Raw genomic sequence first — 144,179 nt, 5'->3', positions numbered from 1 at the left:
CCATGGGAGAATAGCAGCCTGCATTGCTGCGAAAGGTGGATATACACTGTACTAGTGCCGACATTGTGCATGCTCTGTTGCCTGTGTCTATGTGCCTGTGGTTCTGTCAGTGAGATCATGTGATGTATCTGACCCCAGGAATGTGTCAATAAAGTTTCCCCTTCCTGGGACAATGAATTCACGGTGTTCTTATTTCAATTTCCAGGAGTGTATGGTCATCATTCCCCTAGAACTTAGAACTACTTAAACCGAACTAACCTAAGGACTTCACACAACACCCAGTCATCACAAGGCAGAGAAAATCCCTGACCCCGCCGGGAATCGAACCCGGGAACCCAGGCGTGGGAAGCGAGAACGTTACCGCACGACCACGAACTGCGGACCGTGGGAGGCAAAGGAGAGTTGAAAGATGTGGTGGGTAGCTAGATAGGTGGTGTCACCAAACTGCAGGAAGTAGATGGGTGATGGTGATTTGGGAATGTCTGCAGTGTGTAGGGTGTAAAGGAGGAGGGATCGTACAGAGCCTTGAGGCACACCTTGAGATGGATGAAAGCTGTTGGAGTAGGTGTGGTTGATTGCAACGTATGTAGTGCGGTGGTGAAGAAAGGACACTATAAAGTGAACATAGTTAACTAGGGGTGCATAGGTTTGTAGCTTCAAGAGCGGTCCTAAATGCCATGCCTAATCAAATGCTTTTTGGGTGTCAAGGGACATGAATGTGGTGGATCTTCGTTTATTTAATTGATGGGAGATAAGATAAATAAGATGAAGAAGTTGGTCGTCGATGGAATAGTTGGGACGAAAGCAAAACATTTGATGTTGCAGGGTACTGATGGATTCGTTGAGTAAAAGTGGTTTCAATGATTTTGCTGAAAACTGACGAGAGGCTGACAGGTCGGTAGGACGAGGTCTGTGAGGGTGGTTTATCAGGTTTTAGAAAGAGTAGGACTTCGGATGGTTTTCACTGCACTGGATAATAACCTATGTATGCGATCGTATTTAAGAGGTGGCAAGGGTTTCTGACAGACTCTGAGACATTCCTTGAGATGGCGGTAGATAACTATACCGGGTTCACAGTTTCGCTACAGCGAGTGTTTGTTTAGTCATCTGTGTTTACTTCTGTTCTTGGAGTGGTGTGTAAGCACCCTGCTCCTTTACATTTATATACTTTTCTTGCCGCGTCACGTGCCCGCAATGCCACCAGAAGGTATTCCGGGGCCAACGGAACATGCGGTCCCTGCAATGAACTTCTGACGTCACACTAGTCTCTTGCCCCATGCAAGCCGTGAACGGAAGGCTATGTCCGGGGCCAGGCGGGAAACCAATAAGTTAGTGAAGTGATACCAAATAAAGTCGTAAATTTTGTCACATGTTATCGAGGGCGTGAATCTATTTAAACTCGCAACTTCGAAGTATTATACACACATCAAAAGAAGTTTTGCATCATCCCGGTTCCCAGAACTCCTGAAGATGGACATTGACTGCGGATATTGTATCACTGACACAGTACCTTTGACTGTTCAGAGCTGTCACTACACCTGCCCAAAGATGTAAACAACCATGCATGAGCAGCGCCTATTAGACGGACATCGCTCGACTAGAGTGGCCTGCATGTTCTCCAGACATGAACCCTATCGAACATGCCTGGGATAGATTGAAAAGGGCTGTTTATGGACGACGTGACCCACCAACCACTCTGAGGGATCTACGCCGAATCGCCGTTGAGGAGTGCAACAGTGCCTGGAGCAACAGTGCCTTGATGAACTTGTGGACAGTACGCCACGACGAATACAGGCATGCATCAATGCAAGAGGACGTGCTACTAGGTATTAGAGGTATGGGTGTGTACAGCAGTCTGGACCACAACCTCTGAAGGTCTCGCTGTGTGGTGGTACAACATGCAATGTGTGGTTTTCAAGAGCAATTAGAAGGGCGGAAATGATGTTTGTGTTGATCTCTACTCCAATTTTCTGTACAGGTCCCAGAACTCTCGGAATCGAGGTGATGCAAAACTTTTTTTGATGTGTGTAGTTGTCTCAAATAGTAACGCGCTGCGCAACAGCGACGGTTGTTGTTACGTCGTGGGTAATAACCACGTGCAGAGTTACGGGACACACACTTGTATGTACGATAGGTTCCAGATATACGAGAATACAGTGCAGCCTTGTCAGTGGTCATGTCACAGTATACGGGCTGCATTGCTGATACACTTTGTCAAGTAGTGTTTAATAAAGAATTCGAATCAGACAGTACAAGAATATATTTCCCTTCCCAATGACCATAGCTACTGCAATCCTATTCCACGCTCGCTTTCTAACAAGGGTAAATATTATCAGTATTTAATGTTTTGTCTAACAAATTTCTTACACAGATTTCCGAACATTCAGTAGAATCTCTTAAGTACATCTATTTCTAATAAAGAAAACCATTTCGTCATGTAATGTGTAAGACATTGTCATAGCTGTTTATACACATTTTTGTTTTTGAACAGAGCCTTCAGAACTCTATGTAATAATTTCCTTACACAATAATGTGCGGTTTCCTATTTCTTTAATTGTTCGAAACAGTAACATTTATAAAACGGCTGTATCAGACGATCAGTAACGCATTATAGTGTAGTCCACAGTTATTGTCGTTGATGTGTAATGGACGAGTAGTTATGTAGATTCCAGGGAGCGCTCGTTAACAATGCAATATTTCCCGAAGCGTCGTTGCCTAGTATTATTCCGATGCTCTTACTGCTTCTTGTGTCGATAAGGTCCGTGTAATCTGTAATAGAGAGGAAGAAGTTTCGCTATTGAATTGTCAATTTTGATTACCATAACGGACCTCCTGTCAGGTCCTTTGGAAGCTTTTTATGAAGCGAAATTCGCATGTAAGATAGAAACAACCTATTCACCGGAAAAGGTATGAACCAGTAGCTTTACCATCGCCTATCTACTTATGTCGCAACATGTGCCATGTAATCGTAGTTAGCACAAAGTGGATATTTGCGTCTGAGTGCACACGTTGATGGGAAGTATTGATAGTGTGAACCTTTGTGACGGACAGTGACGTGAGTTATGAACACGTACTAAGTAACATTTGTACCTGTAGAAGACGAAGTTCCATGTTACATTCAGTAAGTCAGGCACATAACTGCAATTTGCCAAGCAAAAAGTTAATTTCTTGAATTTGTAAACACTGGCCTTTTTATTGAGCATTGACGTTAAAAATTTCTTGGAGAATTGATTCTTAAATTATTTGATGAAATAATCGTGATTGTCAAATAACTGAAAGTGTGGTGGAACAAAGATCATGCCAGGCAAATTAAGAAAAGATAGACTAAGGAAAGCTCTTTGTCCGAGTCCTCGTGATAAGATACAGCCTAGCGCAGGAGTTCCCAGACGGTGATACATAACATCGCCGGTGGTACGCAAGGACAATTCATATACAAACCATATACTGATATAAGTAAAATTAGTCTCTTACGTTACTTCATTTTTAGAGTAAAGTGATGATACGAAAAGCGATTGATAAAAGTAGCATCTGTACAACGTTAAAGAAAATGGATTTATGCAGAATGTCTGTTCCGGACCGTATCCTCCCCACTCCTCCTTTCATTAGTCGTAGTTGTCTTGGCCGGGAATGATTCGTCTTGTTTTTGACGTTGGTGATATTCTGATCGTGTCTTGTCGGTGGTTATTCGAAAGTTTTCGTACCTCTTCCCAACTGCTACCATCTTATGCGGTGTGCTGCAGTAGTCATTACGCAGTGAACGTTTTATTATTGTTATTGCCACTTCTTGGACGTTACGTTAAATTGCATCGTGATACGAAAGAAAGCTTTATCGTGATACCAAAGAAAGCTTTATTTAGTCTAGAGTGTGCGTATTACGACGAGTTGATTCTTGTCTAATTTAAGTGTAGACTTAAACTTACTTGTGTGACATATATGTGTTTTACATTGGCTATGGATCGATTTTGAAGCCCAGAAGCTCCTTGTACCGCCAAGGATGCAGTTATAAAACCTGTACCAACACCTAACCGCAAGTATAATGAAAGCTACTTGCAGTTGGGCTTTACAGTAAAGACCGGTACAGAAACCAGTGATAACTCAATTCCCCAGTGTGTTGTATGTGTAGAAACGCTTTCAAATCAAAGCATGAAGTTTTCTTTATTAAAAAGTCATAGAAGTTTTAAAACCTTTTGACTTTTTTCAAAGGAAATCTGCGTTTTGTAAAAAAAGAATCCAAATGCATGATAAATTTTACTAACACTGATACTAATTTGATAAAAGCCTCACACCTGGTATGTTTAGACTTGCATAGGAAGGAAAACCTCACGCAGTTGGTGAGTCTCTCTTAGTCGCACAGCTAGAGACATGGTCCAAGCAGTTTCTGGCGAAAAGGCGGCCGAAGAAATAAAAATAATCCGTTATCCAACAATACGGTAAGAAGGAGAACTGAAGAAATGTTGTTACAAATGCAAGAGTGCACTATTTCGCTCTTCAAACAGATGAGAGTATATGTCACAAAAATGGCGCAGTGACTCGTTTTGGTACGTTTTTACGATCATGAAGACATAAGGAAGAATTTTTGTTTTTCAAACCGCTTGAGCCAGATACTGCAACAGAAAATAATTTCAATATAATTTACCTTTATTGGTTAAAATTAGGTATTCTGTGGCAAAAAAAGTGTTGCCTCTGCCTGGGACTTAAGTGTGATTTGCAGAATAGTCGAGTAGATATATCTGTACACACAGGGCCGAGGCAATGTAACAGGCGTGACAGCAAAAGTGAGGAATATTGCACCTGGTTGTCAAAAGACCCGCTGTACAGGGTTATTCTAAATGATGGACACATTTTCAAAAATCGTATGTATTTAAGTACAAATCCAAAATGAAGAAGCTTTATACCAACGAAAAGAGGAAGATTAAAGTTTTTGGCGAGCGGCGGCGGCAGGCTGGCGTGATGGTTGCAGAAGCGGCCGGTAGAATTCGCGTGGTAATGGAGTCGTCATTCCATTTCAGTGTCAGTTGCGAGTGAGATGGCGATTGTGGAGCACAACGTTTTCTGCGTTCTTGAGTTCGCAACAAGTGAGTCGTAAATTGTAGTGCAGCAGGCATTTCGTACCAAATTCGGTATTCAACTACCAACTCGCAAAAGCATTAGTCGTTGGTTTAAGCAATTTAAACAGACTGAGAGTGTGTGCAAAGGAAAAAGCACAAGTCGACCGTGTGTGTCAGAGGATGATAACTCATGCAGGGTCTCAGCCCCAATGACAAAGAGAAGCGTCTCGCATTTTTTGGTTATGTGCTAGCAAAGATGGTAGATGACGCATTTCTACAGCGTGCAATTTTTAGCGATGAAGCGGCTTTACACCTTAGTGGGAAATGTTCGCATATGGGGTTTGGAAAATCCACATTCACCATTGCAGCACGAAAGAGACTCACCGAAGATCAAAGTGTTCTGAGCCGTTCTAAGGTTTATGGACCATTTTTCTTTGCGGAATTAACTGTAACGGGAATCACGTATCTGGACATGTTGTAACAATGGCTGTTCTCTCAAGTTATGGAAGTTTCCCGGGACTTCATTTTTCAACAGGATGGAGCTCCGCCCCATTGGCACCGTGACATATGAGGTGTTTTGAATGACTCCCTTCCTCAGCGCTGGATCGGTAGCAGGAGACTTGAGGATCTGGTCTGCACTTCTGGCCACTAGGATTTCCTGACCTCACACACTGTAACTATTTCTTATGGGATTATGCGAAGGAAGCTGTTTACGTCCGCCTCTAGCAACCACTCTGAACGATCAGCTGAACCGGATCACTGCTGCCGTGCACTCAGTAACAGCAGATACGCTTTCGCGTGTGTGGGACAAGTGTGGGTACCGTGTCGATGTTTGCTGTGCAGCCAACGGTGGCCACATTGAACATGACAGTTATCACATTTCTAATTATTAAATAATTATTAAAAACTAATTAATTACAAATTACTAAATTGATATCAAACATTATGAAAGAAACTTAGAAACTTCTTCTTTTCATTGATGTCAGGCTTGTTGATTTGAATTTGTACTTGAATAAATACGAAGTTTTGAGAATGGGTCCATCAATTAGAATATCCGTGTATAATACAGTGAGAAGCATTGGATTCTAAGATTATGTGCGAAAATCTTCGTATTGTTTTGACAGATTCTATAAAGCTCATAAACGTCACAAGGTGAGGATGGACTCTAAATTCACAGCTATTTACAACACTGTTTGAGTGTATGGATGAATATTTTGGAGGTAAATTTAAAAGTTTGCTTCTTCATACTGAAGGAAGATGGCTGTCTAGCGGCAAGATTAAACAGTATATTTGAACGGAGGCCCGAGGTTTCTCAGTGATAAAAACAATGACATGAAGATCTTTTTTGCTGACGATCAGTGTCAATTTTTAAAGTTTGTTAATCAACTTAATTAACTTTGATCAGTTTTTTTTATTCCTGTAAATACTGAAAATGTTGACCGAGGTATCGATATTTCGTCGCAGTAACATCGACATATTTCACGAATTTCGATATAATATATATCGATGTTTTTAGGAATTTGCCCATCCCTATGCTGCAGCGCTGCCACCTTCCCAGAAACGCCCTGATCACATCACGTATATAACTGCACCCTCATTTAGAGTCATGAAAAATTAAACAGTATTTTTAATTGATTTTCAAACGGAGTGTGTGCCTTATCGTACCCCAGTATCGCAGTCCTAACCCTGCTGATGCTAACATGCATCAGATCATTGTGTCGTGCAACTGAGCTGCGGACTATAAGAATTCCGGCATGCCAATGGCTCGAAATTCTTCCATTTATACAGTTCAATTTTCTACCACAATATCTATATTAGTAATTTCCACCATCGTTTGGCGAATCACTGTCCGCCTCACTGCACTAAAGTTTGACAGCAGAATTAATGAAGCTACTATTATTAATACGACTTTGATTACTGTATATCAGACTATGTTTCGTTTCATAGCGTGTATGGTCAGTGTTTAAATAGAGTGAATGCGTCATTTTAATTTATTTTCAGCCTCTGTTTATTTGATGCTGCTTTATTCTCTGTTTGATAGTGACGAATACCTACTTCTTGTCAGTTTGTCACTGCCGATAGTTCTTTTCTTCGACCGGACTTACAAAAATTAGCAGGAAAATTTCGTATTTAGCTTTTTTTCTATCCTGTCACAATCGCTCGAATAGAGTAATAGCAAAGAGAAAGAACATACACAATTCAAGGAACCAAACGTCACGGTTTTACCTCGACTTTAAAATTAATTAAGGAGTTTATATTGTATATGCGGAGGGCAGTGCAGTACAGGAGAGGGTAAGGAAATAGAAAAAGGAAGATTGAAATATGCTTGTTCTGTAATCGGGCGGAACTTCTTGGAAGCTTTCAGCAACAGATAGAACAACTTTTTGGAATATGTACTAATGCTCCTACTGTGACCTAATGTGGTAATGAAACGAGCGATAGAGCGACAACTGCTGTGAAAGAAAGGGGGACTGGAATATGCAGAACAGATTATAGACAAAGCAGCGGACGCAGTACTCCAGTAAAAGTAGAAATTTGTTTTCCTTCATTTGGCTTTTCCCTGCTATTTCGTACATGTACATGCATCAATTTTTATTTATTTACGTCTTGGGTTTACTACAAATTTTACTATGAGGTGGAAATAATAAAGAAAATGGTCATCCAGATAAACATATTATGCACATACGTTGTTGATGCATGCAGACATTTAGTTCAATGTTTATTTCAAGAATTACGCTGTGCTTCTGGATACCAGTTGCGGTCGGTAAGTACTGCGGGTCAGAACAAATTGAAATCATAAGGAACAGGGACAAAATTGTACATAATGTGTATCTATGAAAAGAGCCCGTGGCAGATGACATCGAGGAATTCGATACTTTTTGTTAACAGCGAAGACTTTATGTATCGCATCAGGGAGATCAAGTGGCAACCCTGACGATTAACAGGGACGGTTGCTGGTCCAACGAGTTCGCAACAAGATATACTGAGCCCGCATCTCGTGGTCGTGCGGTAGCGTTCTCGCTTCCCACGCCCGGGTTCCCGGGTTCGATTCCCGGCGGGGTCAGGGATTTTTCTCTGCCTCGTGATGGCTGGGTGTTGTGTGCTGTCCTTAGGTTAGTTAGGTTTAAGTAGTTCTAAGTTCTAGGGGACTGATGACCATAGATGTTAAGTCCCATAGTGCTCAGAGCCATTTGAACCAGCCAAGATATACTGATAAGATAAACCATCGCGACCACTGCCCGCCGCGATATTGACTGATTCCAGCTGGCGTTGCGGGCGCAGACGAATGGGGAATCATTACGAGAGCGATAAGGGCCATAATTTAGGCATTCACTCACATAAGCGATTTTGGTGAAGGTCAGATTGCTATTTCCCGGTGCCTGGAAAGGAGCATCTCTGATACGGCAAATCTGGTTGGCTGGTCGCATGCTACATTCCTGGGCATCTATGGAAAGTAATTGAATGATGGTGAACAACAAGAAGGCGACTAGGAGTTGGATGTCCACGCCTCATCACAGAATGTGAAGGTCAGAGGCTCATTCACTGTGTAAAGCAAAACAGGTGGTGACCTGTGCTAGATCTAACGACAGAGTACAATGCTGGTGAAGGCACAAGTGTTTTGGAGCAAGCACATTGTCGAACACGGGACTTTGCAACAGACGACCCCTACATGTTCGCATGTTGACCCAGCGGCATCGTCAATTACGACTGCAGTAGGCACGGGGTTATGGAGATTAGATCGTGGATTAGTTGAAACGGTCTCCTGGTAGGATGAACCTCGTACCCTGTTACACCAGATCGATGGTCGTGTCCGTTGCTTGAACCATGCAGTGCGCCGTGCACGCACACTGTTGGGGGCTCTTTTATGTTATGAGGGGCATTTATCTGGGCTACCGTGGTGCCGTGGAGTAGACACCACCTCCATCCCTTCATGCTTGGTGTCTTGCCGAACGGCGTTGGCGTCTTCTAGTAAGTTAAATTTCCGTGACACAAAATCATAATTGTACTACAGTGCTTTGATGAGCGTTATAGCAGACTCACGTTGATGTCTTAGTCACGAAATTCGCCTGCTATGAATCCGATGGAACACATCTAGGATGCTATTGCACGACCAGCTCCGAGCCCACGATCCACCAGTCTTTAAGTTCTGGGAATTCTGTGACCTGTACCTAGACACCTGGTGTCTCATACCTCCAAAAACATACCTGTCGGTCCATTCCAAGCAGAATCACTGCTGTACTGCATACTAAATGAAGAACCAATACTCTATTAAACAGGCTGTCGTAATATCTTGGGTCATCCTCCTATGTCAAAATGAGTATCGTGTAAAATCAAACAATGGAAAATACAGGATGGAATAACGGCAATATTATGAAAAGGACAGATTGCTGCGACTCAGCATCTGCTCTATATGGTGAGAAGCAATTTGATGACAAATATTAGCTAAAAATTACTATTACATTTGTGCGAAGAGTGGAGGAGTAATACCTTTGGTAATTTCTTAGGCTTAACGTAGATTATGATGGCAGTGGTTGACATTATTGTTCGAGGCAGAAGTAGAACGATTGCTTTTAAATGTCTGTCAGTTTGTCTCTGGTAGTAGTACTTTCTTACCCTGTATGTAGGTTACATCAGAAATACGTCTATTAATTTTGAAAGGGGAATTCCACGCACGAAAACAGGGAAAAAGTCTGCATTAGCGTATATTCGAAAATTCTTGGTTCTTACTTACTACTGGAAGAAAATTTTGTGAAGCTTTGAAGTCATAACCACAGAAAAAATGTTCAGTACGTCTCCTTCTTGCTTTTACACACACATGGTTCTTAGAGGGCTTCTAGAGTTCTTGGTTTACATTGCTGGTCAATGAAGTGCTTGTGTTATCTACGGTAAGCGGGTAGATTTATTCTTCCAAAACCCTAATACCAATTTTTATAAAGAACTTAATTTTATTAGCATCCCATTTTAAGACACATTTGACCACACACAAACAAGTACATACTAAAGTGTGATCCTTCATATTAATTCAAAAACAAAAGATGCAATACAGTAACTGTTACTACCGTCAGTCCCAAGCACAAGATGTTGAATGTTTCCCAAAAGGTCAGTTTTTAGGAAGTTTTCCATATGTTCTGACTCTATCACTGCTCCTCACAACAAATTTAGCGAGCAGAAAATATTATTGAAATTGACCAAGAGGATTTACAGTAGACATAAAAACCAAGGCAAAGCCGTGCCATTCTGCCAGGTACTGGGACACGACGGGATATGGGGAACCATACAGTTGACAAAGTAGTCAAAGAAGTGTGCAGAGGAGGCACTGTGTTTCAGTGTGCCACGGTGTCATCTCATTGTCGGACAAAAGGATCAGGCGTCTCTGCGGATATGTGAGTCAAATCAAGCGTCCAGGCGTGGTGAACATCACGCCTATGATATAAAGTAATGATCACTAGGTTAAAAAGAGGACCCTGTACACTGGCATACAGTTTCCTTCTGCATCCGGATCATACAGTAGTACACGGAGCTTGTGGAATAACCATTTTTGTATTGGTTGGTTGGTTGGTTTGTTAATTTGGAGAAGGGACCAAACATATAGGTCATCGGTCCCAGTGGATTAGGGAAGGATGGGAGAGGAAGTAGGCTATCAGTCCCAGTGGATTAGGGAAGGATGGGAGAGGAAGTAGGCTGTCGGTCCCAGTGGATCAGGGAAGGATGGGAGAGGAAGTCGGGCGTGACCTTTCAAAGGGACCATTCCAACTTTTGCCTGAAGCGATTTAGGGAAATCACGGAAGACCTAAATTAGGATGGCCGGACGTGGCTTTGAACTGTCGTCCACTTTTGTATGGTTCAAATGGCTCTAAGCACTATGGGACTTAACATCTGAGGGCATCAGTACCCTAGACTTAGAACTACTTAAACCTAGCCAACCTAAGGACATCACACACACCCATGCCCGAGGCAGGATTCGAACCTGCGACTGTAACAACAGCGCGGTTCCGGACTGAAGTGCCTAGAACCGCTCGGTCACAAAGGCCGGCCACTTTTGTATGCTTACACGAGAGCAGCCCTCAGTTTGCTTGGATGTATGTCCACCACCTTAGCGATAAAGGCAACAGTGTATTACGCATTCATAAATCTTTTTTAAATATCGGGATTCCCACCTAAAGTGTCGCGGAGAGGAAGTTAATGCGTTCCGAGTCGGCTTGGCGCTTGTGATCAGCCGTCCACATATAACAGGCAGTTTTAGCAGTTTTATTCAGCTGATTCTTCCGTTAAGTAGCATCTCAAGTCAGAATTACTACAGCAGTCTTCAATTAAAAAAAGAACGCCATTGTGAGTGCAGATGCTAATTAACTGCCCACCGTGGAAACAGTGAGCTGAGTGTTTTAGGATTAATAGTTTAGTGTGTCATAGGGACTTTTTTACAAATGACTGGCAGATTTTAATGCATAAAAAGGAAATGAACCAGTTGACTTTCTGAAGACAACTGCTAATTCGTGTTCCTTGGCAACAATTTCGCCTGTAGGATCAGATATCGTTCAAACCGCGATAATTATATGTTGGTATCCAGTAAGAGCGATGATAACCGTGTAATTCAGCGTCCTAGGTTCAACATCGTCATCTTCATAATCATCTGCCGTCAGTACAATTTTGACCAAACATTGGGGACACCTTCTATATTTGAATGTTGGACCACTTGGCGCACTGTGAGTAACTGTGGACACGCTCACACTACATGAAAAATGATGAAATCATTTATCTTTGTACACATTGAAAGCGCTGTGTAAACATGCAGATAGCTCACCTTTTTTATTGGGGAGCCGGTTGCAACAGAAGGCGAAACAGCGGCCTGGTTGCAGAGCTGCCGTCGTGTGAGTCGCCACTGCCTCGCGCCCTCTTATATACGCCGACCCTTTCGCCTGCCTCGCCTTTTCACCGCCCCATCCCCCGCAATTACACAGGCATAATTTACAGATGAGCACTGCAAAGGCTTCTTCGATCGCGACGGCCGAAAAAATACAATGGAAGGTTATTTGTCGCGTTCTGACGAGAGAATAAAGAAATTGCTTTCTGCAGCCCACCTTCTTTTCACAAACATTCAGAAGAAATGATTTCATATAAATTGCCAGCGGAGATATTGTGAAAGCTATTCGATTATTAGTGAATTCTAATGCTTCTCCACAGCCTTCCATTTCTGAGAGGTGTTGTGCGACGTAAGCGTTTCTGCTGTGCCAACCTATTCCCGGCAACGTCTGGACTGCGTAGTGTATCATGCTCCAGTCGATGTCCAATATTAATACACTGGCGGAAAATGAGAAACGGTAGAACAGAAGTAATGGTCGTGCGTGAATGAAATATTGTTCGAATTTCATGCTAGGTGTGTTAGCAAAGTAATGAGACTGATCTTTTATCAGTAAAACAGCGACACTGCTCGCCAAAATGCCCGCTAGATGATCTGTCGGCTGATGGGAGAACGGCAATCTTTTGCCGCACAGTGTAGCTGTTTTACTAACGGCATGGTGGAGTCGCAGGACCTAATTCGTTTTCACTGCAGCTACAGTGGTGGTGCCAACGTGAGTCTCTCTCGCATTGGCAGCGTCTCTACACTGGACTATGTGACACTCGAGTACTCACACACACATCTGCGGGTCGCTACATCAGCCCCCTCGACGCCTACCATGTGTGCGTTACACTGGACTATGTGACACTCGAGTACTCACACACACATCTGTGGGTCGCTACATCAGCCCCCTCGGCGCCTACCGTGTGTGTGTTACACTGGACTATGAGACACTCGAGTACTCACACACACATCTGTGGGTCGCTACATCAGCCCCCTCGGCGCCTACCGTGTGTGTGTTACATTGGACTATGAGACACTCGAGTACTCACACACACATCTGCGAGTCACTACATCAGCCCCCTCGACGCCTACCGTGTGTGTGTTACACTGGACTATGTGACACTCGAGTACTCACACACACATCTGCAGGTCGCTACATCAGCCCCCTCGGCGCCTACCGTGTGTGTGGTACACTGGACTATGTGACACTCGAGTACTCACACACACATCTGCAGGTCGCTACATCAGCCCCCTCGGCGCCTACCGTGTGTGTGGTACACTGGATTATGTGACACTCGAGTACTCACACACACATCTGCAGGTCGCAATATCAGCCCCCTCGGCGCCTACCGTGTGTGTGTTACACTGGACTATGTGACACTCGAGTACTCACACACACATCTGCAGGTCGCTACATCAGCCCCCTCGACACCTACCATGTGTGTGTTACACTGGACTATGTGACACTCGAGTACTCACACACACATCTGCAGGTCGCTACATCAGCCCCCTCGGCGCCTACCGTGTGTGTGGTACACTGGATTATGTGACACTCGAGTACTCACACACACATCTGCAGGTCACAATATCAGCCCCCTCGGCGCCTACCGTGTGTGTGTTACACTGGACTATGTGACACTCGAGTACTCACACACACATCTGTGGGTCGCTACATCAGCCCCCTCGACGCCTACCATGTGTGTGTTACACTGGACTATGTGACACTCGAGTACTCACACACACATCTGCAGGTCGCTACATCAGCCCCCTCGGCGCCTACCGTGTGTGTGGTACACTGGACTATGTGACACTCGAGTACTCACACACACATCTGCAGGTCGCTACATCAGCCCCCTCGGCGCCTACCGTGTGTGTGGTACACTGGATTATGTGACACTCGAGTACTCACACACACATCTGCAGGTCGCAATATCAGCCCCCTCGGCGCCTACCGTGTGTGTGTTACACTGGACTATGTGACACTCGAGTACTCACACACACATCTGTGGGTCGCTACATCAGCCCCCTCGACGCCTACCATGTGTGTGTTACACTGGACTATGTGACACTCGAGTACTCACACACACATCTGCAGGTCGCTACATCAGCCCCCACGGCGCCTACCGTGTGTGTGGTACACTGGACTATGTGACACTCGAGTACTCACACACACATCTGCAGGTCGCTACATCAGCCCCCTCGGCGCCTACCGTGTGTGTGGTACACTGGACTATGTGACACTCGAGTACTCACACACACATCTGCAGGTCGCTACATCAGCCCCCTCGGCGCCTACCGTGTGTGTGGTACACTGGACTATGAGACAATCGAGTACTCACACACACATCTGCAGGTCGCTACATCAGCCCCCTCGGCGCCTACCGTGTGTGTGGTACACTGGACTATGTGACACTCGAGTACTCACACACACATCTGCAGGTCGCAATATCAGCCCCCTCGGCGCCTACCGTGTGTGTGTTACACTGGACTATGAGACACTCGAGTACTCACACACACATCTGTGGGTCGCTACATCAGCCCCCTCGGCGCCTACCGTGTGTGTGTTACACTGGACTATGAGACACTCGAGTACTCACACACACATCTGTGGGTCGCTACATCAGCCCCCTCGGCGCCTACCGTGTGTGTGTTACACTGGACTATGCGACACTCGAGTACTCACACACAAATCTGTGGGTCGCTACATCAGCCCCCTCGGCGTCTACCGTGTGTGTGTTACATTGGACTATGAGACACTCGAGTACTCACACACACATCTGCGAGTCACTACATCAGCCCCCTCGGCGCCTACCGTGTGTGTGTGTGTGTGTGTGTGTGTGTGTGTGTGTGTGTGTGTCACATAGTCCAGTGTAGAGACACTGCCAACGCAAGAGAGACTCTGACTCCAGATCAGAAGGTTGCGTGTTCAGATCACATCAGTGTCACCACCACTTTATCTGCGGTGTAAATGAATAAGATCCTGCGACTCTGCCATGCCTTTAGAAAAACAGCTACACTGTGCACCGGGTTGTGTTGCAGGAGCTGCTGTCATAGTCGGTGCGGGTGACCGGGTCTTTTCTGTTGCTCGGCTCAGCGATGGAACAGGCAGTGGGTGAGGCAGTAGTTGTCTGTCCGCTGGGGGCGGCTCGTGGAAAATGTAGGCCAGCATGACTTTGTCGATAGTGACAGTGGTACATTTCCCATTCGGGAGAAGTCCATTGTGTGGTCTCCTCTACTGACAACCTGGTGTGGACTGCTGTAGGGCGGTCGGAGAGCCGGTTTGATGCCATCACTACGTAGCATCACATGAGAGCACTAGCGGAGGTCCTTGTGCACAAACAGCAGGCCAGTGCCATGCCTGGATGGCAGTGGGGGCGTATCTTCTGGATGTGCTCTCTTAGACCCAACGAACTTCCTTTGGAACAGCTTCGGTTCGCAAGTTTTCAAAGCTTGTGGCAACCTGTTGAACAGTACCTGCCATTAATACGAGGGCATTTTGAAAAGTAAAGATACAATGTCTTGCAGTACTTAAATAGAACATTTATTTAGAAATCGTCAGTTACATCTTATTAGCTGGATTATTTGTTATTTTTCGACATAATCACCCCCATTATCCAAACATTTGTTAAGTCGGTGCACAAGCTTTTGTATCCCACAGTCATAGAAGGTTGCCACCTGTAGTCAGAACCACATTTCAACTTCATCTTTGATCTCTTCATCGTTGTGAAATGATTTTCCTCCAAGATGTGACTTCAGGTAATGGAAGACATGGAAGTCGGTGGGCGTGAGGTCCGAGCTGTATGGCGTAAGGTCCAATACGTCCCATTTGAATTGTTTGAGTAGCGCTTCGGTTATGAACGCTGTGTGAGGCTGAGCGTTGTCATGAAGCAAGCGGACTCCACTTGTCAGCATTCCCCTGCGTTCGTTTTGAATTGCCCTTTGAAGACGTTTCAAAGTCTGACAATATGCAGCAGCATTAATTGTCGTTCCAGGAGGCATAAATTCCAACGGAAGAATGCCTTGTCTGTCCCAAAAAACAAAAGCCATGATTTTCTTCGCTGAAATCGACGTTTTGCATTTCTTGGCTTTTGGTGAATTCAAATGGCGCCATTGCATTGATTTTTGCTTGGATTCAGGTGTATGGTGATAAACCCACGTCTCGTCACCTGTCACAATGTGATCAAGGAACTCATCACCTGCTTCAGCATTGTGAGGAAGTCGAGTGCAAAACCCATCCTTTTCTTTTTGTATTTTTCCGTTAACAGTTTTGGAACCCAGCGCGCACACAGTTTCCTGTACCCTAACTTGATAGTCACTACGTCATAAAGAGTTGTCATTGACACATCCGGTATGATCTGAAGCAATTCTTTCAATGTGGGACGTCTATTCGCATGAATTGCTTCCTCCGTTCTCCGAAGAAGGGCATCAGAGATCACAGATGGCCGACCTGTTCTTTGTTCCTCATGAACATCGGTCCTACCCTCAGAGAAATGACGACACCATTTCCTTACATTTTGTCGATTCATAATGTTCCCATAAACAGAAACAATTTCTTTGTGAATATCCGCTGGCCGCTGACATTTTGCATGAAGAAAACGTATGACGGAGCGCACTTCGCATTTGGCGGGATTCTGAATCGGCGGAGCCATTTTAAACACGACCTACTCCAACCAGAAGCAACGTTCAACTGCTGAACGACTGCAAGGAGAAAGCTAGCGGTTCAAGGTTAACACCAGTGTTGCCGACTTGCTCGCCAAAACTCTTCTGTTCCTCTAGCGTACGGTGTATCTTTACTTTCCGAAATACCCTCGTATAAGGACTATTATCAGATATTTTTAATTTTGTCCTCTGCCTGAAGTAGTTCCCCTAACATCTAGTATCGTAATTATGTGTTTAATTGCACTTATTTAGTTTGTTTTTACTATTCTGGAAAAAACACGTTGACACATAAACAAGGAATATACTGTTAGATATTTATATTGGAAAAAGGTTTCATGACACAACTCTCTGGACTTCAGTCTGAGCATTAACCTAATGGCTCTTTTCTGTAACTCTAATATTCTGTTCAGGTGCAGGTCTGCCACACAACCCTACAGTTCAATACCATAATTAAGAAATGGATAAACTATTCCATAGTAAACAATTTTTAGTGTTTGGATTGACACTACTTTTGCCAACTGACTCATAAGATACAAGCTACTGCTGATTTTCTCATGCAAAGAAGTAATGTGGTTTACCCAACAGAGATTTTTGTCCAGGTGGACACCAAGAAATTTAATGTTATCTGTTTCTGCTGATGTAATAGCACATATATTGCTTATTTCAGCCTTATGAGAACCAGGTGTTTTAAATGTTAGTAGCTGGCATTTACTGATTTTGGTGTTTAGACCTTGATGTAGAAAATATGTGGTTACTTCCGTCACACCCTTAGTTGCAACTGGATGTCTCCAAGTCTTTTTAATAAAATAAAAGGGGGGGGGGAGGGTGTCATCGGCATAGGTTACTAGATGTGAGTTAAAGGGTCGTGTCATGTCATTGACATAAACCAAGAAGAGAAAGGGACCCAGGATCGATCCCTGCGATACTCCCTGGATCTCTAGAAGATTGGAAATCTATTACCTTGTTATCTATTTTACGTGAAAGTTTAGTACATTGTTTGTGACTTGTCAAATACGTGGTCAGTAATTGCATAGATGAGTCCTTCAATTTCTTAATGAGCAACCCGTGGCTGACTGAGTTGAAGACTTTGGAAAGATCTAAGAATATGCCTGGTGTCTGCATACCTTGGTCTAGGAGAGTATACACTTTATGGAGAAATTCAGCAACTGCAGTAGTTGTGCACCGATCTTTCATAAAGCCACACTGTGTTTCTGTTAGCAATTTGTTCTTTTTAAAATAAACAGAGAGCTGAGAAAGGATAACGAAAGGTAGGGATCAATGATGATGGGCGGTAGTTTGAAACTTGAAACCTCTTTTGTAATCCCAGTTTAACAATGCTTATTTTTAAACTACTAGGATAAGTTCTTTCTCCAATACTACAGTTTATGAGGTGCATTAGTGGTTTAACTATTTCTTTGATGCATTTTTAACTACTACACTCAACATATCATCCCACACAGCTGAGTACTTGTTCTTTAATGTGAGGATTATCTTTCTTATATAATTTTCTTTAACCTCATTAAATTCAAAACTCACTGCTTGAGGTGTGTGCTTCAGTATCTCTCAGTACATTTCTCAAGTGTGTGTTGGATTTAAAAATGGTCTTCTGAGGTCATCAGTCCCCCAGAACTTAGAACTACTTAAACCTAACTAACCTAAGGACATCACACACATCCATGCCCGAGGCAGGATTCGAACCTGTGACCGTAGCGGTCGCGCAGTTCCAGATCGTAGCGCCTAGAACCTTCGGCCACCTCGGCCAGCTGTGTTGGATTTCCACATATGAAGTGTTTATGAAAAAGGCTACATAATGTTTTTTGTTCTTTTATAATATTACCATGCTGTATAATGCATAAGGGTTTACTGTCCCTATTTGTGGAGGTTTTTTTGATACTTATTGATCAGTTTCCATGATGTCTTGCTTACATGTGTAGATTGAGAGATTTCATAACTGTGGACTTGTTTTCTAACATTTGAAAGTTCTGCTTTAAAGGTTTTCTTAGCTGTGTTATAATTTTGTTTTAAAATGAACAGTCTTGTTGATTTGTACAGGAAATCCAGGCCATGAACATTTTGCCTGACTTTAACAGTGCTGGGTGGATGTCTGAGTTTGTTATTTCTTCCGCTCTGTGTATTGGCCCTGTCTGCATTTCATTAATGGGACAAAAGGAATCAAAGTGTCTCAGTAGGATGTTATAAAACTCATCCGATTTGTTATCTGATCCTTCCACATGGTAGATTTGATCCCACTTCTCCTCAGCTAGTTTATTTTACTATTGCTCATAACTCGTTCAAATGTTTTTGGCATTATTTTAGGATCTGTTTTTCTATATTCTATCTGTTGTGCAAGGTGGTCCGAGTAATGAAAGTCTATGTTACTAAACTTAGCAGTGTCTTCAGCATAATCTCTCCTGGTAGAACTAGATACTGAGAGACTGGTATCCATGGTAACTACATTTCTAATATTGTATAAAGTTAATAAATCTACAAGTTTCATGTTAGCAATGCTGTTGGAGTTTGCGTCAATGTTTAGGTCTCCAAGTACAGTAAGGTCACTGGGACCAGTTTGCCTAATTATGGTATTGAAGCTGTTGAGAAAATGGATTACATCTGCATAAGGTGGTCTGTATATTCCTATTACTTTATGTTTTACTGCATTGACTCCATGCTCTTTTAGTCGAATTGCAATACCACATACTTCTAATATCCCCTCTTCCCTGAATTGCTCAATAAATGTAAGTTTCTTACACACAATGTTTTATCTCACAAATATTACCCTGCCTCTGCCCTTATGCTGTTTCCTACAATAACTGTTTACCAGTACATAGCCATCTAGTCTATAACAGTTAATTTCATTACATTTTAGACCATGTTCAGTTAATACTAACACTTGTGGCGAATGCTCATTTACAAATACCTTTAGTACAGTGAGTTTCTTCCTAAGGTACTGCACATTCAGATGTATCATGCTAAGTGGTGCCTGGATTTCTTCTCTGTGTATGTTGTTGTGTTCTGTGAGAATGGAATCAAGATTACCTTCATTGTTGTACTTATCTTCTACATGTGTGATTACACTGAGTGCACAGGGTTCACAAACATCTAGTTTGCCTTGTTGATCACTGCAGTAATGGTTCTTTTCTCTAAAAAAGCTTCAGGGTTATAACCTAGTGCTATTGGTTCCTTCTTGTCGGTGACTGGGGCATTTTGAACTTTTACTTCATTCACTAACCTTAAATTTTCCTTTCAGTTCAAGTGTAGTCCATGCTGGGTGTGTTCATCTCGGTTCATTTTGCTAACATCTATTAACTTTACATCGCTGATTTTTTTCACAAAGTATTTGTAACACTGAATTGTGAGTTTCTATTTCTCTATTAACACAAGACCACTCTGGTACATTTGTTAAAGTGCCATTAATGTGGTGTAATTCCGGCAATAACTTTCTGCAACTTCTCAGTGCTGACTGGCTTTCATTTCCATAGATATCATTGGTGCCACCTATAATCACAATGCAGTCATCTTTGTTGAGTTTGTTTGTTTCTATTGTTACGTTTTCTACCACAGAATTGAATGAAGCTCCAGGTTTGAGCTTAGCAAACACCAAATAATTTGAATTCATATTTTCATGACGGCAAACAGAGACGCCTTTTCCGTGGTTATCAGCGTAAATTAGGAGTTGTTTTGTTCTTCTTGGTGCTTAAACATTACTGTTTAGAACTTTGTTGGACATCTTGTATGTTGTTTTGCCTGTGCTAATAGTTGCTTCATAATCTGAATCTTGGGCTGCGTTCTTAGGTAGTACTGGTGAAGACGTGGGACTTGCATGTTCTGCATTCTTGTACATTTTCTTCAATAAATTGCACTTCTTCTGCGATGAACGAACGCTGCTAGCTTCACTGTTATGGGTATTACTGCTGAAAATGTTCCGTACACTTCTGTTGCCCTTACTGCCAACTGAAAGTGGACCAGTCCTCTATGCAGCCGATCTGTGGCACTGATTTGCTGTTTCTTCTTTTCTGAAACATATCCGATCTGGCGACAGTTTCAACTTACACTCTCCACACAGCCAATCAACGGTCTGTTTTTCATCATCCTTCATTGCTGGATCAACAGTACCGGTTTTCATTGTTCTGTTTATTTCATATTTCTCTTGTGGTTTTTTTTTTTAATTTCGTTCTGTAAGACTCTGATAATTGAAATAAACGTTAGGTTTTCCTTTTTGATACTGCTGATCGTCCTAGCTGCCTCACAAGTACACATTTCTTGGCCATTAATGGTCGCTGCTTTTTGTTTACACTCTACACAGTTTCACACACTTGCATAGTTATCGTCACTTCTCATTGAGGGGTTGATCTTTCTGAAAATGAAATTTTTGATTGCACTGAAAGCAAATTAAGCCACTTTTAACAGTTTTTGCTGACTTTTTGCAAGATTGACAATTACTAACATTATTTTCTCGAACCTCTAAATTAAAAATATCCACAGCTAACGCCATCTTTAAACTTCTGTCTGCAATGTCTGGTCTCAGCCAATTCACCCTTTTCCTGAGCCTTTCACAGACATCTTTGTAAAACACTTGGTTGACAGTTTGTCCTGGAGATCTGATCTCATGAGAGCATGCACACATTCGATGTTATTGTCAGTTTTTTAAGTTGAAGGTCTCCCTGAGCGAGGTTCATTTTCAACGTGTTCTCAGCCTTCCAAAAATGGTTTATAGCAGCAAAAATCTTGTGAAAAATCACATGATGGCTGTACGTACTGAAACTTGGAGTGAGCATCTGGAAGGGATGGACACACTGGTCTGCATAAATAGAAAAACACAGCATTCGCTGATCGCTCGCAATGTTGTCAGTCTCATTACTTTTTTCACACACCTTGTACATCTACGTCGTCATATGCAGGCCATGTCATGTTGCGTGCCGAAGGGTACTCCTGGGTCCACTACCATGTATCACCTTCCGAGGTTCCATCCACGAATGCCACATGGGAAGAACGATTGTTGGTAAGCCTTTGTGTAACTCGAATCTAGTTTTATCTTCATGGTCTTTACACGAGACATATGTAGGAGAAAGCAGTGTATTGATTAACTCTTCTAGATACTTACGCTCTTGGAATTTTAACAGTAGAGCATACCGTGATGAACGTCACCTCTCTTGCGGCGTCTGCCACTGGATTTGGATGAGCATCTCTGTGACAATTTCTAAAAGAAACTTTTAACAAAAAGCACTGCTAGTCTTTGAATCTTCTCTATTTCCTATACAACTCATACCTTCTAAGGGTCTCATATTGAGGAACAAACTCAAGTATAGTCCGAACAAGTGTTTTGTACACTACCTCCTTCTTAAGTGGACTACACTTTCTGAGGATATTTCCAATTAATCACAGTATGGCATCTGCCTTTCTTACGATTAGTTTTGTGTGTTCATTCCACATTAAACGACTCTGTATTTTGTGTATGTTGAGAGTCAATTGCAAATCGCTGTATTAACCGTCAATCCTCTGCACTACAGCCTTCATTTTGTTTTCATTTCTCAGCATTGCGAGTCTTCTATATACAACAGCATTAGCAAAGAGCCTTATCAAGTTTCTCGCTTATCCACTACGTTATTTATATAGGGGGTGGACAAATACACCTAAACACCAAAACACAAGATGTTACAATGATTATAACAGGCCTAATATAAAGTACGATGTAGGAAAACCATTGGCATTCAAAACAGCTTTCAGTCGTCCTGGACTGGATAAGCACAAGTGCTATATGGTCCTTGAGGGAATCTTACACAGTTCTTCCAGATAAACAGTGGCAAATTCAGATATCGGTAATGGAGGTAAATAGCAATCGTGCACCCTTCTCTGCAAAGCAGACCACAAAGGCTCAATAACATTGAGAACTGGTGACAGTGGTGGCTGGGGAGATGTGAAAAATTCATTCTCAGTCCTGGATGATGCGAGTTGTGTGAACAAAGGCCCTATCATCTTGGAACACAGCACAACATTTGGGGAACAAACATGGTGTGATATCAATAGCTACAATGCCACGGTGTAGGTGCAAGTTCGTAGGTTGGCACTGTGACACCGACACCGACGACAGCGCTCTCTAGCCGGCGCTGTGCAGCTCCACAAGCACTGCTCCAGATTCAGCTCATGTGATTCCGAGCCAACGACCAAGCAAGTTAGTTTGTACTTCATAGTGGGTTAGTCATTACAGACTTTGTTACTTCAGTTACTTCAATGATAGTTTGTCCAACTACTACTAGCTGTTAGATTTGATTGATGTACAGCTTTGCACCTAGTGCTCATCTCAGCCAGAGTTAAGTATTATCAGTTGTAGATGTTTATACACCTGTAAAAGAGTTATAACCTAATTGTAGTACCAAGTGTTCTACCTCACCTGCTCCTCTAAGCTTCCTGCATTCGGCCTAGCCTTTAGTTTTTAGGAGAAGACCCATGCGCTGCCTTCCAGGAGGGATACAAAAAGTGGCGATGGGCAGGGGCTAAAATTTTTTTTCCCTCTCCTATCATTTCTTTTGCTCAGTACTGCTTTGTTCTCGTGCTAGCCTCTGTATGAGACCGCTTTCCCCATTCTCTGTAAGACTCATTTGTGTAAACCATGGCTTCGCCACAGGAACAGGCTTCGCTGTCTGATCTTGTACGTTTTCAGGCTCAGCAAATGACGCAGCTGCTTGCTGGCATAAATTGACTGGTCACACTACAAACAGCAGCTACTTCGGCTCCTCCGACACCACCACCTGTACCGACGCCGTTGCCGACGGTGCCGCCATTTCGTGCCTACAGTCCTGATGTTGAACACTGGCCAGAATATATCGCCCAGCTCGAGGCACACTTCGCAACATACAACATACTAGGTACAGCGCGGCTTGCCTTTTTCATTGCCAACGCGGGTGTTGTTTTGTGCCGTGTGCTCGTGAAATTGTTTCCCACCACCCGCCCAGAAACTAAAACTTACGACAAAGTGATTGACGCTTTGAGTTCCCACTTCCGTGATAGTGCCAATGTGGTAGCTGCACGCTACAAATTCTTTCATCTCCGGCGTGGCCCTAGTCAGTCCAATAAATCATGGTTAGCAGACCTTCAGGGACTAACTTCTGATTGTGACTAATTGCTCATGTGGACCCTCATATGTGGGTATAATGATTAGAGAGGCTATTGCGTAGAATGTGGCAGATCACCGCATCAGTGAGCAAATCCTCAAATTTAAAAACCCGTCTTTGCAGGAAGTAGTGGACTTGCTAGACAGACAAGATACATTAGACATGGCTACTTCCACGTTCGACGTGACCTTGGGTGCATGTACTGTTAGCCCCTGCTCGGAGTGGGTGGTATCGGGGCGGACGTTTCGCAGATGAAACGTCAACATGCATCAGGTCGCTCTGCGGCCGCTTCTTCTAAGAGGAAAGGTTCGGTCTCTGTTTCTGGTTCTGGTACTTCAGCCTTTTCCCCCTTGGCCACTCCCTGGGAGGAAGGACAGGCCCGCTGGCTTGGGGCGAAATACTTCCCCCGCTATTTAGTCTGTTCTTGGACCGATGGGGGGATGTTCGCCTCCTCCAAGCCCATGTTCTTTGTACAGCATATCGAGGATATCTTCGGAGAAATCGAGGCTCTCAGTAAAATACGTTCAGGGTCCATTCTCATAAAGACCACCTCCGCTACACAGTCTGCGGCGCTTCAGGCATGCGACCGAATACGGGACATCCCAGTGTCCATTGTCCCACATCTGGCGCTCAATAGGACGCCTGAGAAGCGATCCTCTTCTCAGGCATCCATCAGGACCTCCTGCTGCAATCTGATGAGGAGCTCAGGGCCAACCTGGAGCGCCGTGGCGTGCATTTCGTCCGGCGAATCCAGCGCGGCCCCAAAGACTGTCGCGTCGACACTGGGGCCTTATTCTCACCTTCAAGGGGGATGTTCTCCCGGAGAAGGTAAAGGTGATGTGCTACCGGTGCGACGCGCGACCTTACGTCCTACCTCCTATGCGATGCTTTCGATGTTTGCACTTCGGGCACATGTCATCACGGTGTGAAGCTGTGAAGCTGAGCCCCTTTGTGGCGATTGATCGCCTCCATCCCGTGATGTTGACAACGTCGTTTACTTCAGTCGTGTCCACTCCTCCTGCAGTATCCTCACCCCTATCCTGTCCCCCCACCACCTCCTCACCCCATCCGGGGTCTATGCCTCCGCCTCCCAAATCCCTCCCTTCCAAATCCTCCTCCCTCGTGGCCCCTGCCCCCTCTGCCCCAGGGGCCACCCTTCCTCCTCCTCCACCTCCTCCTCCTCCTCCTCCTCCGCCGCCGCCTGAGAAGCGATCCTCTTCTCAGGCATCCATCGGGGAAATGTTACAGACCCTGGCTTCCGAGGTCCGGCGTTCCAAAAAGGACCCTGAGCGTGAGGACTTTCTTCGGATCCAGCCCCCACAGCCCACCATCCCTGTGACTCATTGGTCTTCCAAGAAGGCCTCAAAGATCTCCCCCTCTCCACCCCGGTGCGTTTCGTCTGATGCCCCATTCGACAGTCGCTTCTCCCAGCCATCCTCAGTTTCGCCGGGACGCTCTGCTGCCAGGCGCTCAGTTGGCCTGTCATCGGCGGTGGACGATGCTGCCCCTCCTGCGCAACCCAGGAATGTGGCCGCAGCTGGCAACGATGGAACAGGATCCGCCTCCCGACGGTTGTAGCGATGTTCCCTCGAAACCTGGCCCTCCGCGGCCGTTGAGGTGACCAGCTCTTCACCCATTTCATTCCCCCTTTCTCTGATTCGCGATGGCTCTGTTACATTGGAACATAAGAGGTATTCGATCTAATGGGGAGGAATTACAACTGCTCCTCTGCCTACACTGTCCACTCGTCATTGGTCTCCAGGAAACGAAGTTACGCCCAACTGACCGTATTGCTTTTACCCACTATACCTCTGAGCGATCTGACCTAACCCCTGTGGACGGTATTCCAGCTCATGGTGGGGTCATGTTGCTCGTTCGGGATGATGTCTATTACCATCTCATCCCACTGACCACCCCATTCCAAGCAATAGCTGTTCATATTACTCTTTCTGCCTTTACTTTTTCTGTTTGTACTGTTTGCACTCCATCGTCATCTGCAGTTAGTCGGGCTGTGATGATGATGTTTGGTTTGTGGGGCGCTCAACTGCGTGGTTATCAGCGCCCGTACAATTTCCCAACCTTTGCTCAGTCCAATTTCGCCACTTTCCTGGATGATGATGAAATGATGAGGACAACACAAACACCCAGTCATCTCGAGGCAGGTGAAAATCCCTGACCCCGCCGGGAATCGAACCCGGGACCCCGTGCTCGGGAAGCGAGAACGCTACCACGAGACCACGAGCGGCGGACAGTTAGTCGGGCTGACATGATGCACCTGATTGCTCAGCTTCCTCCGCCGTTTTTATTGTTTGGCGACTTCAATGTCCACCATCCACTTTAGGGTTCTCCTGCATCCTGTCAGAGAGGCTCCCTCTTGGTGGATGTTTTCAACCATCTCAATCTTGTCTGCCTCAATACTGGCGCCCCTACTTTCCTCTCGGACTCTACTCATACCTACTCCCACTTGGAACTCTCGATCTGTTCTACCACTCTTGCCCGTTGGTTCGAGTGGTATGTCCTTTCTGACACCTATTTGAGCGACCATTTCTGCTGTGTCGTTCGTCTCCTGCACGACACCCCATCCCCAAATCCCTCGAGCTGGAACATACCAAAAGCTGACTGTGAACTTTACTCCTCCCTGGCAACCTTCCGGACCAAGATTTTCTAAGCTGTGACAGTCAAGTCGAATACCTCACGGCTGTTATCATCAATGCTGCCGAACGTTCCATTCCTCATACTATCTCTTCTTCACGTCACATTTCAGTCCCCTGGTGGAATGAGGCTCGCAGAGACGCTATCTGTGCTCGATGACGTGCTTTACGAACCTTTCGCCGCCATCCTACACTGGCGAATTGTATTGATTATAAACGACTCCGAGCGCAATGTCGTCGAGTCATCAAAGACAGCAAAAAACTTGTTGGGCCTCTTACACAAGGTCCTTTAACAGTTTTACTCCCTCTTCTGTCCTCTGGGGTGGCCTGCGCCAGCTGTCGGGCATTAAGGCCCACTTCTCGATACCTGGCCTGACTTCAGGTTCAAATGGTTCAAATGGCTCTGAGCACTATGCGATTTAACTTCTGAGGTCATCAGTCGCCTAGAACTTAGAACTACTTAACCTAACTAACCTAAGGACATCACACACATCCATGCCCGAGGCAGGATTCGAACCTGCGACCGTAGCAGTTGCTCGGCTCCAGACTGTAGCGCCTAGAACCGCACGGCCACTCTGGCCGGCTGACTTCAGGTAATGAGGTACTTGCGGACCCTGTGGATATCTCCAACGCCTTCGGCCACTTTTTCATGGAGGTTTCAAGCTCCGCCCATTACCACCCTGTCTTCCTTCCCAGAAAAGAGGTTGAAGAGGCTCGGCGAACTTCCTTCCACTCGCTGAATCTGGAAGATTATAATGCCCCATTTACCATGCAGGAACTCGAACGTGCACTTCCACTGTCCCGGTCCTCTGCTCCGGGCCAGATGCCATTCACGTTCAGACGCTGACACACCTTTCTCCGGCAGGCAAATGCTTTCTTCTTCGTACCTATAATCGCGTCTGGACTGAAGGTCAGGTCCCCATGCGTTGGCGTGAGGACGTCGTTCCCACACCCAAACCCGGGAAGGATAGACACCTTCCTTCTAGTTACTGCCCCATTTCTCTTACAAGCTGTGTCTGTAAGGTGATGGAGCGCATGGTTAACGCTCGGTTGGTTTGGATTCTTGAATCTCGATGGCTACTTACCAATGTTCAATGTGGTTTTCGTCGATGCTGCTCCGCTGTTGACCACCTTGTGACCTTGTCGATGTTCATCATGAACAATGTTTTGCGAAAGCGCCAAAACGGTAGCTGTGTTCTTCTATTTGGAGAAGGCTTACGATACCTGTTGGAGAGGAGGTATCCTCCGCACTATGCACAGGTGGGGCCTACGTGGTCGCCTGCCCCTTTTTATTGATTCATTTTTAACAGATCGAATGTTTAGGGTACGGGTGGTTTCCATATTGTCCGACGTCTTCCTCCAGGAGAACGGAGTGCCTCAGGGCTCCGTTTTGAGCATAGCCATTTTTGCCATAGCGATCAATCCAATTATGGATTGCATTGCACCTACCGTCTCAGGCTCTCTTTTTGTCGATGACTTTGCGATCTACTGCAGTGCCCAGAGAACATGCCTCCTGGAGTGCTGCCTTCAGCGTTGTCTTGACAGCCTATACTCATGGAATGTGGCTAATGGCTTCTGGTTCTCTGAAGAGAAGACAGTTTGCATCCACTTTTGGCGATATAAAGCATTCCTTCCACCATCCTTACATCTCGGTCCCGTTGTTCTCCCATTCTGGAGACAATAACGTTTTTAGGGCTCACAATGGACAGGAAACTTTGTTGGTCTCCGCATGTCTCTTATTTGGCTGCCCGTTGTACACATTCCCTTAATGTCCTCCGTGTTCTTAGTGGTTCATCTTGAGCGGATCGCACTGTCCTGCTTCACTTATATCGGTCCATAGTCTGATCAAAGCTGGATTATGGGAGCCTCGTCTACTCGTCTGCTCGGCCATCCCTCTTATGCCATCTCAACTCCTTCCATCATCGGGGGTTACGTCTTGCGACCGGAGCATTCTATACTAGTCCCGTCGAGAGTCTTTATGCTGAAGCTACCGAATTACCATTGACCTACCGGCGCGACGTACTTCTTTGTCGGTATACCTGCCGGCTGTTGTCAATGCCCGACCACCCCTCTTATCAGTCCTTCTTCGCCGATTCTCTCGACCGTCAGTATGGGTTGTATGTGTCTGCTCTGCTGCCCCCTGGAGTCCGCTTTTGTCGCCTGCTTCGACATTTGGATTTTGCCCTCCCTACCACATTCAGAGAGGGTGAGAGCCCGACACCACCTTACCTCCAGGCTCCGGTTCACATTCATCTTGACCTTAGCTTGCTCCCGAAGGAGGGTACTCCAGATGCTGTGTATTGCTCACGGTTTGTCGAACTTCGTGCGTGACTTGCCAGTAACACCTTTATTTACACTGATGGCTCCAAAACTGACGATGGTGTTGGCTGTGCCTTTGTCGTCGGGGACATCACCTTTAAATACCGGCTCCTCGACCAGTGTTCCAGCTTAACAGCCGAGCTTTTTGCTCTGAATCAGGCCATTCAGTATGTCCGCCGCCGCCGCCATTCTCCGTATGTACTCTGCTCTGATTCACTCAGTGCTCTTCAGAGCCTTGGAGCTCCATATCCTGTCCATCCCTTGGTGCAATGGATCCAGCAAAACCTCCATTCCTTTTCTGATGATGGCTCTCCTGTTAGCTTTATGTGGGTTCCAGGCCATGTAGGAGTGCCTGGGAATGAGGCTGCTGATGCCGCAGCCAAGGCTGCAGTCCTCCTGCCTCGACCAGCCTCCCTTTTTGTCTCATCGTCTGACATTAGTGGGGTTGTTTGTAAGAGGCTTTTGTCATTATGGTGGGATAATTGGTCGTCACTTCAAGAAAATAAGCTCGGGCCATAAAACCGTTCCCAACAGCTTGGACAACCTCCTCCCGACCATCTCGGCGTGAGGAGGTCCTTTTGGCCAGGTTGCGGATTGGGCATTGCCAGTTTAGCCGCCGCTACCTGCTGTCCGGTGCCCCGCCCTGCAGTGTCCTTGTGGTCATGCATTGACAGTGCACCATGTTTTATTGTCTTGTCCCCGTTTTAATCAATCTCGTGTTATCCTGTCTCTGCCATCTACTTTACAGGAAATTTTAGCTGATGACGCTCGAGCAGCTGCTCGTGTTCTTCGTTTTATTACTTTGACGGTCTTGTCCAAAGACATCTAACTCTTTTAATTATTTTATCTGTGTGTTTGTAAGAACCTTCTGGTGTTCCCACCCTTGAGTTTTACCAGATTACATGTGCACTTACATTTGTGACTGGGCGCTAATGACCTCAGTAGTTGAGCGCTCTAAAACCCGACCAAAAAGAAAAAAAAGCGCAACGGAAACCACCGTGTTCGTGATTCACATCAGTCTATGGATGTTAATGCCATATATTCAAAGCCCTTTGTTTCACGTGCTTCTACAGCACGTCGTGTGAATCAAGTTTTGCCAGCCACTTCCTCGCGCATTCAGCGCAATGCGAGGACATTTTTTTATGACTTTGAACATTTGTGGACGTTCTGTTCGCATGCAGCTGGACACTGGTGCGTCAGTTTCTTTACTGAACAAATCAACGTATGACTTGCTTGGTTCGCCCCTGCTTCGTTGTTTGCATTCCACGCTGACTGCATTTACTGGACACACAGCTTGAGGCTGTTGCCAATGGGCATCACTGTGGGGGTCCGGATGGGGGTTTGTCGGAGACGGCCAGCTCGTCCCACGCATCCCGCGATCGGACTACGACTGTGGTTGCCTGGGATACTGCCCGCATTGAGGATGATCCCTCACCTGTGGTAGAGTGGGAAGTCGTCTCAAGGTGTGGCAGGGGGCGAAAGACATTCCGGAGGGCTGAACGGAAGGCCTCTCCAGTTTGTCTGACGAACCAGTTTCAAGCTCTGTCTCAGGCTGATACTGATCTTCGGCCTGACATGGCTGCTTGTCGTGTTCCAGAGGTTGCCCCTCAGTCTGCTAGATCTGGGCGGTCGCAGAGGGTGGGCTTACTGGTAGTTGGGAGCTCCAACGTCAGGCACGTAATGGGGCCCCTTAGGGATATGGCAGCAAGAGAGGGGAAGAAAACCAATGTGCACTCCGTGTGCATACCGGGGGGAGTCATTCCAGTTGTGGAAAGGGTCCTTCCAGATGCCATGAAGGGTACAGGGTGCACCCATCTGCAGGTGGTCGCTCATGTCGGCACCAATGACGTGTGTCGCTATGGATCGGAGGAAATCCTCTCTGGCTTCTGGCGGCTATCTGATTTGGTCAAGACTGCCAGTCTCGCTAGCGGGATGAAAGCAGAGCTCACCATCTGCAGCATCGTCGACAGGACTGACTGCGGACCTTTGGTACAGAGCCGAGTGGAGGGTCTGAATCAGAGGCTGAGACGGTTCTGCGACCGTGTGGGCTGCAGATTCCTCGACTTGCGCCATAGGGTGGTGGGGTTTCGGGTTCCGCTGGATAGGTCAGGAGTCCACTACATGCAACAAGCGGCTACACGGGTAGCAGGGGTTGTGTGGCGTGGGCTGGGCGGTTTTTTAGGTTAGATGGCCTTGGGCAAGTACAGAAAGGGCAACAGCCTCAACGGGTGCGGGGCAAAGTCAGGACATGCGGGGACCAAGCAGCAATCGGTATTGTAATTGTAAACTGTCGAAGCTGCGTTGGTAAAGTACCGGAACTTCAAGCGCTGATAGAAAGCACCAAAGCTGAAATCATTATAGGTACAGAAAGCTGGCTGAAGACAGAGATAAATTCTGCCGAAATTTATACAAAGGTATAGACGGTGTTTAGAAAGGATAGATTGCATGCAACCGGTGGTGGAGTGTTCGTCGCTGTTAGTAGTAGTTTATCCTGTAGTGAAGTAGAAGTGGATAGTTCCTGTGAATCATTATGGGTGGAGGTTACACTCAACAACCGAGCTAGGTTAATAATTGGCTCCTTTTACCGACCTCCCGACTCAGCAGCATTAGTGGCAGAACAACTGAGAGAAAATTTGGAATACATTTCACATAAATTTTCTCAGCATGTTATAGTCTTAGGTGGAGATTTCAATTTACCAGATATAGACTGGGACACTCAGATGTTTAGGACGGGTGGTAGGGACAGAGCATCGAGTGACATTATACTGAGTGCACTATCCGAAAATTACCTCGAGCAATTAAACAGAGAACCGACTCGTGGAGATAACATCTTGGACCTACTGATAACAAACAGACCCGAACTTTTCGACTCTGTAAGCGCAGAACAGGGAATCAGTGATCATAAGGCCGTTGCAGCATCCCTGAATATGGAAGTAAATAGGAATATAAAAAAAGGGAGGAAGGTTTATCTGTTTAGCAAGAGTAATAGAAGGCAGTTTCAGACTACCTAACAGATCAAAACGAAAATTTCTGTTCCGACACTGACAATGTTGAGTGTTTATGGAAAAAGTTCAAGGCAATCGTAAAATGCGTTTTAGACAGGTACGTGCCGAGTAAAACTGTGAGGGACGGGAAAAACCCACCGTAGTTAGGTAACTACTGCGAAAGCAAAGAGAGCTTCACTCCAAGTTTAAACGCAGCCAAAACCTCTCAGACAAACAGAAGCTAAACGATGTCAAAGTTAGCGTAAGGAGGGCTATGCGTGAAGCGTTCAGTGAATTCGAAAGTAAAATTCTACGTACCGACTTGACAGAAAATCTTAGGAAGTTCTGGTCTTACGTTAAATCAGTAAGTGGATCGAAACAGCATATCCAGACACTCCGGGATGATGAAGGCATTGAAACAGAGGATGACACGCGTAAAGCTGAAATACTAAACACCTTTTTCCAAAGCTGTTTCACAGAGGAAGACCGCACTGCAGTTCCTTCTCTAAATCCTCGCACAAACGAAAAAATGGCAGACATCGAAATAAGTGTCCAAGGAATAGAAAAGCAACTGGAATCACTCAACAGAGGAAAGTCCACTGGACCTGACGGGATACCAATTCGATTCTACACAGAGTACGCGAAAGAACTTGTCCCCCTTCTAACAGCCGTGTACCGCAAGTCTCTAGAGGAATGGAAGGTTCCAAATGATTGGAAAAGAGCACAGGTAGTCCCAGTCTTCAAGAAGGGTCGTCGAGCAGATGCGCAAAACTATAGACCTATATCTCTGACGTCGATCTGTTGTAGAATTTTAGAACATGTTTTTTGCTCGAGTATCATGTCGTTTTTGGAAACCCAGAATCTACTATGTAGGAATCAACATGGATTCCGGAAACAGCGATCCTGTGAGACCCAACTCGCTTTATTTGTTCATGAGACCCAGAAAATATTAGATACAGGCTCCCATGTAGATGCTATTTTTCTTGATTTCCGGAAGGCGTTCGATACAGTTCCGCACTGTTGCCTGATAAACAAAGTAAGAGCCTACGGAATATCAGACCAGCTGTGTGGCTGGATTGAAGAGTTTTTAGCAAACAGAACACAGCATGTTGTTATCAATGGAGAGACGTCTACAGACGTTAAAGTAACCTCTGCCGTGGCACAGGGGAGTGTTACGGGACCATTGCTTTTCACAATATATATAAATGACTTAGTAGATAGTGTCGGAAGTTCCATGCGGCTTTTCGCGGATGATGCTGTAGTATACAGAGAAGTTGCAGCATTAGAAAATTGCAGCGAAATGCAGGAAGATCTGCATTGGATAGGCACTTGGTGCAGGGAGTGGCAACTGACCCTTAACATAGACAAATGTAATGTGTTGCGAATACATAGAAAGAAGGATCCTTTATTGTATGATTATATGATAGCGGAACAAACACTGGTAGCAGTTACTTCTGTAAAATATCTGGGAGTATGCGTGCGGAACGATTTGAAGTGGAATGATCATATAAAATTAATTGTTGGTAAGGCGGGTACCAGGTTGAGTTTCATTGGGAGAGTCCTTAGAAAATGTAGTCCATCAACAAAGGAGGTGGCTTACAAAACACTCGTTCGACCTATACTTGAGTATTGCGCATCAGTGTGGGATCCGTACCAGATCGGGTTGACGGAGGAGATAGAGAAGATCCAAAGAAGAGCGGCGCGTTTCGTCACAGGGTTATTTGGTAACCGTGATAGCGTTACGGAGATGTTTAACAAACTCAAGTAGCAGACTCTGCAAGAGAGGCGCTCTGCATCGCGGTGTAGCTTGCTTGCCAGGTTTCGAGAGGGTGCGTTTCTGGATGAGGTATCAAATATATTGCTTCCCCCTACTTATACCTCCCGAGGAGATCACGAATGTAAAATTAGAGAGATTAGAGTGTGCACGGAGGCTTTCAGACAGTCGTTCTTCCCACGAACCATACGCGACTGGAACAGGAGAGGGAGGTAATGACAGTGGCACGTAAAGTGCCCTCCGCCACACACCGTTGGGTGGCTTGCGGAGTATAAATGTAGATGTAGATGTAGACAAGAAATCTCAGTGCTCGACATGTGTAGTTTGCAAGCGACGTATGGTGCAACGACATGTACAGTGTCTTTCCACATGCTCCACTCTAGTGATGCTATGAACATTTTTGGCATGGATGCATTTGAACTTTTTGGCCTCACAATTCAGGACAATGTACTTTGCATCAGCGCTAGTGACCATGCAGAGAGTGTTGCCGCCCTATGCGATGATTTTGCTGACCTCTTTTCTGATGGCTTTGGTTGTACCGCAGACTTCACAGCACACATTGTAGTTAAAGGCAATGCCACGCCTATTTTCCGGCAAGCACGCCCGGTACCGCACGCACTGCGCGACGCTATAGCTGCTGAACTTCAGCATTTGCAAGACAGTGGTGTCATTCAACTCACCATGGGCTTCACCTATAGTGTGTGTGAAGAAACCAAATGGTCGTCTCCGTATTTGTGCTGACTTTAAGTCTACAGTAAATCCCCAGACAGTGGTAGCTACGTTTCCTTTACCACGTCCTGAAGACATTTTTGATAAGCTTGGTGCAGGAAAATTCTTTTCCACAGTTGACTTGTGGGACGCATACTTTCAGATTACGCTCGACGAACAGTCGCAGTGCTATTTTTGTCAAACACCCGCCTTGGATTGTTCAAGTTTCACTGCCTTCCGTTTGGTTGTGCTTTGGCTCCTGCTATTTTTCAGTCTTACTTGCAGCAGTTGTGTGCCACAGTCCCTGGTTGTTCCAATTATCTGGATGATATAGTTGTCTCAGGTCGCACCCATGACGAACATTTGCAGAATTTGCGTGCCTTATTTACTGTACTTTTGCAGGCCGACTCAAGTGTAACCAAGCCAAGTGCAAATTTTTTCAAACTGACATTCAGTATTTAGGACATACGATTAACGGACAGGGTATCCACTCCTCACCGTCACATCTCCATGGGATTAGAGACTTGCCTGCACCCAGGAACTTGAAAGAACTCCAGTCTGTGTTGGGCAAAATTACATATTATATTCGGTTTATACCAAATGCAGTGCAGATTGCAGCGCCTTTGCATTACCTTTGGCGTAAGAACGTTCCTTTTGTTTGGTCTTCGGAATGTGACGCTGCTTTCCACAAGCTCAAATCTGCTTTGTTGAGTGATCACTGTTTGATTCCTTTTGATCCCTCCAAACCAGTTGTTTTGGCTGTCGATGCATCTTCTCATGGCATCGGGGTGGTTCTCTCGCATTGCATTAATTCTGTCGAACGCCCGATCACTTTCGCGTCTAAGTTGCTCAATTCTGCCCAGCAAAACTATTCTCAGATCGAGAAAGAAGCTTTAGCTATTGTCTATGGAGTGACTAAGTTTCATGATTTTTTGTATGGTCGAAAGTTCTGTTTGGTCACCGACCATAAGCCTCTGACGTCGTTGTTCCACCTGTCAAAGCCAGTTCCGGCCCGTACTGCATGGAAGTTGCAACATTGGTTATTGTTTTTGTCTAACTACATTTACGAAATTTTGTTTCAACCTATGGCCCAGCATGGCAATGCTGATGCTTTCTCTCATCTGCCTATGGTCATGACGAAGTGTTTGATTCTTCCGAATTGTCATGCATGTTTATTGATTCGCAAGATACGGAATTAGCTGATGGTTTTCCAGTGGATTTTCGTCTCATTGCTTCCACGACAGCCATCGATGCTTCTTTGCAGATTCTTTTGCTGTATATTCGTACTCAATGGCGTCCATCTGCTACCCAGGTTAGTGATCCCCTTGTACGGCGTTACTTTGGGCAACGTCACAACTTGTCTGTGCACCACGGTGTTAGCTTGTTACAAACTGACAATGATCAGTCTCCTGTGGTTGTACCTCGTTTGTTGCAGTCTGAAATCCTTCAGTTGCTGCATGCTGGTCATTGGGGTATAGTGTGGATGAAGCAATTAGCGCATCATCACTGCACTTGGGTCGGCATTGATAAACAAATTGAGGATTTGCTTGCTAACTGTCGCTCTTGCGTGGAGCATCAATCCACTCCCCGCCAGTGCTTCTTTGCGTGGCCGACTCCTACTGCGCCTTAGCAGCGTGTTCATATTGATTTTGCGGGTCCTTTCTGGAACACCAGCTGGATGATGCGTACCGCAACTTTCCTTTTGTTGTACCTATGTCTTCTACTACATCTGCCAGTACTATTCGGGCTTTGACATCTATTTTCTGTATTGAGGACCTTCCTGAAGTTATTGTCTCCGACAATGGCCTCCAATTCGTGTCCTCCGAGTTTGAAGCGTACTGTGCTGCTAATGGCATTCGCTATCTGACCTCAGCCCGTTCCACCCCCAGTCGAACAGTGAGGCTGAACGTTTTGTGCATACCTGCCCAGGCCACACACCGCCATTGGATATGTTCGGATGAGGAGGTGGAGCCACGACCTCCATGGCTGATGGCGGCAGCAGCAGTGGTGGCATGACAGCAGCCTCAGCGTCCATCGATTCTGGTACCGCGGAGGAACATGACAGTGGCAGCGGCCAGAGGTGGAGCATGGCGCCGGCGAGAGGCGCCCATCCAGTACAGGTGACCAGACCAGCAGCAGCAACGACGGCAGGCGCGCTCATGGTGAAGCCTCCATCGGTAGAGTCGCAGATGAGCAAGTTGCGTGCCACGCACTCTCGTGAGCGCATGCTCTGAACTTTCCATGCTTCGTATCACTCCCAGCCATGTGGCACCAATTCCCCAGCGGAATTGCTACACGACTGTGCCGTCGGTCGCACCTGCAGCTATTGCACCCGCTGCCATGTGCTCCCACCGCTTCACCTCGTTCTGGCTTGGCGCCGCAGGATTTGGCATTCTATCATGTTTTCTCTGCAGGCAGGGCTGGGAGCAGGGGCGCATTCTTTGCCAGATTGGCCACGCCTTATTTGTCGTTTCTGGTCCTTCCGGCACTGTCAAGCAACACTGGAATCAGATCCGTTTGTGCCGCTCTTGGTTTTCTGCCGTTGGCTGTTTTCCAGCAGAATTGGAGGCTTCATGGCTTCCGCCGCCTCAGCCCACAACTCCACCGATGGAGGCTCTGCTGCGAGTGCGCCTGCCGTCGTCACCGCTGCCGGCCCGGCCACCTGCACTGGACGGGCCCCTCTCACCGGCACCACGCCCCACCTCCGGCTGCCGCCACCGCCATCATGTTCCTCCGCAGTGCTGGAACCGATGGATGCTGAGGCTGCCATCACGCCGCCGCTGTCGGCCATGGAAGTCAAGGCTCCGCCTCCTCATCCGAGCATGTCCAAGTGGCAGTACACAGCCTGGACAGGTTTTCCACGGGGCATTTTCCTTGCCCTCTCACGAGCAGTTCGGAGATGCGAGTCGACAGCGTGCCCCGGCAGTTCCACTGTCCGCCCCCTCAGTTGCGCCACCCCTGGGTCCCTCAACCCGTCGTTGGAAGCCCTACTCAATGACAGTGCATCGTTTCAGGGGGGAGGGATGTGGTATCAATAGCTAAAATGCCACAGCATAGGTGCAAGTTCATAGGTTGGCACTACGACACTGACACCGACGACAGCGCCCTCTAGTCAGTGCTGTGCAGCTCTGCGAGTGCAGCTCTGGATTCAGCCCATTTGATTCCAAGCCGACGACCAAGCAACTTAGTTTCTACTTCATAGGGGGCTAGTCATTGCAGACTTTGTTACTTCAATGATGGTTTGTCCAGCTACCAGTAGCTATTAGATTTGACTGATGTACAGCTTTGCACCTATGTGCTCATCTCAGCCAGAGTTAAGTATTATCAGTTGTAGATGTTCATACAAAAGTAAAAGAGTTATACCCTAATTGCAGTACCGGTGTTCTACCTCACCTGCTCCTCCTAGCTTCCTGCATTCAGCCTACGCTTTAGCTTTTGGGAGCAGACTCACACAGCGCCTTCCAGGTGGGATACAAAACATTGTACCATGGAATAAATGTTTTATAGTCAAAATTGTGTTAGTTAATATTTATTGTTAACTACCTGTTTTGACCTCTGAAACTGTTATCTTCTGATCTTCAACTGATACTTAGACTGAGAGGTATCCACGATGTATACAACATCATGTAAATGTAAACATTTGTACAAATTTGTATTTGTGCTACACATCATGCATTGTAATAACAAACAAGCCTCAGTGGAGTACTACACATGTAAACATGCCCACTGGCACAAGATCCATTTTATCTGTATATGGTTTTACTTATGACAAACCTACATATAATGTGCTGTATATCCTCCACCATAATGAAAATATGCCATGAGTGATAAACTGCCAGCTGAAGTGGCCGAGTGGTTCTAGGCGCTACAGTCTGGAACCGCGTGACCACTACGGTCGCAGGTTCGAATCCTGCCTCGGGCATGGCTGTTTGTGATGTACTTTGGTTAGTTAGGTTTAAGTAGTTCTAAGTCTAGGGAACTGATGACCTCAGCATTTGAGTACCATAGTGCTCAAAACCATTTGAACATGAGTGATAAACTCCTAATGGAACACGATTTATAACCAAAAATTTTTTTTGAAGATCAGAAGACGATAGTTCCAACTGTCAAAACTGGTCATCATTAACAAATATTAATTAATGTTCTCTTGGCTATAAAAAGTTTTTCCACATTATATATAGATCACTCTTTTCATTTTCTCCATGTGATTACCTTTCAGTTAAATTGTACCCTGGGATGGACGTGATCAGCCAAGGAATCAGATAATCCTTGGCGGTAATGAGACCTTGCAGAGTACCTATAGGCCCATGGAATACAACGATATGGGTGCCCAAATCATCATCAGACCAGGTCCAGTCAGGTTTTCTGATGTGACTGTTTGCAGGGAAATGAAATGAAATGGGATGACTAAATAAGTTCAATTGCAGGTACAACAGGCAGTAGGCTTCAGTTCATCGGTAAGATACTGAAAAATGCAATCACAAGTGTAGAAAGGATAGTGCTTACAAAGTCATTCATGCAACACATTACAGAACATTAGTCAAGAATGCCAGTGTGAATGCTCACAGGTTGTTTGATCCATGGGAAAGCAGCACGGGGATGCTAAAAAATCTGAAGTAACAGGCAGGTGACGATAGTATGCATCAGTCCATGAAAGCCTACTTACAAATTTTGAAGAACCAGTATCAAGGGAAAAGGTTTGGAATATACTAAAATTCCATGTAAGATTAATTAATTAAAGTGTGTACACTTAAGAAACAATTTTAAGAAAGGAAGCTTGAGATACAGGGTACACTACAATCTCCTGCAGGATTAAACTAATTACAGCGCACATAAAGGCATTTAAACAGTCACTCCTCACATGCTCTATATACAAATCAAATAAGAAAAAATTTCAATATGTGGTACAAGACACATATACTGTGCCACACAGTTCACTATGGTTTGTGGAGCACAGATGTTGATTGATAGAGTTGCAATTTATGGAGGGTTCGGAACTTATTTATTGAATAATTTAATATACTAGAACTTTATGTATATGTATAAATAGTAACACTCTGTTAAGACAGACAGTTAAGCACCACGTGCACTGATTAAACCTGTTTTTGGAGTAAAGTGTTAGTTCTTGTTAACAATCCCACACTTGTAAGTGGCACTTGGTTCCAGATTCTACGTGAAAATATAGTGCACACCCAGAGAATGGAATGCAGACAAATTATTTTCTGCTACAAGAAACTGCTTTTATTGGATCTTTATTCCATAACACACGATTCAACTTATTTTTATTTTAAAAAATTAAAAAACTATAACAATATAACATAAAAAGTTCTATACACTAATAAACATTTTATGTTTGTTCTGTACAATAATCATATATACACATAAAGTATCTTAAAATACTGATAGTCACAGGAAGGATTAAGTACAATCTTACTGAGACAGACGACAATTACATTGAGCACTTCCATCCAGTCCGCTGCACAATATTGTATTACAATACGTGCTTATTTTACTTAAAAATACTCGCTGCAAAGAAAGTGAATGACTAGGTCATGTCACTATCATTATCAACAAATATTAACATGATTTAATATGTTTATATTTACAGGAAGATTAATATTTATAGATCCTCCCTCTGTGGAGGGTGGTTTATCTCTAGTCTGTGTATTTTCTCTAGAAGTATCATCGTGTAATTCCTCAAATTTGACAGAAGACTTAGAAATAAATCCAGAATCATATTTGGATGGTAAAAATGTTTTCAATATTTTCTTTTTACATGAGCATTGTACAGGTACTTGACAACTACCCTCTATGTCAGACACCGAACACAAGCTATAAGTAGAATGATCTGATCTCAAGGCAATGTTACACAAAGAACCATGAGTATCAAACATGTGTTCATTGCTGCCTGTTTTCCTATTTAAAGCACACTTCCTACACGCAGCTTCAACCATTATGTCCCCTTGTTTGGGAGCTGCGGCTTCTTCACTCTGATTCAGATCCACCTCCATATGTTCAGTATTATTTGATAACCTACAAACAAACAAAAGTGACATATAGAAAAGAAGTAAATTTCATCACAAACTATACATACAAAATAAAATTAATTAGTTATTTTCATGCTTGTAATGTCTCACTTGAGTATGGGATAAGTCAATTAATTATAAAAAATAACACTTTTCTCAGTGAAAAAATCTATGGAGCAGAAAGGACTATCTAGCAAACATACTTTTACAATTCGAGAGAAGGAAAGTTGCTACTCACCATATAGCAGAGATGCTGAGCCACGATATACACAATAAAAAGATTCACACAATCATAGCTTTTGGCCATTAAGGCCTTTTTCAGCAGTAGACAAACATACACACATGCACACACACACACTCACGCAAGCGCAACTTGCACACACATCCGCAGTCTCAGAGAGCTGAAACTACACTGTGAGAGCACCAGTGCATGATGGGAGTGGCGACTGGGTGGGAATAAGGAGGAGGCTGGTGCAGGGAGGGGGAGGGTTAGTATGGTGGGAGCGGTGGACAGAGAAGTGTTGCAGTTTAGACGGAGGGTAGGAGAGAAGGTGCAGAGGGGAGAGGGGGTAAGTAGCGGAAAGGAGAGAAATAAAAATAAAAGAAATTAAAAGACTGGGTGTGGTGGTGAAATGACGACTGTATAGTGCTGGAATGGGAACAGGGAGGGGGCTGGATGGGTGAGGACAGTGACTAACGAAGGTTGAGGCCAGGAGGGTTACGGGAACGTAGGATGTACTGCAGGCAAAGTTCCCACCTGCGCAATTCAGAAAATCTGGTGTTGGTAGGAAGGATCCATATGGCACAGGCTGTGAAGCAGTCATTGAGATGAGGGGTATCATGTTTGGCAGCGTGTTCAGCTACAGGGTGGTCCACTTGTGTTTTGGCCACAGTTCGTCGGTGGCCGTTCATGTGGACAGACAGCTTGTTGGTTGTCATGCCTACATAGAATGCAGCACACAGGTTGCAGCTTAGCTTGTAGATCACATGACTGGCTTCACAGGTAGCCCTGCCTTTGATGTGACAGGTAATGTTAGTGACCGGACTGGAGTAGGTGGTGGTAGGAGGATGTATGGGACAGGTCTTGCATCTAGGTCTATTACAGGGGTATGAGCCATGAGGTATGGGATTGGGAGCACGGGTTGTGCAAGGATGGACGAGTATATTGTGTAGGTTCGGTGGACGGCAGAATACCACGGTAGGAGGAGTGGGAAGGATAGTGGGTAGGATATTTCCCATTTCAGGGCATGACAAGAGGTAATCAAAACCCTGGCGGAGAATGTAATTCAGTTATACCTTTAATTATTTTAACTTGTTTTACTCATCTATCAGCACCATTAATACACTAAGGAAGATATGAAATATTCTTATTTTTAATCAAAATATCCACGGGTATGCTGCCGGTCTATAGTGTCCAACGGGCACAATATTTCGGCGATCAAACATGTCGCCATCATCAGGTGAACTGACGGACTGAGCTCCTGTGAACGTACCGGCACGGAGATCCGTACGCTATGGCTGCTCAGAGGGAACTGGGTTCGGTCGCGGCGGCGGCCGATTTAAATACCCTCCGCCCGCGGCGCGCTCCCTCCGCCGTCCACGCCCAGCGCCACGGTCGCGCGGTGGAACAGATTGCGACGGCGTCTGAGATGTCGTCGGTGTGATGGCTCTGTCCGCCGTGGTCGTCACAACTATACGTCTGCTCGATTTACTCTTGATTAACCCGATCGCTGGTTCCCAAGCCTTGCTAAGATTATAGCCACAGTCCCGGTTTATGAGGTCGTCATTGGTGCGAATTTCGATGGCCTCTCTAACAACGCTGTCCCAGTATCTCGACGTCTGTACCAGAATCCTCGTGCGGTCATACTCCATGGCGTGATTTTCCGACAAACAATGTTCAGCGACCGCCGACTTGCTCGGATACATCAGTCGAGTGTGCCTCTGGTGTTCACGGCATCGATCCTCGACGGTACGCATCGTCTGACCAATATACGACTTGCCACATTGACACGGAATCTGGTACACGCCGGCCTTCCTCAAACCGAGGTCATCTTTGGCGCTCCCCACCAGTGCACGAGTTTTATTTGGAGGACAAAACACAGTTCCGACCCGGTGGATATTTTGATTATCAAATACGCCGGGAGAAACTCAAGAATCACATTCAATCACATGCCACTTTATACATCAGTCAGATTAAATCATGACTAGTGGAGACCATTGTTTTCCATGTTCTATATGTAATGATGACTGTTTAGAAAATCTGAACAGTTGCAACAACAAAGTTCAATTAGGACTAAATAAATTGTTAATTTGATGTTGTTTTGCCTAGTTGCTTAAATAAGAGGGTGGGCTGAAAAGTAATGCCTCTGCATTTATGTGAAAACTCTTAGAGCTTTTTAAATATAACAAACTTTATTAACACTCTACATCTTTATTCGTCATCTCTACTTATTGATTTCTCAACATAGTCACCCTGGCAACGAACACATTTCTCCCAACAAGAGACCAGTTTGCTGATACTGTCACTGTAGAATATTTGACTCTGTTGACAGAGCCGCAACCTCACCTCTGCTTGCACTGCTTCTTCACTATCAAAACGAAGTCGTCAAAAGTGTTCTTTAAGTTTTGAAAAGATGTAAAATCAGATGGGGCAAAGTTGAGATTGTATGAAGTATGATCGGTGACAGTAAACACAATCTGTTGGGTTGTCGCAGATGTCACAGTACTAATTTGTAAACTGGCATTGCCATACTGAAAGAGAGGGTGCTCCATGTGTGAATGAATCCTTCAAATTAGCACTTTCAATTTTCTGAGGGTCTCCTCACAATACCCTATGAAGTTTACAGTTGTGCATTAAGCATGAATTCCAAATGTACCATACCCTGAACATCTCAGGACACTGGGAGTATGACTTTGCCTACTAGTGGGATGGTCTGGAACTTTTTTGGCATTGGTGATCACTTTCTGGCAGAATTTCATTGATGCTCTTTTGTTTCTGAGTCAAAATGGTGAACCCAGTTTTCATCACCTGTCACAATGTTATCCAACAGTTTTTTTTTTTTTTCTGATGAGTTCATCTACCCAGTTAGAATGAGTCTCATTGGCTACAGTATGTGGTTGTCCAGTCTGAGCTTTGTCACACAAGTTGAGGTTGGTACCACAATTTCCTACATTACGAGCACTAACAACCCAATGTCACTCATTACTGATGTTGATACAATCACTGCCATACACAGCTTCCATTCTTCTATGAATTTCAATTGGAGACACATTTTCAGTGGTTAGAAACTCAATTACAGCATGCTGTTTCTCACATGCCAACGAAGTTACATTACACACTGCCATATTATGCACTACAATTCAGAGTTCTCTAGTGGCAGAAGGTCACAACTTGCTTCATTGAATGCATGACATGTAATACCTCAAATGATATTAAGAACAGAATCAGAAATTTGGAGGCATTGCTTTTCCATGTGCTCTTGTAATTGCCTACAGAAAGCTTGATGATGTAAGGCACATACACAATATGATCAAAAGTATCTGGACACCTGGCTGAAAATGACTTACAAGTTCGTGGTACCCTCCATCTGTAATGCTGGAATTCATTATGGTGTTGGCCCACCCTTAGCCATGATGACAGCTTCCATTCTCACAGGCATACTTTCAATCAGGTGCTGGAAGGTTTCTTGGGGAATGGCAGCCCATTCTTCACAGAGTGCTGCACTGAGGAGAGGTACTGGTGAGGCCTGGCATGAAGTCGGTATTCAAAACATCCCAAAAATGTTCTACAGGATTCAGGTAAGGACTCTGTGCAGGCCAGTCCATTACAGGGATGTTACAGTCGTGTAACCACTCTGCCACAGGCCATGCATTATGCACAGATCCTCAATCATGTTGAAAGATGCGATCACCATCCCCAAATTGCTGTTCAACAGTGGGAAGCAAGAAGGTGCTTCAAACATCAATGTAGGCCTGTTCTGTGATAGTGTCATGCAAAACAACAAGAGGTGCAAGCCCCTCCATGAAAAACACGACCGCACCATAACACCACCGCCTCCGAACTTTACTGTTGGCACTACACACGCTGGCAGATGACGTTCACTGGGCATTCGTCATACCCACACCCTGCCATTGGACTGCCACATTGAGTACCATGATTCATCACTCCACACAACATTTTTCCACTGTTCAGTCGTCCAATATTTATGCTCCTGACACCAAGCAAAGTTCCATCTGGCATTTACCGGCGTGATGTGTGGCTTATGAGCAGCTGCTCAACCATGAAATAGAAGTTTTCTCACCTCCTGCCTAAGTGTCACAGTGCTTGCAATTGATCCTGATGCAGTTTGGAATTCCTGTGTGAGGGTCTGGATAGATGTCTGCCTATTACACATTAAGACTTCTTCAACTGCTGGCGGTCTCTGTCAGTCAACAGATGAGGTCGGCCTGTGTCCCTTCAGGTTTCCATTTCACTACTTCATCAGAAACAGTGGACCTAGGGATGTTTAGAAGTGTGGAAAGGCTGCATACAGACATATGACACAAGTGACACCCAATCACCTAACCATGTTCGAAGTCCGTGAGTCCTGAGGAATGCCCCATTCTGCTCTCTCACGATGTCTAATGACTACTGAGGTTGCTGATATGGAGTACCTGGTAGTAGGTGGCAGCACAATGCACCTAATATGAAAAATGTATGGTTTTGGGGGTGTCTGGATACTTTTGATCACATAGTGTATAACCCCATTGGCACACTTTTGGCAATGAATAATTATTAGAATTCTATAGCATATTAACTGAATATGAAGGAAGTGACTTGTTATTCGCAGGCCTATGGTAGACAACAGAAAATTCCAGTATATAGTACTTCAAAAATTTCATGTATGCTTTGTTCACCACACGCCACCATACTTACGGATTTTGAAGATGGCCAAAAACTGGTCACTATTAAATATAGGTTTTGTGACTGTGTTTAAAAGAAAAAGAAGAGCATAAGATCTATCAAAGTTTCTAAATAGCAAACAGATGCAAAAACAATGGAAGTTTTACCCTTGGTTTTTCTTCAGATCTGGCAAATGCATAGAGGAATACCCATTCTGCTAGCTCTAATTGTCACACGTCTTCTTCTTTCCTTCTGCCCCCCACACTCTTCTGTTCATTCCTTGCTTTTCCAATTATGTTTGTTTCTCTACCTCACTCTTTAAGTTTGTCTTCTTTCATTCTTAACACGACTTTTTATCTTTTTTTTTCCTTCTGAATGGCACTGGAATGGCATTCTACTTCATCAATTTTTCCAGCCTCTCTCTAGTAACAGTGGAGAAAAGGTAAGAACTTCAATAAACTTAACTGTTTCATCATTCTGGCTGGAGAAAATGACACAGAAACTGATTTCAGAGAATCCCAGTACACTGTGAACAAGCTACTTTTGAAAACAACTGACAGAAAAGTGAATCTGTGTACAGTACCCTACAGATTTGACTGGGCAGACCAAGACAATAGAATATATAAAATAAACAAATTCTTGATGGAAAGCACAACCCAGTATAGTGATGCTAACACAGTGGTTATTATAAGTTTCTAAGAAGGAGTAATTATATGAGACATGAACTGCAACTGGTTATGAAAGGAAAAGAAAAAAATGGCACAAACCTACATTATTCAGCTATGCGACAGCCTATCACTATTTCATTGATCTCAGTTAATTTGCTTGCAACAGAAAAAACTGACTGTCATAAAACTGAGTACTCACAGTCTGACAAAATAACACAAGCAACAACAGCAAAATAATCAATAACTACACCTTCGATGGCACAAATAACTGGAAAAGAGGCAGCACAGAAAACAATAACCTTGTGGGGCGGGGGGAAAAAAATGGCTCTGAGCACTATGGGACTTAACTTTTGAGGTCATCAGTCCCCTAGAACTTAGAACTACTTAAACCTATGTAACCTAAGGACATCACACACATCCATGCCTAAGGCAGGATTTGAACCTGCAACCGTAGCGGTCGCACGAAATAAAAAAAAAAGAGAGAGAGAGAGAGAGAGAGAGAGAGAGAGGAAAGGAGCTGGGGAAGAAGCAGTGCCAAAAAAATCATGGTGAACAACACAGCAGAGCACAGCTTTCAAACATAACATGGAATATATTTCTTATGACCCAGTCCCCTGCAGAAGAATACAATGAAGATTACAGCCAGGACTCCCGGGGTGTGAAACTCATGACAGAAACAAAAAGAATACACGACTTTTCACTTCAAAGAATTAATATAGAAAGGAAGCACTTTATAATTATCTAACCATGCTACATCATAATGTATAGAGCATGACTATCAAGTTTTACAAACTAGATTTTCATTTGACTAATACTTTGAAGGAAGTTTCAGTCTTGTGTGCAACTGAACATTTGCTGCAACAAAAACAAAAATGTACTGCTAGAATATCAGACTTCAAGAAGGTTAGTAGCTTTTGCAAGAAACACACAAGGGGTGGAACATGTGTATACACAAGAACAGGTATTAAATCTTTTTTTAAAAAATGTACTGTTTATCTGAGCTAACAGAAAGTAATAATTGCATGTATATACAGGGTGAGTCACCTAACGTTACCGCTGGATATATTTCGTAAACCACATCAAATACTAACGAACCGATTCCACAGACCAAACATGAGGAGAGGGGCTAGTGTAATTGTTTAATACAAACCATACAAAAATGCACGGAAGTATGTTTTTTAACACAAACCTATGTTTTTTTAAATGGAACCACGTTAGTCTTGTTAGCACATCTGAACATATAAACAAATACGTAATCAGTGCCGTTTGTTGCATTGTAAAATGTTAATTACATCCGGAGATGATGTAACCTAAAGTTGATGCTTGAAACCTCCGACATTCAGTTGCGTGGTGTAACAAACACGGGCCATGGTCGGCGAGCAGCATCTGCAGGGACATGTTTACGATGACGACCGTGTTTACGAGTGTGGCTGTAGTGCACTGTTGTGGTTTGGTCTAGCTATTGCAGTGTCCGCATGTAGCGCTTGCTGCTATTGTTATTCTGCATTCGTCTCCGCACGCAGACCAACTGTAGTACACCGTGTTACCAGACGTCTGTGATAGTGTAGTGTTGTAGGAACTGTGACCATGGTGTATTCGAACTCTGAAAAGGTGGAGATGATACTGATCTATGGCGAGTGTCGACGAAATGCAGCTGAAGCCTGCAGGGTGTATGCAGAACATTACCCGGACAGAGAGCATCCAATGTGCCGCACATTACAAAACATCTACCGCCAACTGTATGCAACAGGTATGGTCGTAGCACGCAAACGGGTCCGTAACAGGCCAGTCACAGGAGAAGCGGGTGCAGTTGGTGTGTTAGCTGCTGTTGCCATGAACCCACACATGAGTACACGGGACATTGCGAGAGCCGGTGGACTGAGTCAAAGTAGTGTCATGCGCATACTGCATCGTCACCGCTTTCACCCGTTTCATGTGTCGCTAGATCAGCAATTATATGGTGATGACTTGAATCATCGAGTGCAATTCTGTCAATGGGCATTAACAGAGAATGCGTTGCAGTTCTACCTGTTTACCGATGAAGCGGGTTTCACAAACCACGGGGCAGTGAATCTACGGAACATGCATTACTGGTCCGTGGACAATCCTCGCTGGCTCAGACAGGTAGAGCGACAGCGACCGTGGACTGTAAATGTATGGTGCAGAATCATTGGTGACCACCTCATTGGTCCTCATTTCACCGCATTGGCCCAAACAGCTGCAATATACATCGCGTTTCTACAGAATGATCTGCCAACATTGCTCAAACATGTCCCACTGGAATCGCGTTGACGTATGTGGTATCAGCATGATGGTGCACCTGCCACATTGCGCAATTAACACTAGGCTGACCCTTGACAGGATGTTCGACGGGCGTTTCATAGGACGTGGAGGACGCATAAATTGGCCAGCCCGTTCTCCTGATCTTACACCTCTGGACTTCTTTCTGTGGGGTACGTTAAAGGAGAATGTGTACCATGATGTGCCTACAACCCCACAGGATATGAAACAACGTATTGTGGCAGCCTGCGGCGACATTACACCAGATGTACTGCGGCGTGTACAACATTCATTACACCAGATTTCAATTGTGTGCAGCAAATGATGGCCACCACATTGAACATCTATTGGCCTGACATGTCGGGACACACACTATTCCACTCCGTAATTGAAAACGGAAACCACGTGTGTACGTGTACCGCACCCCTCATGGTAATGTACATGTGCGTCAGTGAAAAAGACCAATAAAAAGGCGTTAGCATGTGGACGTAATGTGCTGTTCCAGTCTCTTCTGTACCTAAGATCCATCACCCATTCCCTTTGGATCCCTATGTAATTCGGTGCTCTCCAATACACACGATCGAACAGCGGTGGAGTGGTACTCAAGCGTCAACTTTAGGTTACAATATCTCCGGATGTAATTAACATTTTACAATGCAACAAAAATGGCACTGATTACGTATTTGTTTATATGTTCAGATGTGCTAACAAAACTAACGGGGTTCCATTTAAAAAAATCGTAGGTTTGTGTTAAAAAACATACTTACATGCATTTTTTTATGGTTTGTATTAACTAATTACACTAGCCCCTCTCCTCACGTTCGGTCTGTGGAATCGATTCGTCAGTATTTGATGTGGTTTACAAAATATATCCAGCGGTAATGTTAGGTGACTCAGCCTGTATAGTTTTGAGTGCTGTTTATCTGAGCTAACAGAAAGTAATATTATGATTACATGTATATATAAATTACCATCTGGCAATTTTAAAATGTTCTCTGATAATTTAGAAAACCTCTTTAACTGTAAACTATTTAAAACAGTCAAAATACACAATTGTGTCTGTGGATTTCTATGTTAATTTCAGGGATAACTGTACAAAAGGCGAGCAATTGGTTAATCTGCAAGGAGCATATAATAGGGATATAATTATAGAACATACCACCACGTATTGCAGCAAAAGTGAAACTGCTATTGACTAACATTTACTGAGTCAAAATGTGGCTATAAAGCTGAAGATACAGATTCAGGTTTTACTGATCAAGAAGCACAAACTGATTTTTTATAAATCTGCAAAGCAATGTGACAATGATAATTATGCAGAGAGAAAATTAATTAAAGAAGACAGAATTAAATTCTTTAATCTCACATTAAAAAATGTAAATTGGGACAAGGAAACCAATAGATATGTACATGTAAGATTCAGCACAGTCTTGTCTAATTATAAATGCAGCTGTGCTATTTCATTCCATCTGAAGAGAGTTAAAATTAACAAAAAATCAAATGCACAGATAACAAGCAAAATCAAAGTCATTAGAAAATCTCCAAATGCTGTATAAATTTTCAAAGTGCCATATTGTTTTGAAACCATGTGTGAAGTACTATAGGAAAAAGTATAGGGGAGCTGTAATAGCAGCAAAAAAGCAATACAATGATCCATACTTCAGACAGGGGAGCAACAAAATGAAATCAGTGTGGAAAGTTATAAATAATCATTCATACAAACACAATAAAGGAAGTAATACATTCACCATACAGCACAGAAATGAAATTTTTTATGATCCGTTTCTAATAACCAATATATTTAATTACCATTATATTAATGTAGTTCAAAACCTGATCAAAGGTAAATATCAACCAGACACAAGGAAGAAATTCCAGTAGTGGAAGAACACTGTCCATATATCCACTAACACCCAAAGAAGTACAAAGGGCTACAAGTAAACTAAAGAGTAAAATGATCTGTGGATTTGATGATATCCCTAACAAAATTATTAAATATAGTGCTGCTAATATTGTCTCTCAACTTGTTAGCATAATCAATAGCTACTTTGCAACAGGAGTGTTTCCATGCAGACTTAAGCAATCAACAGTATACTAATTTGTAAAAGTGGTGAAAACTTTGACATTAGAAACTTCAGACTTCTTGTTAATGCACAGATTGGTTTCAGAAAAGGTAGATCAGTGGAAACAGCTTTCTTCAACTTCCTAAAACTTGTTTCCAAAGCTATAGAGGATAATGAATTACATTAAACTGTGTATTGTTTTTGGACTTTCCCAAAGTTTCTGAAATTACAAATTATGATCTAGAAACAAAGATGATGAGACTTACCAAACAAAAGCGCTGGCACGTCAATAGACACACAAACAAACACAAACATACACACAAAATTCAAGCTTTCGCAACAAACGGTTGCTTCGTCAGGAAAGAGGGAAGGAGAAGGAAAGACGAAAGGATGTGGGTTTTAAGGGAGAGGGTAAGGAGTCATTCCAATCCCGGGAGCGGAAAGACTTACCTTAGGGGGAAAAAGGACAGGTATACACTCGCACACACACACATATCCATCCGCATATACACAGTCTGTGGTAAAGTGCACAATTCTGAATATAAAAAAGGTAATTACAAGGAGCCCAAGAATTCAGTACTGGGCCCACTATTGTTCATGGTTTTTATTAATGACCTATCATAAAAACTATTAATGGCATAAACACAGCATTTACACAGGATACCAGCTTTCTTATGACAGGAAAGAATGATTAAGATCTGCAACAAAAAATGACAAAACAACAGAAGTAACAGAAAAACTGGTTTTAAGATGATTGTCTAGTTGTTAATGATGAGAAAACTGTATGGATGAACTTCAACCATATACAAAACAAAGCTACAACCAACGTAAAGGTTGCGATAGTGACAAGCCACATTCATTGGGGGGAAGGGGGGGGGGGGGGGGAATATTAAGGATAATGGGAGGATGAACACCTATTGAAGGAAAAACTTTACACAAAGTTATTCAAGAGCTGTTACATATTAAGAATGTTCAAATATTGTTGCAATGCTGAAACAGTTTTGTGCTTAGTCTACTAAGACATGATAGCCATTCTGGTAAATACTACTTTTGCAAAACAGTCACTTAAGCTTCAGAAGAAAGCTGTTGCTCACAGAAAATCAAGTAGAGGTATTTTTAAAGAATTAAAGATCATGACACAGCCACCTATATATGTAAAAGCATCCGTTTCATTAAGGCCCTTCAAAAGTTCTCAAGTTTGAACGGTGGGATTCACAATTCTGAAACAAGAAAGAGGAATGACTTTCATAGGGATGTATCCACAAAACCGACATACCAGGACTATGTGTTACATATAACATAATGCACTGCTTCTATAGCATTAATGAATACACCCAGTTCTTGAAAAAAGCACAGGTCACACCCGCCTACAAGAAGGGTAGCAAAAGTGATCCACAAAACTACTGTCCAATATGCTTGACACTGGTTTGTTGTAGAATCTTACAACATATTCTGAGCTCAAATGTAGTGAGGTATCTTGAACACAATGACCCCCTCAATGCCAACCAGCATGGATTTCGAAGAAATTGATGATGTGAAACCCAACTCGCACTTTTTACATGTGACATACTGAAAGCTTAGGATCGAGGCAGTCAGGTGGATGCAGTATTTCTTGATTACCGAAAAGCATTTCCCTCAGTACCTCTCCTATGCTTATTGTTAAAGTATAATCACATGGAGTATCAAGTGAAATTTTCGACTGGATTGAGAACTCTTTGGTAGAGAGGATACACCATGTTATCTTGGATGGATACTCATTGCCAAATATAGAAGTAACTCCTGGTGTGCCCCAGGCAATTGTATGAGGACCCTTATTGTTCACATTGTGTATTAATGAGTTTGTAGACCTCAGACTTTTTGCAGTTGATGCAGTTTTCTGTAATGGAATACAGTCTGAAAGAAGCTGCATAAATATTCAGTCATATCTTCATAAGATTTTACAGTGGTGCAAAGATTGGCAACTTGCTGTAAAATTGTGCTGATGTAAAATTGTGCACTTCAAAAAATGAAAAAGAAATGTAGTATCCTACGACTATAATATCAATGAGTAACTTTTGGAGTCAGCCAACTCATACAAATACCTGGCTATAACACTTTGTAGGGATGTGAAATGAAATGATCACTTACCAGGAGTGGTAGCAGGGGGGAGGGGGTGGGGGCTATGGGGGCTATAGCCCCCCCCCCCCCCAATGGAGTATCATATTACACTGGATAAAATGACTTCAGAAATCAGTGAATATATTAATTCAACAGATTCATCATTTTTTATAATTATTTAGCAATATAGGTTGCAATGTATTTCAAACACATTTTAACAAAAGAATAATAGCAGCAAATAGCTTACTATCTATTAATTTAACTTAAAATGGGTGTCTTGTTATTTATTAATATACTGTACATTGGATGTATATTAATGCACGAGTACCACTTACAATAATCAAGGAAGCTAAATATGCCGGGTATGCCTAACAACACTTAAATTGCTGAACCCAGACAAGAACTTTGAAATCGCTGGACATATGCATCAAACCATATTATCCCTGTCACCGGTTTATCCAACCACATCAGGGACCGGGACCCCTGTGAAAGCTGCAATGATTGCACAGCTTTTTATATTCCTATGACTACCATCCAGCTGTCCACCAGGTGAATGGCCACTGCCAAACTGTGACCAAGGGCAAGTACACCACCCTGAGGCACAACATATAGCTGAACATCCCAAGCCATCTGGATCTTCCCCTCCACCATCTGCTTCTCTGAATTCCACAGATGGGAGTTATTCATACAACACATTCTCCGCTCCTGTAACTATCCTGGCCTCAACCTACAGTAACATACTGTCCCCACACCCTAAATCCAACAGTTTCCACTCCCTATCCTCTCACCTCCTCTCCATTCTCACCTCCCACCGTGTATTTGCCACTCTCTGACAATGAATCTGCCAATCTTTCCCCCCACTCCTCTCTTTTTCTGCTCCTTTTTTCCCCACCTCCTTGCCCCACAACCCCCTGCACACTCCACCACACATCTTTCATCTCTCTTGCCACCCATACACTACTATCCCTATCCCCTTCCCCTCCCCCTTCAGACTGCCGCTTGCATCCTACATGATAACTGCATTCCGGCCCAAGAGGCTGGAGTTGCAGGTCATGTGCGCATGAAGTGTGCTTGTTTGTGTGTATGTGTGGTGTGTGTGTCTCTTTTCCTGATGAAGTCTCTGGCTGAAAGCTTTATGTAAGTGTATTTTAAGTGTACCTGCGTCCAATTTAATGCATCTTTATGGTAAGTAGCAAACTGTCTTTTCCTACATTGTTGATATTCCTACCTGAGGTTTCCATTGTTTGATTTTGCCGAACGGCTTTCTTCCATCCTACAATCCTGTGATGCTTTCCTTTGTTACTCTTCTCTATAGCATAACTCTTCTCAGTATCCATATTTCTCTTCTTTCCGGTGTTTATTCACTGCCTTCCAAACCATGTCTACTTATGAGCCATACTGTACCAGCGATCATCAGTGCACAACACACACTTCGCGACTGTGTGGATTATTGATGCAGTAGCTGATGCCCCCGATTCTTTCCTCTGATAGTTTTAATTATATTTATTCCTAATAATCCCACTTCATCCCTCATCCTGACATACTTTAGCAGTTTGTTTTCCACACCTGCCCATGCCACACAAACTTGGAACCTCATCCTAACCCCCCCCCCCCCCCCCCAACTCACTCACTCACTCACTCACTCACTCACTCACACACACACGCACACACACACACACACTCCCATAACTCATTGTTTCTTTCCTCCTACATTTCTGTACATTTTTAATGTATTTGCACATATTTTTACATAGTTTCATGTGGTTTCACATGTTTTTGCATATTTTTACATATTTGTGTGTATTTTTACATATCTGTGTTTATTTTGACACATCTGTGCACGTTTCTGTGTGTCTTTACATATTTTTATGCATTTTTACTCATCTTTTTGCATATCTGGCTCTTCTCACAATCATCAACACCTATTTTGCCCATTTCTGCCATTTCCATTTCCTTTACACCATTCCTACCACAATGGACCCTTGCTCCATCTTTCTACACCAGGTCAGAAAAGTATACCTTTCCCTGGCTAAAACCCAGACCCATGTCCTGCTTCTCAAATGCTGCCTAAACCATGGAATCCTCCCCCCCCCCCCCCCAACAGCCTAACCGTATGGATTCCTTTCTCTGAATCCCACCCATCCTCTCATGATGATCCACACCTTTCTATATCCCACAATTACTGACCCTCACAGGCCTGGTACTTCTAAAACCTATTTCCGTGGCACAGGCATCCCAGAACCACCTTTGCTCCCTCCACAAGATATTACTATTCTGCAATCCCTACTCCATACATCACATCTCTGAAACTGAATCCCTTGCTCTGAAGCAGCATTCCCGACAACGCCTCCCTAAGTTATCTAACCTGCTGACATCCTACTGCCACCTTGGGGCACCACTATCCAAGCCCTATCGTACCCACTGTTTCCTTCCTTGTCCACCCCTCATAGCAGCTAATCACTGCCTAGCTGACCTTTTGACCTTTTTTTTTCCAACCTGCCACATCCCCAAAAACTCCCTACCAAATCCAGAGCCAAAACATTCCTGTAACACTATCATTAACCTTTCCAACAAAACTCTCAGTTCCACAGATGTTTGACTCCTATCCAAAGGCCTCACCTTTAGCCTACACCCAAATTTAACCATGCTGGACTTGTCAAAGACCTACTCCCCTTCTCCCAATCTCTGCAGTGGAAGAACTTCTATGCTGCCAATCTCTCCAACCAAAACCACCCTAATTCCAACAGTGCACACCGTCTCTTCCAGTCCACACCACCATCAAACCATAATCCTCCCCCCTCACCACCCACTCACGGTCACCTTCCAGGAATTCCTTACCTCCAACTTAGCCTCACAATCCTTCCCCAGGTCACTTCCTCAGAATGCCAGCCTTTCAGAAGAAGAAACAACAGCAACACACAACCTCAAGACATATCCCGACCTAAACATCCTACCTGCAGACAAAGGTTGCACCACTGTTGTTATTAATCGCAGTTACTACCTGGCATCAGGCATTCACCAATTATCTGACTCCTCCACCTATAAACAGAATCTGAGATGGCTGAGTGGGGACTCCTATGACATTTGATGTGGAACAACCCACCTGCATCCATACAGTACTCAACTTGGAACTCATTCTGTGCCCCACTAACTGATATATAATTGCTGCAACTTCTGTTGTCATTATTTGATGGTGAAACCATTATTCCATAATCAATTGGCCAGTTCATTTCACTTCACTTTACTGACCATTACCATCTATAACTTCCACTCATTTGTCTTTTTAGATTTTCTACTTCTCTATGAGATCTATAATTCCTTGAACTAATTCACTGAATATTGGTTGTGTATGCTTTCCTTCTGACATGGGTGTAGTCAGCACTCTGCATCCAAAGGACTCACTGCAGAGGAGGTAGTTAATTTATATCCAGACATTTTCCTCTGGTGGAAGTCATGGAATTAAAACACACAGTATCTTCTGTACATTTCATCTGAATGTTTACTGTAGTAATTTCAGCTTTCTACTACATCATCATGCTGCTGGTTGCCTCTAATCTTTCCATGTCCAGAGGCCACTCCATGTTCCACAAACAAACTGGTTTATCAATCTCGACCAACTCTTGCTCATTTATTTGCAACGTGTCATTAAACTGGGAATATGTCTCAGCCCAGTAAAATGTAATAACAAAAAGGTAATCAATGCCTCACATGAAAACATCTGGTGTATACGACCCAGGACAACCAGGAAAGCTGGGAAAAATCTGGGAATTTTTTCATCCCGGAGAAAACCGGGAAAAACTCAGGAAATTTTTCAGGATTCTGGGAATTTTTCATTGTTTTAGCTTTCAGTTAAATTTTTGTGATTTACGCTGGTAAGAATTGATTCTCTAGCAAAGAATGTTACTGTATCCTGCTACTGGAGAATGATACTGCAGTAATAAAATATAAACAAGAGGGAAAAAAATATAACTTTAGTGGCACAGGAAATGCATCATTTACAACAACAAAACACTGTGCATGAACAAGCATCTGCAAACAGCAAAAATATGTCAAAGGCCTTAGGGCGAAGATTATGTAATACTTCATAACAATAAACTGCTTTCTATGAGCATGACATCACAACCGTTTACATTAGGTTCGTCTGACCAGTTGCCAGCGGGCTCATGCGCAGGCGCAGTTGACTCGTGTATGAGCAGTACCTTCTCCCACTTCCCACTACTTGAAGTGTGGCTGTTAGCTGTATCGGCAGTAACAGCAAGCAACCAGATGCTATGAGAAAAAATTTTCTCGCGCTCCCTAGCTGCCAGATTCATGCACATGCAGTGTTGTCTGAGTTGTAGTGGGGAGGGAGTTAGTCTCCACCTGACCCCTGTTTGCGTTACGTGTTCCTCTTCATTTACAGATCCCACATCAAATGAAATCAAAACGGATTTCTGCGTCTGGGAGCTGTCAAGTGAATTATAATACAGTCACATAATTATGGAGGGCAAAAATATATTATTAGTTTCAGTTTTCTGGTTCTATTTTATTTCCAACTTATTAGCAGTCAAACATTAATCGCCTTGCAGAACAATGAAGTAATTTTTGTCAGTTTGCTAAAGAAATTTGGCATTATTAATCTTTCGGCTGAGGCAATCAATTTATTTGAAACGAAATGTTTTGTTCCATAGTATTGGCTAGTTCACTATTTGCTGAATTTCAAGTGCACATTTTCATCTTCTGCCACTACGGCATTATGCCATAATAAAGAACCAAGTATGAGATAGTACTGGTACTCCAAGAAAATTTACATTCCAAAAACCACACTGAAAAGCTTAATATCAGATGGGACCTAATGCATTGTGCATCTGGAAAAAAACTGATGTGCACTTCAAGCTGAAATATGCATTTTAGTATGGTTTACGAAATTCCAATGCTCTTGGAGTATCCCCTGATGTCCTGTTTCTTTTATGGTGTAATGTAAGCTCTTTTAGTGCTATACATAGGAACATGAGGGCTTCATACACCACTGTAGCTCCACACACACAATATGCCTGTTTTCGCGCGTTCTCTGGCAACTTTTAAATCGAACCTATTTCTAACAGTCTCAGGATAGCATTGCGAATGATGGTTCCAAAAACGTTACTTTCAAAGCAAATTTCTTTTTACCCAAGATGAATTATGTTACGTGTGAGAAAGTGGGATCAATTTCTTAAATCACAGAGCGTTTAGAACTGAACACTTTGAGGACCAACCAATTACAAGAATTTTGCGCCCAGAAGACCAGACATTTATGTCATTATTTTAAATTTACTACAGGGTGTACGTAAAGTCCGGGAACACTTTCAATTATTTACTGCACAAAAACTAAACATTGTACAGATGTCATACATACTGCATTTTGAAGAGAAACTCTGATTTATTATTATTATTATTATTAATTTTTTTTAATTAAACATGTGATATGCAAACCATGAGTGACCCAGCAGACGCCAATACAGTAACCGAATTCTTGCCATACCCATCCCAGCATGGCATCGTCGACTGTGGCAGTCGCTTCTCGTATTCTCTCCCTGAGCTCTGCTACATCACATGGTAGAGATGGTACATACGACAGATCTTTAATGTGTCCCCACAGCAAAATGTCACATCTGGTGATCGGGGAGGCCATTTCATGAAACAGCTGTTCCCTCCAAAACACAGACAGCTCGCTCCGCACCTGAACGCGCCATGTTTGTGACTGGCGCTTACTATCGGCAAATTACCAAACTACACTGTGGCGGTATACATGGAAAAGGAAAAAAAAAAAAAAAACTTTCAGGATTTCTCTTCAAATTGACATATGTACGATATTTCTGAAAAATGTTTCATTCTTGTGCAATAAATAATTGAAAGTGTTCCCGGACTTTATGTACACCCTGTACTAATGTAAATCATTAACTTTTCCTCTTTGGATGTTCACGCTAATAACTGGGATCTTGCTATTGGCTGACTATAACACGTGTATTATACTCTGAACATCTGCTAGTGAGATCACGTAGCATTGACTGGCTTACAAAAGGGCATCGCAATCTCAATATTAACGCTCTGGGAACTAAAGTGCTGTGTTTGGTAAAATTTGAATTTATATTTTCGTAATACGAAAATATGCAGCATATATGTTGCTGCACATCAAAGGTCTTTCCAAAACTTATCTCCTTTTTTTTTTTTTCAACAAAACTCTTTCCAAAACTTCTCTCCCCTGTCCCCCCCATCCCACTCTCCTCCCCACCCAAAAAAATTGATAATTTTTACAGTTCCAAAGGAAAAATCTATGGAAAACCTACTGTCACTTAGCATGCAAAAAGTGTATTTTCTCCTGGGAAAAAGTATATTTTTTTAAATGGGATAACCGGAAATTTTTTTTCCTTGTCCGCTTATACACCCTGGAAAAAAATCCCTTTTCTGAAAGATCCACACACACACACACACACACACACACACACACACACACACACACACACACACACACACAAAAGATCCTGAGTTCAAAAAAATAGCAAGAACTTCCCGTGTCATCATTCTCAAAATGGTGATTACTGAAAATGTACTTTAACTAGTGGAATTTACATTTTTTATAATAGTAATGATTAATAATTATGTCACCCAGTATTCTATGAGACCAAGACAGTAATTTGTGTTTTATGTCTCAAATATATTATATAATACAAATAAAGATCGTAATATAAACAAAGATAGCAAGCAATAATTACCCAGAGTTGCAGGGATCCACTTCATTAACCCCATTGTCGAACGTAACACTCAGTCCATCTTCATTGTCATCATCCTCATCTGAAAAAAAAAAAAAAAAAATATCTTCATATTAAACACTAAAATACGTAGGTGGCTTCATATAAAAGAAAAAATATACAGTGAAACCTCTATATAACGTTTTTCAAGGGACCACAAATTCTGAACAATGTATGGAGGAGAACACTAGAAAGAGGAAGGCTTCCAAATAATAATTATAGGACATTACTGAAGATCGGGATACCACTAATCAGCCTTGACAAATGGTGCCATAGATGACATTTTAAATTTTCACAACACTATAATATGATATTCATTGCAAATGATCAATGTATAAAATGATTAGTGTTTTATAATTAAAACATAGGGCCCAGTAGGTGAATGGGTGAAAGTAAATGGATCAGTTTGTACTGTAAAAAGTTATAACAGATTTTTAAGATTTGACATCATTTTCCAAAGCTGACAGGTGGTATCCCGTTCTTCAGTTGACCCAATTATAGAATATGAGCCAAATTTTGTTTATGATATACTGAACATATTATATAAAAACACAGTAAATGGTACAGATTAAAAAAGAATTACCGTATTTACTCGAATCTAAGCCGCACTCGAATCTAAGCCGCACCTGAAAAATGAGACTCGAAATCAAGGAAATAAATTTTCCCGAATCTAAGCCGCACCTGAAATTTGAGACTCGAAATTCAAGGGGAGAGAGAAGTTATAGGCCGCATCTCCAAATCGAAACAAAGCTGGTCCATTGTAACATGAGACACAATTTCAGTCGAATGAATGACGATACAGCTACAGTAGTTTGGTTCGAGTCGTAAGCTTAGCAGTTAAGCTTTGCCAGGTAGCCATTGCTATGCGTCAAGCGCTCCGTCCGTATTTATACGGGTACCTTCCTTTTCCACGTGCCTCGTCTTGTTTGAATTGATTGCTTATTTTTTCTTTGATCTGATAAGCGCAGTTTTCTTTGTTATAGGTGTTTACATCACTCTAAGCTGAAAATGCATTACTGTACTGTGTCATGCATTGTTTGTCGCATTCTGATAGTGCGTGTTTACGGCCTGTCGCCGCTCGCAGCAGGGCTTGCTTTTGTGCGCACTACCGCCGCTTACAATAAAAAAAAAGAGAGGAATCGTCTCATTAGCGAAACAATGGCAAGAAACTGCTATTTGCTGTTACTTACACTGCTGTTTTCTTTGATAATGATCAACAAGAACCAAATAATAGACTGCGTATGATACAAGATGTTCTGAACGAGAGTTTAGCGAAAATTTTTCTCAGTTTGAAAATCTTTGCATGCGCCTCTTTAGTACATTACATTCTATACAGAAATTAGAGTCATCGTAGATTTAAAAATCTTGTCAATTGCCGTGCTTCATTTCTGACTGTATCACTATTAAGCATAAGAATAATACGAATATAAACATGACATGATATGTATATTCCTCCGCGTTTGCTGTTGTCTCACTCTAGTTTCGTAGTTTATTAGGCAGACAGGACTTAAACGAGATAGCAGCCAACATGAAACAATACATGGCAAAATGTTTATATTCGTATTATTCTTATGGTGACGAGAATACTGCATGTGATTCACAATTTGTAAAAGTTCCTATTAACAACCAACTCGTCTCACAGATAGGAAAAAAGTTCAGAACGTAGAGTTGGCCATATTGACAAACATCCCAAACAGTCTTGCCAGTCGGATTTTCGTAGTACATTGAAATGCTGCTACATTCGAAGATGAACAATACGGAATTTGTATTTACTTCGTTGGATAATGTATGAAAATGCAGTGGTCGAAACTCGGGGCGGAGAAAAAAGCTCGTCTTCCACCTTTTTTTTTTTTTTAATTTATTTCCTGACGCAGAGGTTTTGGCGCCAGTATTTATCTTTGTGCCTACGCCTGTGCAGCGCTACATATATTCGACGGCAGAAGTAAGTTGTGGCGGCACCCACCAACATTTTTCAGAACTTCCGCTTGCTTTGCACTCGATTCTAAGCCGCAGGTGGTTTTTTGGATTACAAAAACCGGAAAAAAAGTGCGGCTTAGATTCGAGTAAATACGGTAGTTACAAAAAAATTACTTCAATAATTAAATTATGAAACGGAACTTAAATTTGCACAAAACTCTAGGAATCTATGCAATCTGAAAATCATATACCTATGATTTTTTTTAAATATTCAAGCAAGCATGTTTGTTTTCTATTTCTCCTAGACTCTATGGTAATCATTTCTTGCTCCAAATGAGCAAGTTGAACTACTGTTCTGTCCTCAAGTCTATGGGCCATCATATATCTCCTGAATGTTTCAAAGGCTTCAGCTGCCTTAGTATATGAGGGAACAGGGTCATTTTCCTTGTCACTGTCACTTTCACTACCACTATTATTCTCCAAGCTTCTATCTACAGTCAGCTCCTCAATACTTTGTACTCCTGTGGCTGCCATGTTGTCATCCACAGACACAAAGTCCTCAAAAGTGACAGAATCACTGCCTATTAATTCCTGAAACTCTTGCAAATCATTTGCATCATCTTCCACAGGAGCTGCCATCTCATTCTCACAGAATCCCACTTTCACAAACAGTTTTTAATAGTTTCAGCACTGACTTCCTTCCATAAGTGCATAATTAAATTCATTGCCTCTAAAATATTCAGCTTCAGTTGTGAGCTCTGCTAGCTTCCCGGTTTTCTTTGGTCCATCAAATTCAAGGCCTTTTTTTACAAGGGCTGTCCTATATATAACCTTAAGGGCTTGTATTATTCCCAAGTCCAAAGGTTGCAGATGGCTGATGCAGTTGGGTGGCAGGAAAATTACTTTCACATTTCTCACAAAGGATCCGTTTGGTGGATGTGCCACACATCTATCTACAAACATCAGCACTTTTCTTGCAGCACTCCCCATTTTGGCATCAAATTCTCTGAAACCAAGTTAATAAAACTTCCTCCATTTCGTCGTAAGTCAATGGTTTCAAATGCGTACATTTCAAATTTCCACAATTCTCAAACCCTTCCATTATCGATGATCTGTTTTTCATAAGTGTTGAGTGTTAGGGAACCAGTTCAAATTGCTTCGCTAGCTCCACGCGACTCACACCAGGAGATGCCTCCACTTTTTTAATAACAGAAGCCTTCTCTTCCAGAGAAATGTTCTTCCGCTTTTCACTCATGTCCACTGATGAAAGCTTTTTTTTAAAACATTATATCGAAGACAGACTCTCACTAGACACATGAACTGTTTGCTGCTCAGCTCACACAACATGCTACGAATACAAAGCATCGACTGAAATGACTCCAAAAAGATCGTAAGCAGAATGTGTGTCACATGTCGCATGACCGGGTTCTGCCGCTGACATATGAAAAACGCTGAGTGCGGGCTTTCCGAGCTAGTGCAAACTGTGAATCCACAGAACGGAAAACAATGCGTCTACATCCAGTCACTTAAACATTATAAAGAGGTAAATAATTGACCAGGGTTCCAAAAATATAAGTGTTACATGGAGGAAATTGTAATATAGAGGAAACGTAGTAAAGAGGAAAATTTAACATTGTTTATATGGGTTTTTAGTCGGGACTGAAAATAACGGACGTAACATAGAGGAAAACATTATATGGAGGAACATTATAAAGAGGTTTCACTGTATATAACCAACCTCTCCACCTGCCCACCCATGTGGATATACGTTGCATGTTTCCAAACTCAGGAAGGAGATGCTGTATATAGCTATTTAAGGGCAGACAAAATAGCTAGTACACAATGTCTGCATCAAAAAATGTGCAAGACAAAAATGATGTATCATAATCTACTCAGAACTGCAGTTCTAATGGCTTAAGTAGCTTGAATGATGACACAACACTACACAGCTTTCCTACATTAAACAGTTGTCACACGGAAGATGCTTCAGAAATGCTCAGTGATTGGTTACAGAAAATAAATGAAACAAAAGGTTTAAAGTAAATACCTTTACTGATCTTCAAAGTAACCACCATTGGATACAACACACTTCTGACATTGGTTGTAAAGCTGCTGAAAACTGTCAGCAAATGCTCCTTTTGAATCACTCAAAGCACTGTGATCAAGCATTGTTGGATATCCAAAATTGTCTAAAAATGTTTGTGAACAATAGTGCTTGCACTGTCTTTGCTTAACTCCAACTGTTTTTCTCTCATTCTCAAAGACAGCCACCTATCATTCACAAGAAACCATTGCACATGTGTCATTGCAAAATGGTGCGATGCATTAACATGAAGTTTTGCTTCAAATTAGGGAATACGGCAATGGAGACTCATGCCACGTTAGAGCAAGTGTACAGTGTTGAAAAAGTGAGAAAAAACTGTGTTTTAGAGAAGGAAAGGACAGTGTCGAGGATGAACTGCATTCAGTTCAACAAGCACAATCCCAGACAACACTGAACAAGTGCATGGCTGCTTGTGCATGTTCAGCAGCTCCCTTTGAGAATGAGAGCAGAAGAGCTGAAGATAAGCAGAGACAGTGTAAGTACATCGTTCATTAACACTTGTGAATGTTCTAGATATCTGACAAAACATGACCGTGGTGCTTGCAGACAAGTTTTCAACAGCTTTACAACCAATTTCAGTAGTGTATTGTAACCAATGGTGAGTACTCTGAGGGACAGTAAAGGTATTTTGTTTGGAACTCTTATTTCACTGAATTTTTCTATGCACCTTGTATGACACCTTATGGATTCTTGTGTAAAACCAGAATTATTTTTACTATTATAACCTTCTTCCATTACTAGGACTTATTAATTTAACAGTTTCGAATGATTAACTGTTTACTGCACTGACAACTTACCATGATGATCTGTCCCATCATTTGGTCGGCAGGCATCATTTGGTCGGCAGGATGATCTGGAATTTAAAATCTTTAATTAGATATTGTTTTACTGAGTAGTTATCTTTTAAATTCTCTCTGTTAATGTATCCATACACACATTTACCATTTATGAATTAAGTATATTTGCTGTAAAGATAAGAGCAACACAGTGACAGAAAACTGGGACCATAGCCAACTGAAATTGGTAGTCCATAAACAAATGGAATACAATTATCCACCACTCATTTGTTGTACCAATTTGATAAAATCAAGTGGCAGCTGTTTCTTCTGAATAATAATAATGTGTCCACCCACACTTGTTCATTATGGACAAGTAAATTTAAATACCAATGGAAGTTATGATCAAACTGCTGCACCCTGAACTGGTTAAAAAATGTTAAATGTTAGTGACTTGCAAATGGTCACAAAATATGATGCTAGATAAATGATTTTACACCAACACAGCTCTCTTGGGTACCCTTCTTTGTGTATTTACCAGACACATACAATCACCACAGTAAACACTATGTACGGTGTAAAAGAATTAATTTTCAGACCCATAACAGCTTCTTCTCAAAGTCAGAACTTATTGGATATCGTCATAAATTACAGATTTCAGCATGTTGGACTGAAGTCTGCACAGTGTAGTGTTACATATCACTCCAGAGGAGTGCTGTGTTCCTTATGTATTCTTACCAAGGAAAAATACTTGTGAATGAAGACTAGAAAACAAGTCATCATAGTGGAGAGCACAAATATTGGGCAGATTTGTTATTTTAATTGCATGCAGTGAATCACACTTAAGGACAATGTAAGTCTCCAAGATGGGAAGGCAATTGCAGTAACTTCACAAGAGGAAGTTCCCGGAAGCATGCAAATATATCAGCTCATTGCATCACTGGTCTAGTTTGGAGAAGTGCAAAATCCTCAGAGAATATGTAACTCTGACAATGCTTATGACTGGACTCGAGAAAATGAAATGTCATTCTGGTTTTTTCTCATGGAGATTCTGATTTGATATGTGATGTTATTACATACACATAAGGTGTCTGCAAAATTATTCAAGAAAAAGAGTATTTGCAGTATTAAATTTTTCCATTCAAGGCAACAGTTCAGCACAGCAAGAGGTAAACTAGAAAAACAGGAAATCTTCATTAATTAATCTACATCCAACTCAACAAGTACCCCACACTTGTTGTGCACTACTGGAAGGTGCAGAGCTAATTATTGCTGGAGGGCAGACATAAACTGGAATACTGAACAATTATACAAATAAATAACTGAACGGTGAGAAGACGTGCACATATCAATACATGCACTAAAAACCAGATATTTAGAAGAAATATATTCTCAAGGGAATTCAGGTAAAATTGATAGCATTACATACAACAAAGAAGGTTATTAACACAGTGAGTCAGATGATTGATGGCCGGCAGCTTTTACCGATGGTGACTGTTATCAACTCATGACTGACAATTCTATGGTGTCTAGCAGTGCAGGTGGCAGTTGTTCAACAACTTCATGATGTCACTGAGTTGCAGTTGCACTGTGCATTCCACATTACAATGTTGCATGCTGCATGACAAAAAACTCTCTCTCTCTCTCTCTGTCTCTCTCCTTCTCTCAAGACTTCATTTGTAGTAGAAATTTTCTAACAAAGAGTTGGTGAATCGTTTATTAGAAAAGTATTGTTAAAATATTATTATTTCTTTCCTTTCTCAGACGTTATGTCTGGTTAAAAATGGAAAGTGAAGCGGACCTTGATCAAGCGTAACTTCCTTTTAACTGTACAGTATATGTTACATTGTATTTAGGAACTTTCGGGTAATTGAACATGTATCAATAATTACATATTCCTGTAGTTGTATAAATACGTTTGGATGTAGCTGTATTGCGTTGATGTACTGGTGGATATTGTGTGGTATGACTCCTGTAGTTGATAGTATAATTGGTATAATGTCAACTTTATCCTGATGCGACATATCCTTGACTTCCTCAGCCAGTTGGACGTATTTTTCAATTTTTTCTGCTGTTATCTTCTGTATATTTGTTGTATTGGGTGTGGATATTTCGGTTAGTTGTGTTAATTTCTTCTTTTTATTGGCGAGTATAATTTCAGGTTTGTTATGTGGTGTTGTTTTATCAGTTATAATGGTTTTGTTCCAGTATAATTTGTATTCATCATTCTCCAGTACATTTTGTGGTGCATACTTGTATGTGGGAACGTGTTTTATTAGCTTATGTTGTATGGCAAGTTGTCGATGTATTATTTTTGCTACATTGTCATGTCTTCTGGTGTATTCTGTATTTGCTAATATTGTACATCCACTTGTGATGTGATCTACTGTTTCTATTTGTTGTTTGCAAATTCTGCATTTATCTGTTGTGGTATTGGGATCTTTAATAATATGCTTGCTGTAATATCTGATGTTTATTGTTTGATCCTGTATTGCAATCATGAATCCTTCCGTCTCACTGCATATATTGCCTTTTCTTAGCCATGTGTTGGATGCGTCTTGATCAATGTGTGGCTGTGTTAGATAATACGGGTGCTTGCCATGTAGTGTTTTCTTTTTCCAATTTACTTTCTTCATATCTGTTGATGTTATGTGATCTAAAGGGTTGTAGAAGTGGTTATGAAATTGCAATGGTGTAGCTGATGTATTTATATGAGTGATTGCTTTGTGTATTTTGCTAGTTTCTGCTCGCTCTATAAACAATTTTCTTAAATTGTGTACCTGTCCATAATGCAGGTTTTTTTATGTTGATGAATCCCCTGCCTCCTTCCTTTCTGCTTAATGTGAATCTTTCTGTTGCTGAATGTATGTGATGTATTCTATATTTGTGGCATTGTGATCGTGTAAGTGTACTGAGTGCTTCTAGGTCTGTTACTCCATTTCACTACTCCAAATGAGTAAGTCAATATTGGTATAGCATAAGTATTTATAGCTTTTGTCTTGTTTCTTGCTGTCAATTCTGTTTTCAGTATTTTTGCTAGCCTTTGTCTATATTTTTCTTTTAGTTCTTCTTTAATATTTGTATTATCTATTCCTATTTTTTGTCTGTATCCTAGATATTTATAGGCATCTGTTTTTTCCATCGCTTCTATGCAGTCACTGTGGTAATCCAATATGTAATCTTCTTGTTTAGTGTGTTTTCCCTTCACTATGCTATTTTTCTTACATTTGTCTGTTCCAAAAGCCATATTTATATCATTGCTGAATACTTCTGTTATCTTTAGTAATTGGTTGAGTTGTTGATTTGTTGCTGCCAGTAGTTTTAGATCATCTATGTATAGCAAATGCGTGATTTTGTGTTGGTATGTTCCATTAATATTTTATCCATAATTTGTATTATTTAGCATGTTGGATAGTGGGTTCAGAGCAAGGCAGAACCAGAAAGGACTTAATGAGTCTCCTTGGTATATTCCACACTTAATCTGTGTTGGCTGTGATGTGATATTATTTGAATTTGTTTGGATATTAAGTGTAGTTTTCCAATTTTTCATTACTGTGTTTAGGAACTATATCCATTTAGGATCTACTTTGTGTATTTCCAATATTTGTAGTAACCATGAGTGGGGTGCACTATCAAAAGCTTTTCGGTATTATTATTATTATTATTAGCAGTAGCAGTGTTCCTGTATGCCCATATTAACTACAAATATGGAACCTCATTTGAAAGATTTATTGAAAAATCTAACTGAAAAATTTAAGGCAGATCAAGAACAATTTAGGGCAGAACTAAAGCAGCCTGAGGAAGCTCTTCTCAAGACAAATGCTCCGACAACTACTGAGCTAAATTCTAAATTAGATATAACCAACACCAAAATAGATGAACACACCAATCAATTTGATGCAACTAATGAAAGACACATAAACAAGTTAATAATTAGATGAACAAATTGATGAATCACATCAGGGAACATAGAGACAAACAGAAATTTATTACAAATAGAAATTTACAATATTGAATTTACTTGAAGACTTACATTCTGACATAACAGAACAATCTGATTTGATCAAGAAAAAGGTAAACAATCAGTCTGATGAATTAAATACAGATCTAAAACAAACTTCAGACACTATTGCCAGACTTAATATTTCAGAATAATGTACAGATTCAGATGAAGTAGGAATATTATGTTCCAATTTAACAAATGCTGAAAGAAAGTGTTAATATTTTAAATGAACAAAACGCCAAATCAGGTAACAGTAAACCTCATTCATCAGTTAACAATATGAAAACTGAAGTATGTAATTTAAATTTAAGAGCAGAAAATAGCTTTAATTATATTGCATGTGAAGAATCTATACGGGAAAATTATTTAAATTTATTTCACAGGTGCAGCTGAACTGGTGGAGAAAATATATCTAAATATTTTTTGTGGACAATTTAGAATTAACTGTAATGATTTTGCTTATCTATCTAGTGGTGTTTTCAGTCAGTTTGTGTGGAATGTTAAATTTTGATACACAATTATGTAATGATAACTTAACATTAACTTAAAAAAAAAAACTCTTATGAGTGCCAAAGAATAAGATTCAGTTGCTCATGTAAGTTTAGATCGTACAGCACAAACAAAGAGAAAAGCAATTATCTTGGGAAAACAAATATAAAGAAAAGAAGAAGCGAATTCGACAAAGAAGGTACGAGGCCTCAGGCCTATAATAAGTAAAATAAGAAAAGTAGGGTAACTGATGTATCCTGAGAAGGGTATTCGGATATATTTTTCAATGGCACTGGCACAATGGGTTAAAATGATGCGCCAAAAGCTTATTCCACTTTTGATTTATCTTTAAGGTGACAAATACAAAACTGAATTACAATGTACTTCGAAGTAAAGTTTAGCATTAACTCCTCAAGCCAGCACCTCGAGTATGAACTTGTGTGTTGTGAGCATCTGCATTGGCTTTATCTTGATCACATACTTGCCAGATGCATTCTTGCAGGTGAAACTACATTACTTTGCCTTCTGTTGACAACCAATGATACTGTTTCATCAGCTAACTGTAAAAAGGTCTGTGCTGACCTAGCTTTAACATTTTTGTTAGAAAGTGAACAGGTCAGACGAAACAATGTGTTGTATCTTACAATCGGAGTGATGCCTTCGAATGCTAAACTACACAGCTAAATACTTAGTGCAGTCTTACATCGGAGCAAAATCTTGCAATTCTCAGTGAACCAAGGAACAAATTGTATAAATGACAATGAGAGTGACCTAGATATTACTGATGACAATTATACTGACTGAAACAAACCAGACTATGCACCAAGACAGATCTGAGCTACTTTGTAGATGCCATTATGAGAAAGTGAATGCATCTGAGAAAAATAAAAGATTGTCCAAGCTGGGCTTGGTCATTCAGCACTTGAATGATACATTTAAAAAAATATATAAAATGGGAGAAAGCACTTGTGTGGATGAATCCCTTATGCTATGGAAAGGAAGGCTGGCAATAAAAACCTGCCAACCTAGAAAAACATCAAATTTTGGAATAAAGACCTAGAAGATCTGTGAATCACCCACACAATATTTATGGCAGTTATTTACACATATAGTCCCACTGAGAAAGAAACAAATTTTCTTTCTGCAGATACCCTGAAAACAAGTCACGACAGTATTAGAACTTACTGAGCCTCATTTTAACTTAGGCCATAAACTCTGGGCAGACAGTGATTACAAAGTGTACATTCGTGTCAGATTACAAAGCACACATTTGTGTTACTTCTTCTAATAATTTCCGGGTATGCAGCCGGCTGCATACCCGTAAATTATTAGAAGAAGAAATACGCCGGGAAAATTTCAGAAGTCACATTTGTGTTACTGTTTGGTGGAAAGAGGTACAAATGTAGCTAACACACTTTGGCTGAATAAGAAGAATGTACCTGATGCCTTGATGCACTCAAGAAAGGTAAAATCATTCACTGGGTGTTATGATGCTGAAATGGATGGATAAAAAACAGATGACTTTTATTTCAACATTCCATAATGATGCAGCTGCTACAACAACCAAATGGGGCAAAGAAATGAGAAAGCCTCAATTTATTAAAAAAATACAATTCTTTTATGGGCGGTGCAGATATGAAGGCTTAGAAACTATATCCTTCTCTCATAGAAAGGAAGAAAGGCACAAAGTTGTACATGAAAATGTTCACAAGGCTGATGAATATTGTCATGCAAAATGTTTTTATTGTTTACAAAAAATTGGCTCTGAACACTATGGGACTTAACTTCTGAGGTCATCAGTCCCCTAGAACTTAGAATTACTTAAACCTAACTAACCTAAGGACATCACACACACCCATGCCCAAGGCAGGATTTGAACCTGTGACCGTAGCGGTCGCGCGGTTCCAGACTGTAGTGCCTAGAACCGCTCGGCCACCCCGGCCGGCTATTGTTTACAAGTCCAGTGAGAAGACAAAGGAAGAATCACATGTACATTTCAGGTTGTTTCTTGTATCATAACTGCTGGAAACTAATGCAAAGGATGTGATTTCACCTCAATGTGGGCAGCCTTCAAAAACATCTATGCCTGAATGGCTCACAGCATGGGATTTCATTGAGAATATACCACCCATACAGAAGAACAGTCCTATAAAGAGATGTGCAGTGTGATGCAGAATGATAGGGAAACAAAAGGAATTATCATTATGCTGCAGCGACCTTGATGGGGAAATATGTTTTGAAGATTGTTTCTAGGTACACCACACTGAAAATTCATATTAAGTGACAATGTACACTGCCTCACAATTGCTAAGGAACGACATTTGCTAAGGAACAACTGCCTACAGAACAATCGATAATTATTATGAATATTTGGCCATTGATATTAAACAAAAATGTAGAGAGTGAAGCCTATTCACAATGCTCTGTATCCATTCGACACACAATGCAGTATGGTGTTTGAAGAAAGTGGTTGGGGAACCGATTAGTGTGACATTCTATGTGGTACAGCAGCATGAACAATGAACCATGGACCTTGCCATTGGTGGGGAGGCTTGCGTGCCTCAGCGATACAGATGGCTGTACCAAAGGTGCAACCACAACGGAGGGGTATCTGTTGAGAGGCCAGACAAATGTGTGGTTCCTGAAGAGGGGCAGCAGCCTTTTCAGTAGTTGCAGGGACAACAGTCTGGATGATTGACAGATCTGGCCTTGCAACACTAACCAAAACGGCCTTGCTGTGCTGGTACTGCGAATGGCTGAAAGCAAGGGGAAGCTACAGCCGTAATTTTTCCCGAGGGCATGCAACTTTACTGTATGGTTAAATGATGATGGCGTCCTCTTGGGTAAAATATTCCAGAGGTAAAATAGTCCCCCATTCGGATCTCGGGTGGGGACTACTCAAGAGGGCATCGTTATCAGGAGAAAGAAAACTGGCATTCTACAGATCGGAGCGTGGAATGTCAGATCGCTTAATCGGGCAGGTAGGTTAGAAAATTTAAAAAGGGAAATGGATAGGTTGAAGTTAGATATAGTGGGAATTAGTGAAGTTCGGTGGCAGGAAGAACAAAACTTTTGGTCAGGTGAACACAGGGTTATAAATACAAAATCAAATAGGGGCAGGAGTAGTTTTAATAATGAATAAAAAAATAGGAGTGCGGGTAAGCTACTACCAACAGCATTGTGAACGCATTATTGTGGCCAAGATAGATACGAAGCCCATGCCTACTACAGTAGTACAAGTTTATGTGCCAACTAGCTCTGCAGCTGATGAAGAAATTGAAGAAATGTATGATGATGAGATAAAAGAAATTATTCAGGTAGTCAAGGGAGACGAAAATTTAATAGTCATGGGTGACTGGAATTCGAGAGTAGGAAAAGGGAGAGAAGGAAACATAGTGGGTGAATATGGATTGGGGGCGAGAAATGAAAGAGAAAGCCGTCTGGTAGAATTTTGCACAGGGCATAACTTAATTATAGCTAACACTTGGTTCAAGAATCATAAAAGAAGGTTGTATACGTGGAAGAATCCTGGAAATACTAGAAGGTATCAGATAGATTATATAATGGTAAGACAGAGATTTAGGAACCAGGTTTTAAATTGTAAGACATTTCCAGGGGCAGGTGTGGACTTTGACCACAATCTATTGGTTATGAACTGTAGATTAAAACTGAAGAAACCACAAAAAGGTGGGAATTTAAGGAGATGGGACCTGGATAAACCGACTAAACCAGAGATTGTACAGAGTTTCAGGGAGAGCATAAGGGAACAAATGACAGGAATGGGGGAAAGAAATACAGTAGAAGAAGAATGGATGGCTCTGAGGGATGAAGTAGTGAAGGTAGCAGAGGATCAAGTAGGTAAAAAGACGAGCATTAGTAGAAATCCTTGGGTAACACAAGGAATATTGAATTTAATTGATGAAAGGAGAAAATATAAAAACACAGTAAATGAAGCAGGCAAAAGGGAATACAAACATCTCAAAAATGAGATCGACAGGAAGTGCAAAATGGCTAAGCAGGGATGGCTAGACGACATATGTAAGGATGTAGAGGCTTATCTCACTAGGGTTGAGATAGATACTGCCTACAGGAAAATTAAAGAGACCTTTGGAGAAAAGAGAGCCACTTGTCTGAATATCAAGAGCTCAGTTGGACACCCAGTTCTAAGCAAAGAAGGGAAAGCAGAAAGGTGGAAGGAGTATATAGAGGGTCTATACAAGGGCGATGTACTTGAGGACAATATTATGGAAATGGAAGAGGATGTAGAAGAAGATGAAATGGGAGATACGATACTGCGTGAAGAGTTTGACAGAGCACTGAAAGACCTGAGTCGAAACAACATTCCATTGGAACTACTGACGGCCTTGAGAGAGCCAGTCCTGACAAAACTCTACCATTTGGTGAGTAAGATGTATGAGACGGGCGAAATACCCTCAGACTTCAAGAAGAATATAATAATTCCAATCCCAATGAAAGCAGGTTTTGACAGATGTGAAAATTACCGAAGATGAACATCAACAAAAGCAAAACAAAGATAATGGAATGTAGTCAAATTAAGTCGGGTGATGCTGAGGGAATTAGATTAGGAAATGAGACACTTAAAGTAGTAAGGGAGTTTTGCTATTTGGGGAGCAAAATAACTGATGATGGTCAAAGTAGAGAGGATATAAAATGTAGACTGGCAATGGCAAGGAAAGCGTTTCTGAAGAACAGAAATTTGTTAACATCGAGTATAGATTTAAGTGTCAGTAAGTCGTTTCTGAAAGTATTTGTATGGAGTGTAGCCATGTATGGAAGTGAAACATGGACGATAAATAGTTTGGACAAGTAGTTTGGATAAGAAGAGAATAGAAGCTTTCGAAATGTGGTGCTACAGAAGAATGCTGAAGATTAGATGGGTAGATCACATAACTAATGAGGAGGTATTGAATAGAATTGGGGAGAAGAGGAGTTTGTGGCACAACTTGACAAGAAGAAGGTACCGGTTGGTAGGACATGTTCTGAGGCATCAAGGGATCACAAATTTAGCATTGGAGGGCAGCGTGGAGGGTATAAATCGTAGAGGGAGACCAAGAGATGAATACATTAAGCAGATTCAGAAGGATGTAGGTTGCAGTAAGTACTGGGAGATGAAGAAGCTCGCACAGGATAGAGTAGCATGGAGAGCTGCATCAAACCAGTCTCAGGACTGAAGACAACAACAACAACAACATCAGCATGTCTGCAGGACATCATTTGAGTGCTTACAATCGTGGATGAGCAGTTACACAGCTCAAAGCCAGTGAAAGTATCACCGCTGTGGCCACAGTAATGGGTGTGTCCAAAAGTGTCACCTCGTGACTAAAAAAGTCTGTCAGACGTGGAAATGCTTTGCAAATACATACCGATACTCACAGATGGACCACCACACTGCAAGAGGATCGACACATAGGCATAATGGAGAAAAGAAACATATCTCACTCCTACGCAGATTTCTGTGGACCTTGCAGTCACTGCTGGTACATGTGTCTCTCCTAGAACCATTAAATCAAGCTGGTTCGTATGTTCGGAAGCCTGTTAAATGCATCCCTGCATCCCTCTTCATCCATGTCATCAGTGAGAAAGAGTTCATTAGTATAGAGAGCAGTGATGTTCTCCGATGAATTCTGCTTCATTATCGCAAGGGATTCTACCCACCAGTTAGGATGGGTGGGAGGGGGGAGGGGGGGAGGGAGAGAGAGAGAGAGAGAGAGGGAGAGAGAGGGGGAGAGAGAGAGAAAGAGAGAGGGGGGGAGGGGGGGATGTCACACAGCACAGAATGTTCGCGAGAGTCATTGGTATGGCCTAGGCGTTATGGTGTGGACAAGTATTATGTACAATGGCCGAACACCACATGTCTTTGCCTACTTTATTGATGGAGATTATTCTGGATCATGTCCATCTGTTTGGGGGTGCGGTATGTCCCAACTTTCTGTTTATGGATGACAATGCCCACACACACAGGGCTGCTGAGGTGTTGACAATGGAATGTGAAAACATTGAGCTATGGAATGGCCAGCACACTCCCTAAACCTAAACCCTACAGAGGATGCCTGGGATGCTCTTGGCAGGTGCACTTCTCAACAAACGCCCCCTCTATGAAATGTGCAAGAAATGAAAACTGACTTGAGTACGGAATGAGACAATATCCCAGAAGGACTCGATAGTTTGGGAACCATGAATAACATGTTAAAAATGTCCTTTAGAGCCCACAAGGAGGGCACATTCCTTGCTGAAAGTCCAATATCAACCTTTATATTGGGAGTCTGACATTTATCATCACGAACATTATTTATGTCTGTTATCCTGATTTCCCATGTGTATGATTTTTCATTATAAATAGACCACTACACCTCAGTTATGTATATACCATGTTTCATGTTGTCCAATAATTGGCTGTGATTATTCCTGTCCAACAATGCCTCTGTTCCTCAGCAACTGTTATGCAGTGTCTGTCTGAATTGTAATTAAAGATGTATAGTTAGCAAATCTTGAAAATTTCATTGCTTTTCTGTAAATAATTTCGAAGTTAGAGTAATTCCAGTAAAACACTACATTCCTGTACCAGCCAGCTGTGTAAATTACTGCAGTAGACTAGGTGAGTGCACAGAAACTACTGGCTTGAAGGATTAACTCTGAGGAAAAGGACTGGTTTCCTGAAATATGCACATAAAGGTTTAATTAATACTGTTCTGTACAGGGTAACTATACATTAATTATTGAAGAAAGATTCACAGAAATGTTCATTTTTAACATTCTGAGCAAGAAAAGGTTGCTGAGAATATTTTATTTCATTATTATACTGACTGATAACATTTACAATATTCGCTATAAGAAATGTTTCCTCCATTGCCCTTTCTGTTATATATCAAGGAATTACATCAGAACTGTGCCACGGTTTATTTTTATTATTATTATTTTTTTTCAATAGTGTTATAATACAATTATCATTTTGCTATGAACTACAGTAAGATTTCTTTTTCAGGACATTAGCAATGTCAATTTGACAATAGGAAGAATAGGCAAGCTAGTTTAATGGACATGAATTTATGACATGCTACATACAGTAGTGAAATTAACAGTAATGATGTGCCTCTGTTACTGCAAATATAACATTATAACAGACTGTTATAATTTTATAATGAGTGACTTAATGGCAAGGAGTGCTAACAAATATGATGTACATGTGAATTAATTACAAGGATAGCTGGCTAAAGTGGTCTAAATGGGTACTTAGAAAATGGAGATGAGACGAAATCAGGCAACCAGATGGTAAAAGTTTTTGCAAAATAAGAATATCAGAAGAGCAAGGAACAAGGAGCAAGGAGCAAGAAGCAGGGAGCAAGAGCAAGGACAGAGGCATGCTTTTTAAATAGGATGCTGTTCCCAAATATATGTAGTATGGTAGGAAATGGTATATGTCTACCAAGGAAGTCACCATCTCCGTAAAGTAAAGAAGGAATATGAATAGGAAAAGATAATAAGTGTGTCTGAGAAAAGAGGTGTGAACGATAATTTTTATAAACATAGAATAGTTAATATTTTGAAATTTACTCCAATGGGAACTTGCCTGAGTTGTAAAAGATTAAGGAATATAATCAAGCAGGAAACTATTAAAGGTATGAAATTGTTTGTCTCCATGTAACAGAAATATTATAATGATAAAGCAGTATTATATCCAAATATACAGGCATATTAAAACAAATTTGAACATTTATCATATTAAGAAAATGTTAGGTGCAAGGATAAATGCATATTCCTCCAATTACAACTGAGACACAATTAACAGTACAATAATAATGGAGATGAAATGTCCAGTAGTGCAAAAATGAGAAGCATAGTACTATTCTCACATGATAAGGCTTACTACCTTTATAATATAGCATTATAAATATTTATCAAAGGAATTTACTGATAGTATCAAAGGATTATAAAATGGTAGAAGTTTGACTTATGAACTAAGAAAAGTAACAATATTTATCGCGAGATCATTCACTAAGAGAGGGGGACATACAGTGCTACATATCATTCTAGAGGACTGATGTGTATCCCTGTGTATTCTTACCAATGAAAATTTACAATTGAAGACAAGGAAACAAATGATCACAGAGGAGAGCACAAATATTGTGTGGATTTGTTATTTTATTTGCACGTGGAGAATCATGCCAGGGGACGAAGCATGTCTTTACAAGGAGGGACAGCAATCACAATTACTTGGCAAGAGAAAGTACCTGCATGGACGCAAATATATGAGCTTCTGGCATCATTGGCTTACTTTGGAGAAGCGCGAAATCCTCAGAAAATATGTAACTCTGACTGGACTCAAAAAAATAAAATGAAACGCCATTTTGATTCTATCATTGCATGGATAAATCTGTATGTAGAGTTTTCATGTTGAACATTCTGATTTGACAATTGATGTCAAACAAAGGATGTTTCACATGATTGTGGACAACATTATTTGTACATAATTATATATATCTAAGATGCCTGCATAATTATTCAAGAAAAGTAGAAAGTGCAGTATAACGTTTCCTTACAGCTACACACACACACACACACACACACACACACACACACACACACACACACACACCCTGCTGTGAGTGATAGAGTTGCTGTTGCCACAGGGGTGTGCTTTTGAGAGAGTATGTACTTGGTTCCAATAAACAGTGATAGCTCACTTCACACACAGTGCAGTTTCCCTACCTGTTACTCATGTCCATGTATCAACGACCATTTGGGGTTTGATTAATCGTTTACATCCTGTAATATTATTGTACATAACAAGTACAAACCTTGTCCTTGACTGAGGATTAATCTTTTGCAGTTCATCTGGTTGATACTCAAATGGCGTAGCCTGCTGGACCCCGTCTATGGTCTTCTCCACTACACTGGTTTTCACAGGTTCTGAAAAATTATTTATTCATTTTGATTTACCTTCCTTTTGAGAAGATTAAAAAATTACTGCCAATTCATTATGAAATAGTGCATGCAGTCACTGCTGTTAAGATAGGAATGAATAGTGTTGCATTGTCTTTTTACACCATAAAATAACTTCTTTGCAAGAATGCATAAATAATACAAACTTCTACACTTGGGTTAAAACAAATGAAGTGCTGTTTTAAACTGGCCATGTATTCAGGAAGATGGAAGATTTATTCCCAACTGGCCATCCTGATTTTGATTTTCTGTGAGTTCCTTAAATTACTTCCTACTGTTTGTAAATGCCTGTATATATGAATTATGTTTTTTTCCTGAAACTGTAGTACCAAAAAATATATAATCTTCTTCTTTTGCCCAGTATTTATCCTGCCTAGCATGGGGTCTACCTTGGCAGCATTTGTTAAATTTTATTTCCCTGTTTAACTCTGTAGTTGTATGCCCTTCTTCATGCTACAGTCATCAAGGTACCATAACAGAGGTACGGTGTGTAGGCCATCTGTCTCTGAATCATATAAAGTGTGTTTTGTGTATTATCATGTTTTAATTGTTTGTGTATGTATTTTTTGAGGTGGAATTTGGGGACCTTTGCCTAAACGAGCATGCAAAACCACCATAAAACCACACTTACACTTGCCAGTTATCAGCCCAGTGCCAATGAACCACCATGTGGATTCAATCTTCAGCTGGCTCACCTCCCTACTACTATTATTACTACTCCCCAGTGATTACCCTACAGAGCTACATACCTAACCACCGCTGAGATATTGAGCAGCAAGATCACTATCTCTCTAGGTTGCTGAACTTTAGCTGCCTTCACCCAGGACATGGCATTCAATGTGCAATATGCTGATGTGGTCTCCACCATGCAACTGAATGCTCAGATCCACCTTTTCATCTGGTTAGTGTACTGTGACACTGTCATATGCTACACAGCACACTCTAGCAGCAATACATGTGACCCTTCCCCTCTATACACAACTTCTCACAATGGTTAAGCTGAAACCAACTTTTCACTTAGTCAATTGATACATGCCAAGTTGAGAACTGTGTCAATATCAAGTAATGTGTCTACTATCTGTGGACTCCAAGGTGACACTCAGCACAGTGGCTAATGGAAGTGACCATTAAGGAATCTATCATTTAAGCTTGCTCCCATTTGCCACAGCATTGAGTATCAGCTTAGAGTGCACAAACAGAGCCTACACTAAGCAGCTTGCAATTAGGCTTCTACCTGGGCCTGCCTCACCCTGTCCTTAATAATTGTGGTGTGCTTTCTGCAACATCTCCTTTCATTCTAAGATTTGTCACCACTGACATGAACATTATTACAGGTATAAAAATTAGTAATTCATCTTCATAAGGTAAGACTTGAAACACGGACTGTTAAACAATAGTACCTTGGTAGTTTTGCATTTGTATTCAGTTTCGGGCATACTTTCTGTTTTGAGTAAACTGTACATTTTCACTTTCGCATAACTTTCTTGGAGTGCTAAACTGTTATAACATTTGTAAAATGGCTCCCCAGATCTGCAGAAGATTATCACTACACTACCTCCCCTGTCAACTTTTTGCAATCTGTTGTGTATGTTTCTAGAAGTTCGCATTCCAGCAACAGATGAAACTTTGCACTTGATGTTTTTTGACCTGCTACTGACCTCTGCATAACATGAAGCATTTAACACACACACGTTGGGAAGATGAAAAAAGGACTTTTATGACATTTAACTCCTCCCATATTTAAGTTTTATTCTGCAATGCATTGCAGTTTCTTAATTTCCGCTCTAATATTCCTGTCAGTCTTTCTTGTTTCAAGCATTTGTGTGGTGTTATAAGTGGTCAATGCCCACACTTCCTTTTTGTCACACTGCTTAATGGAAAGCATCACATTAGTTGGTGTAAACTGAATATCTCCTCATTTGAGTTTCTTCTGAAATTTTGGCATGTTTTGTTCATTGCTACAAACAGCATCATATGTTCTATGAAATTTCAGGCAAACTTCCAGATGTCAAATTTCAGCACTATATATGTCCATACTACCTTTTTCAAGCCAGGAAAACAGATCTGGGCCAGAATATCAATTGTCAACAAAGAATATGCCCACATTCCAAATAGGGCTTCGTTAACTGTAGCCACTATGTTATGATTTTTCCCCAAATAGTGGAACACAGTTTCTGTTGTTGTCCCTGTGTATTCAGTGAAATCTAAGAGACAAACATTCTGACAATCAAACAACACTGATGTAGATTAAATGCAATGGAATACCATACAAACTTTATCAAAAATATTCCTGATTTTAAATAATCAGTGTCCTCCACTAGCAGCATATTGTCATTAAAACCTAACAATCTCAAAAATAACAAAAAATGGTCTCTTTACACAATTTAACTGAAAATTGGAGTTTTCAGAAGAATGTATGTGGACAAACGTTTGCTAATTTTTAGCTTTTACAAAAGGAGCATTTGAAGACAAATAGCTATGAAACAATATGTTTCTTCATGTTCTGTATCTTTCCACTTTGAAGGTGAAGAACGAACTGTTCCTGGAGTAGTTTCCTAGATTAATAAATGAATCTCATTGGCTACGAACGTCACCAGATCTTCCGTCAAAAATAACATGAAGAATGACAGAATGCTTGGATCATCCCCTAGTTGACGGCTGTGTTCCGACATACCTTGTATACAGTCATGTACCGATGGCAAATAATCGAACATGTGATTAAGTGGACAAAAATCTTTTTCTTCCCAATCAAATTTGTCACTGATTTTTTGTTTCTTACTAAGGAAGTCTGTAGTGTTACACCTGCTGACAGACTTTCTTTTTCAGAATTGAAGCAAGAGTTATCTCTAACATTCAAATTTAAAAATTTATCCTCACTATCACTTTTCATAATTCCATGATCTTTTGCTCAGTGCAACCACTTATCATTTTTATTGATGGAAAAAATGATGAGAAAAACACTGATGCCAATCCTGATAAGCAGTGAGGTAGAAACCTACGTAAAGTGCACAAAGGAAGACAACGTAAATATTCCAGAATTCAAATCTAGAACAACTGCCAACTTATGTTAACTTAGTGTTAGAAGTTACTATTTCAGGTGTAGCAAAGCAGCTTAAATCACTTAATAAAGGCAAGGTGTCTCATCCACATTGTATATAAGCAGATTCTGTTCAGAGTTTGCTAATACCATAGTTCCATACTTAACAATCAAATACAACCACTCACTCATCGAAAGATCCGTACCTACAGAATGAAAAGTTCCATAAGTCATACCAATACCCAAAAAGAAAATAGGAGTAATTTGCTGAAGTACAAACCCATATCACTAACATCGATTTTCAGTAGGCTTGTGGAGCATGTACTGTGTTCAAACATTATGAATTACCTCACAGAAAATGATTTATTGACAAATAATCAGGATGGAGTCAGAAAATATGATCTTGTGAAACAAACTAGCTGTTTATTCTCACAAAGTAATGAGTCGTATCAACAGGGGATGTCAAAATGATTCCATATTTTCAGATTTCCAGAATGCTTTTGACACCATTCCTCACAAGTGACTTTTAATCAAATAGCATGTCTGTGGGGTATTGCCTCAGTTGTGCAATTGGATTCATGACTTTCTGCCAGAAAGGTCACAGCTTGTAGTAACTGATGCAAAGTCACTGAGTAAAACATAAGTAATACCATGTGTTCCCCAAAGAAACTTCATAGGCCCTCTGCTGTTCTTGATTTACATAAATGATGTAGGGTACACACTAAGCAGCCCTCTTAGATTGTTTGCAAATGATGCTGTCAATTATCGTCTTGTGAAGTCATCAGATGATCAAAACCAACTGCAAAATTATTTCAACAAGATATCTGTATAGTGCAAGAAGTGGATATCTGCATGGCGCAAAAAGTGGCAATTGATTCTAAATAATGAAAAGTGTGAAAAAACATCCATATGAGTAGTAAAAGAAATCTGCTAAATTTCTGTTACGCTATAAATCACAAAAAAATCTAAAGGCTGTAAATTCAACTAAATATTTAGGGATTGCAATCATGGTCACATAGATAATGTCAAAGACTGCAATTTATTGGCAGAACACTTAGAAAGTGCAACAGTTCTATTAAAGGTACGGCTTACACCATGTTTGTCCACCCTCTTCTGGAATTTTGCTGTGCAATGTGGGATCAGCTTCAGATGGGACTAACACAAGACATCGAAAAAGTTCAAAGAAGGGCAGCTCTTTTCATACTATCACTAAACAGGGGAGAGGGTGCCACAGACATGATACATGAATCCAAGTGACAATCATTAAAGCGAAGGTGTTTTTCGTTGTGGCAGCACCTTCTCATGAAATTTTAATCACCAACTTTCTCCTCCGATTGCAAAAATATTTCATTGGTGCCCTCCTACATACGGAGAAAACATCATCATAATAAACTAAGAGAAATCAGACCACACACAGAAAGATTTAAGTGCTCGTTTTTCCTGCACATTGTTCAAGAGATACAGAAATAGCTTGAAGATCAGAAATAGCTTGAAGATGGTTCGATGAAAGCTCTGTCAGACACTTAATTGTAAATTGCAGAGTAATCATGCAGATGTAGAAAAACACGATCACAATAGATGAAGTACTCAAACAATGCTTAGTGACCAGAACTGTGAAGAGACACTGAGATCTGAGGTGGAGAAAGAGATACTGAGATATGAGGTGGAAAATCTGCTGTATGGTTTAATTCTTCAACAACACACAGGTGCCTGAATGGTGACTCAGGGATTGGCAATGACGCCCATGTTAATTCATCAACTGCTCTCCATGAAAATTCTGAGGTTGCATTTAAACTCATCAACAGCTCCTAGGAAGTGCAGGAGCTGGCAGAGTATGAGGAGTTAACTCATCTAAAGCAGTCAAAAGGATAAACATACCTATAAATACACATAGGTCTAAAAGTGATACAGTGTCAAGAAAATATATGATGAAAGGAGATAAAGAAGAGAAGAGTAAACACATTTTGGTTGTTCTCCATCATAGATGGATAATGAGTGATGACTGTAAAAAAAGAAAATGTAAGGAAAATCTAAGCAGTGAATCATAACAAAAACAAACAATAAAAAAGGAAGGGAAAAGTAATGAAGTATAATATGTGTACATTAAATATTTCACTGCATACATTGCCCTCTTTTTAGGTTCCATACCTTTTTCTTATGAACTGGAAGATGTATTAAGTCAAGATTTATGTCACATATGAAGAACTATGGTCTCTCTGCAGTGTAAAAATTTTAAGTTTTTAGGTCAATATATTCAAAAGATAAAGCCATTTACAGGATGAAAATTACTGAACTATATGAAAAAATGTAAATTAGTTAGAAACTACAACGTGCACACACTTTATTCAATATGTAAATGTCACTACAGATATTCAGATTTAGGTTATGACATGTTCGATATGCCTGCCATAATTGGCAGTGATGTGGCACGGACAAATAGCAAAATTCTGCATGAGCCAGGGAAGTGTCAGAACATCGAGGCTGCCGATGACCTCCTGAATGGCTCTTTTCAGCTCAGCAATGGTTTTGGAATTATTGCTGTACACCATGTCTTCAATATAGTCCCACAAAAAGGAGTCATCTGTGTTCAGATTTGGAGAATGTGGCAGCCAATCGAGGCCCATGCCAGTGGCTTCTGCGTACCCCAGAGCCAGAACCTGGATCCCAAAGTGCTCCTCCAAGACACCATCAAACACTCCTGCTTCAATAGGGTCAAGCTACATCTTTCTTGAAACACATCTTGTCAAAATTAGGGTCACTTTGGATAATGGGGATAAAATCATCTTCCAAAACCTTCACATTCTGTTTGGTGGTCACTGTGACATCAAGGAATATTGCACCAGTTATTCCATGACTGAACATTGCACACCACACAGCCACCCATTGAGGATGAAAAAACTTCTCAATCATGAAATGTGTCTCACCAAATACGCCAATTTTGCTTTTTGATGAAACCATCCAAATGAAAATGGGCTTCATAGCTAAATCAAACAATACATGCGCATCGTAATTTCCATCATGTCCCCCAGCTAACTGTGCAGTTTGAACATTCTAACACAAACCATTCAGAAGTTATGACGATTTTATTTCATATAGTTCAATAATTGTTACCCTGTTGTCACACATCTTGATACTCACAAACTTGCTCATCAAAACCTGTAGTATACTTCCCATTGACCTAGAACCATCAAATTTGGCAAGCAGCAAGCTTTCACAATAAAAGCAGAGGAAAAAATATGAAGACTGTTAATTTGTAATTGTATCCCACAAAAGAAATGTTTTTTGTCATTCTTGAAAGTCTTGGAATTCCTGGGACTGACATCTTGCCAGTTTCAATACCAGTAACAGGCAGAGATCTTAGAGATACTTGATTCCTGTTCTACTCACACTTATCTGGATTTTTCCTTTTCTTTCCTTTCCTTCTCCCTTTCTTCCTTAGTGTAACCGCCTCTTACCTTCCCCATGTCTTCCGACAGTCCTGTTTATCTTAAATACTTAGGTTCTCTGCCAAATTGTTTTCATACAAATCTCTCTTATTTCATTTTCCCCCAAACATAATTGATTCCTATCACTTCTGCAAAATTGCAAGTTTACTTCAGCATCAAAACTACATAAGAGACATGGTGAACACAGTGAAACAACTATAGGAACAGATGTATGGTCATTTTTGTTTTTTTGTTTGTTTTTTTCCCAATACTTGTGACATATAAGACCAATCAATTGTTAACATCCAACATGAATTCTGGAGATAATTAGTTACACTTCATGCTACAGTTATGATGCACCCTTCAGAAATGAAACTAAATTAGAAAAGAATGAGTCTGTAAGAGAATACGTTCACACAATACACCTGCTTAAACTACTACTTAGTATACGTCCATCATGGTGATTTAACACAGATTACATTAAGTGACTATTTAACTTGCTTAATTTCAGAAAATGTCAGCTTCTTGATTTGCACCACATTTACAATAGGTATGGGATTTATTCACCATGATTTAGGGCTAAAAACAACGAGGTCATGCAGTTAACTGTAACCAAACTGCTGTCAGAAAAAATTATAATGCCATTATATGTATCAAATTTCTCGTACCTTTATTGAGTACCAGCAATTTCACTGTCCTGAACAAAAATTGATAGACCTGCGGCATAACAGAGGATGACAACTTTGAAGTAAGCGGTTCATTTGCTAATCACACAATGTAAAAGCAAAAAATTCATATACTTACTTTATAGTCCCCACCAATCTCTCTCTCTCTCTCTCTCTCTCTCTCTCTCTCTCTCTCTCTCTCCCCCCCCCCCTCCCACCCCCTTTCCCATGCTTAGTATGCAATTACTAATATATTTTACAACTAAAATTGTGAAATCTTAGTGTCAACAAATAAAAATCATAATTGAAAACTTGGAATAGTAAATGACTCATCAAAAAAACCTGTTTATTGTTTTAGTTCATTTCAAAAATACACACCTTTATCATGGTAGCTGCTGCCACTCATCTTGTGATCAGTATGCCACACGCTGCCACAATAGTACTCTGATTCACCTACAAAAGTTAATGATTTCTAATAGGAATGTTGTAATTGTTCTGTAAGGTATGAAGCTAAACACAAATTTGTGGCAAAAATTTAAGTAAAAACATTCATTAGTGCAATACAGAAAATGCAATACAGAGAAATACTGCTGATAAATAGCACAAAGGATGAAGGAAGGTTGTGAAACAGAATGATGATGGGAAAGAAAAGCCAATGGAACTTCAGACCAGAAGCCAGTGAAACTTCAGACCACACAGATGGCAAGAGTCAAGTGTATACAGGAGTGCTGGTTCCCAGGTGTAGAGTCCAGTAAACGTTTTGTGGTAAAGGGGAAGATGCACCCAAATACCACGAGCGGTTAATTCAACACCCAAGATGACACTGATATGTTTCATAGTATGCTCATAAGCAGACACGTTGTGTTCTTCCAGTGCAGACAGTTTATTTGTAGTTTTCATGTCCCAACACTCCAAACATGTGTGTTTTGCTAGTCTGCCATTATTACTTCATGTTCATTTCCACATCATGTGTCTCCCTTAGTGAAGACCTTTTAACAGATTTTCTTATTTCTAGTACTTGTCTTCTCTTAATCTTACTTCTTATTTTTATATTTAGGAATCTATTTTCAAGTTGTGAAGCATGTATCAGCCCATCTCCACAGCGTGTCATTCGTAAGCACAGTCCAGTTCTACCAGAGAGATGGACTGTTATATTTTGTTCTGTTACACATGATACGAAGAAGAACTAGGTGATTAAATCAGTATACATTGATTAAAAGAAACTAGATCCACTAATCCAGGAAAGATCTGTTCCATTGGCCAGTAAAATCCATACAAATTATAAAAATCGTTGAACATACATATGTATGTATGTATATAATAGAGGGAAACATTCCACGTGGGAAAAATATATCTAAAAAGAAAGATGATGAAACTTACCAAACAAAAGCGCTGGCAGGTCGATAGACACACAAACAAACACAAACATACACACAAAATTCTAGCTTTCGCAACCAACGGTTGCCTCGTCAGGAAAGAGGGAAGGAGAGGGAAAGACAAAAGGATTTGGGTTTTAAGGGAGAGGGTAAGGAGTCATTCCAATCCCGGGAGCGGAAAGAATTACCTTAGGGGGAAAAAAGGGACAGGTATACACTCGCACACACACACACATATCCATCCGCATATACACAGACACAAGCAGACACAAGGCAAAGAGTTTTGCCTTTACAAATGTCTGCTTGTGTCTGTGTATATGCAGATGGATATGTGTGTGTGTGCAAGTGTATACCTGTCCTTTTTTCCTCCTAAGGTAAGTCTTTCCGCTCCCGGGATTGGAATGACTCCTTACCCTCTCCCTTAAAACCCAAATCCTTTTGTCTTTCCCTCTCCTTCCCTCTTTCCTGATGAGGCAACCGTCGGTTGCGAAAGCTAGAATATTGTGTGTATGTTTGTGTTTGTTTGTGTGTCTATCGACCTGCCAGTGCTTTTGTTTGGTAAGTTTCATCATCTTTCTTTTTAGATATGTATGTATGTATGTATATGTATGTAAGTTCCACATCACCACCTAAACCACTGGATCAATTTCAACCAAACTAGGATCACATATCATTTACTCTCTCTGTAAAGAGTCACTGTGGGGGTAAAAACCACCCACCTATCAAAGGGGTGGTTAGGGGTGAAGAAATAGTGTAGCCCACAAAACGAGAATATCCATACTTTAGTCATCCAGTATTTGAAAGTGAGAGCATTAGGGACAAGCAACAAACTTTACACATAACTTCAAACCTTTATGTCACTTTTCCTCACTGACAACACCCACAAAATGACCAATGGAATAATGTTTATAACCTAATATGTTTTCACTGTTCATGCAGTAAAACTGCCACAAGAAGTGTGACGTTTCAATTTATTGCTTCTTTACTACTAGCTGTACTTGTTACACATTTTGCAGACAGTATTCACATATACCACTGAATGTACCACAAAAGGTGCTTCACTGTACAGCATTTACTTCAGGAGATAACAACATCATAAGCAATGACTGTGTGAAAAACTACCACATCATGCAATATGTTTACATTTATTATCCTGTTGCTACTAACTCAACTGACAACACATTTTGCAGACAGCATCCACATATGCTGCTCAATGTTCCTGTTGTTGTTGTTGTTGTCTTCAGTCCTGAGACCGGTTTGATGCAGCTCTCCATGCTACTCTATCCTGTGCGAGATCCTTCATCTCCCAGTACTTACTGCAACCTACATCCTTCTGAATCTGCTTAGTGTATTCATCTCTTGGTCTCCCTCTAGGATTTTTACCCTCCACGCTGCCCTCCAATGCTAAATTTGTGATCCCTTGATGCCTCAGAACATGTCCTACCAACCGGTCCCTTCTTCTTGTCAAGTTATGCCACAAACTCCTCTTCTCCCCAATTCTATTCAATACCTCCTCATTAGTTATGCGATCTACCCATTTAATCTTCAGCATTCTTCTGTAGCACCACACTTCGAAAGCTTCTATTCTCTGCTTGTCCAAACTATTTATCGTCCATGTTTCACTTCCATACATGACTACACTCCATACAAATACTTTCAGAAAAGTCTTCCTGACACTTAAATCTATACTCGATGTTAACAAATTTCGCTTCCTCAGAAACGCTTTCCTTGCCATTGCCACTCTACATTGTATATCCTCTCTACTTCGACCATCACCAGTTATTTTGTTTCCCAAATAGCAAAACTCCTTTACTACTTTAAGCGTCCCATTTCCTAATCTAATTCCCTCAGCATCATCCGACTTAATTTGACTTCATTCCATTATCCTCGTTTTGCTTTTGTTGATGTTCATCTTATATCCTCCTTTCAAGACACTGTCCATTCCGTTCAACTGCTCTTCCAAGTCCTTTGCTGTCTCTGACAGAATTACAATGTCATCAGTTACCCCAACGTTTTTATTTCTTCTCCATGGACTTTAATACCTACTCCGAATTTTTCTTTTGTTTCCTTTACTGCTTGCTCAATATACAGATTGAATAACATTGGGGACAGGCTACAACCCTGTCTCACTCCCTTCCCAACCGCTGCTTCCCTTTCATGCCCCTCGACTCTTATAACTGCCATCTGGTTTCTGTACCAATTGTAAATAGCCTATCGCTCTCTGTATTTTACCCCTGCCACCTTCAGAATTTGAAAGAGAGTATTCCAGTCAACATTGTCAAAAGCTTTCTCTAAGTCTACAAATGCTAGAAACGTAGGTTTGCCTTTCCTTAATCTATTTTCTAAGATAAGTCGTAGGGTCAGTATTGCCTCACGTGTTCCAACATTTCTGCGAAATCCAAACTGATCTTTGCCGAGGTCGGCTTCTACCAGTTTTTCCATTCGTCTGTAAAGAATACGCGTTAGTATTTTGCAGCTGTGATTTATTAAACTGATAGTTCGGTAATTTTCACATCTGTCAACACCTGCTTTCTTTGGGATTGGAATTATTATATTCTTCTTGAAGTCTGAGGGTATTTCGCCTGTTTCATACATCTTGCTGACAAGATGGTAGAGTTTTGTCAGGACTGGCTCTCCCAAGGCCGTCAGTAGTTCCAATGGAATGTTGTCTACTCCCGGGGCGTTGTTTCGACTCAGGTCTTTCAGTGCTGTGTCAAACTCTTCAGGCAGTATCGTATCTCCCATTTCATCTTCTTCTACATCCTCTTCCATTTCCATAATATTGTCCTCAAGTACATCACCTTTGTATAGACCCTCTATATACTCCTTCCACCTTTCTGCTTTCCCTTCTTTGCTTAGAACTGGGTGTCTATCTGAGCTCTTGATATTCAGACAAGTGGCTCTCTTTTCTCCAAAGGTCTCTTTAATTTTCCTGTAGGCAGTATCTGTCTTAACACTAGTGAGATAAGCCTCTACATCCTTACATATGTCCTCTAGCCATCCCTGCTTAGCCATTTTGCACTTCCTGTCGATCTCATTTTTGAGACGTTTGTATTCCCTTTTGCCTGCTTCATTTACTGCGTTTTTATATTTTCTCCTTTCATCAATTAAATTCAATATTTCTTCTGTTACCCAAGGATTTCTACTAGCCCTCTTCTTTTTACCTACTTGATCCTCTGCTGCCTTCACTACTTCATCCCTCAGAGCTACCCATTCTTCTTCTACTGTATGTCTTTCCCCCATTCCTGTCAATTGTTCCCTTATGCTCTCCCTGAAACTCTGTACAACCTCTGGTTTGGTCAGTCTATCCAGGTCCCATCTCCTTAAATTCCCACCTTTTTGCGGTTTCTTCAGTTTTAATCTACAGTTCATAACCAATAGATTGTGGTCAGAGTCCACATCTGCCCCTGGAAATGTCTTACAATTTAAAACCTGGTTCCTAAATCTCTGTCTTACCATTATATAATCTATCTGATACCTTCTAGTATTTCCAGGATTCTTCCACGTATACAACCTTCTTTTATGATTCTTGAACCAAGTGTTAGCTATAATTAAGTTATGCCCTGTGCAAAACTCTACCAGATGGCTTCCTCTTTCATTTCTCGCCCCCAATCCATATTCACCCACTATGTTTCCTTCTCTCCCTTTTCCTACTCTCGAATTCCAGTCACCCATGACTATTAAATTTTCATCTCCCTTGACTACCTGAATAATTTCTTTTATCTCATCATACATTTCATCAATTTCTTCATCATCTGCAGAGCTAGTTGGCATATAAACTTGTACTACTGCAGTAGGCATTGGCTTCGTGTCTATATTGGCCACAATAATGCGTTCACTATGCTGTTGGTAGTAGCTTACCCGCACTCCTATTTTTTTTATTCATTATTAAACCTACTCCTGCATTACCCCTATTTGATTTTGTATTTATAAACCTGTATTCACCTGACCAAAAGTCTTGTTCCTCCTGCCACCAAACTTCACTAATTCCCACTATATCTAACTTCAACCTATCCATTTCCCTTTTTAAATTTTCTAACCTACTTGCCCGATTAAGGGATCTGACATTCCACGCTCTGATCCGTAGAACGCCAGTTTTCTTTCTCCTGATAACGACGTCCTCCTGAGTAGTCCCCGCCCGGAGATCCGAATGGGGGACTATTTTACCTCCGGAATATTTTACCCAAGAGGACGCCATCATCATTTAACTATACAGTAAAGCTGCATGCCCTTGGGAAAAATTACGGCTGTAGTTTCCCCTTGCTTTCAGCCATTCGCAGTACCAGCACAGCAAGGCCGTTTTGGTTAGTGTTGCAAGGCAGATCATTCAATCATCCAGACTGTTGCCCCTGCAACTACTGAAAAGGCTGCTGCCCCTCTTCAGGAACCACACGTTTGTCTGGCCTCGCAACAGATACCCCTCTGTTGTGGTTGCACTTACGGTACGGCCATCTGTATCACTGAGACACGCAAGCCTCCCAATCAACGGCAAGGTCCATGGTTCATGGGGGTTCCTACACAAATTTATAATTTTGTCACAGTTCAGGAGATGTAGCATCATAAACACAGAGATGCATGAGAAACTGTTGCATCAAGCATTATGTTTTAATTTATTACTTCTTTATTATTAACTCTATTCAAACACATTTTGCAGGCAGTAGGCACATATACCACTGGGTGTACCTGCAAAATTATATCATTGTACAGACATAATTCAGCAGATATGACATCACAAACATTAAGCTGCATGAAAATGCAGGATGGAATTCACTAGACATACAAATGAAAATTTGCACAAATATGCAGCAAGCAAAGCCAGAGGTAAAAAGCTCATCCTAATGCCCTGGAATGATTTCAAGCAAATTCAGCACACATACTTGTTACAGTCTGGAAAGAAATACTGTAGAGGTAAGAACCACCAACCTCCGATTGGGACGAGTGTGATAATGTGGAGAGAAAAGGAAGATAAGAGGACAAAGAAACAACAAGGAGGAGGAGGAGATAAGCACAGACAGGAGAAGGAAGAGAGGACAGTGTTATGGGAAGAAGGAAAAGACAGGGATACGAGAAAAGAAGGAATTGGGCAGAGACAGTGGAAGGAGGAGACAGGCAGAGAGATTCAGGAGGAGGAAGTGAACAAATGAGGAGAGAGGGGAGGAGGAAGTAGAGAAAGAGAAGAGGAGAAATTGGGAAAAGACAGGAGGAGGAGGAAACAGGCAGTGAGGTAGGGAGGATAAGTGTATGGTACCTGTTCTTTCAGACATGTCAGAAAGAACAGACAAAATGGTGGAGCATGACAGCTGTGAAGAATGAAATTTCAAAGAATTACAAACATCAGCTATGTATGGGAGATTGACAGAATCAACAGGGAGAGTTGAAAATGTGTGCCCGACCAGGATTTGAACACAGGATCTCCTGCTTACTAGGAAGTCGTTCTAACCCCTAAGCAACCAAGAACACAGAAATTAACATGGCTGTGCAGTCTTACCCCAAGCAGGCCTCAGCAGACTCACATTCTCAACTTACTCCACGCACTACAAAAGGGAGGAGGAGATGAACAGACAGAGAAGGAAAAGGATGGAGAAAGGGAAGAGGAGGAGATAAACAGAGAAAGGGGAGAGCAGGAAATACACTAGTAGAAGATTGGAATAAATAAATAACCCGAGCAATGCGAGGTTTCTCTAGTCATAAAATAAAGCTGTTCAAGTAAGCTCAGATTCATTCACAAATATAATTCATTACCTGTATGTCTTGTTAGAAGTGGTGATCCTCCACAGCTGCTATAAGGTGGTGGCCGCATGTTAACAGGTCCTGATAAAGGTCGCTCAGTTTTCAGAACTTCACCTGTTAACAAGATTTGTATAACCAAATATGATTACAGGAAATAATTACATCATACATTAATCTTGCACTTCAAGAAGACTCTTGTTGGAAGTGGCTGAGTCAATAGAAAGCAAATGATGTTGACTGGTACCGCCCAGATTCTGATTGCAATAAGTGTTAGTTGTGGATTATGTAATATTTAAAGTATCTAATGTATCATTTACAAGATGCTTTCAAAGCCCCTCCTGTCATTTCAGTGATAGGTAATTCTAGTCACTTGTTCTTTCATAGACATAGATGCCTCAAACGGACTGTTCTCTGGTTGCTAAAGATTGGAAGAAATCAGCCAAAGAGTTATTGATGTCATCTGAGTTTCTTTTATTCTGCAACTCTCATCAGCCACTTTGACAATAGTCTTAAGTACATATATTGTACCATACACTAAAACAATTTTTAAAATATGACAAATTATGAATGGGGATATTGACCTCAGTCACTATGGGAACATCTAGGTGGCAAACTCAACACACATTACAGTGGAACTTCGATTTTACATTCTCCAATTTTAGGTTTTTTGAGAGTCTACACGATAAATTCATATCACCTGTGGAAAACCCATAAGATCAATGCTGAAAATTACACAATTTTGCGTGTCTTCCTAATAAAGTTTACCTCAATTCTATGTTCTTACTTGACACCTCACTTTACTTCATCCTATTTACATTTGATGTGACTGAAGGAGTTATAAGTGGCACAAAAGACAGATGGTTCACACTTGCAACATTTAGCTTTACTGTGCAATTATGATACAACTACTGCTAGACAGCAGCAGCAATGAAAAAACAGGACAGTCAATGTGAAGTGTTTCGGACTGAGCCAATTCGTGGCAAAAGGGCCCAGCTACCACTTTTTATTGTGCCAGTTATAATTCAGTCTTGTCTTTTTGCGTGTATTTCCAATGTACTGTATTCAGCAACAATTTCAATCATCAATCTTTTAAATTCAAACACTCAGTCTCGAAGAATGTGATAGGTCATATCAAGTATATTTCACACTACTTTTTGCAGGAACTGATGTAATCGTGACAAAGTGACACCGTGAAGGTGACCAGAAACAAGACTATCAATTTGCCAATTGCAATAGTGCTGAGCTGATGTTTATGGATGTGTTAATGACAGGAGAATTTCAGTTGTAGCAAGAACTTTTCACAGGAATTGAGACAAGGGAGTTGACTGTATAAAAGGGTTTTTTAACACATGTGAAGTGAGCTCGCATGCTGGATACACTAGGGGTCAATGCATTAATATCACCAAAGCATGCTGCACTGCTATTGGCTAGACAACAAAAAACAAACACTCCCACATGTTAGATTCTGATGCCTTTCACTGCACTTCACAGTTTTCAGTTTAATTCACCATGTTGATCAATATTTGCTCTTTTCTGGGTGAGTACAATGGAAAGATCTCTCAAAAACAATTTTAACATATGATTTGTAGTCAGCATGTTCGTAAATAGCTCAATTATCTTGTACCCAGGTACCAATTTCAATTTACTGATGAGTTTTTATTTGCCATTACATGTCTATGATTTTTTAAGAACTGATGACATTCATTATCACGAATTACTATATAATGATTGTATTGAACATTTAGTTTTCTTCACTTACACAGATTTTGTACAATGTATTGGAGATGATGATAATTTTTAATCATATATGGCAGTTACATCTGTTTTTACTAATATTTTGGGGATTTTAACTTTTTACTCAATTCTGATTTGGGTTTTTTAAGTCTGAACCGCACAAAAACATAAAATAAGGATTTCACTGTAATCACAACTGTAAGAGTAAGTTTCCAAAGAAGGAATAAGAAACACACCAAAAAGAAAAGCCAAAAACTTCAACACACCAATCTGTAGGATCAAGGGTGGCAAGACAATAGTTCCAGTTAAATTTTATTTGTTTACTGCTCATGAGTGCACATAAAATATATATACTAGTCCCTCAGTTTAGCTTTACAGCCACTTTTTACATGTCCTGCCATTCACACTTTTCCATAACAATGTCTGTACTGATTTTTCTTGTAATTTTTAAACAAAAATATCTGTCTTCTGAAGGTTCATAATATTCACTTTATATTATATACTTTTATATTATACTTTATATTATATAGTCTCTTGCTTCTGCATCTATATATCTACTCCATAAGCCACCATACGGTGTGTACTTGCAGAGTGAGGGTAAAACAAGTTTCTATATACCTTAATAGGAGCCCTAATTTCTCTTATCTTATATTCATAAGTTATGCTGAACATATGTTGGTGGCAGTAGAACTGTTCTGCAGTCAGCTCCAAATGCCAGTTCTCTAAATTTTCTCAACAGTGTTCCTCCAAAAGAACATTGCCTTCCCTACAGAGTTTCCCATTTGAATTCTCAAAACACCTCCATAATACTTGCATGTTGTTCGAATCTACTAGTAATAAATCTAGCAGCTCGCCTCTGAATAGCTTCGACATCTTCCTTCAATCTGACCTGTTGTGGATCCCAAACAGTCAAACAGTACTCAAGAATCAGTCACACTAGTGTCCTATATGTGGTCCCCTTTACAGATGAACCACACTTTCCTAAAATTCTCCCCATGAACTCAAGTCAACCACTCACTTTCCTTACTACAATCCTTATATGCCCATTCTACACTCCTGGAAATTGAAATGAGAACACCGTGAATTCATTGTCCCAGGAAGTGGAAACTTTATTGACACATTCCTGGGGTCAGATACATCACATGATCACACTGACAGAACCACAGGCACATAGACACAGGCAACAGAGCATGCACAATGTCGGCACTAGTACAGTGTATATACACCTTTCGCAGCAATGCAGGCTGCTATTCTCCCATGGAGACGATCGTAGAGATGCTGGATGTAGTCCTGTGGAACGGCTTGCCATGCCATTTCCACCTGGCGCCTCAGTTGGACCAGCGTTCGTGCTGGACGTGCAGACCGCGTGAGACGACGCTTCATCCAGTCCCAAACATGCTCAATGGGGGACAGATCCGGAGATCTTGCTGGCCAGGGTAGTTGACTTACACCTTCTAGAGCACGTTGGGTGGCACGGGATACATGTGGACGTGCATTGTCCTGTTGGAACAGCAAGTTCCCTTGCCGGTCTAGGAATGGTAGAACGATGGGTTCGATGACGGTTTGGATGTACTGTGCACTATTCAGTGTCCCCTCGATGATCACCAGTGGTGTACGGCCAGTGTAGGAGATCGCTCCCCACACCATGATGCCGGGTGTTGGCCCTGTGTGCCTCGGTCGTATGCAGTCCTGATTGTGGCGCTCACCTGCACGGCGCCAAACACGCATACGACCATCATTGGCACCAAGGCAGAAGCGACTCTCATCGCTGAAGACGACACGTCTCCATTCGTCCCTCCATTCACGCCTGTCGCGACACCACTGGAGGCGGGCTGCACGATGTTGGGGCGTGAGCGGAAGACGGCCTAACGGTGTGCGGGACCGTAGCCCAGCTTCATGGAGATGGTTGCGAATGGTCCTCGCCGATACCCCAGGAGCAACAGTGTCCCTAATTTGCTGGGAAGTGGCAGTGCGGTCCCCTACGGCACTGCGTAGGATCCTACGGTCTTGGCGTGCATCCGTGCGTCGCTGCGGTCCAGTCCCAGGTCGACGGGCACGTGCACCTTCCGCCGACCACTGGCGACAACATCGATGTACTGTGGAGACCTCACGCCCCACGTGTTGAGCAATTCGGCGGTACGTCCACCCGGCCTCCCGCATGCCCACTATACGCCCTCGCTCAAAGTCCGTCAACTGCACATACGGTTCACGTCCACGCTGTCGCGGCATGCTACCAGTGTTAAAGACTGCGATGGAGCTCCGTATGCCACGGCAAACTGGCTGACACTGACGGCGGCGGTGCACAAATGCTGCGCAGCTAGCGCCATTCAACGGCCAACACCGCGGTTCCTGGTGTGTCCGCTGTGCCGTGCGTGTGATCATTGCTTGTACAGCCCTCTCGCAGTGTCCGGAGCAAGTATGGTGGGTCTGACACACCGGTGTCAATGTGTTCTTTTTTCCATTTCCAGGAGTGTATTACATATCACTTTGCAACATTATGCCTCAATACTCAATTGACATGGCTGTGTCAAGCAGCACACTACTAATGCTGTTTTCAACCATTACAGGTTTGTTCTACATTTAAATCTAGCTGCTGTTCATCACACCAACTAGAAATCTTGTCTAAGTCATCTTCTATCCTCCTCCAGTCACTCAACAATGACATCTTCCCGCACACCACAGCATTATCAGCAAATGATCACAGATTGGTGCTGACCCTGTCCAACAGATCATTTATATTTAAGTAGATATAAAATGATAGTGGACCTATCACACTTGCATGGGGCACTCCTGACAACACCCTTGTTCACTGTCGAATACAACATACTGGGCTCTGTTACTTGAGAAGTCTTCGAGCCATACTCATGTATTTGGGAACCTATTCCATGTGTTCATACCTTTGGTAACAGTCTGCAGTGGGGCACCATGTTGGGGCACCATGTTGAATGCTTGTCGGAAATCTATGAAGATGGAATCTGCCTGTTGCCCTTCATCCATAGTGCGCAGGCTATCTCATGAGAAAAGGTTAAGACGAGTTTCGCACAAGTGATGCTTTCTAAACCTGTGCTGATTCATGACAGAAGTGTTTCCATCTCAAGGAAATTTATTAAATTTGAACTGAGAATATGTTCAATAATTTTCAAGCAAACTGATGTTAAGGATACTAATCTGTAATTTTGTAGGTCCATTCTTTTGTCCTTCTTATATACCGGAGTCATCTATGCTTTTTTTCCAATAACTCGAGATTTCGTGCTTACTAAAGATTAGTAATAAATGTAAGCTTCGTAAGGGGCCAATGCCATAGAGTACTCTTTGTAAAGGCAAATTAGAATTCCCTATAGACCTGGAGACATATTTGCTTTTAACCCTTTCAGTTGCTTCTCTAAGCTGGAGATACTTACTATTATGTCCTCCATAAGGGAGTCTGTGAGATAGTCAAATGACAGTATGTCTGTTAAGATTCTCCTCTTGTATGAACATTATTTTAAATACAAAACCGAAAACTTCAGCTTTCTGTTTGCTATCTTCTATTGCAACACCAGACTGGTCAACAAGTTACTGGATAGAGGCCTTAAGACCCACTAAGCAGTTTTAGGAAGGACCAGAATTTTCTCAGATTCTTGGCAAGATCTTTTGCCAAGGTATAAAGGTATTCGATGTTGTATACTTTGTGCATAAATTTTTTTAGAGATGCACAAATTACTACTAACTTTTGCCTGTCATCATTTGTGCTTTCCCTTTTGAACTGAGAGTGCAACAGCCTTTGCTTCCTCAGCATTTTCTGAATTTCATTGTTAAATCACAGTGGATCTTTTCCATCCATAATCTACTTACTCAGCACATACTTCTCCAGAGCACAATTTACAAACTGTTTAAATCTTGCCCATAAATCCTCTACATCCATCATACAGGAACTAAATGATGCTTCAGTGCAACATGGAAAGTGTTTTTAAAGTATCATAAAAAAAAACCTGAACTGCTAGCCATAGGTTATAGATTGTCATTTCTGCATTACAGATAACTGACTCCATAGATCTGAATGTAGAATTGACTTACTTATCCCATTTTCATTCATTAATCAGCTATGGCATCTTTTTCTAGTGTAACTTTTCATTGAGGAAGAAACGGTTTGTGGTACAGAAGCACGTACTGAAGATGGTATGTGGTGTTCTTGTGTACAACTCTAAATAGTTGGGTGTACTGATAACACTCACAGCAATTCTCATAAATATAATTCTAGAAAGAGGAAGAATTTAAAAACCAGCCAGCACCCAGCATTAGTGTTGCACAGAGAGGAGTAAGCAATTTAGTGAACAAAACTCTGACCACATACCGAGCGGTAACCGAGCTTTATCTAACAGATAATACAAATTAATTTCAAATAAAAACTGAAATAATGTCTGCTTAACATCACTTCCCACTGTGCTCAAGAATTTCTGAAATGTGTTCTATCATGTAAATGGTCAACATGTTTGCATTTTTTTCCTAAAAAATGTATTACAGTGGTACATGGACTCATTCCACATTATAACAGGAGCAATTACTCCTCAAATATAATATATAGAACAAGGCAAATAACTAACAAACATGTTACAACATAGTGTAAATGCAGGTAGAACAAAAATACCACAGGAAACAACTTTTTTGTAACATCTTTCATCATTAAGAGAGAGAAATAAGCATGTTGTACTAGTATGGCAGAGCTAATCACACCTAAAATAAACATTCTGTCCATATACAGTCGAAGCAAAAACACCCACAAATTGTATTTGTGCTATTGACGAAGCATGTCAAATTCAAAACCATGTGCTGCCACATTTGTCATGTAACTTATCACTAAATACAAACAGACAGTGCCCAGGAAAAACTGTTGCCAGTTGACAATGTGCATTAAATCTTGTCCAGGAAATTACCTCTCTCCCCCTCCCCCCCCCCCCTCTCTCTCTCTTAATTAACACATGAAAAGAATGTCTTTACCAGGGTTGGTTTGAGAACATTTTTTCACACAAATGGTATATCCATTTCACATCCTGCCCTTTCCTACCTCAGACATTAGTTGTCTCATTTGTGGACCCTTGTTTACTGAAAATTTTTAAATCTGTTATCATATACTTTCACCTGTGTCTGTTTTTAGTATTAATTACAATACAGTCTGCACATAAAATTTGCACCTCTGATAAGCCTTTCAGCTTGGTGTCCCAAGCAGATGTCCGAGTCATTTGGGCCTTAAACTGGCCCTGGTCTTAATTTGTCTTAAGCTTTCATTGGTCAAGTTAGTATACAGGCACTAATTTCTCCCCATGAACTAGGAGTAATGAGGAAAAATTAAAAACAAGAAAGGGAACACTGAGAGACACTACAAGTGTTACCTTAACATAACCACAGTTACTACTGTCAGAGGTCACTCCTGATTTGAATAGGTCCTTACTGTCTTTTTACTCTGGTAGTCATTCATGGTATTACTAATTTTACTGACTACTTCATCTTTCCAGGTATTTGACTCAATCTTGCTCTCAGTCTCACTGTCAGCCTTCTATCTGTTTTTTTTATTTCTGTCCTGGCATTCTCTATTCTCTATCTGCCCAAACCAGGGCTCATCCTCGTGAACAGTTAATAAATTCATACATAAGATTTGTCAGAAAATTACACAATTCACTGGCAGCAGGAAGATACATCCTAGAGCCAAGCACCAACAGAAATTTTGGCATACACAATGTGTTTGGACTGCACTGTCTGGGTCAGTAGGCTGTTTACTGGTTCTGATTTTATGCTCTGTATAGACAACCTCTATCCTGCAGGACTTCCCCACAGGTGAAGCAGAAATCCTTGGGTTTTTGCCCGTTCTCGCCAAACTTCGACGGTTACCTGTATATATGATGCAACCTTTAGAAAATCAGCATGTAGTACAATATACAGGACATTGGTGCACAGTGTTCTGGTGAAGATGTGTTAAAGATGATATCAAGGCATTTTTAATGATGATGATAATGATAATGACAGTAATGTAACAAAACATACATTTTTTTTAAACTTTACACTTTCAAACTGACAAACAAGAAAGGCCAGGATTTATCCTGTGTATCACTACAATCTCTATGGGCAGCAATAAGTCTCCAGGTGGAAGTTAATGGTTACAGCAACTTCCAAGCATTTAAAGAGTATAAAGAAGTGCACCATCAAAATATCCTAGCTGAGTTAACCATTCATTTGTGAAACTAAGGAACTTTGCCAGAAGAGGTAATACTAAGCATTTCAATGTAAATAATAATAATAATAATAATAATAATAATAATAATAATGTTTCGATTATCAAAATAAAGAGTTGAGTACTGAAGTACACATTAAATCATTTACTTTTCTATCCTGTGATGTGTCACATTGCTGAAAAATGGGCTGATACTAAGTGAAGATTAACCACGATAATGGCCACCATTACACTGGACTCCAGTCTGGAGTGGACTACATTTTCTACTTGTGTAAAAATATATTTATTCATTCTGTTTCTCTCTACTGAGCTCTCTGCCAGTTATAAAAGGAACCACTTTTAGACATCTAAAAGTCTATCTCTCCATAAAATAAAAGTACTTTACCTCTATTGATTCGACATGCGCCAGTTTTCCAACAGATCAGCAGGATGACACATAACACTGCTAATGGAATTCCTATCACCATGATTCCAGAAAGCCAGTTAGACCACTGGTCACCTAAAACAAATATTGTTATATAATTCTGTTATACTATGCAATGAAACAATTTTTTCAATGTAAATTTTTAACATTATATCTAAACTTTTTTTAATGGCCTTGACAAATCATGACAGTGAAATACAAATGACATACCTGGAATACTTCGGCTGCCCTCTGATTGTTGTACTTGTGTGCAGAGCTCTCTCTCCCTGCCATCTGTCAGGGGATCTGCTGCATAACTGAAAGAATGAAATAAGCATTGAAAACTTTCATTAATCCCTCACATGCAGTATTTCTACAATCAGATACTAGGAAGACAAACAGTTCAAAAACTAAAGTATCTAAACCCGTTCCAAAACTGCATCTGCTTAAAGCCTGATAATTGCCATATGTAGTCAATAATGTAATGAGGAATAAGAATATGTAATACAAGTAAGTTTAATAATTTTGTGTATTGAACAAAACTGTAAATACGAGGGTTGTTTTTTAAGTAAGGGCCGTTCGCGTGTATAGTCCCGTAGTTCGCACGGACGCCGCAACAAGCCACCGCGCCACTTGCCGGCATCCTTTCCATTCACACTGATGCAAGTTGCAGCTCTGTAGCTGACGTGTACGCATCGATGTGCTACTTTATAATGTTTACGATTATTGAATCGCCCGCCACGTGTGAGATACGGTCAGTGATACGTTTTTTGACCAGGAGAAGCCTATCAGCTGCAGAAATTCATCGTCAGTTAACAGAAGTTTATGGCTTGAATGCAATAAGTGAAGGTAAAGTGCGTCAATGGGTTAGAGAGTTTAAAAATGGCCGTCAAAACGTCTATGACGAAGAACGCTCAGGCCGGCCCTCTGTGATCACTGATGATTTGGTGGCTGCAGTCGAAACAAAGATTCGTGAGGGCAGAAGATTCACAATTTCCACTCTTTCTTTGAAGATTCCACAAGTTTCAAGATCGGTTTTGTACAAAATTGTGTCTGAAAACCTAAACTTTAAGAAACTGTGTTCTTGGTGGGTACCCAGACTCCTCACAGAGGACCACAAAGGGAAGAGATTTGCCACTTCATTGGACTTTTCGATTTGTTACAAGGAAGAAGGGGATGACATGCTGAGTCAAATTGTCACTGGAGATGAAACACGGGTACCCCATATCACTCCCGAAAGCAAGCGACAATCGATGGAATGGCAACACACAACCTCACCCATCAAGGTCAAAGCCAAACAGACGCTGTCAAAGCGCAAGATTATGGCAGCTGTGTTCTGGGACCGACGCGGTGTTTTGCTAGTGGACTTTATGCCACGAGGAACGACAATCAACTCAGATGCCTACTGTGCAACTCTAAAGAAGCTCCGCAGAGCAATTCAAAACAAAAGGCGCGGCATGCTGACAAAAGGAGTTTTGCTCCTGCACGATAACGCTAGGCCTCACACCTCTCAATTGATTGTTTTGGCTGGGAAGTTTTGGACCATGCACCATACAGCCCCGGCCTTGCTCCTAGCGATTTTCACCTTTTCCGGTACCTGAAACACCATCTTGGCGGGCAGCACTTCAATGACGACGATGAAGTGAAAGCGGCCGTGAACTCTTGGCTGTCGGAGCAGGCGGCCGAATTATTTGAAGAGGGAATTAAAAACTTAGTTGTACGGTATGACAAGTGCTTAAATAAACAAGGCAACTGTGTAGAAAAATAGGTAAAAGTGTGTAGAATCAGAAAATAAAAGTTTTTTTACAAAAGTATTTGTATCTTTTTTTTAAAATAAAAACGGCCCTTACTTAAAAAACAACCCTCGTAATCAAATTCACTTTATTATACATGCAAATGCTAGACATTACAAAATGTGTCAATTAGCTTTCTGTTAAAAGCTGGAAATTGAAGACTAAATCTTTCAAAAGTTTCTCTCAAGCAATGGAAATGGAGCACAAAGTTGGAATGGAATATAAAGATGATGACTGATTACAATGTACTTTAGCCCTTTCGGAAAGGCTTACTTTGTGCCCAAAGCCGATAATGTTACAGCTACAGACAAACATTCAAGGGCAACAAAAAATGGAATGGGATAGAAACAGCAAAAAACAGCTAACTTAAGTAGAAATGAACTATATTCACCTAAATTTAAAATAACCTACAACAAAAGTTCCAGTTTGAATACGACTAGCACCAAGGATTTCCTTTTTGGAAGTAAGATAGAGGATATTACTTCAACTTTACAAAAGAAATTTAATGACTGACCTTAAATTTAAAAAAAAAAAAAAAAAGCAGTGGTATGCAAAAAATATAAGAGTCTAGACTCCAACTAGTGTCAATGGTGTAGCGGAGGGCCTTTCAGCAACTGCTGCTGACAGCCACCTCTCTTCTGCTCTATACCCTCTCTTTGCTTTATATCCTTCACTGTACTCACCTTGCCCCAAGTGTGTTCCCATCACAGAGTTGCCCAATACTTTCATCTGCCCCTCACATGTGTCTAGCCAGACAACAACTTATTAACAGAACTGTCAGTCTTTCCATATGTGTGTGTGTGTGTGTGTGTGTGTGTGTGTGTGTGTGTGTGTGTGTGTGTGTGTGCGCATGGGAGAGGGGGGCATATCTGTATATGTGTGTGCATGTGTATGCATTTTATGTTTAATTGAAGTCAACTAAGACACATCTCTTCATCATCTTGAACCTATTAGCATAAAGGATATGTTTGCAAATGATGCAACTATCTCAGACTCCGAAGACATACATGCCATTTCCATCATTAAATACTAGGAGACCAGGACCATCATGTAAAAATGCATCTTTGTTTCCCAAAGCTCTGTAATGCAAGTGCTTCACAGGTACTTAGCCCTCAAACAGGCATGCCTTTATCAAAACAAGAGTGGGCACATAGCGTACTTTGTACACAAGTCTTTATGTTACTAAGGTAAACATGTGTGAGCAAAATCACTGTTCAATCTTAGTTTAATTCGAGACTGATAAAATAAACTTCTATTATATCACTCTGCTGCTGTGTACAAGTATTATCTAACAGTAATGACCCAATTGAAGTGTTAAATCATACAGTTGCATCAGATCCCAGCCCCAACTGCTTATTCAATCACATATTATCTCGTAGACATCCGCCTCATTTTTTCACATAGCTCGAGCAGAATGACATCCTCCATGCCAACCAGCACAGATTCCGAAAACATCAATCGTATGAAACCTGCACATTTCTCACATGACATACTGAAAGCTAAGGATCAAGGCAGTTAGATATATGCAATATTTCTTGATTTCTGAAAAGTTCTTTTGACCCAGTACCAAACTTGTGCTTATTATCAAAAATACAATCCTACGGTATATCAGACAAAATATGTAAAATATGGTCTGCTTGTGTATGTGTGTGCGAGTGTATACCTGTCCTTTTTTCCCCCTGAGGTAAGTCTTTCCGCTCCCGGGATTGGAATGACTCCTTACCCTCTCCCTTAAAACCCATATCCTTTCGTCTTTCCCTCTCCTTCCCTCTTTCCTGACGAAGCAGCCGTTGGTTGCGAAAGCTAGAATTTTGTGTGTATGTTTGTGTTTGTTTGTGTGTCTATCGGCCTGCCAGCGCTTTTGTTTGGTAAGTCTCAAAATCTTTGTTTTTAGATATAAAATATGTAACAAGATACATAAAAAAATTCTACTCTCTAAACGGCAGCAGAACACACACATAAAAAACTGTTGTAATTGGTAAGCTTTCGGAGCCAGTGGCTCCTTCTTCAGGCAGAAGGGTTGAAGGGAAAAGGAAGAAGGGTGAAGGGAAAAGACTGGAGAAGTCCAGGATAAGGGGTAGATTTTGGGAAAGTCACCCAGAACTGCGGGTCAGGGGATCCTTACCATACAGGATGAGAAGGAAAGACTGATTTTTGGGAACTGTATCGGATGAGATTTGAAAACCTGAGAGCTCAAAAGTAGAAGACAGGGTAATACACAGACAGAGATTACTGCTTAAACATCAAGCATGAGTTAATAAGAGTGAAAAGCTAAGTGCATTGTACGTAACAGAGCTAGAACGGGGGCGGTGAAAAATAGACGGCAAAGACAACGAAAGCTGTAGAAAACTAAAATGAAGTGAAGCAAAGAATAGTTACAGTGAATAAATGCTGAGACAGAAGAAATTAACATAAATTAAGGCCAGGTGGGTGTCGAGGACCAAGGACGTGTCGTAGTGGTTGTTCCCATCTGCGGAGTTCTGAGAAACTGGTGTCTGGGGGAAGAATCCAGATGGTGCGTAAGGTGAAACAGGCACCGAGGTCACGAATGTCATGTTGTAGAGCATACTTTGCAATAGGATATTGCGAGTTGCCAGTATATACCTACTGCCTATGTCCATTCATCCTAATTGATAATTTGGTGGTAGCCATGCTGATGTAATAGGCCAAACAGTGTTTACATAACAGCTAGTATACGACATGTCAATTTGCAGGTGGCTCTCCTGTTGATAGTATTTGTTTTGCCAGTTACAGGGCTATTATAGGTGGTGGTAGGAGGGTGCATAGAGCAAATCTTGCAGAAGGGACAGTCAAGGGGGTAGGACACAAAGGGTAGGGAAATGGGTGCAGCAACTGCTTCACCTTAGTTTTCTACATCTTTCATTGTCTTTCCCATCTATTTTTCACCACCCCCCTCCCATCTCTGTTACATACAATGCACTTAGCTTTTCACTCTTATTAACTCATGCATGATGTTTAAGCAGTAATCTCTGTCTGCATATTACCCTGTCTTCCACCTTTAAGCTCTCCGGTTTTCAAATCTCATCCAATGCATTCCCCAACAATCAGTCTTTCCTTCTGATCCTGTATGGTAAGTCTCTCCTCACCCACAGTTCTGTGTGACTTTCCTGAAAACTACCCCTTTTTCTAGACCTTCCCAGTCCTTTTCCTTCACCCCTCTTCCTTCCCCTTCAACCCTTCTGCCTGAAGAAAGAGCCAATGGCTCTGAAAGCTTGCCGATTACAACTGCCTTTTATGTGAGTGTTCTGCCGCCACTTGGTGAGTAGATTTTTTATCTATCCAATTAAATAATTTTGTCAATAATTGATTGTTTTCATTGTTATAAAACATGTAACTGGGTTGAGGACTTTTAGGCAGGGAGGATGCAGCATGTTATCTTGGATGGAGAGTCATCATCAGATGCAGAAGTAAGTTTGGGTGTGCTCCAAGGATGTTTGTCAGGACCCTTGCTGTTCATGTTGTATATTAATGACTTGGCAGACAATATTAATAGTAACCTGAGTCTTTTTGCAGATGATGCAATTATCTATAATGATGTACTGTCTGAAAGAAGCTAAATGAAAAAAAAAGTATCCTATGACGATAATATCAATGAGTCCCTGTTGGAATCAGCCAACTCAAACAAATACCTGGGTAAAACACTTTGTGGTGACATGAAATGGAATGATCACACAGGCTCAATCATTGGTAAAGTTGATGGTAGGCTTCAGTTTATTGGTAGAATACTGGAGAAGTGCAATCAGTCTGCAAAGGAGATTGCTTACAAATCACTCATGTGACCGGTTCTACAACATTGATCAAGTGTGTGGGATGCATACCAAATAGGACCAACAGGAGCTATTGAACATATACAGAGAAGGGCACCATGAATGGTCACAGCTTTCGTTTGATCCATGCGAGAATGTCACAGAGATACTGAAGGAACTAAACTAGCAGACTCTTGAAGGCAGACGTAAACTATCCTTAGAAAGTCTACTAACAAAGTTTCAAGAACTGGCTTTAAATGATGACTACGGAAATGTACTACAATCCCCTATGTATGGTGCAGATATGGATCATAGGGCTATGATTAGAATAATTACAGCATGCACATAGGCATTCAAACAATCATTCTTCCCATGCTCGATATGTAAATGGAATGGGAAAAAAACCCTAATAATTGGTACAATGGGATGTACTCCCTGCCATGCACTTCACAGTGGTGTGCAGAGTATAAATGTGGATGTCAATGTTTATTTTATATTACTGGTGCTCTCTTGGATGTATGACAATACAGCACATCAATGTGTTAGCTGAAGCAATAATGAAGGAATAGATATGGGATCATGACTGTGCAACAACAATGAAATAGTACAAGACATTGTTATTTGCGGTTGGCGCACTTTATACATAGGCGCACTTGCTCAAGCGTTAATTATCAAAGTCAATACTCAAAATAACAAAGTAAAGTTATTAATGGATGTGCTAAATATACTTGACATTCAAATTTTTAACACATCAGGAAAGCTGCTATAGGCATAAAAAATTATTCTGGATCAGGAGATTTACAAGATCTATACAAGAAAGCCAGCCACAAATGCTTCCCATGAATCATTGGTTTGAGACAGTGTTTGTGCTTAAAGAAAATTTCACCAGTTCAGTGTTAATTTTCACATTTTCACATTAAATGAGGAAACAAGACATACACAATAATCAATTTGCTCTTTCCAGAAACCATCTAAAAATGAAAAACTCACAAAAACTGTATGACTTCTAGGAACTTCTAGAAGAAGTAACAAAATTCCTGTACACATCATAATATTACTGAGAGACTTCAAGACACAAGTTGGTATGGAAAATAAAGAGAATAGTGAGACTCTACCCAACACCTACAAAATCACATGAAAATCTTATAAGACTGACATCTGATATATTTAAGCTAACTACAACATCAACACACTTATTGCTAATCTGCAGCAAGAGAAAAACATAACACTCAACAAACACCAAGAAGAATTTCACACTAATCGTGCACCTGTTATCTCTCTGTAATACACTGGTGCACAAAACTTAATGATGAAAATAATTTTCACATGATATGTCACTGCCAAGTTAACATATTCTGATGAAATTTGGACCACACATAAAAAGAACTTCTACAGTATAGTACAGAGGGAAACTGAAAGAAATATGCAACAATTAATACAACAAGAAAAGCAATAATTAAAATCTCTTCTGAAGCATCACGCAACAATGGTATCAGCATGGCCACAATCTTCCAATCTGGGAGGGAGGAGATGAGATGAGTAAAGCTGTGAGGATGGGTAATGAATTGTGCTTGCTTAGCTCAGATGGTAGAGCACTTACCCACAACAGGCAAAGATCCCAAGTTCGAGTCTCAGTCCGGCACATAGTTTTAATCTGCCAGGAAGTTTCATATTAGTTCACACTCCACTGAAAAGTGAAAATTCATTCTTGAAGAATGTCACCAATAGCTTAGTACCTGCATCAACTGACATTTAATTTTTCCTTCAATAATAGAATATATACTACTTTGTGAAAAAAAAAAGTATAGTCCGACACATCCTTAAGATCAAAAACCTGCAATTGGTTACTGACCAATTAGCATGTTACCTGCTGTTTCCAATGTCCTGGAATATATTTCTCACCGAAAGTTTGTGCAAATTCAACCTATGTCACAAATATCAGTCCAGCTTTTGTAAACACCGCAGCACAAAAACTGCACTAATTAAGGTAACTAAAGCCTTGAACTATGTCACCAACAACCATGAGGCATCAATGCTGACAGTATTAGACTTTAGCAAAGCTTTTGTTACTGTCAACTTTGACATACTTCTCAGAAAAATGCAACACCTTAATTTCTCAGATAGTGTCATGAAGTGGTTTGAAAGCTGTTTGAAAAACAGACAGCAATGTGTTGTCTACGGGAATGAAAATCTTCCTGGAAACATGCATCAGGAGTACCATAGGGATCAGTCTTAGGCCTTCTTTTGTTTCCTTATATGTCAATGACCTTTCACTGGTTCTGTCCTTCTGCAAAATCATTTTCATACTGATGACCTCCAATTTTGACAAAGGGCCACACCTGAAGATATAAATACTATGATCATTTAGTTGAATGATGTGATAAACCTGGGTCTTAAACTAAATGCAAAAAAATCACACAGAAGCTTAGTATTCCATCAGAAATTAAGTCCAGAATTCTGTGAACAACTGAGTCCTGTTCAGCTTGACAGTATTCCAATACCATACAGAAAACTGTGGAGAACTTGGCTGTAACATTGAATGAGCATCTCAACTGGTTAGATAATATTGATTGATTGGTTAATTTAGGGGGGTTATGGAACCAAAACGGCAAGGTCATCAGTCCCGGATAGAGAATAGTGTTGCAATATCTTGGAAGATTCTGCTTGTCTCTCAAATTATGTAACTATCACATGCTGTGTCTACTTCACTAGCTCCTCAGAGAACAAGCACCCCATTACCTCGCATCTGAGATTAAACAACTTTCATGTAATGAGAATCTTAACCCAAGATACCATTTATCTAGTATCCTACCTGTGCCCACCGACATGACAGAAACATTCGTAACACTCTTGGAACAAATTGTCCTGCGCTCTTCACAAAATTTGGCACACTGATGCTATTAAGAAGTAGAGGGCATTCTGAGCAATTCAATGCACTGTTGCTATTACAGAAGTTGAAGGGTGTCCTATTGTAATAATGTTTTCCCCCAAAATTTAACATAAAGCCAGCTTCCCCTATGTCAAATAGCAAAGCCAATGCTCCTGTCTTCTCTCAGTTGTTCTCCTTTCCCTTTTCCTTCCTCTCTGAGTCACCCTATCTTCGTTTTGCTTACATTCTTTAACTGTGTGTCAGCATATTCCTCTTTCCCTCCCCTCTACACAACTTTTTCTTGTGCCTACTGCTGCTAGTGCACATTACTAAAAACCCTCCTTACCCTAATTGCTAAGTACTGGTGTACTTATCATGTATGAATATTAACTGTGTGCATGTATAATGTAATTGGATTCATAAAAAGTCTACTCACCAAGCAACGGCAGGAGCACACACATACAAAGGTATTTAACTCTGCAAGCTTTCGGAGCCAGTGGCTCCTTCTTCTGGGAGAAGGGTTGGAGGAGAAGGAAAAATACCAGTGAGGTTTAGGAAATGGGAGGGAGTTCAGAAAAGTCGCCCAGAAACCCGGGTCAGTGAAGACTTACCAGACAGGGTGGGAAGGAAAGACTGATTGTTGGAGGCTCGTCCAGTGAAGTCCCCAACAATCAAGTCTTTCCTTCTCATCCTGTCTGGTAAATCTACCCTGACCCAGGGCTCTGGGTGATTTTTCCAGACTTTATCCATTTCCTAAACCTCACCAGTCCTTTTCCTACATCCCTCTTCCTTCTTCTATAACCCTTCTGCCAGAAGGAGGAGCCACTTGTTCCAAAAGCCTGCACATTTAAATACCTTGATATGTGTGTTCTCCTGCAGCCAGTTGGTGAGTTGTTGTTGTTGTCTTCAGTCCTGAGACTGGTTTGATGCAGCTCTCCATGCTACTCTATCCTGTGCAAGCTTCTTCATCTCCCAGTACTTACTACAACCTACATCCTTCTGAATCTGCTTAGTGTATTCATCTCTTAATCTCCCTCTACAGTTTTTACCCTCCACACTGCCCTCCAATGCTAAATTTGTGATCCCTTGATGCCTCAGAACATGTCCTACCAACCGGTTCCTTCTTCTTGTCAAGTTGTGCCACAAACTCCTCTTCTCCCCAATTCTATTCAATACCTCCTCATCAGTTATGTGATCTACCCATCTAATCTTCAGCATTCTTCTGTAGCACCACATTTCGAAAGCTTCTATTCTCTTCTTGTCCAAACTATTTATCGTCCATGTTTCACTTCCATACATGGCTACACTCCATACAACTACTTTCAGAAACGACTTACTGACACTTAAATCTATACTCGATGTTAACAAATTTCTCTTCTTCAGAAACACTTTCCTTGCCATTGCCAGTCTACATTTTATATCCTCTCTACTTTGACCATCATCAGTTATTTTGCTCCCCAAATAGCTAAACTCCTTTACTACTTTAAGTGTCTCATTTCCTAATCTAATTCCCGCAGCATCACTCGACTTAATTCGACTACATTCCATTATCCTCGTTTTGCTTTTGTTGATGTTCATCTTATATCCTCCTTTCAAGACACTGTCCATTCCGTTCAACTGCTCTTCCAAGTCCTTTGCTGTCTCTGACAGACTTAAAATGTCATCGGCGAACCTCAACATTTTTATTTCTTCTCCATGGACTTTAATACCTACTCCGAATTTTTCTTTCATTTCCTTTACTGCTTGCTCAATATACAGATTAAATAACATCGGGGACAGGCTACAACCCTGTCTCACTCCCTTCCCAACCACTGCTTCCCTTTCATGCCCCTCGACTCTTATAACTGCCATCTGGTTTCTGTACAAATTGCAAATAGCCTTTCGCTCCCTGTATTTTACCCCTGCCACCTTTAGAATTTGAAAGAGAGTATTCCAGTCAGCATTGTCAAAAGCTTTCTCTAAGTCTACAAATGCTAGAAATGTAGGTTTGCCTTTCCTTAATCTATTTTCTAAGATAATTCATAGGGTCAGTATTGCCTCACGCGTTCCAACATTTCTGCAGAATCCAAACTGATCTTCGCCGAGGTCGGCTTCTACCAGTTTTTCCATTCGTCTGTAAATAATTCGCGTTAGTATTTTGCGCGTTAGTATTTTATTAAACTGATTGTTCGCTAATTTTCACATCTGTCAGCACCTGATTTCTTTGGGATTGGAATTATTATATTCTTCTTGAAGTCTGAGGGTATTTCGCCTGTCCCATACATCTTGCTCACCATATGGTAGAGTTTTGTCAGGACTGGCTCTCCCAAGGCCGTCAGTAGTTCCAACGGAATGTTGTCTACTCCCGGGGCCTTGTTTCGACTCAGGTCTTTCAGTGCTGTGTCAAACTCTTCAGGCAGTATCGTATCTCCCATTTCATCTTCATCTACATCCTCTTCCGTAGTTGGTGAGTAGAACTAGATTACTTTTGTTGATATATCTGTATGTATGCATTTTTTTATTTGTATGAATGTAATTTTTAAATGTAGTATAACATGCCTACTGAAATACATGTAATGTAAAATATGTACAATCCCCAATTACTTTCAAGAGGGGACCTGATGCCCCTTATCTTGCCAGGTTAAATAAACCAATAACTAAATAAAAATAAATATACCTCTTTGGGTGTATGTGGGATGCACTGTGGAGCTGTACTGTGGCACTTCCACATGCACAAATGACCTTCCAGCAGTTGTCAAGTGTGCTGGTGATAGAATGGAACACCCTACAACAAGAACTCCTTACCAACCTCGTGACCAGCATGGGAGCATGTTGCAGAGAACAATGTGCCATCTATTGTGCTCACATAAGCTATTAAGAACCATGTCTCACATTTTACAATGTCCAGGGGGACATAATAAATAACAGAGACTTCAGCGTAATTATTGACTTTGAAGAAAAGTGTTATTTCTGTTCATCTCATTGCATGTTTTTTTCATTTACCTTCTGCACTATACCATAGCAGTTCTTTGTATGTATGGTCTAAGTTTAATTGAGCTATGTTACTTGGCAGTGTCACACCATGCAAAAATTACTTTTGGACATGAGTGTACAAGTAATGTTTCAGGCTATCAAACCCAACTAGGGCCCTTGATAGATACCTTCATGAATGGATGACAGCAGTTTTAAAGTCACCCATTTAGAAGGGTTACAAATAGACTCATCAAAAATTTAAGGCTTGCCTTATAATGAAAATTACCAATAAATAGCTAATAGCAACACACATACATTAAAAAAACTGCATTTGTCATGAAATCATTGATAAAGAGATCAAAACTGAAAACTCTTATCTAATAAATGGAAATGAGCGTATGGCATTGTTGACCGGGAGGCCCCACCCAGGGAAGTTCGACTGCCAAGTGCAAGCCTTATTGCAGTCAACGCCACATTGGGTGACTTGCATGCCGGTAATGAGGATGAATGATGATGAGTTGCTGTGATGCCTGCTGAATGAAATACAAGACAGACCAAGGAATGCAAGAGAAACTGCAGTGAACAGATGAAGAAATAGGAGGAAATGAAGAAGAGAATTAAGTAAGTTCAAACTTGTTGCCCCCACTCCTAATTTCCAAAATCAGTTTAGGTTTCAGATATTTTACATTAAATTAACTCATTGCAATGCTGCATTAACTTACCCGGGGAGACACGGTCCACATTCATTTGGAGATTTTGAACAGTATTTCCACTCATGTGGCATCCTAAAATAGGTGGAACAGTTTGTGCAGGGGGCACATAGGCCAGTTTGATAGCAGAATTTCTTTTCTCCACATTCATGATCCTCTTCACACTGAAAAACAATGAACATATTAGAATTGATTAATTTACAATTTTACATTATCAAAAGATAAACTTCTATGACAAACATGATGATGATATGGTATCAAACACTTCACACGCCATTTTATGACTTAGAAAGTAAACAAAAGATTTACGATCTTCTATCTGTTAAGATGTACAATATGTTCTTTTCACAAATGTTGCAATACATCGTGTTAAATGCAAATATAGCAGATCACATAATAACTGCAGCATTCAGATTGAAGACAATATGTTTTTTAACAAAATATTTGCTGGCAAATGAAATTGGTCACCATTTCAAATGTGAAACACATATCGGTATACCAGAAGCCCACGGTGAGAAAGAACCTTCAGGGTTGTGAAATGAGTTAAGAAGTACAACAGCAGAGAGAGTCACACTTTTTTTCCGTGGGACTTCAGCCATTCACTTACATAATAAAATGGAACACCTGCAGCTGTCATTCTTATGTTATTTTATCATATTGCAAACCATTTCAGTGACTCGAAACACCATCTTCAGGACTTATTGACACTGAGAAGGTGAACTCCAATAGTATGCATGATTCCATAAGTGGCCAACATCTATGAACTGGCTTCCGTGGTTGATGGATGCAAAGACAACATTGCTTTTACAGTATTCTATGTAAGCCAGTTCATAGATGTTGGCTACTGATGGGATCTTACATACAATTGGAGTTCACCCCCTAAGTGTCATTGAAGCCTGACAATGGTGTACTGAGTCACCGAAACTGGCTGCAACATAACATCAAAATGACATTTTATTATGTAAGACTCACACTTAGTTCATTTACTCAGGCTAATATATCAACAAAAATAATAATTTTTTGAGAATATAATGTACTGGATAAATACAAATGGTCAGGCTGACCTGTTAAAATTCCTGGAATCTCTAAATAAATTCTCCAAATTAAATTTCACATGGTTCTATTCCAAATTTCATGCCACTTCTCTCGCTGTTGATCTCATCCTCACCAAAGGTCAGCTACATACTTCTGTTCACATTAAACCTACTAACAAACAACAGTACTTTCATATTTGCAGTTGCCATCCTTTCCCTGTCAAACATTCTGTCCCACACAGTCTCTGCATCTGAGGCAAACATATTTGTTCAGATGCAGATTCTTTAAAGCAACACACCACCGTTCTCACCTCAGCTTCGCTGGATGTAGTTATCCCACTAGCCTAGTTCAAAACCCAATTTCCCAGGCCATCACATCCAATTCTGGTACTGCTGGTCCCTCCAAAAACCAACTTAGGAGTACACCACTTGTCGCTCGGTATTATCCAGGTCTTGATAGCTGATTAGCTATTTCGACAAAGTTATGACTTCCTCAAAACATGCCCTGAAATGAGATCCATTCTGTGAGATTTTTGCCACCCACACCTAGAATAGCTTTTTGTCACTCTCCCATCTCCGCAGTATCTTTGTCAGACTCTATGCTCCTTCTGCACCCATCTTACTACCCTATGGTTCCTACTCCTGTGACTTGTCCTATGCACCCTCCTAGCACCACCTATATCAGCCTTGTAACTGGAAAAATAAATATTATCAAAGAAAGAGTCACCTGTGAAATGACACATGTCATATACCAGCTGTTACGTAAACACTGTTCGGTCTTTTCCATCAGCATGACTACCCCCAAGTTAGGATGAATAGGCGCAGGTAGAGGGTGTATTCTGGCAACAGAATATCTTGTTGCAGAGCATGTTCTACAACATGACAGTCATGACCTTGGTGCCTGTTTTATCACATGTGTCATCTGGTTTCTTCCCCCAGATGCCAATTTTTGAGAACTCCACAGGTGGAAACTGGTGCTACATGTCCTTGGTTTTTGCCACCCACCTGGCCTTAATTTATGTTATTTTCTTTGGTCTAAGCATTTCTTCAGAGAACTATTCCTTTCTTCACTGTCTTTTAATTTTCTAAATCTTTCATTTTCTGACCTGCCTTTTTTCACTGTCACCCTCTTACCTTTATCACATACAATGCTCTTATTAACTCCTGCACTAATCTCTTTCTGGCATAATACCCTATCTTCCACCTTTAAGCACACAGGTTTGCAAATCTCTTCCAGTGCAGTCCCCAACAATGTCTTTTCTTCTAATCCCATCTGCTAAGTCTCCCCTGACCCAGGTTTCTGGGAGACTTTTCCAAACTCTACCCCTTTCCTTAAACCTCATCAGTCCTTTTATCCCCCACCCTTCCTTCCCCTTCAACCCTTCTGCCAGGAGGAGGAGCCACTGGCTCTGTAAGCTTGCAAATTGTAATATCTTTTATAAGCATGTTCCCCTGCCACCACTTGGTGAATAGATTTTTTACATTACATTAGTTCATTCACTATACTTTCCTCTTGGTGGATCATACAGTGGGTTCATAATGCTTCTTGAGTGGGAGCTTTGACTTTATCATAATCCAGTACAGTCCCTCGCATTTTCCCTTCTATTTATCGCAAGCAATTGCACTTTCAGCAATGAAAATATTGATGACACCAAAAACCTTTTGGGGGTAGTCATTTCCATGACAGGTCCATTAAGCAGAAAATTCTTGCACACTGCTCTTATCAGCAAAACAAATATATACCATCAAATGGATATTTTTTAAATTTATATAAATATCCAGTATGTATTATAGGTAGTTTATAAACTCAGAATGACTTGTAATTTTTAATTATATGAATATTTTCAACTCCCCCCCTCCCCTTTTCCCTCTGTTACAAGTCTGCTTCTTGAAGAATGCCAGTTTTGTTGCATACCAATTAAGTATAAACAAACCACAGGCAATAATAAATCATGACTCTTACTGAAATAAACAAAAACCAAGACTTCTTGCGGTGGATATATCGTGGCAGTAAAAACTACTCTGGAAATTTCCTGAATAACTCAAATGTAAGTACTCACAATAGGCACAACATGCGGTCAAACAGAGAACAATGACAGTACCTCAGTAGGAAACAAGGCCTGTCCATCTATCTATCTATATCCGGATCCCACTCCAGCTATTGCCGGGTCTGCATGCTGCCGAGTCCTCTCCATTTGGCTTGATCCTCCCACCACTTTTCTTCCTCCACTTGCTGTCATGTCACACCTCTCCTTTCCACAGATATTTTCACTCCCATTTTCCACCGTGTTCTTGGGCACCCTCTAGGTCTTTTCCCATCCATCTTTAGTTGTTCCATAATTTTGGGGAGTCTCTGCCCATGCATCCTCTTAACATGCCCATATCATGCCTGTCCATATGGAAGCCAAATGTCTATGGTGTGGAATAAAACAGAACAAATCAGTCTCCACAGGATATTCAATTACCATAAGGTGATTTTCCACAAAAGAGCAGGTGGTATACATCGGCAAGCTGAGCCAAGTACAACCAAGATGCTGCTGCTGCTGTTTACCCTCATGATCTGGCATCGGTTGGTTTATACTCCACTGGATCTCGCTGAACATATGGATGATTATATCAACTGATCCATTGATACGTTCAGCAGAACTACAAGACCCCTCCTCTGCTGGAAGGCATGTATCACATTTTGACAACCTATTAAAAAATCTGATTGATGTTTAAGTGAGTCAAACGGTAGGGGCCACTGCTAGCCAATCTTATTTTTTCTAGAAAAGCACATGGTTGCTGTATTGCCTCTTCTGTAGGTAAATGCAGAACACTGTCAAGCACATGCATGCTGCCCCTCACCACTGCAGTCAAAATTATTTTATTCAAGCTATTATACTTTTATAGTTTGCCGATAAACACCAAGCTTTCTTCTTATTTACAATGTTTACACTACAGAACTACCAGCTCCAGTACAACTTATTCATTGTGTAGGCACCATGACACTATTAATAATGTATGTAAAGCAATCATCAAGCTGAAGATTGTTTTGAACACCATAGTACTTTACTGGGCATAACAATGTTGGACATGGAATGTGCTTGTCTTCCTCCGACCTCTGAAGTGACCTGCTGAACCAGCTATTGGGGAACCTTCAAATTAACGTGGATTCTGAACCATGGTGCAACTAAGCGTTTTTCACATCAACAAACATTGCCAGAGGTGAAAGAAGTGGTGAATGGCAGATAAAACTTCCAAAATTAAGTGGGGATAAAACCTGAGACCTTTGGATTTGTAGTCGGACACTTTACCACAGAGCCAACAAATCATGTTCAATCAGCTACTATGAGAAAATAAGATGCTAACTGCTACTGACTCATGTTGTCAAATTCACTGCTATGACACATTACTCAAAAAGCTGTTCAAATCAATTTCATTAAGAATTAAATTCTATAGCCTTCAAATTTATTCTGCTTGGGTATTTGTTGTCACCACCTTTTTTTTTTTTTTTTTTTTTCATTTACTACTACTATTAACAGCAAGATGTATACTAGTACCCAGCAGGGTTAATATGTTTTATGTAAACAATCTCAAAAAATAAATAGCTAATTGAGCATTTAAGTTACAGTAAAACCCCCTTTTATAATTTTCAGTGGACTGACCCAAAAGAGTGTAAAATGCAGGGAAGTGTTAAACACAGGAAGGCAAAGGAAACAACAGCAAAAATTAATAAATTACACTTACTGTCATTCTCTTTATATTGTTCAAAATATGAAATTAAAACAATTTAAATTTTGGCTATTTAAAAAAATCTGAGGTAATTAATTGTTTTTGTTTCTTTCTAATAGCAGTTAGCACTACTTGTCTCTCCACAGTATCCAATGCATCAAACACAATCATCACCTCATGCACTACCAGTGCAATGCCTTGAAATGTTCCAATCAGGGCCAATGTGTAAAGAAAACACAGAAGCAAAAGTCTTACTTGATACCACATTAAAAAGCTGTGCATACCCTAATGTGAGACTTATCATTGATAATCAATAAAAATTATGGTAAATAATTGTAACACAATACTGATTAAAACACCAAAGTTGGCAGTCTTTGTAAATGGAGAAGAACAGGCACAAAACCTACAACTTGATGGCTACAAGGTGGTCACTCGGTTCAGGGACGTTCTAGGTGACAAAGAGGGTGGAAATTGCTGCCATGTTATGGAGAATCTTGAAGAGGAATGTTTACATCTGACATCAGGCCATACCAATCTAAACTGAGAACCTAGAATTAACAGGTTTCACGTGGAAGTCACAATAATTCCTGAAAGCCCATTATAGAGACAGCCATCTTCAAAAGCAGTTTTTATTAGTATAAATGACTGTAAAATTAAATTAAAGCTGTTTTAATACAATGCAATGAGCAGAAAGAAGGTTGCTACAACAGTCACTATCATCAGATCGTGATTATCATTGAAGCAGTAACTCAGCATACTTTCCCACCCTTTCCAACACTGTGAATATGTAACACAGGCAACCGTGATTCAACATGCTGACAATGAAAATCTTGAGTACCACACTAACATTCAGTTACAGGATCAATAACTTTGCATATATTTTGCACTTTTCGCTTCGTTCCAAGACTGACGTTGAGCATGAATACGATGCACTTTTTGCAGAAATTTGAATGAAATCAACGTTAAAGGTCGTGACAATGTCAACGAAAACTTAAAATGCAGGAATGTTGTAGCATGGAATTGTTAAATGACAGGAAATCATAGTATTGAGAGAATATGACTTCTGTTAGGACAGACAAAAATTAACATAAAAAACAGGAAAATGTAAAGTGTGGGAACATAAAAATGTGATTTTACTGTCCCTAGTAGCATGTAGAACCACTTTTGACTTAAGGGACACAAAGAATAGTGGTACTTATCCACAACCGTTCAACAATAATATACAATTCAAGGAGGAAGTCAGACCAGTATCAAATATAACACCAGCATCCCAAATATGCATTTGAAGATTAACTGGATGTGACATCACAGCCAGAAAGCATGCTCATCCATGTACAGTAGTGGTACTTTCTGTAAAATTATAACAGATAAAATTGCCAATTAAAGATGACACAACAGCACTTCACTCCTTTAGTGGAAGGCAACGGGACAAGCTTTCGCAAAGGCAGCACTGATGCATGACAGAGGATGAAATAAGAGGGGTAGATAAAGCATTAACTAACAATTAAAAAAATAAAATAAAGTTACATAATTCACTTTTGTTTGTTTGTAAGCACACGTCTGCAGTCCTGGACATACTGAAATCCCCACACCACAGTTTCTCAGCAAGCTGCTTGGGGAGCCAAAGCAAAATGGCATAGCCCATTGGTAGAATGGAGATGGGCTGCAACATTTAGCATTGGCTCCCCAAGCAGAATGCTAAGACACTGTAATGTGGGGATTTCCATTTGTACCAGGACTGCAGACATTGTATGTGGTAACAAACAAGATATTCCAGAATGAAATTTTCACTCCGCAGTGGAGTGTGCTTAATATGAAACTTTGTGGCAAATTAAAACTATGTGCCAGGACAAGACTTGAACTTGGGACCTTTCCCTTTCATGGGAAAGTGCTGTACCAACTGATCACCCCAAGTGCAAGTCATGACCCATTCTCAAAGCTTTACTTCTGCCAGTACTTCACCTCCTACCTTTTGAACTTCACAGAAGCTCTCCTGCGAAATTTGCAGGACTATCATTCCAGGAAGAAAGGATGTTGTGGAGAAGTGGCTTAGCCACAGCCTTGGGGTTGTTTCCAGAACAAAATTTTCACTCTGCAGTGGAGTCTACACTGATATGAAACTTCCTGGCAGATTAAAACTGTGTGATGGACCAATACTCAAACTTGGGACCTTTGCCTTTTGTGGGCAAGTGCTCTACCAACTGAGTTACCCAAGCATGACTCCCAGGCCAATTTCCAACAGTAACTCATCGCCTACCTTCCAAGTGTCAAAGGTCTTGAGTCGGAATCTTTCTGGAATGCAGTTTTAATGTGCCAGGTAGTTTCATATCAATTCATGCTCCACTGAAGAGGAAAAATTTCGTTCTGGAAACATTCTCTAGGCTGTGGTCAAGCCATGTCTCCACAATATCCTTTCTTCCAGGAGCGCTGTCCTGAGAGTTTTGCAGGACAGCTGTAAAGCGGAAGATTTGACATGAGATACTGATGGAAGTAAGCTGTGAGGATGGATCCTGACTTGTGCATGTATAGCTCAGTGGAAAGAGCAGAGGCAGAAGTTCCGAGTTCAGCTCTCGGTCCAGTGCTCTGTTTTATTCTGCCAGGAAATTTCAAACAAAAGATTAATTAAATAACTTTATTTTTGCAAAGTGATAATTAAAACTTAATGACAACTTCTCACATACATTTATTTTAAACAAGGGCCTTTCACATTTCTCTAAAACATGCTCCAGTTTCTTGAAGATGTCACACTGTCTCAGTCTCTCATAGTGTCAATACAAATTCTGCAATGTTGTTAGAGAGTATCCATTATTTGTACCACTGATTATAAGATTAGACAGTGAGTGTTTGCTTGATTGAAAATTAACAAACTAATCTTCTACTTTTAAAAAAAAGTAATCTGGTTAACTAGTTGTGATCCTAACAGAAAAATATAAAACTGGACCCAATCAGATGCTGCGAGGCAAAGTTTGACAAGGTATTCAAACTACAATGCACACACACACAAACACTACACATATTTTGCTGATTTTCACTTGTAAATAACACTTCTGCACTTTGCAAAACACAATGTTATTGTTGCTGGTATGTTTCCAGTCCCTGTTGACGCTCACTTGTTCTGATGACAGATTGGTGCCAAATTGCTTCAGCTATGCTGTCCTCCCTCAGCTGTATTCAGCTGACGTAGATTCCATTTCTTGACAGTTTATTATCAATTGAACATTGACATGAAATTGTAAAGTTTCATTCACCTATCTTAGCAACCTCCTTAAAGTAATCTCATGTGACACAACTTTTACACTTTGGGAACATAACAGAAAAATGTAATTTCTCTAATGATTTTTCTTTGGAATGTGGCAAGTAAATTTTCTTGAATGTGTGCTGTGGTTGTCCCATGGGTGGGCCTCAGACTACTAACACAAAAATTCTGTGTTTTATCTGCAGTTGGCCTTAGAAAGTTCTCATTTGTATGAGAACTTTAGTTAAAGTTATTGGCCTTAGAAAATTCTCATTTGTGTGAGAACTTTCTAAGGCCAACCACAGATAAAACACAGAATTTTTGTGTTAGTAGTCCGAGGCCTAGCCATGGGACAACCACAGCACACATTCAAGAAAATTTACTTGCCACATCCCAAAGAAAAATCATTAGAGAAATTACATTTTTCTGTTATGTTCCCAAAGTGTAAAAGTTGTGTCACATGAGATTACTTTAAGGAGGTTGCTAAGATAGGTGAATGAAACTTTACAATTTCATGTCAATGTTCAATTGATAATAAACTGTCAAGAAATGGAATCTACGTTAGCTGGATACAGCTGAGGGAGGACAGCATAGCTGAAGCAATTTGGCACCAATCTGTCATCAGAACAAGTGAGCGTCAACAGGGACTGGAAACATACCAGCAACAATAACATTGTGTTTTGCAAAGTGCAAAAGTGTTATTTACAAGTGAAAATCAGCAAAATATGTGTAGTGTGTGTGTGTGTGTGTGTGTGTGTGTGTGTGCGTGCATAATACCACCATATGAGAATGCAGATGAGAAAGGATTTTTAAAAGCTAACTGCAAATAATCACAAAATATAGTTCTGAAATATTTAGACATAACAAAATTAAATTAATTTAACTTAAACTAAAATTAGTTAAAGTTATTTGCCAATTCAATAACCAAATTCACAGTAACATCAATATCCAGTAATTTACAAAAGGGTCCTTTTGTTTAGATCATCAGTCTTCTGACTGGTTTGATGCAGCCTGCCATAATTCCTCTCCTGTGCCAACCTCTTCATCTCAGAGTAGCACATGCAACCTTCATCCTCAATTATTTACTGTATGTATTCAAGTCTCTGTCTTCCTCTACAGTTTTTGCCCCCTACAGCTCCCTCTAGTACCATGGTAGTCATTCCCTCATGTCTTAACAGATGTCCTATCATCACTGTTTTCCATACATTCCTTTCCTCTCCAGTGCTGTACAGAACCTCCTCATTCCTTGCCTTATCAGTCCATCTAATTTTCAACATTTGTCTGTAGCACCATATCTCAAATGCTTCAATTCTCTTCTGTTCCAGTTTTCCCACAGTCTATGTTTCACTACCATACAATGCTGTACTCCAGACATACATTCTCAGAAATGTTTGATACTAGTAGACTTCTCTTTGCCAGGAATGCCCTTTCACCGTTGCTAGTCTGCTTTTGATGTCCTCCTCACTCCATCTGTCATCGGTTATTTTACTGCCTCAGTAGCAGAATTCCGTAACTTCATCTACTTCGTAACCATCAATACTGATGCTAAGTTTCTTCCTGTTCTCATTTCTGCTACTTCTCATTACTTTCTTTGATATACTCTCAGTCCATATTCTGCACTCATAAGATTGTTCATTCCATTCAGCAGATCATATAACTCATCTTCACTTTCACTCAAGATAGCAGTGTCATCATTGAATCGTATCACTGATATCCTTTCACCTTGAGTTTTACTCTTATTATTCCCTCTTGGCTCTTGTACATTTTGTATATTACCCGTCTCTCCCTATAGCTTACCCTATTTTTCTCAGAATTTCGAACATCTTGCACCATTTTAAATTATCAAATGCTTTTTCCAGGTCAAAAAATCCTATGAATGTGTCCTGATTTCTCTTTAGTCTTGCTTTCATTATCAACCGACATCAGAATTGCCTCTCTGGTGCTTTTACCTTTTCTAAAGCCAAATTGATCATCATCTAGCACATTCTCAATTTTCTTTTCCAGTCTTTTGTATATTATTCTTGTCAGCAACTTGGATGTATGAGCTGGTAAGCTGATTATGCAATTATTATCACACTTGTTGGCTCTTGCAGTCTTTGGAATTGTGTAGATAGTATTTTTCTGAAAGTCAGATGGTATGTCACCAGACTCATATTCTATACATCAATGCGAATACTCGTTTAGTTGCCACTTCCCCCAATGATTTTATAAATTCTGATGGGCTGTTCTTATCTATCCCCTCTGCCTTAAGTCCTCTAAAGCTCTCTTAAATTCTGATTCTAATACTGGATCCCCTATCTCTTTTATATCAACTCCTGTTTCTTGTTCTATTACATCAGACAAATCTTCTCCCTCACAGAGACTTTCCATGTATTCTTTCCATCTATCCATTCCCCTCTGCATTAACAGAGGAATTCCCGTTGCACTCTTAATGTTACCACCCTTGCTTTTAATGTCACCGACAAATGTTTTGACTTTCCTGTATGCTGAGTCTGTCCTTCCAACAATCATTTCTTTTCCGATTTCTTTACATTTTTCATACAGCCATTTTGTCTTAGTTTCCCTGTACTTCCTGTTTATTTCATTCCTCAGCAACTTGAATTTCTTTATTCCTGAGTTTCCCTGAACACTTTTTGTATTTTCTCCTTTCATCGATCAACTAAAGTATTTCCTTTTTTACCCATGGTTTCTCTGCAGTTACCTTCTTTATACTTATGTTTTTCTTTCCAACTTCTGTGATGGCCCTTTTTAGAGATGTCCATTCCTCTTCAACTTTACTGCCTACTGAGCTATTCCTTATTGCTGTATCTATAACCTTAGAGAACTTCAACCGTATCTCGTCATTCTTTAGTACTCCCAGTTCTTTGCGTATTGATTCTTCCTGACTAATGTTTTAAACTTCAGCCTACTCTTCATCATTACTCTATTGCGATCTGAGTTTATATCTGCTCCTGGGTACGTCTTACAATCCAGTATCTGATTTTGGAATCTCTGTCTGACCACGATGTAATGTAACTGAAATCTTCCCGTGTCATCCAGTCTTTTCCAATCATACGTCCTCCTCTTATGATTCTTGAACTAAGTATTTGGTATCACCAGCTGAAGTTTGTTACAGAACTCAATTAGTCTTTCTCCTCTCCCATTCCTTGGCCCAAGCCCATATTCTCCCGTAATCTTTTCTTCTACTCCATCCCCTACAACTGCATTCCAGTCCCCCATGACTATTAGATTTTCATCTCACTTTCCGTACTGTATTACCCTTTCAATATCCTCATATACTTTCTCTATTTCTTCATCTTCAGCTTGCGATGTCGGCATGTATACCTGAACTATCATTCAGTGTTGGTTTGCTGTCAATTCTGACAAGAACAACCCTATCACTGAACTGTTCACAGTAACACACTGGCTGCCCTACCTTCCTATTTATAACGAATCCTACTCCCATTATACCACTGTCTGCTGCTGTTGGTATTACCCTATACTCTTCTGACCATAAATCCTTGTCTTCTTTCCATTTCAGTTCACTGACCCCTACTATATGTAGATTGAGCCTCTGCATCTCCCTTTTCAGATTTTCTAGCCTCCCTACCACATTCAAGCTTCTGACATCCCATGTCCTGACTTGTAGAACATTATGAAACCTAGCATGGTGCAGTGACTCCAATTATTATAATCCCATTTCTTAAATAAACTTTTTCTTTTGTTTTTCTGATAACTTTTCTACAGAAGGAAGGAGTAAGGAAGATTGGGTTTAACATAGAGGTCATTAGAGACAGAGCACGAACTCGGATTGTGTCAAAGATGGGGAAGAAAATTGGCCATGCCATTTCAAAGGAACCATCCTGGCATTTGCCTGTAGCAATTTAGGGAAATAATGGAAGATCTAAATCTGGATGGCTGGTCACGAATGCGAGTTCAGTGTGCTAACCACTGTGCCACCTCACTCAGTCCACCTCTTCTACAAATAAGATGGTGTTTGTGGTGGTATGTATAGGGCACATTCAACAGTGTGGTCATCAGTGTTCATACTCAACTAAAAGTCATAAACTATATTAACATACCATTGCTAGATTCTTGTCAAGATGTATTTTGCTGACTTTTACCATTAAATGTGTAGTTTGCAGACCATTGGAAATAACAGTGTTAATTATTTTATATTTAAACATTTTAGTTAAAGAAATATTCACAGTTTTGAAGTCACACAAACCACATGCACTTCAGAGTCAGACCTCACTAATAATTATTTGTTTTAACATTTACATTCCTTATTTAAAAGAATCTGTTCTCCTCTTTCAAATAAACTTTACTTTTTCCAAATAACTTTGTATTTCAAAAGTAATCTTTATTCAAAATCAGTATGTTTAAATCTTAGCCCTTTTGAAATACCAGTGTTACTAGTTTTTTTCTGTTTCCAAACGTTGATGCTTTTACTAAAATAACAGGTTAGTTTATGAAATATGCAAATTAATAAAATTAAGTTTCCAAAAAATTTTTGGCAGACTGTTGTAGATCTGAGTGCATGCCGAAACTTCCATCCCATAAAATACCACCATTATTTGTACCCATTTAAGGACATTCAGCAATGTGAACCCCAATAACAACTGTGTTTAAAGTGAATCTATTCTATATTATTTTCCGTCTCAAGTTAATATTTAAAATGTAATAGCTTTCAACATTTTGTAATTTCTGTCTTACATGTGTCTTTAAATAAGTGTTGCACACAAAGCCCGAGTGAGTCGGCATTTAGCATTCACGGAGGGCAACAACTATTACACAAAATTTGCTGACCGCATGAGAATATGAGTGATTTTATTTCCAGAAATGCCAATAAACCAGCAGTTTCAAAAGTTAAATTACTAACTGTTGTGTAACTTCATTGACTGTCCCACACCACTACTGAACGTGTTGTATTGTGTCTCTTCACAAGAGATCTCAAGAAGCCGGGATAAAGAAGAAACAAGAAGAAGACTATGGAAGAGGCATTGGTATACCAGGGAGTGGAAAGGAAACAGTAAGGATGATGACTAGATGAAGTTTAGGCCAGGGAGACTGCGGAAACAGGAATGTGCTGGAGACAGAGAGAAGGGTAGAGGGGGTCAGGTTTCAAATAATGTATGTCGCTTGTTCATCAATTATGTTGTCATTTTTGCAGTTAGCCACAGTTTAGACTGGTCATTCATGAGGGCAGACAGCGTATAAGTAATACACACATGGAACCCTGTACAACAACTGCTGCATGAATAGATTACTCTCAAAAGTGACTTCTGTTTATTAAATTCACTTGCCCGTGCTCCTGTATCCCTTGAAAATTTTCCTACCCCACATGCAACTGATTTTTGATACTTCTAGAGGCCACCAATAAAAGAGCTCTCAAGTGCAGTGCCAACCAAGACCCCTACCCTGCCTAGTTCACATGACCCTGACAACCACCAGCATGGACGAGTGAATATAATAAACAGGAGTAAAGTAATATAGCTGAGATGGTCCCTGTCCACCATCCTGTGCAATCTGTAAACATTCACTAGTTCCTGTGAAATCTGTAAACATTCACTAGTGAGCCCAAGCAGAGAATCTTTCTATGCACTAACCATCCATAATGGGGCAGCCCACAAGAAGAGGAGACAGGTTTGTTGAGGTTGGGAGCTGGTAAAAGAAGGTACAGGGACGGAGAAGCACTCAGGTGACGAACTTTGGGATGCAACTAATGGTCTAGGTTGTTATTAGTAGTTGTACTGCATTGATGAGATGAGATTATTGTAGTAGGTTTGATAGAAGAGGTGCCTGACACAGATTGTTATTTGTTGCTGCTGATTCAAAGTAAACAGCTTTCTTGTGAGAGATATTTGCTTGGATCTACACCTTAAAGCATTTATCTTATTAAAATTTTAGAAGACTCACAATTTCCACAAAAAATGATTTTATGCTTATCCAAATACAACAGAGTTCAGAAAAAAATAAAGTTTGCAAAACTACTGTGATTTATCATATATTGTGTTGGATAAGTTCCACGTGAGCTGATAAGACCCAGCACGCTATGTATTACAATCTGTGTAAAAACTAATGCTAGGAATCCATACTTATATAATAATCTGATAGATGCACTAGGATTACTCACCTCAATAATAAGATTTTTTCCTCCCACTTCCTGAAACAGAAGAAATAATCACTGTATTTCATACCAAACGTGTGGTTTACAGATATGATTCATCCACTGATCCTTGCTCAAAATACATCAATGCTGATCTACATGTTTACCAAAGAATACAGATGAATTGTGTTTACATTACTAGGATCAAATACGATTTTGTTCAGTTGTTTTTATGCTACAGCAAAGACTTGAGCTCTGCATCTTCAGATCAACAGCAAAGTAGTTTAAAAATCAATAGAATGTACTTTGTATCTGAATACTTTAGCTAAGGCAAATGTAGAGAAATTTTACAGGCTCATCTAGAACAAAACTAGTCACCCTCTAGGAGAAACTGAACATAGAAAATATTTAAATATGATGCAGTTCCGACATTATAAAACCATATTAACTACAAAGAAAAGGTAGTGAGCTCCAAATACAGTGCAGGACTGCATATATTTATTTATTTACTTATTTATTTATTTATTTATCCATTGGTCATTTTGATAACAGTAAGCAACATGTCACAAAATAACATTTAGTTGAAACATAACATACAAAATGAAAGATATTCCTTGTGAAGCTGTAAAAAAAAAAAAGAATACAAACTAATATAAACATCAATACACTAAAAAAGACTAGACCCTTGAAACAGCTGGCATCTCTGCTAGATTCTACACTAATTTCTGACTGGCAATTGTTGAAAATTAAAAGCCTGTAAAGACCCCAAAAAGTAAGATCAAAGTTATAAACCTATGATATTAATAATTATGTATTTTAGAATTTTGCAAGGCACTTTGCACGAGAACATCAGGCTGAATATAGTTACTATGTGGTGTACTGATGCAGATTCTACAACATCTTTAATATACCCTAAAACATTTGATTCAGTATCACATCAAACTAAAACAGACAAAGTATTTTTCCATAGTTTTTAATGTCTGGACTCTCTCTCTCTCTCTCTCTCTCTCTCTCTCTCTCTCTCTCTCTATCTATCTATCTATCTATCTAAGACATGAAGGTATATTTGCCAACTCAGATCACAAAATCATGGACAATTTTCACTGATAATTTCACATGTAGGTGACTCACAGCACAGAAAGGCAATATCTATGACTAATGATAGGATGAGATAATATAATCTAAAGTGCATGGAAGGCTTGTCACAGGTTTCAGTTATTTTGAAAGATAGTGTGGCTTATCCAAGAAGAAGACCACCAACAAAATCAGTGTGTAGAATCTATATTAAATGTGATTAGTGCATACAGTAAGAAAATGAGAGCATAGGCAATGATTTATAATTATTAAACATGTACAGAAAGGTTGAAACAAAAGAGACACATTCAAATTAGCTAATGTTTTGAGACAAATGCTAACTATCTCAATAGAAACAACTTGAAAATATTTTACAACCCATTTTCAGTTAACATTATGTTGGCTATTTATGTCCAGGGAAATTTAAAATAATCTACTATTAAAAGAAGGAAAGTGTTACTTAGTTTCGGGTTCTATGCACAATAAATCATAGATGTGGAATGAGTCATTTTAAAATCACATCGCAAATTAATTTGTAAACATGGCTACATGCTGAACATGTGTAAGGTTCCTATTTTTTTATTTTTTTCAATGTACAGATGTAAGTTACTAATTCCTACTCACCACCTTTTGCTGAAGCTGTTCATTTTAGGATTCCAATAAGCATTGAAATATGAAAGCACTGAAATATGAATACAGGAGAGATTGACCCATGGATTCTTCACTGGTTTGTATCAAAAAGGAAGCCATTAACCTTTGCGTACTGATATTATATCGCACTTCAGTTAGTTCAATTAACTAAGTTCAAAATTAGTTCAAATGGCTCTGAGCACTATGCAACTTAATTTCTGAGCTCATCAGTCGCCTAGAACTTAGAACTAATTAAACCTAACTAACCTAAGGACATCACACACATCCATGCCCGAGGCAGGATTCGAACCTGCGACCGGAGCGGTCGCTCGGCTCCAGACTGTAGCGCCTAGAACCACGCGGCCACTCCAGCCGGCTCAAAATTAGTACACTTATTATTAAATAGGAGGCAGAAGAGAATTTAGAACTTAGAAGGCAAAATTGAATGCACATATTGAAATACGATGTGTGTAAAATCACCAGGCAGATTGTTAGACGGACTAGAATCTAGTATTCACAGTACAACAAACAGTCTCTATAACTACATATGAATAATGGAAATGTAAGATGTTTAAGTACCAGTTTGAACATTTGTTTCAGGAACATGAAAATGCAGTGTATCTCTGTTTGTACAAAACGGCCCACCACATCAAAAAATAATGAGAAAATTTATAAAATAAATGCTTTATTAAAAACATTCAAAGTGCCATACCAGGAAGCTGACTGGTTTTAAGTGCCAATGAGAAAGTTTTACAAGTTAACTCTTGCAAAGAAGAAAACAGCAACCAGCACTGTTAATAATGCTATTTATTTACTCAAATAGCACCATTACTGGTCTTGAAATGTAATAAAAACACTAAGAGCCATCTGACAATGAACCTGTCAATTCAAAGGAGGTAACAGCACTATTTGTGTAGATAAGTAGCATTATTAACAGCAGTTAGTTGTTGTTTTCTTCTTTGTAAGAATCCACTTGTATTTTGTACATATAGTCTCAAAAATTTCACTTCTCAACAGAATAGTAGGAGTAAGTTTTTGCTCCAAGTGCCATTAACATCGAGGCACAACATTTTATTTGTGATAATACAAGTACAGAAATACAGCATTATATTTTTAACCAGTAGAGCTCCTTGAAGAAAGAAGCACAGCTTGGCTCAAAGACTATGTGCCATCTACTAATGTATGTTTGAAAGACTTTCTCCATGGTTTGGCACCTAAATCAGTTCTAGGGGCATGCAGTAGAGTACTGGTCTTCACAAAACAAAATTTTATTTCTTAGAGTTATTATTGTTTTTTCCTCAATATGATTTCTCATCTCTTAATATTTTTGTTGTAGCACATTTGTGCTACCGTTGCTCCCCACAAATCTGAAAAGGACCTAACAAAATAAGTACATAACAGATCGTAGAAATTTTAAGCACAATGCTAGTATACTATAACCATTTGCTAGAGTTAAAATCATTAATATCATGGGGTACACATCTTGTAGGGAAGTAGCATGAAGGGTATGAAGCCAACATCAAAGACCTACATCTTTTTTCCAAATCATGTGTTTAAAAACATCTGCGGGACTGATGGCCTTTGTAGTCTGGTCCCTTCAACCCCCACAAACCAACCAACCAACCAAAAACATCTGCTGCAAAACATCTGAAGGAGTGGGAGGGAGGGGTATGGGGTGGGGGGAAGAATAACAGCAAGTGTTGCGCAAAAAAGGGGGCTAAGAAAAGTATCTCTGAGAAAAATTTGATTGCTTGGATTTTATTTGGAGTTAAACGCATTATATCAGTGAAATGCACAACATACATTAGTATGTCAGTATTGTTTGAGCTATTAATCATAAAAGGAAGAAGAACCACGTATACACAACAGTATTATAAAAGTAAGTATGACAACATAGTCGGAAAAATGGACAGTGAACAGTCCAATCAAAATTTCAACTAATACTCATCCCGCATAGCTGTGTTATGAATGAGTTATTTCACCAGTTATAGTTTGAAGAATCTACGTGCCACTGCAAAGACAACTTCCTGTTTTTATAGATAGGATGTGGGATGGATTTCATTTGTAAACTAACTACAAATTAAAATTTAATGAAGAAAATAAAAAACTGCAAGATACTACTGAAGTGGACACATAAATAAAAAACTTTTAGAATTAGTACTCAGTACAGAAAAGTGCATTACTTGCAAAACAAAACTTCACAACTCTGACACCATACTATATATATAATGAGCTACTTAATTAGCAAAATGAGCTTCAAAAATAAACAAATGAAAGTGAAAGTTGAGTAGTGTTGATCAGAGTATCATGCAGAACTCACAGAATACACAAACCTGGAATGACACCAGTTCACTATCGTATACTACATACAATAACAGACAAGTGTTTTTATTGCTTAATTAAGTAATGCTTGGGACACTGTTACAGTTCTTTTATAGTATTAAAGCAGTTCATTATTCTGGGAGATGTAACGTTTTGGTGGTATTTAAAAGTGATACGTCTACTTACTGATAGTGTCGCAGAGACCAGAAGCAGTGTTAAGATTTTGGCAGATTCCATGTTCTTGTCAACTGCAACAAAAATAATGAACTTGGTTTTGTGTCTAGGGGGCACACAATAAAATCATAAAATTTAATTGTTAAATTGCTACCTATTTCCTTTCAAACAAAGTAAAATGTGTTTTGTTTTGCAGGCCTACATACGTCTTTGATTGATTGATTGACTGATTTTTTATTGGTCCAGTTTTATTAGACGTCTCTGTAAGTTTATCATCTTTAAGGACAGGTCAGAATAAGGACACAGTAATACTTAAAAAAAAATCAGCAATATAGTGGTTAAAAATAAAATTAGGCCCCCATTCTCACAATTGTTTAAGTAATATTCATTTTCAAATATTCAAAAATAATTTTATAGAATAAAAACAGAGCTTTATTATAAATGCCTCTAGTTTCATTTTATTGAATACACAGCAATTTCTGTTTCCTATGGTATGTTATTGTGAAGTATGATACTAATATTAATTAGCCCTTTAATAGGAGGTTGTTCTGGAATATTTCTGGTATATATCCGATTTACAAATTTGCAAAAATTTCATCATTTTAGGGACATAAATAATTTTCATTCTAAAAGTATTTATGCTATGAGTTGAATGTCCCCAGAAAATTATCATATAATGGAGCAATGAGTGGAACTGTGCACAGTATGCTTCTAGTACGGTTTTTTTCTTGTTGTAGGCATCAGTATTCTTAGACCATAGAATAAGGGTGAGGAGAGCTTCTTTGATAAGTTATTTACATGCATATCCCATTTTAAGTCCTCTTAATCCACACACGAAAAAATTTTCTAGAGGATCTTTTTTAATCTCACTCGAACTTACTTAGATGGTGGAAATAAATGAAAGCTGGCACACACAAGTTTTTTTCAGTTTTTATAATGGGTTTGTTGATACCTTCTGCTTGCAATTTTCAGCTATTAACACTACAAGTACTGTGTGTGCTTCTTACACTTTGTCTTTCTTATTTTTCAAGCAGGGTTTTATGGTTCAGGACATCAAAGGCTTTTGAAAGATCTAGGAAAATACCTGCAGATAATTATGTTGATCAAAGGATTTTATAGCATGTTACAAGAATTCAAAAATTGTTGTCTGTATAGATTTGGTCTTTCCACACCCATGACGCTGTATGATGAGAGGTGAATATTTATTTATGAAATTGATGAGTCTTTGATAAAAATGTTTTTCGATAATTTTTGAAATGAGACTTTATCGTGACACAGGTCAATAGTTTGTATTGTATCAGAAAAACCTTTTTAGCAGTGGTAAAACTTTTGCTATTTACAGAACATTAGAAAAACACCTGTTTCTACAGAAAAGCTGAACATTTTTGCAAATGGCATTTTTATGTAATAAGCCCAAGTATTTAACATGAAGTCAGGTACTTCATCATGGCCACTACACATTTATAACTTAATGATTCAATTTTACTTATGATTTCATGGAAATTTGTTTTATGAACATACACAGAGGCATCCTGTCCACAGCTCATTTTTGCTGCTTCTTGATCACTGAGTCCTGCGTATGATTGCCAGCTGGCTTTTGAGATTTTCTTTGCTTGGGGACTAGGTGTTTGTGTTGTCCTAATCATCTTGTCTCATCTTCATCACAAAATTGTGCAAGCTGTTAAAATGATTCCAAATAGACAGAGTTGCATCAGGCAGACAAACAACCCCAGAAGAGGTCGCCCACCCATCAATGCCGCACAACCATTTTTTCATAGAGGCATCTGAGATCACCAGTTTACTGGAGAAACAGGGTCTGGTCCTATATGTTTACTTGAATGAGATCTTCAGCTAGCAATATGAAGAATTCATTGAAGTTTTTTACAATTGAATTTGAGTCTGTTGCTTTTGAGCTCTCTAGTGTAAGTGGTACATTCTTTCTATTTGGTATCGAGCTACAGGTTTCTTTCTTTATAACTCTTAATATCGATCTCATTTTCTTTGATGAGTTTCTTATCAAATTGTTAATCTATGTAATTTTAGCCTGTCTAACATAGATTCTTTTGTAGGCTTTAGAATAATCCGCAAATTCCTTGGGTAAATTTACATTTTTTTACAACAATGTTGCAGAAATGTTTCTTTCACTAGAAATTTTTATGTTTTTAGTTAGACATTGCTTACTGTTAGGGTATAATGTTTTTACTTATGTAGGAAATGCTACATTAAAGTGGTACAGAAAGATGTCCTGAAAAGTATGCTGTCAACATTGTTATGAATATAAATGCTTTGCCAATCTTTCTTATTCATAGAGGCATCCAAGATCACCATCTTACTGGTAACACAGATGACTGGTCCTATATGTTTACCTGAATGAGATCTTCAATTAGTGAAGTGAAGAATTCATTGAATTCATCAAGTTACTTTCCATTAGGAATGTGGAATGCACTCAACGACTGTGATACGACTTAGCAATCAGTTGTGCTTACCTTTCAGGCTTTATTAAAGCAAATCTAGATTGCAGATAGTGCCTAGCCATTACTGATGCACTATTTCAAATACATGTCCTAATATGTCAGTCTAGAACATATTAGGACACGTATTGAGACTACGAAATAGTGCATTGATAATGGCTAGGCACTACCTGAAATTTAGATTTGCTTTAATAAAGCCTAAACATAAAGGACAAATGATTTCTGTGCTCCACAACATGAAATTCGTTTAATTTTTTCACAAGCGAATTTGAGTCTGTGCCTTTTGAGCTCTCTAGTTTAAATCACATATTCTTTCTTTCTGGTACTGAGCTACTCTCAACATTGATCTCATTTTGTTTGATGAGTGTCTTATCAAGTTATCATTCCACATAATTTTGCCTATTTGAGTACCCTAACACAGATTGTTTAGCAGGCTTTATAGAATACTCTGCAAATCCCTTAGGTAAATTTATATTTTTTACAACAATGCTGCATAAGTCTGTTGCTCCCACTGGAAATTTTTATGTTTTTAGTTAGCCATTGCTTATGTCATTAGCTTCAACATTTTTAATTATGTAGGAAATGCTACATTAAAGTAGTACAGATGTTCTGAAAAATATGCTGTCAACATTGTTATGAACATAAATGTTTTGCCAATCTTCTCAACAAAAAATTTTGTTGTTGTATCTAGGGAAAGTTCTTTTTTTTATTACTATTTTGCATCACCATATATAGTAGCTCTGTCATGCTCAATAATCTACTTCTGAATTTGCAGCCTGTGTCTTAAAATGATTCTAACTCTCTCATCTCTTCAAACAGATGTGATGAAGTTTTCTGCAACAAAATGAGCCTGTCCTTTTCTCCTGACAAATAATGCTCTTTTCTTCCTACAACAATGTCCTACCCATTGTACATTCATTAACCTCTTTTAGTAAAATAATGAACTCAGTTTTAATATTCCAGTCTCCACAGAAAATTTAGTTCTGCCTGCCTCTCAGGATATAAAGTATTAAGTATTTTGGTTTCCCAGACTCAATTCATAAGTATTTCCATTTTCATTTAGTTTTCTTCCACGATAATCATATATTGTCTCAACACAACATTCTCCACTTTTTGCTACAGATAGAGATGAATGGGAAAATTAATTCTATGTGTCAATTATGCTGACTTTCTTGTTGTCTTTTCCAGTTGTTTCTAACAGATCTCTGACCTAGGTGTCTGCTTCAAATTTAGTTTGAAGTGAAGCCCATTCATTTGCAATTTTGGCACAAAAACTGATGGGGAGTTCATTGTGCCTTAGCACCTGTTTGAGTTTTGGTGGTTCTTGTTGTTTTTCACTATGCCTAAGGTTTGTTGCTATATAATACACCTTTCCAATGATACAGAAGCTGAAAGGTGGTACCGTAACAGTGCTTGATTTTTCACAGTGCCACTCCATTCGAATATTTGTGTTGTGGACATTTATTAATTAATTCATTAAAGCTTTGGCTGATTTATAAGGAAAGCTTGGGGCATATAAAAACAGAACTATTACGTTTTTCCTATTATCCAGTAATATTCATTTCAATACAAAACTGTATTAACAGTTACGACCCAAAGTGCCAAGAGTCTCATTTTCATGCAGAAGATATTATCTGGGTTTTCTATGATCTGATTAGTAAGTATTTTCATAGAAACAATGCCTTAACATACTAAATCCTACTACTTTCCCAATTCCAGCCTATCAACATTACATAAAATCGAAATATAATAAAAAGTATTTCCATATCTACTTACAATAAAATTTTGTCATTTAAACTTCCAATAATTGTTTAAATCAATAAAATGTGTGATCGAAAGGCAAAAGAACTATTCATTGTGTTAGAGAACTGGGAGGTGAGGAGACATATCTTTACTTCAGTATTGTATGTAGCTGGCTAGCCCCAAGCAGGAATTTTTGACCAAGTTCTATTAGTTCAGAAAATATAGTAACATATGCATTTGTAACTTCTTCTTCTCAGCATTAACTCCCTCTGGTATGAGGACCGCTGTACTCAAGATCTGGTAAACACATTTTATTAAACTTTACAGACAAATGCCCTTACTGTTGCCACTTGATGTAACATGTGAAGTGAGAAGTTGTGCCTGCCATCTGTCTGTGAATTGAGTAAACTTTGTTCTGTGTGTGTGTGTGTGTGTGTGTGTGTGTGTGTGTCGGGGTGGGGGGGGGGGGGGGGGGGGAACTTTGCATGTCATATTTTATGAGGCAGAAATTTGGGACCAGTTCAGCATTTACCTAAATGAGCATGGGAAACCACCTAAAAACAACCCTCAGGGTGGCCGGTGCACCAGCCACTGACATTCACCACCCAGATACAATCAATCCCGGGCTGGCTTACATTCTGATCTCGCAAGATAGAAAGCTGTGCGTTATATTAGAAGATTATCTGAGCAAATCTGTCTCAGCACTGTTATTTTTTTTTAGTTGTTCTGATTATGCAATTAATGGCATAAATGTATACAACTGCAAACACATGATACTACTAGAAGAAAGGTATAGCAAATTTGGGATCTAAAATGCATACCTGAAGAGCAATGGGCACTTCATCTTTGATAGTGTAAAACAAACCTCTTCCACTGCAAGCCTTTTGTTTTCTATATTTTGGGAAGATGTAGTATGGACCAATGCAAGAATAAAATATCTAAAAAATGTGGGCTCTAATATCCATACCTTAAGAGCTGTGTGAAACCCTTCCCCTCTACTGAACAAGAGCGCATCGATCTTAAGGTATGCATTCTAGGACCCATGCTTATTGGATTTTTTTCCTGTTTTGGTGGTCGCTAATACCTCTCAAAATATGGAAAGCAAAGAGTTTGCAGTAATAGAGATTTATTTCACAGTATTTAAGATGTAGAAGTGGCCATAACTATTCAGGTATGCGTTCTGGAGCATATGTTTACTAGACCTTTTCATTTCTAGCAGCGTGTATTTCCAACAGTATGCGTTTAGGCCACTGATTATAATACACCCTCCGTAGTTCACACCTACTGCAAGCCAAGCATCTTCTTTCTCTTCACTAAGTTCGCAACTGTAGTACGTCTATGGGACACAAAACGTCCAAGCAGCGTATAGGGAAGGTGACTTTTTGCATGGTACAACTCTGATTTACTGAAATGTATCAAGTAAATTAGCAGTCAGTGACAGTGCGATATTAGTGTTTACCCAGTTAAATTACTTCAAATATGTCGACGTTATAAACTATTTACGGGTACAAACAGAATCGTTCTGACTATCGTTAAATACGTCATGAAATATTAGCTGAATGACTTTGAAAACGGAAGACTTAAACGATACCAACTACCCAAGTCTAAGCTAGAATACGGAAAATTATTTCGTATAGAACATTTTGATACGCGCAGTAACTAGGATCTATGGATGATGCAACAGCAAACCCCGCCTTGCGGCGTGGGATTTCCTAATCCAGTGTGGCGTGATTTCCCATCACATTGGCACTGAAGTTTACGACCTAAAATTTCAGCGTCGTCTTGCACGGAACTAGTGACATGACTCACTATAGCGGGGAAACCCACTGTATTTAAGTCAAGGTCATAAAGTTCAATGGCTTCGCGTGGGATCCTGTACGCACTTCCTACGCTGTTGCCACAGTTGAGACATTAGACGTTCTCTTCTAACACCTTTTCAAGTGCTCGGTTATCCCGAAAACTCCATGCGGCGTGTCAATTTGCGGTTATGACTTTCGGACAAGTTTTGATCTACCATCATCCACGTCTTGAAAGAATAATCTACAGCTTACATTTCAGTTCCAAAAAAATGCTTTGGTTTCATAAGCAGTTTGTTGGTTTCCTTAAGCTGTGGTGAATATTTGTTCTAAATAACAACAATAAATATCGAGGAGTAGACATCTTATGTTAGAACTGAACACACATAACATCAGTACAGATTTTTACGAGAATTGTTTCCCAATGTACACAATACGAATGGAGTGTAGCCATTGTCACTTTGGTTAAGCCCCTGGCCAAGTAGTAAGTGCAAATTTCTCTTAAGTTTTTCATACAATTACGGATAAATAGGTACTAGACAACCAGTTAACGCGCATTGTCATTAAAAGCTGCCGTTCTCTGACGTCAGAAATTTTTGAAGCAGTTCGCAGGAGCGAATTTTTTGGTTGTTATTTGGTATTCACTAAGAGGTTCTGCGACACATTTTGGTTTTATAGGAAATAATTGGTTTTAGTGATTTTTCGCCTCTAAAATATTTGCTTTAGAATAAAGCTGAGTGTCTTATGCCTACTTTCCCTCCGCCCTTAACAGTCTCAGTATCGTAAATAATGGTCATACAATACCTTGAAATTTATTGCAGATTATCTATGATCGCAAAAGCAAGTAAAAGGTTTTCTCGATTACTTGACTTGAAATATGGTCTTATTTATATTAGACTCCGCGGGAGTGGGCTGGTATAGTCAGACTGAACAGTTCTCATACATTCAGTACAGTAAACTAAAAATGGGGTGCTTGTGGAATGATGTAAATCATCATTTCAAAAGCATTTCTTCATCATTGCAAAAGCATTTCTTCAGTTTGGAGCAATCTTACCCATTTGTATCACATTCAGCACGGTATCGGAAAACCATATAATTTCAACTGGAGAATTTTTCTACAGCTTTGCATTTTGTGCCACGCTAATTTTATGCGACGGAATTAGTGACAACATCTTTCAACTTAAACACCACTTCAGCACCGGTATTTGAGAAGGTCGAAGACATAATAAAAAAAAAAAAAGACTTTTAGGCTTCTTGGAAAAACAGGAGGCGGTTGCTGAAATGAAGTTCAGTGTCAAGTCCTCATAAAGAACTTAACGAGTGAGGCACTACCGTATCCAAGCTCACATGTGAGTACGAAATGAAAATCGGGATGTTCGTGTCGACGATTTGTTATTTACAGCTACAGTCACTTTCATGTTGTTATTGTTGACCTGAGACAGGTTTGATGCAGCTCTCCATGCTACTCTATCCTGTGCAAGCTGCTTTATCTTCCAGTACCTACTGCAACCTACATCCTTCTGAATCTGCTTGGTGTATTGATCTCGTGGTCTCCCTCTACGATTTTTACCCTCCACGCTGCCCTCCAATACTAAATTGGTGATCCCTTGATGCCTCACATGTCCTACCAACCGGTCCCTTCTTCTTGTCAAGTTGTGCCACAAACCCCTCTTCTCCCCAATTCTATTCAGTACCTCCTCATTAGTTATGTGATCTACCCATCTAATCTTCAGCATTCTTCTGTAACACCACATTTCGAAAGCTTCTATTCTATTCTTGTCCAAAATATTTATCGTCCATGTTTCACTTCCATACATGGCTACATTCCATACAAATACTTTCAGAAACGGCTTCCTGACACTTAAATCCATACTCGACGTTAACGAATTTCTCTTCTTCAGAAACGCTTTCCTTGCTATTGCCAGTATACATTTTATATCCTCTCTACTTCGACCATCATTAATTATTTTGCTCCCCAAATAGCAAAACTCCTTTACTACTATAAGTGTCTCATTTCCTAATCTAATTCCCTCAGCATCAACCGAATTAACTCGACTACATTCCATTATCCTCGTTCTGCTTTTGTTGATGTTCATCTTATATCCTCCTTTCAAGACACTGTCCATTGCGTTCAACTGCTCTTCCAAGTTCTTTGCTGTCTCTGACAGAATTACGAAGTCATCGGTGAGCCTCCAAGTTCTTATTTCTTCGACATGGTTTTTAATACGTACTCCGAATTTTTCTTTTGTTTCCTTTACTGCTTGCTCAATATACAGATTAAATAACATCGGGGATAGGCTACAACCCTGTCTCACTCCCTTCCCAACCACTGCTTCCCTTCCGAAACTGCTATCTGGTTTCTGTACAAATTGTAAATTTAACGATTGCGAAATGAAGGACAGTCACTTTGGCTCTGTGATAATAATTATGCGTGACTAATTTCTACGAATTCAATCGCGACTAAAAGTGCTTTCTTAGTTGCTTTCAAAAAACAAAATCCAACCAAGAGAAGAAAAAATTCATACAGAATGGACCCACTGGCCTCCGCTGAGTTTTACCGAGCTACGTTGCACAGTGGTTTTAGACACTACACGCATTCAGAAGGAACGTGTTTCAAATCACGGTATGGCCATTCGGAACTGATATTTCCGTGGCTTCTGCAAATTTACGAAGGCGAATGCCGCGACGGAAAGGATTAAACGGAAATTTCATGTTTTCTAGCACATCCTAGCACTGCCTTAACAACCTCGTCGCCGTTGTCGTGATATTATACCCTATTCTTTCTACCGTAAGAATCTTACCGGTGCAGAGGATACTTCGAGTTCGTACAGGAAATTAAAAGCTGTTGTCGCACCAATGATATGTCAGCTGTCGCAGGGGCAGGGGTCATGGAAGAGGAAAGTGCCTTGCGCTCATGAGCATTGCGAGTGGAAGTCCTAGAGGCAAACATCAACTTCTTATTGTTACTAGTAGCTGTGTGGTAAGGGGGTGAATGTTGGTAGCTCCGGCAGTAGCGTATGCGACAGCTGACTGTCAGTAACGGTATGCCGCTGCCGCTTCTAGCGCTAGTGTAGAGCCACACGCTTGTGGGTATACTCTCAGCATTTAACCAATACCCCTAACGCACAACTGATAGAAATATAGACAAATTTGTCAGCCATTCCTTTTAAGATACGAGAAATCTTGACAAAGTTAAGATTTCGCGAGTTACTTCACAGAGTAATTTTTTACATGTGATATGACAAGCACGTTTTGTTCGTTGCATACCTTTCCAGATGCTAATTTCAAGGTACGGCAGAGGTCTTTAGAGAACAGTGTAGAAGATAAATGTGGTCGTAATTTAGAAACAAGAATTATAGCACAGGTGATGAATCACTTTTCAGAATAATTTTAACTCCCTAAACATGAAAAAATGTGATTAAGCACGTCTTATATAACTTTGTGGTAATGCTAGCCATCAAAATTGCAACATCATGCCTGGATAAGCAAGTGATTAGCTTTTCAGCACAATCTCACAAAATTGGCAAGAGTAACGTCATCTAAGTTATCGAGACTGCGATCTACCGTTCCGTGATACTGCTGGTCGCGTTAGTCGGGAAACCATGTGAATATGGAATCACCGGGTTCTGGAGGACCATACTTAATGGCATGAAGGCTCTCGATGCTCCCACGCGATTAGCTCAAGAGTGGACAGACGTTTGCTCGACCGTGCAGTGTCCGCACAGCAACATCGCTTACTTCAGGAGGGAAACAGGCTTGTTTGCACCAAGACGGTGGACAACATCTATTTTTGAGCAACACCGACAGACAGCTGACCATTTGTCTGTAGAAGCTGCGAGGAGAAAGAAAGTTCTCATTGATCGCATTCTCTTTGTCGTATTGTTGGTGCCATAGGGGCAGTTTTGTGCTGCAAATTTTTGCACCTTTCACACCCTCTTACTGACCAAAAATTTAATAATGCTTATTTCCTACTATATTGTATACGCACAATAAGCAAAAATTTCGTTATTTGCTATCCTTCCTGGTGCAGCAATCTCAATTTGAAGCAGTATTCTTGAACCAGTATACACAATATAAATGCACAAATTTGCACCTAAAAACCCAGTTGTGTAGTCTCTTTCCAATACACAAATATCACAACGTTCAGAAATAAGAGGAATGATATGCGCACCAGAAAAGTTCACATGCATGAGCTTCCAGTCTCTTTAATCATTTATTTTTTTTATATGTAAGTGAATGTATGAGACTAATGTGATCACGAGATGGCTACAATAAAGACGTCGCTGCAGTTACTCTAATAGCCATAGCAAACAATAAGGCAAAAGAAATAACACACTGTGTTCGAAAAGAAATCCGTGGACCAAGCCCTCACGGCTCACCAAACTATAAGTTTACAACATTGCGAGGAGGTTCTTGAATTTAGTCTTCGTCTCGTCTACTGTAGGCCCAACACAACGAAACCTTGAAATGTGATACTATATTCGATCCATTTAATCAATTCATATAAATTAAGGTTTTTGTGAGTGAAACCACCCACCGTTAATCACTGTTTTTTGTGTGTCTGGTGCTACCTTCAGCCCTCCCTTTGTGCACTACTATAGTGGTGTTCTCGATTTTTCGAATATTATTCAAACTTCTATAATACAATTTGGAAACAGCACATATCGCATTGATCCGCTCTCGCCTTACCCGACAATTGGTGCAAAGTACTACAGACAGAAAAAGTTATAAGCAATTTGTTCTACTTGAGTGAACTGCCAAGTAAGTCCCTATACTCATATATGATTTAAAAACCAGTTATTGCCTCAACGGTTGTGCAAGATAGTTGCTTAATGTCATGATTACTTCTAATCAGCCACATCAGGGGCATAACCACTTTTCCTCCTTGCAAAGCGAAATATTATCACATGAGCCCGGATTTCCATGCAAATGCGTGTTTGCCATTTGGGGAATAAATGCATATTTCGAAGATTTCATTTTAGACATTTACAACGCATATTATATCATTTTATGGCATCAGTCTATATATTGCAATATCTTCCATGAGAGCACCTTTTACTGAGGTTGTTTTTATGTAATCGCCAAAAGTGCATGAATAATTTTGTTACAGTCTGTAAACTTCATAGCGCACTCAATAAAGCAATGCTCGGATCAATATACAGTACTTCGTGCCAACAGAATTACTAAATTCCTATTGTTGTTAGGCGATGCTATCCCGTATAGGATGAAGGCTGGGACAGAAAATAATTTATCGTTGCCTGAGGCACGTTACATATTAACTCCTGCTCTACATCGTGTAGCTGAAATAGGGACGCTGATATCCTCCACAAACAAGGTAGGCCTAAATGAACGCACAAAGTACACAGATTTGATAACTCTGTTACGATTAGTTGCCATGTATCTTTTTTCCTAAGGTATTCTATAAAGGAAATGTCCATGCTGCCAAATTCAGAGATATACTGCCAGATTTAGTTTTCCCAGCACAACTTATTTTAGCCAGACAGTGTACCTGGACAAGTGCTGCCATCTTCTACTGTAATAATTTTGATGAAGTTAAATCGGCAAATTACCGTAGTATTATAGACGTTATCATCTGTTTGCTTCGTTCTACGGAAAAGCCTCAAGTTACTGCTCACTAGCTCTTTCTTCCGGCTTTGGGTTGTAGACACTTTCTGAGCCACTAATGTAGATTGCGGAAGTGGCATTTAGGAAAACAGACTGAAAAAAAATCACATTTGTATCAAATCAAATTTTACGCATTTGTCTCCGGCAATAACAGCGTAGGAACCACATGGAATATGGCAATTATTGAAGAGGTGAAAAATCTTTGCAATCATCCTTATTTCTAGTGGTGGGTGTTGCAGCCATGATTGCAGCAAAAAATAAGATGAATATAATTATCTGAAGAAATCCTGATTTTGAGCTTATTAAGTTGGCAAAAATATTTTTTAGCGAAAATATAAAAAGACTTCATCTGATTTTTTCCAACATTTCTTCAGTTAAATATGCACCTTTCATGTCTTGTGATGTAGAAAGGTCTTTTTTATGTACAAAAATTTTTGTCTAATAAAATTGTTTGTTATGTGCTATTGTAGAATGAAATAGAAATAATTATAGAAATGAATTTTGATACCGCTTATTTAAAAATTGTTCTGGTACATCACTGTGGATATTTAAATATGACACTGCCTGAATGCATGCAGGTTTTTCGATTTGGTAGTGATGAAAATCCGGGCTCTAATTATCAAAATGATAATGATAGTCAACTTTTGGGGAAACTGTGCAAATTGTACTACGGGATCGACATCTTTTGATTCAATAGTTCTTTCTCTATCGAAAAAGAAATAAACAAACCATTTAAAATCAAACAGAATCGTGCATGCGTGCATTCTCAGTTTTTCCGTGATGAGGCAAAACAACACAGACTATCAACAACAATGGAAGAATGTAGAAAAAAAAAGTCCTTCCACGGACTTGTAATGAACTAACAAATGACACAATTTTTTTAAGGTTCTGCCTGATAATGATGTTTGGTTTGTAGGGCGCTCAACTGCGTGGTTATCAGCGCCCTTACAATTACCCAATCTTTTGCTCAGTCCAATTTCGCCACTTTCCTGGATGATGATGAAATGATGAGGACAACACAAACACCCAGTTATCTCGAGGCAGGTGAAAATCCCTGACCCCGCCGGGAATCGAACCCGGGACCCCGTGCTCGGGTAGCGAGAACGCTACCGCGAGACCATGAGCGGCGGACAAAGTTCTGCCTGTTAATACACATAGCACACTGCATTTACAGAAAGAGACACAAAAATAACAATTGTCTAGCCTGATAGAGATTATCTGCGGTTAATTCAGAAGGGAAACGGCTTCACCCGGAAACCACCTGATAGATGATTCGCGGAAAGAAAGGAAACTGTGTAGCCTAAACAAGATTAGGTTTTGTGTACGCTAAGCGTTTTCATGAAGAAGTACCAGCTACAATTGGGCAAAGATGTGAAGGAAATGGAATCATCCTAGCATTCGCCATAATTGAATTAGAAAACTACAAAGTCTAAACGATTGAACGGGGAATCTGCACCGCGCTTATTCCACACGTGAATCTAGTGTCATTCCGCCAACTCGTTCGGTTTCGAGAAAAACAGCTACACAGGACTTAAAACTGATATAATGAGCATAGAGCAATACAAACTTCACGGAACAGTAAAAGAGAGCACCTTCAAACATTGCGAAAAAAGGTGTTGGCATCTTTAATATCAGAGTCCCAAATTCTTCAATGCAAATTAACTGTACATTCGTACAGCAATATAGTTACAAGAATCTTGATTAGCAATGCATGCATGTCCAAATCCAAGCAATGAGGCAAAAGATTAATTCGTATATAGTGAAAAACCATGTTGATCATAATTTTACAAAATCTACGTACCGTTTACAAAAGTTCTCTCCATCGAAACAAGTAACATAAAATGACAAGATGAGGCTTCCAACTTCTGAATTTCGTAGACGCAAACCTCATCACTACATTTATTCCCAGAAGAGGTATATGTGTATGTTAAGCAAATGATTTTTTTTAATTCATGTACGTGTTGTCTTATTAACAAACAGATGCGGCGGCAAACACTGTGCGGGAACAGTATTACTCATAGCACATTCACAACACAAATGTATTACATCAGCTTACCTAATTTCTGATGCTACGCGTAAGAATATGCCCTTCCCGTCACAACAGTAGCACTACTCTACCACTTCTGCAGAAGCCAATCGGCGCTATGCTCAAGCGACGGACCGCCGGGCAAGTCTGAGCCTGTCGTAGCCATGGTTGCTAGTACGCCAAATGGTCGTGACATAATGGACGCTACAGCTGCGTAACTGCAACCCTATTAACTTTCCACTTTGAGGCTAAAACACGCATTGAAATAAATTTAATTAATTACAGAGATATAAATACAAAAACTTTTTCGTGTGGATTTTTCTCAAGTTAAAGTGGATACTGCTGCGCTCTCTGAGTACCCGTGTGGGATAACCCTACGTGGAGCTGCGTCACCTCCCAATCCACATTGGAATTGGAGAATGCAGAAGAACAATTGGCTTTTGCTGAATATTGTT

At 40.4% G+C, this 144,179-nt stretch overlaps 1 protein-coding gene across 4 annotated transcripts; it reads right to left on the bottom strand.

Moving 5' to 3' along the window:
* Positions 1-39,358: 39,358 nt before the first annotated feature.
* On the bottom strand, positions 39,359-143,888 carry LOC126188981 (uncharacterized). 4 transcript variants are annotated; one of them, XM_049930772.1, is made up of 12 exons: positions 143,755-143,888; positions 130,076-130,137; positions 125,891-125,920; positions 111,805-111,956; positions 99,933-100,018; positions 99,684-99,797; positions 91,372-91,473; positions 84,632-84,706; positions 76,982-77,093; positions 63,695-63,750; positions 58,841-58,919; positions 39,359-40,126 (listed from the first exon to the last, which is right to left on the bottom strand). In XM_049930772.1, the coding sequence occupies exons 2-12, from the start codon at positions 130,124-130,126 to the stop codon at positions 39,661-39,663; spliced, it is 1,323 nt and encodes a 440-aa protein (XP_049786729.1). In that variant the 5' UTR covers positions 130,127-130,137; positions 143,755-143,888; the 3' UTR covers positions 39,359-39,660. The 4 variants fall into 4 exon arrangements, with proteins under 4 accessions (XP_049786729.1, XP_049786727.1, XP_049786730.1 ...); XM_049930770.1 differs by lacking the exon at positions 143,755-143,888 and adding an exon at positions 143,500-143,650; XM_049930773.1 differs by lacking the exon at positions 143,755-143,888 and adding an exon at positions 141,644-141,717.
* Positions 143,889-144,179: the final 291 nt, after the last annotated feature.

This window comes from Schistocerca cancellata, chromosome 5, assembly GCF_023864275.1.
Source record: "Schistocerca cancellata isolate TAMUIC-IGC-003103 chromosome 5, iqSchCanc2.1, whole genome shotgun sequence".
NCBI classification, from domain to species: Eukaryota; Metazoa; Arthropoda; class Insecta; order Orthoptera; family Acrididae; genus Schistocerca; species Schistocerca cancellata.
Note: the sequence above shows the minus strand (reverse complement) of the source record. Positions and strands in the feature narration are given on the sequence as shown.

Coding starts and splice junctions, on each gene's coding strand:
- LOC126188981 (XM_049930770.1), bottom strand. CDS start 143,536: ATGTTACTTGTTTCGATGGAGAGAACTTTTGTAAACG. Junction 63,751..76,981: donor AATCCTCAGTCAAGGACAAG/GTTTGTACTTGT, acceptor TTTAAATTCCAG/ATCATCCTGCCGACCAAATG. Junction 40,127..58,840: donor GTGGATCCCTGCAACTCTGG/GTAATTATTGCT, acceptor GTTTGTTTGTAG/GTTATCAAATAATACTGAAC.